This window comes from Cornus florida, unplaced genomic scaffold, assembly GCF_030987335.1.
Source record: "Cornus florida cultivar Cherokee Brave unplaced genomic scaffold, ASM3098733v1 CherokeeBrave_3.0.0_Hap2_Chr02, whole genome shotgun sequence".
Taxonomy (NCBI): domain Eukaryota; kingdom Viridiplantae; phylum Streptophyta; class Magnoliopsida; order Cornales; family Cornaceae; genus Cornus; species Cornus florida.
In genome coordinates, this window is record NW_026775572.1 from 68,782,596 (window position 1) to 68,926,774 (window position 144,179).

At 35.9% G+C, this 144,179-nt stretch overlaps 1 protein-coding gene, 2 long non-coding RNA genes and 1 pseudogene across 12 annotated transcripts; 2 read left to right on the forward strand and 2 right to left on the reverse strand.

The window, feature by feature from the left end:
- The first annotated feature begins 24,732 nt into the window (after positions 1-24,732).
- LOC132296374 (uncharacterized) lies at positions 24,733-43,863 on the forward strand (annotated as a pseudogene).
- On the reverse strand, positions 29,740-36,379 carry LOC132295258 (uncharacterized). Of its 4 annotated transcripts, none has more exons than XR_009478403.1 (4): positions 34,829-36,368; positions 33,734-33,850; positions 31,032-31,143; positions 29,740-30,775 (listed from the first exon to the last, which is right to left on the reverse strand). It is a non-coding gene; the product is annotated as an uncharacterized LOC132295258 (long non-coding RNA). The 4 variants fall into 4 exon arrangements; XR_009478401.1 differs by having other exon boundaries at positions 29,740-30,845; XR_009478400.1 differs by lacking the exon at positions 29,740-30,775 and having other exon boundaries at positions 30,878-31,143; positions 34,829-35,270; positions 35,427-36,379.
- Positions 43,864-44,090: 227 nt separating the features above from the next.
- On the reverse strand, positions 44,091-48,665 carry LOC132295259 (uncharacterized). 4 transcript variants are annotated; one of them, XR_009478406.1, is made up of 4 exons: positions 48,350-48,665; positions 47,330-47,446; positions 45,022-45,079; positions 44,091-44,770 (listed from the first exon to the last, which is right to left on the reverse strand). It is a non-coding gene; the product is annotated as an uncharacterized LOC132295259 (long non-coding RNA). The 4 variants fall into 4 exon arrangements; XR_009478405.1 differs by lacking the exon at positions 45,022-45,079 and adding an exon at positions 44,914-44,966 and having other exon boundaries at positions 48,350-48,659; XR_009478407.1 differs by lacking the exon at positions 45,022-45,079 and having other exon boundaries at positions 44,091-44,496; positions 48,350-48,639.
- A 59,939-nt stretch (positions 48,666-108,604) lies between these two features.
- On the forward strand, positions 108,605-119,140 carry LOC132295261 (uncharacterized). 4 transcript variants are annotated; one of them, XM_059793444.1, is made up of 9 exons: positions 108,605-109,124; positions 109,272-109,324; positions 111,774-111,945; positions 112,071-112,176; positions 112,211-112,227; positions 112,304-112,507; positions 112,638-112,727; positions 112,836-112,940; positions 118,320-119,140. In XM_059793444.1, the coding sequence occupies exons 6-9, from the start codon at positions 112,325-112,327 to the stop codon at positions 118,653-118,655; spliced, it is 714 nt and encodes a 237-aa protein (XP_059649427.1). In that variant the 5' UTR covers positions 108,605-109,124; positions 109,272-109,324; positions 111,774-111,945; positions 112,071-112,176; positions 112,211-112,227; positions 112,304-112,324; the 3' UTR covers positions 118,656-119,140. The 4 variants fall into 4 exon arrangements, with proteins under 4 accessions (XP_059649427.1, XP_059649428.1, XP_059649426.1 ...); XM_059793443.1 differs by having other exon boundaries at positions 108,606-109,124; positions 112,071-112,227; positions 118,320-118,682; positions 118,768-119,140; XM_059793445.1 differs by having other exon boundaries at positions 112,071-112,227; positions 118,512-119,140.
- Positions 119,141-144,179: the final 25,039 nt, after the last annotated feature.

The window sequence follows — 144,179 nt, forward strand, 5'->3', positions numbered from 1 at the left end:
TAGACAACCAAAAAAGCAAGTCATATTTATTGACAAAGAGGGTATTTGGGACTTTAACAATAATTCTTGATGTATATGTAATTATTTTGTTTAAATTTATCAAATAAAAAAATAAACTTTTAAAACAGATCATTTTGTTATTTAGAACTCCTAACTTTACCTATGTATAATTTTCCCTTTTAATTTAAAAGTGCACATTAGATTCAATTTAGATGTTGAATTAGGGTCCGATTTGTCCTTAACTCCCAACTAATCTGAACTTTTTTAGAACAATGCACTAATGGTTTAGTTTTCTAGGATTATGCTTCTCTTAAATTAATTAATGTAGCCTGATAATAAATGCCTAAATGAGACTAGCCATAGTACCCTGTTAGGCATGTTTGTCCAAATTGTAATTAAGGTATGGTTATTACTAAACACTAATACAGACTATACAGTATTATTTTATTTATAATCCGTGTTTTGAACCAAAAAAATAAAGAAAAAAAAAAATTCCCTATAAATAACCAAGACAAGAAGGGGTCCTATCCTTTAGCCCCTTAACAAAAGCATGAAATGCACCCAAAATCCGTCGTTCAAGAAATTCAAAACTAGGAGCTCTGACACAGGCATTAGTTTTTTTGAACCAATTTTTATTTAGAAAAATTAGGAAACTCATAAACCCTATGTTGAGTTTAAACAAATAATCCACAAGTAGAAATCAAGAATATTACAATTAATTAAATAGGGAATTTAGGCTCGTACCTAATTGATGATTAACGCACATATACCTTTGAGAATTTCTTATGACCCTTTGAGAGATTTGAAAAAAAATAGAGCGCTTTACCCCCTTTTGAAAGTTGTCAATACGATAGGACTGAATAACGGTTTTAAAACCCCTATATATAACAACAACAGAGGGGGACGACTTCTCTACAAATAAGCATATCTAAGTCTCCCTTCCTATTATGGAAACTTAGATATCAATGGTTAGAATTAAATCACACTAAATAAGTTGGAAAATCACAATCCAACGGTATAAAACCATACTCCCAATTAGACCACCAAATTGAAAAGTACAACCCAATCCATCAAGTATCAATAATCACATTGCAATCCTAATTTAGAAAACGTAGTACATAGGACCATAAAATAATTTTATAATTTAAATATATATATAAAATTCCAACAATCTCCCACTTGGTCCATGCATTCTAAGTTTTATAAAATGACACTATGGATTGCAACACACTTTAAAAAAATCGAGTGGCCACTCATTTTTTTTTTTTTTTAGAAAACACAATTATCGAAATTGATGGATTGAAACTTTAGAACACTCTCCTCCATAAATTTCCTCAATAGTGGATCATGAATGCATAGACAAGAAATATATTAGTCTAAACAGTTCCATGGTCTCAAAACTGATTCCATCTAGGATTCAAGCAAATATAGTGGTTTTTACTGTATTTCATGAGATGTGCAAACTGCATGGGGTCTAAACGCGCACCTCACTATCCGTCCTACTTCATACCATCGCGGTATATCACCTGAACATATTACAGCAAACCGCCAACCTTCTGTTTAGGGTTTACCAATATGGAGCCAATCCCATATCTAGCCCAAGCTATCCATCCTACTTCATACCATCGCGATATATCACCTGAACATATTACAACAAACCGCCAACCTTCTGTTCAGTGTGAGGGTTTACCGATATGGAGCCAATCTCATATCTAGCCCAAGCTATCCATATAGAGTATGAAAAACTCCCACAGGCAAACTTTAATATTTATGTTTGGATTTACCAATGTGGTGTCAATCTCACATCTAGTCCAAACAACCTCATGAGTGTATTACCACTCCCAGACAAATCTTATGTTTGGATTTATCGATATGGTGTCAATCTCATATCTAGCCCAAACAACCTCAAGAGTGAAACACCACTCCCAGACAAACATAATAGCACGTGTATAAATGATATATATTAAGATAATAATAATGATGCATCATAACTTTATTTTGGATACAAATAACTATCACCATAAGGCGTAAACTGGAGGAAAAATAACTGTCACCATAAGGAGTAAAGAAACTAATTGTAATGTAGCATATATAAAAGAAATACCGGACATCATAACATAATAACCATTGAACACCTATCCGAATCACGTACTTTATAAATACTTTATTAACTTTGGTTGAAGACCTTTAGTGAGAGGATCTGTAACAATCTTTCTATAACCATATGGAAAAATCTTTAAACTTTAACATTCTCACGCTTGAAAATGTACTTTATGTCAATAGGCTTACTACGCTTGATCACCCTTAAATTGTTTCATATAGTTAATTAATGTAAGCCATTAGAGAAAGTCCAAGTATTCCTGTAGCGTAATCTCTATGGATTCTAATGCCAAAGACATACTTTGCATACTCATATCCTTCATGTCTAAAAACTTTACATAAAATTCTTAATATCATGTATCACATGAATGTCATTGCTACCTTGCAAAATATCATCAACATATAGGACTAGGAAAACAAAGTGACTCCCACTGAACTTAAGGTATATGCATTTATCCATAACATTCTCTTTGAACTTACAATTAGTAACCACTGTATTAAAATTTTTTGGATACTATTGCTGTAAAACTTGTTTAAGCCATAAATGAGTGATAATGAAAGAATGACTCTTAAAGAGTCCTTTAATGAAACTGGAAAATAATCTCAAAGAAAATAACACTTCACTTTTGCTTAAGCACTTGGCCATCTATTTTGTCTTATATCCATCAAACACCTCAAATCACCAACTACAGCACACTTCCAAGCTCTAGAAGATCTCCTAAGCTAAACAAGTTTAGGAACTAGATTGGAAACTGAAAGAAAACTTGCAAAGAAGAAATAACTAATTGAGTGGGAATAACTGAAAAATAGGAACATGAGCTTTAACTAAAACCACTAAAGAAAGTGGAATGAAGCCTGGAATAAATAAAATAGATGCTGAAAACTTTTCTGCAAAAGAAACTACAATATTTTAAACTCCCACTGGATTCACCACTCTCATTAAATATGCATGACATATTCCAATAATCTCCATAGGTCAACAGGATAGTAAAATCTTGAATCCTTTAATCCTTCAAGATACCCAATAACATAATCATTGACAGTGCGAGTATCAAGCTCCTTGATATTTGCATTATATAACTCTATCTCTATAAAACATCCCCACACTTTCTCTTTTCTGTAACTTTATTTTGCGCAGGAGAACTAGGAATGGTGTACTGTGATATAATGCACTGATATTTAAGTATGTACTGAAAGTACTATGATTTACACCATCCTTACCATTCTACCATTAAAATTCACCACCTTAGTTCTATCTTCAAACCATAATCGTTATACGAACTACTTTCAACTTTAGTCTAATAAATTTTACACACATCAAGTGCTTTGAACTTCTGGTGGATTAAGTATACAATTATACCTTGAGAACCCATCAATGAAGACAATGAGATACCTTTGTCGCTACAATAAAAATGGACCACAAATGTCGGTATAAATATAGTCCAAAAAACCAAATGACCGACTAGCCTCAAAATTGCGTTTCTTAGCATCTATCCTTCGACACAACTAACGCATAAAATTTGTGGCAGCTCAATAATCGCATCCTTGACCAAGCGTTTAAGTCTCTTTGGAGAGACATTCCCCAATATCCTATACATAGCGTAGATGAATCCCCTCTAAGCAAATCACGATTTTTTTCGGAAGGTATCGAGTCTATAGAAAAACAAGAAACAAGTAGGATCACACCCGAATCCATCCACCATGTTTATACCTATACTTTTACCAGGTTAGGCTCAACTATTAACATGGGAATTTTCTTTTCCTACTTTGGTTTTCTTTTCCATCACAATAACCTTTTCTTTTGATGTCCTTTTATTTCTACAGAACCAACATTTATCATTCCATGATCAATGTTTTTTCATGTATTGTTCTATCTTTCTTTATTTTGTTTAGCCTTATACACTTTCTTGCCACCTAGTTTCTTCTTGAAACTATTCTTACTGTCACGGCAAGATGAGCTCACTCAGTTTTAACACCCTTGAGTCGCTCCCCTTCAATCATACAAAGTGCTAATAGTTAGTCAATGGCACATTGAACTTCTTGTGAATTATAATTCACCTTGAAAACCTGAAACAATCTAAGTAGAGAATAGATCACCATGTGGATTAATTAACTTATTAGAAAATATGATTCTCTACTTCCTCAAATCATTAACCAGCTTGTACATCTTATAGGTGTACTCTCTCACTGAACCATTGTCATTATATCTCACTAACATAATTATGTCAGATAATAGTACTGTACTTGTTTCTTAATGCCCATTAACTCTTTCTTGATAAAATCAAGAAGCTCCTTGGCAGTATCAAAACTAGAATACCACCATGAATAATATCACCAATAGAAGTATAAATCAACCTAATGGCATGGTAGTAACTTTAGTACACCTAAAATTGCATCAATTTTCTACCTAAGAAAACTCCACACTGGGCATATGGGTTTCTTCCTCAAAAAAATATAGACTCATGGTCTAAGAAACCCAATATAATATCAAAACATGTCTTCTAGGCAATACAATTTTAATCATTCAGTTGTTCAATCCCTATGAGCTATCTTTAAATTGCGGAAGCATCTGTAACCAGAATAAATGTTATATTGAATAACACCACATAATCAACATATAAAACAATATGTCATAGCTTTAGGGATTATTACTTTAATTCGTGCTTGGAGTTTTAAGCCGAATTTCTCAAGGTGTTTTACTATGTGCAAAACTGTCCACCCTGCGGGAATAGATAAAATGCCATCTAAAAATCACCTTTTGGCAGAATTTTAGATTTTACTTTACCTCCCAAACCTGTGATAAAATCTACATAGACCTATTTGATTATACTTGCATTATTGCTAAACACTTCCACTACCTTTTGGCAAGAGGGTTATTTAGTTATAATCCAAACACTCTCAAATATTCTACTCACTTATCTCATACTAAGACATTGATCACCTTTTGGCAGAACAAATGTCCTTATGTAAGTAAGTGCACTGTAAGACCTCAATAAGACCAATGCCTTAAAATTTAATAAAATAATAACCTCCATGAGCGTGTCACCTTTTGGCAGATAGCACCCACTTTAGCAATTACCTTTGAAACGGTCACTTTACCAGTCTTCCTAAACTCCAAGGAAAAACCTAAACTGAAGTTCCATTTATTTAAGTTAAACAATTTCTTTATAATGCACATAAACTAAACCCAAATATTATGGACCACTTAATTTCACCATAATCTAAATGGCTTTAATACAAATAAAATAAAGCCCCCTCATACATCTTAAGAAATTATAGTGAACAATATAATAATAACATGCACTTTAATCGAGATTTTTTTAAAAAAATCTCAATTCTTTATATACTTTAATTAAAAAAAATCTTAAAACATGATGCATGCATATTATATTTCCGACAAACAATTTAAAGTACTTTGAATCTTTAAATCAATTAGGTTAATAATACTTAATTATGGCACGCAAGCTCTCATAAGTTTTCAACTTAAAATTGAACAAGTATCATTAATTACTCAATGTGACTAAATAGGCACACAACCTCATGTCCCACTCAAAGGTCATTGATTACATGTAATATAACACGAATTAAAATTCTAAACCTGACATCAATTAGGCAAAAAACAAGTCACACTTTAATACCTCATTGACCATTTATGCATTTGATGCGTGAATGTATAAACACATTCAAATAAACTAGTCCACTTTAAATTCATGAAAGTAGAAACTTCATATATATATATATTTCTTTACTGTTAATCGCACTACTAAACATGCAATCTTGCATATCTATATATATATATATATATATATCAAAACATATATAGTCACAATACAAAGGCTTGCTCACAAAACCAATCAGTCAAGTTTGTGGGCAAGAAAAGATTTACATCACTTGTACATGTATATCTCTAACCCATGAATATATATATACATGAAAACATTTACATAAACTGAACCAAAATATGGAACAAATATCATAAAATTAATTATACAGCATTGGATAACACCATTAAAATTATATATATATCCCTTTCTATATACTATACACAGTATAATTTTCAAAGTCAAATTTATTGATATATATATATATATATATTTTAATTTCTTGTTCAGTGTGCTTATTGATTAAGGAAACAAATTATAAATCACATAACAAATTGATTCCTTAAACTCTAACAAATTAATTCATTAATTTAACTCTTACTGTTTCCTCGTTCGGTGTGCTTTGAATAACAGCAGGAAACCAATTAGTGTTAAAACTTATTGATACTTAAAACAATCAAAGAAAAAACAAAAAAATGTTTTCTCATTCGGCGTGCTTTGAATAATAATAGGAAACCAATTAATTCGTGTATACTGATACCAATTGTTGGTTTCTCAAATAACAATTATGATATACAATAAAATCATACACGGATATCTGGAAAGCAAACAAAATGGATCCAAACAAAACTAATTCAAACAGTACAAAAACTCATGTACACAGTTTACGATCAATATCAATTTATTTATTTATTCCGTCTTTAATTTAAGATAATCTATAATGTGAATTTTAATTCACTAATTTTGATTTCTACAAACCCTAACCTTGCTCTGATACCAATTGTTGGTTTAAATAAATAATCCACATGTAGAAATCAAGAATATTACAATTAATTAAATAGGGAATTTAGGCTCGTACCTGATTGATGATTAACGCATATATACCTTTGAGAATTCTTTATGGCCCTTTGAGAGATCTAAAAAAAAATAGAGTGCTTCACTCCCTTCTGAAAGTTGTCATAGGACTGAATAACGGTTTTAAAACCCCTATATATAATAACAACAGGGGGGAACGACTTCTCTACAAATAAGCATATCTAAGTCTTCTTTCCTATCATGGAAACTTAGATATCAATGGTTAGAATTAAATCACACCAAATAAGTTGGAAAATCACAATTCAACGGCATAAAACCATACTTCCAACCAGACCACCAAATTGGAAAGTACAACCCAATCCATCAAGTATCAATAATCACATTGCAATCCTAATTTAGAAAACGTAATACATAGGACCATAAAATAATTTTATAATTTAAATATATATATTAAATTCCAACACCCTACACAAGAAAACCCTCTTAAAAGGAATTTTAGTAGCATATGCTCTCTTTTTTATCCCTTTCCTTTCGCAACTTGGCATAATTCAACCGTACGTCCTACCGACTTACGGAAACTGCAACTATATACAAATATAAACGTGTATCTGTGTGTATTTAATTCTTTAAATTAAAAGAACGAGAGAGAGAAGGGCGTGAGGCAGAGAAAGGCAATGAAGATAGCAAAAAAAGATGAATCCTTATCCATCATTCTCTACGAGCTCATACTAGACATCCTCTCACGATTACCGGTCAAGTCTCTTACACGGTTTCAGTGTGTATCGAAGACTTGGATCACTTTACTTACCAATCCATGTTTTGCTAAGATGCACCTCAATCGATCTCACAACCGCAATATTATTGTTTTTTCATTCCTTTCTTGGAGCAGACGACCCACTGTATTTACCTTCAACAATGATCAGATAAAAGAAATTCACATTGATTCTCCAATTCCATTCCCAGGTACTCATAAGTCATAATTGGACAATCACTTTCCACGGTTCTTACCATGGATTGATATTATCATGTGTAACAATTAAAAGTCCAGTACTCCAATGTCCTCTTCACGTGTTGAATCCTTTAACCCGAGAACAAATTAAATTACCGGACCCACCATTCCGAAATAGTTCTACAAATTCTGTTTCGTATGGGTATGGCTATGATGTGTCGGCAGATGACTACAAGATTGTGGAGATTTCTTGTGGAAGAAGTAATAGTACTATTGTGAGTGTATGTACACTAAAAACAAATTCGTGGAGAAAGATTGGAGCCTCTCCTTACAGTATTAAGTCCTCTGATCCAGCAGCCACACTTTTCATTAATGGAGTTGTTGTTCTCCATTGGTTAACGTTGTCTGATCACGATAGGATCACTAAAATAGTTTCTTTTGATTTAGTTGAGGAGAAATTTCAAGAATTGATTCTTTTACCTCATTTTGAAAGACCACCTAAAAGTCACTTCCTTGGAGTTCTCGGAGGATGTCTTTGTATCTCGGTGAGTCCTAGCGATATTACTAGTGAACTTTGGGTGATGAAGGAATATGGCAAGAGAGAGTCTTGGATAGTTTCTTCATATTAGAATTTGTTCTGATCGGAATGTGAGTTGTGCAGCGGAATAGGTTGTGGAAAGTTTGAGTTTTTTTTTTTTTTTTTTTAAACTGTTTTGAGAGAGAAATAATCATGTGTTTCTTTATCCAATCTATTCTACTAAAATTACCAGTTATTTAAACAATCACATAAATTGAAAGCAAGTAAAGTTTAGAGTAACACCGGATTTTAGAGAGGAAACCAATTGGAAAACTTCGAGGTTTTATGCGCTATCCCAAGCGTAAAAAGATCCACTATATATGAAGCAAAGTATATTGAACTTTGACTCAGACTCAAATCCCTTCTCTCTATCAAGACTCAATTCGCTGAACGTCCTTGACTTTGCGACTTTCTGTCCAACAGCTCTCAACTTCAGACTTATGCATGTCTCGAACCTTGAACCTTGTAGAAGGATTGCTGGTAGATCAACAACACTCCACAAGCGCCTTGATCGAGATCCCTTCAAAGTGTGATATGAAATTCTTCTTATTCGAATATGAATTTGATGTAGAAGAAATAAGATATACTTTCTCTGATCGTTGTATATGCAATCTTCAATAGACTCGAATACGATCAGGATATGAACAACACCCTAAATTCACTTGTGTGTATATAGTGTGTATGTTCTTAAGAATCTCACCCAAAAGGCTTTTAATGAAAATCATAATTTTAATACAAAAAACCACGCAAACCTAGATGAGAAAATATGTTTATATAGACTCTCAAAACCCTAATGTCACTTGGAAAATAAGTTCATTTCGTGCATGAGTTTTTGGAAGGTGATGTGTGTTTTCTTCAATGATAAACCATTCGCAATAGTATGAATCCTTGCAGGATAGGGCTATATTGAGGGTGTCGAACAACAAGGACTGCGACAGTTATGCTGTCAAGATACTAAGATTATTTTTAATTTAATTTGAAAGAGAAGTTTTAAATTTTAATTTAACTAATTATTTAAATCTAACTTAAACTAAATAATTAGAGAAATCAAGAGATAGAGAGTCAAAGGTGTTGACTTCATCATTAATCCGCCCTCCAATGGTCAATTAGATAAGTTATTAGGATATTTTGTATGATCAGAAGATGTATGGCTACAAACACATGCATAACATAGTTTATAAAGAAAAACTCATATGTCTAAAGCCAAGCATAACCTATCTTCGGTTAGCATAGATCATCTACCTAACTAAATGCATTATACTAAATCTGTAGTACGACCCATCTTTCCTTAGCATGGCCTACCAAACCCCTAAACGTATGATCATTAAGTACCATTGCATGATAAACCTATCCTATAATCACAGAAAATAGAGAGGTTAAGATCAATTATAAATTCTTCTTCCTAAGACAATGTAAGATATCAATAATTGAATTTAAGGATTAAATCCCAAAATCAAGGTACAACCATTGTTTTGCCCTTGATCATGTAATCATCTTACAATAAATAATTAAGGGTACACATGGTCCGGTTTAGATCGGATTGGGAGTTTTTTTTGGGACCAAATTATGAATAATGGTTCCACTATTTTTGAAACCAGACCGAACTATTATGCCCATTAAACCAAACCAAACCAAACCACGAAAAACGGCGCCGGTTTGGTTCGGTTTGTCGGCTTAAGTTGATTTCCTTTTTATTTTATTTTTTAAAAACAAAATCTATTATTTTTATATAATACATGCATCAGGGAACCGACAGTGACCAGATGACAATCACATATGCATTATCAATAATATCAGGCACCTGTGGAAGAAACAAACAGACAGTGACCAGATGACCACAAGGAAAAAAATACAGCATTCCCTGTTTACCATTTACGAGGTATTAGGAAAAAAAAAAAAAAAAAAAAAAAACAAACTCCGAATTTTAAAAAACAAGAGAGATCAAGTACGCAATAGCTAATGTTTGAAGTCCCCAGCTATCATAATCATTTCTTGACACGATTAAAAGTATATAGAGTTAGTTCACTAATCACTATGAAGTTAAATATATATATATATAAAACATAAGTTATATAACGGTTTGGTCCGGGCCGGTCCAGTAGGACTGTAAACTAGGATCGAACCGAAAAATTACGGTTTCAAAATTTTGGGCCCAGGATAGGACCAAACCGTTATACAACTAGCCTAAATCGTCCAGTTCAGTCCAGTCCTGTCCGATTTTTCGGTTTACCAGATTTTTTGAACACCCCTATAAATAATCCCAATAAAATAAATAACTAAACCATTGGAGTTAAGATTAGGGTTACATCAATCCCTTAGAAAGAGTTTAGCCGCTCATAGAGAAGGAAGAAGACTTCATGGATGTGGAAACCTCCATCTTCATCTTCTCTTGCTTGATCTTGTCTTTGAAAACTTTTATCTAACTCCGAATAAAATCTCTAAACTATACTATCAATGCCCCTACTCCCCTCTAGTTGTGAAGAAAACCCTATTTTTATAGCCCTTGAAACCACCGCAAAATAGAATAGGAAATAGGAAATCTGCCAAACTCGGACTCTAAAATTCTTGTTGTCTTACAGCCCAATTTTGACATAGTAAACTTCCTTTTCACGAAATTTTAGTGAAACACATAGTTGTAGAGCTTCGAATTTCTTTTCAACTAGTCAAAATTTGAGCCATTTTGACACTCACAGAAGGAGATACAGCCGGAATACCAAAACAGGTCTAGTTTTCAAATCAAAAAAGAATTTCCTAGTTGGAGAATGATTATTCCTTTTCTTCTTGTTTCTATTCTCATCAGCTTGTGACTTCTCTTAGGCTCTTCTGCAAATCTAATTGAACTTGGATCTTCATCATGGCTAAGCCCAATGAATATGATCTTCCCCTAATCTCTTGGATATCATCTTTAAAGCACAAAATCAAGCCTTATGGGTATGTTTTGGAGGAGAAGAAGAAACAGATTGTGTGAAGAATTTGAAGAAAAACATCGAAGATGGTGAATACTTCATTTACAACTTAGAGCTCAAAATTTTGGATACGTTTTTGGAGGATTTCATCTACAAATTGAAGGTTGAATTTTGGGTTACAAGTTAGTGGGATTTGTTCTTGAAATTAGGGCTCAAATATTTAGATTTTCCTTTTGGAAAACACGTCTACAAATACAAATGGAAAAGCTTCAAGCTTCGGTGATTTAAGGTACAGGGATCTGTATTGCAAATGTAAATCAAAATCTTTAATTAAGGTCACATGTTCTAATGATTATAACAATAAGGGGAAGTTGTATTATATTTATCCAATTAGAAGCTGTGGTGTTTGGGAATGGTGTAATCCAATCACTTGCATTGTAGAGAAAGTGGTGGACTCTGCTACAGTAGGTAATTACCAAGAAGATGAATTTGTTAAGATTATGGTACATACTGCTGAAATAAGTTTTAAGATTGGTGCGCTAAGGTCTGAGATTGGTGAGATAAGGTTTGAAGTTGGTGAGTCAATAGCATATGGGTGCTTTAGTAATTTCAGATCGATGGCAACGTGAGGGCATTTCAATAAATTTGACAGGTCCATTTGTGTATTTGACGGTGGGTCACACATAAGGGACGTCCATGTAAGATATTTTCATTGTTAGACCAGGTCCAAGTAAATTCCCAAACCACAAGAGAGGTCCGTGTAATTATGACAAACCACAGGGGAGGTCTGTGTAAATTACCCATTATATAATAACCAGTTATCAATATATATTTATATAAAATTTTGTTAATATACATGTAACATATTATTTTTGTTACAAAGTAATTAATATACTTTAATAAGCGTGATTAGTATTTAACAAATAAACTTGTTTAAACTATTAATTAAATCAATGCTTCGGCTTCAATTTACATTTTAGTGTTATTTTTAAAAATATGTTGGTTTAAGTATGTTGGTGATGGTACTTGAATATGTTAGTTATTTATTTATTTTTTTTCAATAACTCCATCTGCCCCCAAAAAAATATCATTATTGGTGAGTAGAAATTTTGTAGGGGACGTCATGCAGGACATGTATTGTGCCCCTGGAAAATTACTAACTTGCTCTTTTAAATTTTGAATATTCAAGTTTGAAATTTTTAACTCTAAGGATATATATGGAAAGATGTGAAATATATTGTTTGAAAAAGGAAAGTGGACAATTTTGGTACAACCCAAAAAGGAAAGATGGACAGAGGGAGTAATAAATAATTAATCTTTTTCTAATTGATTTGTTAAATAAATTTTATGTTTCAGTTCTATCATGGAGTGCTTCCCGTTGTTTGTTTATTTGATGTAATTTTGGAGTAAATTTTACAATAAAATAAATATTTCATTTCATTTAAACAAGGAAAAAAATGGTATAATATTATTTTTATTCCAAATCCCATTTTAAATCCAACTTTAAATCCAATTTGTTCCAAACATATAAATAGAATTTCATTTTAATTCCAATTCATATTACTTTTGCAAATACCAAAATAATTGGTTCCAAACAAAGCGTAAGGAATTTTGCTAACTCATAGACCTTAAAATCATTTTCCGCTATGAAAGAGTAGTGATATTTAGGCCAAAGAGGTGGGCAGAAATTGTGGACCGAATACACTTGATCGATCATTAGTGCAAGCGATAAAGAAGTGGATGGTTCCACTTTTTTATATTTGGCATGCATTGACCAATAAAAACTATTTGGTTAAGGAATTCTGCCTAATCATCGGCCTTAAAATCATTTTCCAGTGTGAAAGAGTAGTGATATTTGGGCCAAAGAGTTAGGCAGATATTTTTGACCGAATACACTTGATTGGTTATTAGTGCAAGAGATAAAGAAATGGAGGGTCCCACTTTTTTATATTTGGCATACGTTGTGCAATTAAAACTATTCAGTTAAGGAATTCTACCACATTTATCGCTATGAAAGAGTAGTGATATTTTGGCCGAAGAGTTAGGTGGAATTTTTGGCCCGAATACACTTGATTGGTCAGAAGTAGAGGGTCCCACTTTTTTATATTTGGCATACATTGACCAATTAAAATTTTTTTGTTAAGGAATTATGCCTAAATTCGCGGCCTTAAAATAAATTTTCTTTATGAAAGGGTAGTGATATTTGAGCCGAAGAGTTAGGCATAATTTTTGGATCGAATACACTTCATTGGTCATTAATGCAAGAGATGAAGAAGTGAAGGATCCCACTTTTTTATATTTGGCATGCATTGTCCAATTAAAAATATTTGGTTAAGGAATTCTGCCTAACTCAATGGCTTAAAATCATTTTCTACTGTGAAAGAGTAGTAATATTTGGGCAAAGAGGTAGGCAGAAATTTTGGACCGAATACACTTGATTGATCATTAGTGCAAGAGATAAATAAGTAGAGGGTCCCACTTTTTGTATTTGGCATGCTTTGACCAATTAAAACTATTAAGTTAAGGAATTCTGCTAACTCATTGGCCTTAAAATCATTTTGCACTGTGAAAGAGTAGTGATATTTGGGTCGAAGAGTTACACAGACTTTTTGGACCGAATACACTTCATTTGTCTTTGGTGTAAGAGATAAAGAAATGGAGGGTCCCAATTTTTTTGTTTATTTTTTATAATAGGCATGCGTTGACCAATTAAAACTATTCGGTTAAGAATTTTGCTAACTCATCGGTCTTAAAATCTTTTTCCACTGTGAAAGAGTAGTGACATTTGGGCCGAAGTGTTACATAGAATTTTTGGACCGAATACACTTGATTGGTCATTAGCGCAAAAGATAAAGTAGTGGAGGGTCCCAATTTTTTTATATTAGCCTTGCATTGACAATTAAAACTATTAGGTTAAGGAATTATGTCTAACTCATCGGCCTTAAAATCATTTTCTGGTGTAGAAGAGTAGTGATATTTGGGCCGAAGAGTTAGGCAAAATATTTGGACCGAATACACTTCATTGGTCATTAGCGAAAGAGATAAAGAAGTGAAGGGTCCCATTTTTATATTTAGCATGCATTGGCCAATTAAAACTATTCGGTCAAGGAATTATGCCTTACTCATTGGCCTTAAAATCATTTTCTACTGTGAAAAAGTAGTGATATTTGGGCCGAAGAGTTAAGCATAAATTTTGGACCAAATACACTTGATTTTTCATTATTGCAAGAGATAAAGAAGTGGAGGGTCCCACTTTTTTATATTTGGCATGCATCGACTAATTAAAGCTATTCGATTAAGGAATTCTACCTAACTCATCGGGCTTAAAATCATTTTTCGCTGTGAATGAGTAGTGATATTTGAGCCAGAGAGTTGGACAAACTTTTTGGACCAAATACACTTGATTAGTTACTAGTGCCAGGGATAAAGAAGGGGAGGGTCCCACTCTTTTTATATTTGGTATGCATTGACCAATTAATATTATTTGGTTAAGGAATTCTGCCTAACTCATTGGCCTTAAAATCATTTTTCGCTGTGAAAGAGTTGTGATATTTGGTTCGAAGAGTTAGACAGAATTTTTGGACCGAATACATTTGATTGGTCATTAGTGCAAGAGATAAAGAAGTGGAGGGTTCCGCGTTTTTTATATTTGGCATGCATTGATCAATTAAAACTATTCGGTTAAGGAATTTTGCCTAACTCATCGGCCTTAAATCATTTTTCGCTGTGAAAGAGTAGTGATATTTGGGCCGAAGAGTTAGGCAAAAATTTTGGACCGAATACACTTAATTGGTTATTAGTGCAAGAGATAAAGAAGTGGATGGTCCCAATTTTTTTATTTAGCATACATTGACTAATTAAAACTATTCGGTTAAGGAATTCTGCCTAACTCATTAGCCTTAAAATAATTTTCCGCTGTGAAAGAGTAGTGATATATGGGCCAAAGAGTTAGGCAAAAATTTTGGACTGAATACACTCGATTTGTCATTAGTGCAAAAGACAAACAAGTGGAAGGTCCCAGTTTTTTATATTTGGCATGCATTGACGAATTAAAATGATGCGGTTAAGGAATTCTACCTAACTGATTGGCCTTAAAATCATTTTTTGCTGTGAAAAAGTAGTGATATTTGGGCCGAAGCGTTAGGCAAAATTTTTGGACCAAATACACTTGATTGGTTATTAGTGCTAAAGATAAAGAAGTGGAGGGTTGCACTTTTATTTATTTATTTATTTTTATATTTTGGCATGCATTGACCAATTAAAACTATTCTGTTAAGGAATTCTAACTCATCAGCCTTAAAATCATTTTTGTTCTGAATGAGTTGTTGTACTTGGTTCTAAAAGTTAGACGGAATTTTTGGACAGAATACACTCGATTGGTCATTAGTGCAAGAGATGAAGAAGTGGAGGCTCCCACTTTTTTATATTTGGCCTGCATTGATTAAAACTATTCGGTTAAGGAATTATGCTCATCGGCCTTAAAAGTGAATGAGTTGTGATATTTGGGCCCAAGAATGAGGTAGAATATTTTAGGCGAAATAAATATAGACTCAATACACAAGATAGTTCAAAAGTTTCATATATGCATTCCCAAATGCCTATTTTCTTTGTCTTTCCCAAGTTGAGTACATCAGCCATCATCCATTTCAATTCCCCCTTTCGTGCTCCATTCATGGTCATATTTTTTAACATGTTGCTCGCTTTATTATCCTTTATTGTCCTTCACAATTCATGGAGCCATCTAGCAAATGTTTCATTTGGATGAAGAGAAATAATCGAGCTTTCAGAGGTAAAACAACTCCGTTACCCCCTCTATTACCATGGCAATCAGAGACGAGACATTATCAGATGTAAGCAGGCTTCAATCAAGTTTAAGGATAGCCTAATGTCGATAAGAATTGCTTTATATTGAATGGAGCATTTAGAGTCTTCATTTTGTATATGGTTGAGTGGTATTTAATGGAATGGTATTGATGTACTACTATTGCTTGATCTAACCACTGCTTATTCTGCTTTTGCATGATGCTGATCTCATACTTGATCTAACCATAGATTTTGATTATGTTCATATTTGCTAGCCTTCGTTTTCATGACAAACTTGGGGGAGGGGGGACTCAAACATGAGCACACTCGCTCAGGGAGCTGGGCACTCTACCAATGTTTTATTATTGGGCTCTTGCCTTTTCTGTATAGTTTCTCAATCAATATACTACTTCCGCTTTTTACCAAAGAAAAAAATTCATTCTCTCTAGCTCTCTCCAGTCACATTCAGATTATCTTTCTATGAAGAAGAAATGTTCATATTATGTAACCATTGGCTTTTGAAAGTTTTTTATGTGAAATTTGTTTATGTACAAGTCCATAATTTAGGTAGTTACGTGTAATGGGTGGGCGCTTACCCATTTACCAAAAAGTTTAAGTTATTGGGTAATGTTGCATATCCACTCATTTATACTCCCATTCACTTTTCCATCTGGATTCGATGTGGGACAAGCTTTCCCTTGTTACATTCTTCCCCACCGGAACTTGCAACGGGCTCGTTGCGGCTCGGGCTACCCCGCCTACCCGGGGTGTAGGCTCGGATGCCCTCCGGGCCGAGTGCTTGGCGTGACACCGGATTAAGGACCGGGTTTGGCTCTGATACCAATTATTAACGGGTGGACAGTTGTCCATTTATTCAAAAGCTTAAGCTATTGGGTAGTGCTGCATATCTACCCATTTATACCCCCATTCACTTTTCCATCTGAATCCGATGTGGGACAAGCTCCCCTTGTTACCTTAGGCCACTATGTTCCATGCTTCTGATCTAATTTATGAAACAAAAAAGGCATGGAAAGATGTTTATTGTTATACTCTTTTTTTTTTTTTTTTTTTTTTTTTTTTTTTTTTTTTTGATTTCTTTAATTAAAAACATTATAAACTTGAGCTAAGTCATAAGAATTATATTGTTTAATGGTTTGAATGATTATTTAGAGGAAAGTTTTCACCGATTAGAATGTATTGGTTGAATTTTTGTATACCCTGGGTACCTAGTGATGCGTTTTGATTACTAGCAATGAACTGAGAAATGAGTAATAGTATGTATTCTTTTCTTTTCTTTTCTTTTTTGTTTTCTGAAAATAACATGGCTTTGTCATCTCATTTGCAATTCATGCATTTAATTATTTAATAAGCAAAGATTTATATTTCATTATCACACTACATTCAACTAAATGATATCAATTCGATGCTGAGTTTCAGTGTAGTGGCATTGAAAGAGAACATAGATAGCTTTGGTCATGTACCCTTCATTCATCAATCCATTGAAAAAAAAAAAAAAAAAAAGAGAGAAAAAAAAAAAAAGTTGCATAATTTGGAATTTTGTCGACCAAATTATAATTAACTTATGATTATTGCTAAACACTATTATTTATATTATAGTCCATTTTTTTCAACAAAATTCTTTTTAGTAAATTTTCTTAACCAAATTCCAATATTTTTGCACACATTATCAATTTTTTTATTTTTTTTATTTTTTTTTTAATTTTATTTTTATGGAATTACCAATCATAAAGGTTGGGTTACCTCCATAGATGACTCTCTTATGAGCTTAGCCCCATCCCTGGACATATCTAAGATCATCCCCTAGAAAGACCTTTGATTAGTTGATCAACTATATTCTTCTCAGATCTCACAAACTCTAAAAAGATTACTCGCTTTCTCAATAGTCTTTTCACAAATTTGTATCTCACTCCTGCATGTCTATTCATCTTCTTCTTGTTTGTATGTGATTGATTCACTAAATAAATAACCACCTTACAATCACATTGTATCAATATCGCTATAAGTTCATATTCCATTCTAACCTCGAGATAATAGTTTGTTACTCCTCCGAAGAAAAACATGTGCTTAACCACTAGTTGATTATTGGTTATCTTTTCCACTTCACTTGAAATCTTTATAGCACAAAGAATAATATACTAAGATATTATTATTCTTGAAGTCTTAAGATATTTAAATACTTTATCTAATGTCATCCAATGATGGGATTATGTGTATATCTAGTAATTAATCTACCAACAACTACAAAAAAAGGCTGAACTTTTTATTTTTATTTTTATTTTTATAACAAGGAATTTATGAGGCGGGGACTTTGCGAGTTGTTAAAGTCTCTTTCACCAGCACATTTAGCATTAGGCTGCAAATTTATAAGGTAATTTTCGTTGCACGTCATAAATTTTTATATTTACAAAATGCTCTACTCATTGTTAATAGAAAAATGCTAATACTTCACAAATTTAAATTTGTGATTTTATCTTAAATTAGGTGATTGTTTCTTTGTTAGCTTATTTGGCTACTTTGTATGTTTTAAAAGCAATCTTTTTAATATAGAAACATCTTAATATAGGAAAGAGATAAAACTCCAATATAACTTAATAAATTGAATTCAATTCTAACCATCTTCTTTTGGGAGACCTTTTATATTAAAAGTAGAAGATGTAATTTTACCATGAATGAGTAATGTCTTTCTCGTGAATAAGAACTGATAAGGAGTCTTCACCTAGGAAGTTTGACCGTTATACAAAGTTTATAAAGATGGTAAGTTCCAGCGTCTTGGATAAAGATGAAGGGAGGTTCATCATCCGTGTTGAAGAAGTAAAGGGTATAACTCTCTTATTTTAATGCAACTTGATACCTCTATAAAGAGGTGGTTAGGGTCAACAGAAAAGGTACAACAAATCCCTAAGAAAATCATTTCACCTTATTTCTATCCTCTTGATCTAGCAAGGACTTTATCGTCGGAGGCTCTTAGGCCGGTACCACACTGGTACCTTCCCGATCATCTTTCTCTTTTAGGTACGACGTCATTCCTGGTCGCCGCAAAATCTTACACCAACAGTTGGCGCCGTCTGTAGGAACCTTTACAATGGTTCTCAAGTTGCGATTTGGAACTCAAGTAGGAGGTCAACCTCAACCACACCATAGCAGAGATCACCAGTCACATCATAATGGCGGTAACCAGTCAGATGGTGGTCACCAGTCACATCATAATGGTGGTAACCAGTCAGATGGTTGTCACCAGTCACATCATGATGGCAGTAACCAGTCAGATGGTGGTTACCAATCACACCACGGCAAACACCAATCCAATGGTACTCACCAATCACACCGCGATAGCAGTCACCAATCACACCATGACGGTGGTCACCAGTCACATCATGATTGAGGTCACCAGTCACGCCATAATGGTAGTCGCCATAGCCAATCCCATTGTAGGAGGGATAGCTCACGCGGTACCAAGTCCCATGCCAGGGGAGATTGGTCGGTGCATGCTTCCTGTCATAAGAACGCACCTAGGTGTATTCTAAATGACTGGGAACGTGTCATAACGTTGGAACAACATATCCATAACCTTAGTCAAGGCATGAATCAACTGGTCCAACAAAATGCAGCAATTATGCAATACTTAGCAATCCCCGTTGTATGTGCTGAAGGCAATGACGATGCTAATAAATTAGAGCATAGTAGAACGGGAGATCGACAAAGAGCATATATACTGAGGCTACCTATGTGGACCAATAGATCCAAGATCTTAAATTGAAAGTGGAAAGGATAGCCCAAGCCTTAAAAGGAAAAGGGCCCATTGTAGTCGATGACCTTGTTCAAAAGACCAGTCTACCTTTCACCCCTCAGATTATGGCTCTACCGTTACTCAAGAAGTTTAAGATGCCTTATCTCAAGAGTTTCAACTGAACTCGGGACCCCCTTGACCACTTAGAAACTTTTAAGTCGCTCAAGAACTTACAAGCTATTACAAATGAGATTATGTGCAGGGCCTTCTCTACCACCTTTAAAGGGTCAACTCGGGTTTGGTTTAATAAATTGAAACTGGGATCTATCCACGATTTTGATAAGCTCAGTAAGAAGTTTATTGGGCATTATATTCTAGGAAGGAGACATAGGAAACCACCTACCTATATATTAAATGTTAAACAAGAGAAAAGGGAGCTGTTGCGTGATTTAATTAGCAGGTTTAATACCGAGATGTTGCAGGTTGTTGAAGTGGGTGACAAGGTGGCCCTTACAGCCTTCATGGGAGGGCTACAACTTTCCAAATTCTTGTTTTCTCTGTCAAAGGATCCACCAGGTACTATGGCAGAACTATTGATTAAGGCACAAAAACATATGAACGTTGAAGATGCCATGAATTCTCGAAAAAATAAGGAAGCCAATGATAAGAAAGGAGACAAAAGGAGGCTGACTGCCAACTCCAAAGATGAGAGAGACGCCAAGTTTAGGAAACATGCTAGCGATAGGCACAGGGGGCATAATAGCTATACCAACTTTACTCTCTTGAACACTCAAATCAGTCAAATCCTCCTACAAATCTATGATGATTTCACTTTAAAGTGGCCCGCCAAGTTGAAATTAGATCCAACAAGGAAGGCAAGGGATAAGTACTGCATGTTTCATAGAGATTATAGTCACACTACAAACGAGTGCTTTGACCTGAGGAACCAGATAGAAAGCCTAATTCGCCGAGGACAGTTGCGCAGATACATGATTGATCGTGAGAAGAACGTGAAATAAGAGTGATTTTAGGAGGATTCGTTGGTGGCGGAGAATCAAGCTTAGCACGAAAAACCCCATGAGGAATGCTTTCTCTTAATTGGGAACCAACTGGTTAGAAACCCTGCGAAGGAGACAGCTGGATCACCCTTGGAGCGCAGAACACCTTATAAAGTACTAATAGTGGAGTTGAAGTCCGACATTAGCATTACTTTTAGTTTTATGTTGCATAGTGCTAGTTTCGTATCGTTTTTTAGCTTTATTTTTCATATTTAATTGGCTTTACAACTAGATAATAGTTTGAATCTTAATTAAGTACATTTTAGTTACACAAACTTTTGATATGGTGTTTGTCTTTAATTTCAATTTGTTTTAACATTAAAGTGTCATGTACTATAAGAGCCTGGGCTGAATGAATCCCGTAATTCTCGTCTCCGTATTATAAGGGATTAATATTAAGTATCCCGTGATATAGGGGTCCGGGCTAAATGAATCCCGTAATTCTAGTCCCAGTGTTATCAGGGATTAACATTAAATACCCTGTACTATAAGGGTCCGGGCTAAATAAATCCGATAATTATCGTCCCCGTATTAGAAGGGATTGACATTGAAGTGCTTTGCATTACAAAGGTTTGGGTTGAATGAATCCTGTGATCCTCATCCTTGTATTATAAGGGACGACGCCGCGTATTAAAGTGGTAATAGGCATACTGCCAATCTTATCTTTGAGAGAGAACACCTTGATCATGTGTCACCATCCACCTCTTAAAGAAGTGCACCGCCACATGTCAGCATGCCACATGTTTGAGGTCCTTCCTGCCTTTTAGGCAGCTTTCCTCTAACCACCTCACATCAAGTTCGACCTCGCATCATGGCAGCGTGCCACCTCGCCACATGGCATCCTCTCACTTGGGTTGAGGAGTTGCCACGTGGCAGCCTCCACCAGCTCGGCCACGTAGCAGCGTGCCACTTTGGTTGACGAGCCGTCACGTGGCAGCCTCTCGGGTAACCATGTGGCAGCATACCACTTAGGTTGACGAGCTTCCACGTGGCAGCCTCTAACTCAGCCACATGGCAGCGTGTGCTAGGGGGAGGGTTTAAACCCTAGACTCTTAGCATATTAGTAAGAGGTTCTAACCAGATGGGCCACATGAGCCTATGTGCATTTATTCAGCAAACAAAATATTTATTAACTATTGTACTGGTTGAACTGGTTTAAAAAGTATATCATCACTTAATATTTCTTCATAGTATTTGTTAATTCAGGATGGAGAAGAATTGAAGACATAAATATTTACATTCTCTAAGTTTGACATGCAAACACGAGAATGAGGGGCAATTGATAAGGAATTTTCATCTAGGAAGTTTGACCGTCATACGAAGTTTATAAAGATGGTTAAGTTCCAGCATCTTGGATAAAGATGAGGAGAGGTTCCTCATCTGTGTTGGAAAAGTAAATTGTATAAATCTCCCATTTTAATGCAACTTGATACCTTTATAAACAATATGGTTCAAGTCAACAGAAAAGGTACAACATAAATCCCTAAGAAAATCCTTTCACCTTCTTTCTATCCTCCTGATCTAGCACTGACTTGATCATTGGAGGCTCTTAGGCCGGTATCACATTGGTGCCTTCCCAATCATCCTTCTCTTTCTCTTTCTCTTTCAGGTACGATGTCGTTTTGGGTCGCCGCAAAATCTTGCATCAACAAGAACCTTAATTTATATAATTCACTTAAAGTTTTTTATAATTGTATTTTGATTTGGTATTTTTTTTGCTTTTTATATAATTCACTTAAAAATAAAAAAAAATAATACATTAACTTTTAAAATGAGATTTTTATTTTGGTACACCAAAAAAAGAACAATACTTAGGTCCTTACTAGTGAAGATTTACACCATACTAACGGTAAATGTGGATCAATAATAAATAAACACATTTTATTTTAATTACCAAATGGTAGATGGTAATCAAATCAGTGATAAGTGGGTATCTACTAACCACATTTGATTTGGTAATTAAAGATAAATATGTTGATCTATTATTGCTCTACATCAACGGTGAGTATGGTGTAAATAAGTATTGCTCCCAAAAGAATAGAAAGGGCAACTCGTTTTTTTTAAAAAAAAAATTTCTATTTCTTTCACTACTGCGAAGTCCCCCACTCTCTTCCCTCACGCCATTCTCCACCATAATTTTCAGGAACTCACTTTCCCTCTCTTTCAAAAAGAACGGACCCCAGAGAATCCTAGAGAGCGAAACAGAAATCAACAACTCTAGTTTTTTTTCGCCAGAAACAAAAAGAAAGGAAAAGGAAAACTGCAATCACCACTCAGCAAAAGAAGGCATTCTTGAAGATTTCACATACCAGGTACACACACTCTGAATCCATATACCTAACCTTCATTTGGTTGCCGAGGAAAAAAAAATGAAGATTCTGAAGTGTTTCGTAAAGAAAAATTATAATACTGCCAAATAGGTTGATTCAGGTCAACTAAGCTGAATTGTCAAATTAATTACGCTATAAGTTGAGTGTTCTTGTTTTGTCTCAATGTAATAATTGAGACTGTAAAGCTGTATTTTATTTTCTTTTCCATATTTTCTCAGCAACCAAACAGTGGGAACCTTGTAAATATAACTTGATTTAACTAAGCATATGAGTGTTCTCTTCGAAATCGTACTTGGATATATAGTAGATACTAAACCTAAATGTTCCACCATCCTTCTTTCCTAGTTGGATTAAGTATAGGTTGTGCCTTTTGCAAGAGATTGCAGGGTCAGTTTCATTATATGGCTTTCTCTGTAATGTGATGCTAGTGATCACTATAGTTAGAAGTTGGAAAACTAATTTGTATATCATGTACCCATCGGTGGACTGTGATCCATAAGAAAGAAGCAATGTTGCCATTGTGGTTGAGAGTTCTGCATCTTCTCAGGTTTCGGGTATCGATCCCTTTCATTTTTCAAATCTCTATTCCTAAAATTTTTACCCCTCAAATTGGAAGTATATATCAGCTTATGTTTTGTGTATATATATAGCAGTTACGCTAGTGCTGGGGTTAGGGTTAGTCATATTGTCAAAACTCAGAATTTTGATCTCATGGAGTCTTTTTCCCTACTCTCTTGCTTCTATGACGGCAGTGACTAAACAGGGTTTAGGTTTATAACTTCAACAAAGATTTGATATTAAGAACTGAATCCCCTAATTCAACCCCTCTCCCAATTTCATCTGAATTCTTCTCTCTGATGTCACTGGTTCCTTTGTTTTGTTCTGTATGTATTGCAATAGCGACCATAAAAAATAAATACGTATTGTTGTGTATCTACTCTTTTTAAATGTTTATTAGAAATTAACTATAAAAAAAGACAGCTTATCCTTTCCAGAGGGGAGATTAGTGTAATTTAGTCTTTAAGATAGTATGCTTTTAATAACCCTGCGGAGTAGCTCAGCTAGTCAGGCCTTGGGTTTGTTCCCCAATGGTCACCAGTACGAGTCTCCGCAGGCCACTGGAGGCTTACCCAGTCGTTAACTTCAGAGCCTCATGGGATAAGTTGAGGTGCGTATAAGTTGGCCCAGACACCCACGATTATCAAAAAAATAGTATGCTTCCAGCACCAACTGCTCTCTCGTCAATTCACTTACCTGATCCTAGAGTGTGTTTTACGGCGACGACGCTTCAATTTGATGAACTTCATCTTTAAAACATAAAGTTCTCAAATAAAGACTAAAAATCAAAATTACAACTCAACATGCTGGTTTTGATTGAAATTTGCCAACACTAGCAAATGATTATGAGAACATACAAAATTATTATACGTTTGAACAACTCCTATCACGTCTTTTAGGAGTTGAACAACTTTCAAACGTTTTATTTTTTAATTGAAATTTAACCTGATTCCTCTTATATTTGGATAATTATTTTTACAATGAGGTTGTCTTGTGCTAAAAATACTCCACAAATACCTTATTCAATACTTATTTTTCATTTGTGCTGTCATTTATAATATTCAATATATTTATTTTCTAATTCATATTCTTTATATTGATAGGAATAGCATGAGACAAACAGCAGATCAACTCAATTTTTCAATGTGAAGCCTAACCTAGGTTTAAAAAATTTAATAGTTTGTTAGACTTTGACGACAACCAATATTCAATATAGTTTGTTAGAATAGGAGGATAATTAGAATAATTATCATTCAATTCTTACACGTTTTATATTTGTAATCAAACGTTAGAATGAGAATCATCATTTCACTCCCATTCCATTCTCACATTACTGCATACCAAATGCAACATTAAGAGAATGAAATAAATGATAATTGAAAAAGACAAGAAAAAAAAAAAAAAAAAAAAAAAAAAAAAAAAAAACCCCACTTCATCAACATAGTCAAATTCCATTCAGAAATAAACCAGTATATTCACACTATTATCTAAGAATGAAGAAATCAATCTAAGCATATACGACCATTCACTGAGATGAATGAAGAAATCAGTCTAAGCATATACAACCATTCACTGAGATTTTAAGACAAAAAAACAGATAAAGTACAAGAAGCCCTCATTCTTTTTATTATGTTTGTATAAATTTCTATATTTTCAATATTTGGAGCAAATTGTCTTCTGATAGTCAATTTTGACCAAATTTTTTAATAAAAATTCTAAAATGCCCTTAGATGCAACTATGAAAGGAATTTTTTTAGCACATCCTTCATGTGGACCCTATTAAGATGGTGCTACCGCGTGGACCCTATTAAGATGCTACCTCGTAAGGTTGGCTATGCACAAATTTTTGCCACGCACATCAGCAATTAAGCAGTAGTTGGCTGTAATATTTGACCATTGAATTTGTATATGACTGGCTTTTAGCGCCATTCCGATGGCCTTATCCGATCAATTAGTTTTTGCTCATCCTCTTTGCTTCTGTCCAGATTCCCAAAAAAAAGAAAGAAAAAAAATGAAGCTTCCTCTACTTGCAACCATTATCACCATCTACCTCTTCTTCCAGTACCACCTTAGATTTATAGTCAGCAGTAACTCTGTTTCCCCATATCGCCCCTTGGATGATTTCGCCCTTAACTGCGGCTCTACTGGCAACTCATTTGCTTTTGATGGCCGGGAATGGATTGGAGATATCACCAATTCTAAATTTACTTCATCACAAGTACTCAAAGGCAAATCAACGAGCTCAAAAACCATCCACCAATCACTTTTCGTTGAACTCGTTCCCTACATGACTGCTAGGATCTCTCGTTCTCAATTCACTTACACATTTCAATTAAGACCGGGTCAGAAATTCATTCGCCTGCACTTTCTTCCAGCTTCATACCATGGCTTCGATAGATCAAAAGCCCTTTTCACTGTTAAAGCTGGTCCTTACACCCTTCTTGACAACTTCAGCGCTTCCCTTGCTGCTGATGCTCTGGGTGTAAAATATTTTGCTAAAGAATTTTGCGTCAACATTGAACAAAATCAAGTTTTTAGCATAACATTCTCTCCGTCTACAAGTAGTGCAACTGATGATGATGTTTATGCTTTTATCAATGGAATTGAGGTCGTCTCCATGCCCACTGGTCTTTATTACTCTCCCGATGATGATTTGGGTGCTCGTGTCGTTGGCAACAAGTTTCGATACTATATTGATAACAGCACTGCACTAGAGATGGTTTACCGCTTAAATGTTGGAGGGAGATCCATTTTGTCAGTCGAAGAAGATTTGGATATGTACCGTGTTTGGTCCGAGGACAAGAATTACATGATACAATCAGGTGTATTATCAGTTACCAGTACCACAAAGGCTGTGATCAAGTATGCTAACATACCCACCTACACTGCACCAATGAAAGTATACAGAACATCTTGGTCAATGGGTCAAAACAAAGTAGCAGATCAGATGCATAATTTAACATGGAAATTACCTGTGGATTTGGGATTCAGGTACCTGGTTAGGCTCCATTTCTGTGAGCTTGAATCCACGACCACTGAGAGCGGCAGCCCAAGGGAGTTTTCTATCTTCATAAACAATCAGATTGCTGAGACTAATGCAGATGTAGTGAAGTGGAGTGGTGGGTACGGGGTTGCACTATACAGGGACTATGTGGTGAAAATAGAAGGAAACAAATTCGAGGGCAAGCATAATCTCATTGTAGCTTTGCAGCCCCAGCATGACTCAGATGCTGATCCAATCCTAAACGGTATAGAAACATTTAAGTTGGCCAACCCGGACAACATTCTTGCCGGTCCCAACCCCGCGCCAACAGCACATTCTTGCCGGTCCCAACCCCTGCATGGAAAATTGGTTTTAGCTTTCGGAAGCCACAATGTAATTACAACAGGTGTGATACTAATACTCACTCTCTTGAATATCATAGTTTACCAGTTAAATACTTGGGGATCAAACTCTGGAGAAAAGAACTTATCATCATCAACACTGTCAAAGGAGGGAGTGTGCAGACGTTTCTCGTTTGCAGAGATCCAGTTAGCGACCAATAACTTTGGTGATGAATTCATCATAGGGAAAGGCGGATTTGGTAATGTGTACAAAGGCCTTATCAATAATGGAGCCAAGACTGTTGCCATAAAGCGGTTGAAATCGGAGTCCAAACAAGGGTTTGTTGAGTTCTGGATGGAAATTGAGACCCTTTCGACAATCCGGCACGATCATCTCGTCTCTTTGATAGGCTACTATGAAGACTCCCAGGAGATGCTCCTAGTCTATGAATATATGGACAATGGGAGTCTTGCTGATCATCTCTACCAAGCTAGAAGAAAGGGTGATGTCAATTCTCCTCTCTCTTGGGAACAACGGCTCATCATCTGCATTGGTGCCGCACGTGGATTGGCCTACCTTCATACCAGTAGGGACGCCCATCATGGAGTCATACACCGCGACGTGAAAAGCTCAAACATACTGTTGGATAAAAATTGGGAAGCTAAGATTTCTGACTTTGGGTTGTCTAAAATGGACAATGCAGGCCAGTCACAAACCCACATTAGCACTGCCGTTAAAGGTACATTTGGGTACTTTGATCCAGAGTATTTCTTCACTTGTAGGCTGACAAAGAAATCCGACGTTTACGCCTTTGGTGTGGTATTGTTTGAAGTGCTTTGTGGGAGGCCGGCGGTTGATGTAAGACTTGAAGAGGAGCAACATAGTCTAGCACAATGGGCCAAACATTGCATCAGAGAGGGAACACTTGATCGAATAGTTGATCCCAGCGTGAGGGAGCAAATATCGCCTTCTTGCTTGAAGGTGTTTGCCGAAATTGCCACCAAATGCTTGCACAATAATCCAAATGAACGGCTTACAATGGCTGGAGTGGTGGCTGGCCTGGAGTATTCATTCTCAGTGGCAAGTGGTGGGGATGAGGTATATCCAACTGGGCAGATCTTGCCCACCCACAATTTGAGAATCTTCACATTTGCAGAATTGAAAGCCGCAACTAGAAATTTCGGAGCTGATACAGTGTTGGGAGAAGGATGTTTCGGGAAAGTTTACAAGGGTCGGCTTGATGAGAGGGCGACATCTAAGAACGGAAGTGGAATGGTCATTGCTGTCAAGATGTTGAGTTCAGATAGCATGCAAGGATTTGAAGAGTGGAAGGTAGTTCAACTGTACTCAGTCTGTCATTTTACTTATTTGATCTTGGGTGCTTTTAATTTGCCTTTCATAGCTCAATACGGAATACTTGTCATGTATTCAATCTCAGAATCATAGACTAGAATTTAATTATTTCTTCTTTTCATGTATGCCTAAATTTTCTAGATTTAGCTCTTCTCTATTGTCCACGTTCTTATAATATTATTGTAGTATGAGAAGTGAAACTATTCCTCATATTTCTAGATTTCCTAAGTGGAATTTATAGAAGTTCTTCTAAATGCTGTCATGTATTTGTTTTTTCGTCTATTTCTGCAGTCTGAAGTGAATTTCCTAGGAAGGCTTTCTCATCCTAACCTTATTAAGTTGCTGGGATACTGTCGGGAGGGTGAAGAGCTGCTCCTTGTCTATGAATTCATGCAAAAGGGTAACTTGGACAACCACCTTTTTAGAAGTAAGTCTGTGTGTGTGCGTGTGTGAATTAATGCAAATGTGCTAACATACTAGTCAGTTGAATTCATTTAATTGGTTCACTCTACACCAAATGCTTTGACTAGTGCAGGGGGATCAGATGTTCAGTCACTTCCATGGGGCATACGGCTTAAGATTTTAGTGGGAGCAGCTCGGGGCCTGGAATTCTTACACACGGCAGGAAAACAAGTAATTTATAGGGACTTCAAGACAGCGAATATATTGCTTGATGCGGTAAGTTATGTGCAATCAACAGATTAGTATCACATGATATATAATAAAGGATTATGAACCCCTAAACTGATTCTAACATTTTCTTCATTTGTTGTTTTTTGCAGTCCTATAATGCCAAGTTAGCAGACTTTGGTCTGGCAAAATTAGGCCCCTCTGAGAGTAATTCCCATGTGACAACACGAATTATGGGCACATATGGCTATGCTGCTCCTGAGTATATTGCGACAGGTAACCCCCCTGAACCTTTTTGAGCTTCATCTTTTCTAAGGCTAAAGTTGATCAGAATCGAAGTTCTGCCCTTTGCATGATCTAAAGCCACTTGAGCTTGGCCATAACTAAATAAATGGTGTCATATTACTGACATCATGCTTATTTAACAGGACATCTGTATGTAAAGAGCGACGTGTATGGTTTTGGCGTTGTATTGGTTGAAATGCTAACAGGCTTGCGGGCAATTGACCCAAAACGTCCAACTGGGCAACATAGTCTGGTTGACTGGATTAAACCACGATTATGTAACAGAAGGAAGTTGAAGGGCGTAATGGACTCCCGGTTTGAAGGGAAATATCCTTCCAGAGCTGCTACACAAATGGCTCAACTTGCTCTAAGATGTCTTCATCATGACCCCAAAGAAAGGCCATCAATGAAAGAAGTTGTGGAGAATCTAGAACTGATTGAAGCAATTAATGAAAAACCAAAGATCTAGCCTAGCAACCTTTGTACCATCGTTCCCAAGAGTAAGATAAAAATCAAGCCTAGCAACACTGATCACCACTAGAGTGATGACTTTGATACTACACTTCCTATGAAGAGCTCTTTGCATAGATGTTTTTGTTGGTTGTTTCTTACATTTAACTCCCCTATTTCCTCTATTATTCAATGCCTCCATGTATGTAATGAATTTTGTTCTTGTAGTGGTGATTTGTGGTAAGCATTTGAAACTTTTAGCACTAAAACTTTAGTTATTTCTGTAGTTTGTTGAGGCATTGTTGTTTATGCTTGGGGGAATTTATTTGTAGTGACAATTAGGAGCCCTAATGGTCGTGGTGATGATGAAGGTCCTTATATTGCTTAAATCAAGAGTTGGACTTGACTTCAAGGTAGGATTATTCCTGAGACTCTTCCATCTGAGCAACCTTGACAGATAGTCATTGTTCTTTGTTTTAATTTTCTTTCCATGATTCTTTTTTTGTGTTAACTTATATTGACCAAATTAATCCAAAATATAGCAAGTGGTTGAAAATAGGCACACCAATGAGCTCTCTCAAAAGACCTCTCATATTTTGAGATTGTCAAAAATTGCTAGAATGAAAATAAAGCACTCCAATGGGCTCTCAAAACATGGAATGATAATTGTGTCAAAAAATAGCATTTTGAATGAAATGCATCATTGGAGCATAATTGCAAAAATGTAGAATTTTGACACTGTAGCACCTCTCAAAATATCGATTTGGCATGGAAATATAGCATTTTACATTGGAGATGCTCTAACTGAAAAACTTGAATGGGCTCAAGAAAAATATGGAAGAGCAGAGGAGATGAGGAAAGAACTGAGGAAAACAATTTCTGACCTATGCTCCGAGTTAGCCAAGAGCTAGTTGAAGACCTCTCCTACTGTCACAAAAATCTCTTTGCCGAAGCTGAAGCAAAACTGCAGTACACGGTTGACTCACCCTCTATTTATCCCCCATTGATACAAAACCCATGCTTGATGTAGGTGCATCTTCATCTTTTCCGGCCACGGTCGCCGTCCCTGAAGTTTATCCAGCAGCTCAGGTAAACCCAATTTCCAATTCAAATTTTGGTTCTCAGAAAGATACAGGCTGTAAATTGATGAAGTTGAAATCTAGAGGACTTCACAATGAGAGCTTTAAAGAGCAGCACAAACCAATACACTAAAATGAAAAACATTGCTACAGGATTCATAATTCTTTACTTTACTTGCTGAAAATTCATAATAAATAATGAGAATGTTCAACGATGAAACACTAAACATTTTTTATACAGACCAGAAGAGAATCACATTATATTTGACAAATGCTAGAAAGTAAGTTGAGGTTGAAAACTTCGGTCGATACATCGAGACAATCATACAACTGCAACTTTCCTCTAAGCTCTCAGCTGGAAAATACAAAACAAAACAAGCACGATAAACAGTTACCGACGCAAATAACATAGTCAATTAAGTCCAGATTTACTAAAACCATAACTGCAAACAGTTTGGTAACAGCATGTATGTCCGCGTGAGTTATTTTCAGTTTCATTGCAAAAATAAATATGTTTATGAGTGATCTTACACTGTTAGGTTATCTGATATATTTGCTCTGGTAAGAACAATATGAATCATAATCTGTATTGAGACGGTGAGAAGTATAAGACAATCCTAAAATCTGAACATAACGCACCTATAACATAAATGTGAGTACATGATGATGCTTAAGGGAGAGATCCATACTAACAGCACTGTAGATGAAGGATTAAGTTAAAGATGGAAAATTGAGAAAGTGAAATATTTGATAGTTCAACCCAAAAAACAAAAGAACAAATGTCAAAAGCTTGCCCTGATGTTCAAAGTAGTATACCTGGTTTTTTTTGTATATAAAAATAATTATTATAATAATAATTAAATAAATAAAATTATAAAAAATAATTCTTATAACTGCCTTGAATACTAAACAATTAAACATATTAAAGAGTACTGTTGAAAATAAGAGATTTAGAAGCTTCTATGCAAACAGACTTGTAAAGATGTTTTAATAGAATCAAATATAAAATTCTTTGCAGATATTCGTATAAGACATCTAAAGCCTCAGTGGGAGTTTAATTCTATGGTTTATCTTCTTTCAACTCCATTTTTGCTGGCCTTAATTCAGAGGGAGACAGAAAACAATTAATATCACATATTTACAGGAAAACAAATCACAAAAAGACGAACAAAGTTTTATTGAAGTGGATAAAATGCATTGATGCAATGGCTTAAATTAATGAACACAGCAGAGAGTTGGTATTTTTCAAAGATTAGGTAGTTTAGTCACTGTCTTGAAAATAAATTTTTATAACTTGGGAAATTGTTAGTCTTTAAATGAGGTTGTTTGGAAATTGTATGCTGATGACTTTTCGACTACTTGTAAGCTCTAAGGCAAAAAATATGATTTAACAATAAGAAAAACTAACAAATGTAACATAAATGGATAAAATAACATGAAAAAATTAAGAAAAAGTAATTACATTAAAGCATTAAAAAAAAGAAATATCACCTAAACCAGATGTGTAACCAGATGGAAGATGTTATTTTAGATAGCCCAATTTTATTTAGCTGGTTGTACATTTGCAATAAGATAGTGATGCTTTATGTTAATTTTTAGTTGTCAAATCTTTCTTTAATTACTTTACAGAATTTCTACTCCTATTCCCACTAAATTAAATTTCAAAGAGTTATTGCAAACCAACTGATATAAAAGCACTCAACAAAACAATACTAAAATAAAAGCAAGGGAATTAATTATGGAAAGAAAAAAAAAAAAAGGCAAGGGAATGAGGGGAGACGGAATTTGTGCAGCATGCATACAGCATAACAAAATCAAATGAAAAGACATTAATATTTAAATAAAATTCATGTCTTTTCTCTTTTGCCTTATGATAAGAATATGCAATAAAGAAGACAAACTAATAACCAAATAGAAGATCTTTTAGCATTCTTTTGAAATTGGAGACACAAGGTTTTTCGTCTTCTTTAAGCTAATGTACATGCATAGTGAAGTGTTCAACTAGAGACAAGGGGTATTCCACATCTTGTAACGTTGAGGATATTTTTCACATCACACACTATTTACTATGCATGTACTTTCACGCTCTAAAGGATTGCAATTAGAGTACATTAGAATTTTAGGTTTTGGGTTGAAAGAATGGGAAAATAAGCATTGTAGCCAATCAAGCATAAAAATTCTCATTATATTCTATCCTTTATAAATGCGAGTTCATTGTCAACAATGTTGACCCTATGTTGAGCATAATCATCCATTAAAGTCAGTCCTAGATTGAGCTTAATCATCCATTTAGAAATATTTCTCCTACCATTTAAGAATTTGGGTCAACTATATGTCGCACAATTTGAATGTAGACATTATTTTCCTCCACCTATCTCTTATTTACAAGATGTGCCATATACAATTTATTAGGTATGATCATCTAAAGGATCAAGTAGAGCAAAAAGGCTAAGGTGTGAAAAAAGGGGAAGGAAGAAGTTGAGAGAAAATGGAAGGCAAGCAAAGCGAGGCAGGCAACAAAAACTAAGAGGGCAACAATGTAAAACCAAGCAGCAGAAACTATGATTGCAACTGGGCTATTTAAAGGACAAAGACAAACTGGGCTATAGAAAATAACAACCAGCAGGAAACAATATTCCAACAGAAACAAAAATGCAAGACAACACTATTCTTCCACCAGCAGGCATATTTTCTAAATGCAAACAAACATAAAGCATCAATTTCAAAACATCAGAATTTCAGCCAAGATCATAATCATGGATATTCCATACAACCTTGAGCCAAATATTAGAAGGGGCAAGTTTAAACTCTATCCAGCCTAAGTAGTCTAAATCTAACAGCATTGAAAATTGCAGCTTCCAAATAAGACATGCATAAACACGTAAAAATTATATTTATATCATTCATAAACATATAAATTCACATATATAATATTAAACAATTACCTCTGAAAACAAGTACGACTAAGTTCTTCTAACAAACTTGGCAGGCCATGCAACTATTCCTCCCTTAGCTTCTTAAAGCTAAATGTAGTGTATAACATACTTGCGGTCTTGCCAAAGCTAGCCAAAAAAAAATGAACATATTCGAAGTATAGTTAGTCCACAAAAAGAGAGGAAAACATGCTTGTAATTCTGTTTTTTGTTATAGTCCTATATTTTCACTTCCATAATTATACCATATGTGTTTTGCTAAAATAAAAATAAATAAAAAAATAAAATAAAACATGAAAAACAAAAAGGCAAAAAAAGAATAAGAGATGTATATGAACAAACAAGCAAAAAAAAAGAAAAAAAAAAAGAAAAAGAACTAATAGAAGAACTTAATTCAAAAACGTGAGGAACAAAAACCAAAAGCAAATTTGGAACCCATTTTCATCCAATACTCAGAGAATCTGTTCACCTTTAAAATTTGCCAAAAAAATTTAGTGCTGCAAAAGGGTATAAGGACTCCATTCAAACAAACAATGGCCCATTAACTAAGGAATACCACTATATAGCAATGCTTTATATTATACCAGCAGTGTACGATAATACAGATAAAAAATAATAATAAAAAAAAAATAAAATAAAAAATTGTCTCCAGCAATTTACCACAAGCATGTCCTAAAATCTGCACTCAGAATTCAACTAGAGCTAAACTATATAGAGTATTTATGCAGTCTAAAGTCTATTTGACTATGGCCTTTCCTACAATAGGTAACATAGTTGCAAGTAAAACCTTCTAGTTGTGATATTTTGAGTGATGTTATATATTAAAGTCTTAAAGAGGAAAAATAAAATAAAAAGGGATAGAAGAATTTTATTACTAGGTCAAGCCCAAAAAGGGAGACAACCTAAACTTCCACTCTATATCAAAAATAGGACCTAAATCATGCTTTCAGGGTTTTGCTAATATGCTTTGTGCTAGTTTATGTCACAGTAAAAAAAATTCAAAGATTAGGTTAATGATTGCAAATTTGAATTTCTGTGAACTGTAATACTGCCTTGTCCGTGAGAAAGAGCGAAAACCATGAGAAATAGAAAAGATGAGGCTCTTACCGGTGGTGACGACGATCGTAGGTCGGCGGGGTGAGAGAAATGACCGTGAATTGCAGACATAGTAGACGTTTGGCTGGAATTAGGGCTAGAGTGTTCTCTTTTCTTTTCTTTTTGTGGTACTGGTGCGAAATTTTAAAGGATAAACTGCAATGACTTTTCCGAAATTTAAACTAATTGTAACTAAATCTGAAATTTGTCATTTTATTATAATGTGACTCCTGAGATTTTCTTCATTTTGCGATGACCTCCATCCATACAAAAAATAATATTTTTTATTAAAAAATTTATCATTAACAATGTAGAAAGACGTTGTTACTCTTGTAAGGTAAACAATTGACCATAAAATTCATGTTGAGTGGACCAAACTACCCTTAAACCACACCACAGACCATTCTCTCTCTCTCCAGCGCACCTTCACCGCTTCACTGCCGCCGTCACTTCTCTGCTAAATCGATACGTAAAATCCAAATCAAATAATGAATTTTGCACACTTTTAATAACTGAACGACAATATGAACCACACAATGACGAGAGAATCCAAGCTCTCTAAAACCCTAAAATATGGATACTCAACCAACTGATCTCAACGACTATTCACCTTCATCGACCATCGTTAACTTCGACTCTCCAGTCCCTCTTCTCCGAGGACCTCTCGCCGCCGGTTTACCGGACGACCCATCTACCGGAATTTTCGTCCTGGCATTCAAGAACGCCCAATCTTGGTTCTCCGCATACAAAGCTTGCGAATCCCATATCACCACACAATGCGAGGTCGGTGCCGGAATCGGCTGCGCCATCAGCGCATCGAGCAAGTGTAAGCCCGTGGTGGAAAACTGTATTGGGTAGATCGAAAATGGACTTTACGGATAGAGCCAAATGCGAAGAGCGTTTTTACCTAAAAAAAAAAAAATGCGAAGAGCGTGAAATGGCGATCTGTGTCCAGGCTTCCAAAGAGAAATTTGCGAAGGATAAGTTTTTGCCGGCATTTAGAGATGCTCGAATTGTGTTTTGTGATAGGAAGGTGGATTGGAAGGAGACTTCAAAGTTGATTTATTCGGCATCGTTGTCGTCGTCTATGTTGCATACGAGTTTAGGGTTTGATTCGATTGGGTTGGACCAATTAGGGTCTTGGATTGAATCCAAGTGTGTTTGAAGTGACAAATTGCAGAGGGAGTGACTTGTTAGGCACCAATTATAGAAAATCACAAGCTGGTTTTGCGTCTCAAAATTTGGTGAATTGGAATTTCCAATCACTGCTATTTTTTGGCGATGGAATCGAGTATGAGAACAACATCGTCCAGTGAATTTCAGGAGAGCGTTTATGAGTCAAGTTCCATTTCCCTGAGCGTCATGGACAATGGATCGATGATGGTGGTGGTGTTGGGTTAAGATGGATCGGTGATGGTGGTATTAGTTCAGAATTGATCAACGATGGTGGTGTTCTTGGTTGGTGGTGAGAGGTGGAGGTGTGGTCGGAGGATGGTGATTGTCTCCGATGTGAACTCGCGATGCTCCATCTGCTTCAATGGTTGTGCTTGGTGGCAACCGTGATAGTGCAGAGTAACAGAGAAGATTAAGGGAATATTGAAAAAAAATAAATAAAAAGAAAAGAAAGAAGAATATTCTTTTGGGTAAAAGGGTCATTTGTTATTTTTAAGATAAAAATCATTTCAAGTGTATAATAGGAAGCTAGGGTAAATAAGTAAATTTTACATAAAATCTGATAGAGGGATGTCTTTGCAAAAAAATAACAAACCTCAAATTTAGTTACAATTAAATCAAATCTCAAAGGAGTATATTATAGTTTGCCCAATTTTAAAATAGCCTGAGAAATTAAGCGGTAAAATTTGTCATGACAAATGGTCCTAGTTTTGAAAAAAAAAAAAAATCCTTCATTTAATCTTGGAGAGAGTTATTAAACTCATAAAACCTCGAATCCATTTTGATTAGTAATTAAAATATAAATAATATTCTTTAATTAGCTATTAAATTGTTTTTCTTCCAAAGTAAGGGACAACTCAAATATCAATTTTTTTTTTTTTTTTAATTACCTTTATTTTTACCTTCGCAACAATATAGCTATTTTGACACTTGATAAGAGAGATACAACTAGATTACAAATACGGATTCAAGTTACCAACTTTGGCGAAAGTTTCCTTTTGGAGAAGGAATTTTCCTTTTCTTCTTCTTTCCATTCTCATCAACTTATGGCTTTTTTGGACAATTTTCTAAGTATAATTATATTTTACAATTAAAGCCATGAAATAAGTAAAAATAATAAAACAATGTAAAATCATAAATAAACTACTATTAAGAGAATAAAACATGCAAGAAAAGGAGTTTAAATGTATAACATTCAGCGCCTAACAGAATTCTACCTAACTGATTGGCCTTAAAATCATTTTTCGCTGTGAAAGAGTAATAATATTTGGGCCAAAGCGTTAGGCAAAATTTTTTGACCGAATACATTTGATTGGTTAATAGTGCTAGAGATAAAGAAGTGGAGGGCACTTTTATTTATTTATTTATTTTTACATTTTGGCATGCATTCATCAACATAGTCAAATTCTATTTAGAAATAAATCAATATATTCACACTATTATCTAAGAATGAATAAATCAATCTAAGCATGTATGACCATTCAATGAGATAAAAGAAGAAATCAGTCTAAGCATATACAACCATTCACTGAGATTTTAAGACAAAAAAAGATAAAGTACAAGAAGCCCTCATACTATTTATTATAGCCGGTATAAATTCCTATATTTTCAAGGACAATACTTGCCTACTCACCGGTGAATAAAAAATTCATGCTTACCCCTGATATAGCGCAAAATTAGTGGAACGCATGTCCCTATAATATAAAATAATAAAAATTAAAAGATTTGAGAGATTATCCAGATTAAACCCAATATGATCCAAATCTAACTCTCTGTCCCCCTTTCTCTCAGGCTACTTTGGTTTCTCTTTTTGTCCAGGGAGTGAATCAGAAGGGGATCTAGTAAAAAATAAAAATAAAAAAGCTAAAATTCTTAAATAAAATAATATTATAAGATACAAACAAAGTTTTGGATGATAAATACAAAGAAAAACTATAAATGTAATAATACATAGGTATTTGTTTTCCGCCAAAAGAAAAAGAAGACAAGAAATAAGTAATAACAATCTATCCTGCAATCAACAAGTCATCTATCAAACTATGTCAATCAGATTTTATATAATTTGGTGTACTTTAGATAAAAACAATTGATACGTATACATAAGGATTACACATTAAACCATGAAACATAAATTAAAGTTAAAACTTCTGGTATTAATAGATTAGGGTTTTAGCGAAGTAGTTTGAGAGAGGGAGAGTTAAATTAAGAGTTGATTTGCATCCTTTTGGGTTGACTTGGCAAGCATTCAATTTTTTATATATATATTTTTTTATTTTCTATTTTAGGGACACTTGTCACATTATTTTTGCTCCACATTAGGAATAACCCGCGCGTTTCTACACCGTGTGTATCTCTCTCTCTCTCTCTCTGTGTTCTCTTCCATCACTCTCTTCTCTGCTTAGATTGGGTGGGATTAAAAAAAAAAAAATAGGAGAAGGTAGAAAATTGAGAGAAGAAAAGAGACCAGGTCGATATAATCTATTTATATTCTTTCATACTACCAATTTAATTCAAATAAGCCTTTTTCTTGCTTCGATTATGAACCCAATTATTAAACAGAGATTCTATCCCCTGCGTAAATTAATTAATTCAGGCTATCGCTGTCACAGGGTAAAAGTGGCCGAGCCACAACTCCATTGGTCAATATGTTTGCACTTACTGATTAATGAAGAGGAAAACAACAAAAACGAACAATTCTAATGCTCTCTTCTTCATTCATCTGTATTTAAAAAATTTACTAATAAAAGCATATCTTAGCTTAAAAGGTTTTTAGCACATCCTTCATGTGGACCCTACTTAGATGCTAACGTGTATGGTTGGGTATGCACAAATTTTTGCCACCCGCATGAGCAATTAAGCTGATGTAATTGGCTGCAATATTTGACTATTGTATTTGTATAATATGGTAATAGCAATTTTAACAATATATTTATGGATCAACCACTCCAGAAGAGAAAAAGAAAGAAAAGAAAATGTATGGATCAACCACTCCAGAAGAGAAAAAGAAAGAAAAGAAAATGAAATGGGACGACTAATTTTGGCTGTTGCAATTGCAAGCTTTTTTTATGTGAAGCCACCTAATTGTCAGCCCCACACTAATGCAAATCCTAACAAAACTGTTTGCCGATGGCCTTATCTCTTTCCCATCGATTAGTTTTCGCTCATCCTCTTGTTTCTGTCCGGATTCCCAAAAAAAAAATTAAAAAATTAAAAAAATGAAGCTTCCTCTGCTTGGAATCATTATCAATATCTACAAGCTCTTTTTTGTTTGGCAGATTTTAGTTTTTGCTCATCCTCTTTGCTTCTGTCCAGATTCCCAAAAAAAAAAAGAAAAAAAATGAAGCTTCCTCTACTTGCAACCATTACCACCATCTACCTCTTCTTCCAGTACCATCTTAGATTTATAGTCAGCAGTAACTCTATTTCCCCTTATCGCCCCTTGGATGATTTCGCCCTGAACTGCGGCTCTACTGGAAACTCATTTGCTTTTGATGGCCGGGAATGGATTGGAGAGTTCACCAATTCTAAATTTACTTCATCACAAGTACTCAAAGGCAAATCAACGAGCTCAAAAACCATCCACCAATCACTTTTCGTTGACCTTGTTCCCTACATGACTGCTAGGATCTCTCGTTCTCAATTCACTTACACATTTCAATTAAGACCGGGTCAGAAATTCATTCGCCTGCACTTTCTTCCAGCTTCATACCATGGCTTCGATAGATCAAAAGCCCTTTTCACTGTTAAAGCTGGTCCTTACACCCTTCTTGACAACTTCAGCGCTTCCCTTGCTGCTGATGCTCTGGGTGTAAAATATTTTGCTAAAGAATTTTGCGTCAACATTGAACAAAATCAAGTTTTTAGCATAACATTCTCTCCGTCTACAAGTAGTGCAACTGATGATGATGTTTATGCTTTTATCAATGGAATTGAGGTCGTCTCCATGCCCACTGGTCTTTATTACTCTCCCGGTGATGATTTGGGTGCTCGTGTCGTTGGCAACAAGTTTCGATACTACATTGATAACAGCACTGCACTAGAGATGGTTTACCGCTTAAATGTTGGAGGGAGATCCATTTTGTCAGTCGAAGAAGATTTGGACATGTACCGTGTGTGGTCCGAGGACAAGAATTACTTGTTACAATCAGGTGTATTATCAGTTACCAGTACCACAAAGGCTGTGATCAAGTATGCTAACATACCCACCTACACTGCACCAATGAAAGTATACAGAACATCTTGGTCAATGGGTCAAAACAAAGTAGCAGATCAGATGCATAATTTAACATGGAAATTACCTGTGGATTTGGGATTCAGGTACCTGGTTAGGCTCCATTTCTGTGAGCTTGAATCCAAGACCACTGAGAGCGGCAGCCCAAGGGAGTTTTCTATCTTCATAAACAATCAGATTGCTGAGACTAATGCAGATGTAGTGAAGTGGAGTGGTGGGTACGGGGTTGCACTATACAGGGACTATGTGGTGAAAATAGAAGGAAACAAATTCGAGGGCAAGCATAATCTCATTGTAGCTTTGCAGCCCCAGCATGACTCAGATGCTGATCCAATCCTAAACGGTATAGAAATATTTAAGTTGGCCAACCCGGACAACATTCTTGCCGGTCCCAACCCCGCGCCAACAGCACATTCTTGCCGGTCCCAACCCCTGCATGGAAAATTGGTTTTAGCTTTTGGAAGCCACAATGTAATTACAACAGGTGTGATACTAATACTCACCCTCTTGAATATCATAGTTTACCAGTTAAATACTTGGGGATCAAACTCTGGAGAAAAGAACTTATCATCATCAACACTGTCAAAGGAGGGAGTGTGCAGACGTTTCTCATTTGCAGAGATCCAGTTAGCGACCAATAACTTTGGTGATGAATTCATCATAGGGAAAGGCGGATTTGGTAATGTGTACAAAGGGCTTATCGATAATGGAACCAAGACTGTTGCCATAAAGCGGTTGAAATCGGAGTCCAAACAAGGGTTTGTTGAGTTCTGGATGGAGATTGAGACCCTTTCGACAATCCGGCACGATCATCTCGTCTCTTTGATAGGCTACTATGAAGACTCCCAGGAGATGCTCCTAGTCTATGAATATATGGACAATGGGAGTCTTGCTGATCATCTCTACCAAACTAGAAGAAAGGGTGATGTCAATCCTCCTCTCTCTTGGGAACAACGGCTCATCATCTGCATTGGTGCCGCACGTGGATTGGCCTACCTTCATACCAGTAGGGACACCCATCATGGAGTCATACACCGCGACGTGAAAAGCTCAAACATACTGTTGGATAAAAATTGGGAAGCTAAGATTTCTGACTTTGGGTTGTCTAAAATGGACAATGCAGGCCAGTCACAAACCCACATTAGCACTGCCGTTAAAGGTACATTTGGGTACTTTGATCCAGAGTATTTCTTCACTTGTAGGCTGACAAAGAAATCCGACGTGTACGCCTTTGGTGTGGTATTGTTTGAAGTGCTTTGTGGGAGGCCGGCGGTTGATGTAAGACTTGAAGAGGAGCAACATAGTCTAGCACAATGGGCCAAACATTGCATCAGAGAGGGAACACTTGATCGAATAGTTGATCCCAGCATGAGGGAGCAAATATCACCTCCTTGCTTGAAGGTGTTTGCCGAAATTGCCACCAAATGCTTGCACAATAATCCAAATGAACGGCTTACAATGGCTGAAGTGGTGGCTGGCCTGGAGTATTCATTCTCAGTGGCAAGTGGTGGGGATGAGGTATATCCAACTGGGCAGATCTTGCCCACCCACAATTTGAGAATCTTCACATTTGCAGAATTGAAAGCCGCAACTAGAAATTTCGGAGCTGATAGAGTGTTGGGAGAAGGATCTTTCGGGAAAGTTTACAAGGGTCGGCTTGATGAGAGGGCGACATCTAAGAACGGAAGTGGAATGGTCATTGGTGTCAAGAAGTTGAGTTCAGATAGCATGCAAGGATTTGAAGCGTGGAAGGTAGTTCAACTGTACTCAGTCTGTCATTTTACTTATTTGATCTTGGGTGCTTTTAATTTGCCTTTCATAGCTCAATACGGAATACTTGTCATGTATTCAATCTCAGAATCATAGACTAGAATTTAATTATTTCTTCTTTTCATGTATGCCTAAATTTTCTAGATTTAGCTCTTCTCTATTGTCCACGTTCTTATAATATTATTGTAGTATGAGAAGTGAAACTATTCCTCATATTTCTAGATTTCCTAAGTGGAATTTATAGAAGTTCTTCTAAATGCTGTCATGTATTTGTTTTTTCGTTTATTTCTGCAGTCTGAAGTGAATTTCCTAGGAAGGCTTTCTCATCCTAACCTTATTAAGTTGCTGGGATACTGTCGGGAGGGTGAAGAGCTGCTCCTTGTCTATGAATTCATGCAAAAGGGTAGCTTGGACAACCACCTTTTTAGAAGTAAGTCTGTGTGTGTGTGTGTGTGAATTAATGCAAATGTGCTAACATACTAGTCAGTTGAATTCATTTAATTGGTTCACTCTACACCAAATGCTTTGACTAGTGCAGGGGGATCAGATGTTCAGTCACTTCCATGGGGCATACGGCTTAAGATTTTAGTGGGAGCAGCTCGGGGCCTGGAATTCTTACACACGGCAGGAAAACAAGTAATTTATAGGGACTTCAAGACAGCGAATATATTGCTTGATGCGGTAAGTTATGTGCAATCAACAGATTAATATCACGTGATATATAAAGGATTATGAACCCCTAAACGGATTCTAACATATTTTTTTCATTTGTGGTCCTTTTCTGCAGTCCTATAATGCCAAGATATCAGACTTTGGTCTGGCAAAATTAGGCCCCTCTGAGCGTAATTCCCATGTGACAACACGAATTATGGGCACATATGGCTATGCTGCTCCTGAGTATATTACGACAGGTAACCCCCCTGAACCTTTTTGAGCTTCATCTTTTCTAAGGCTAAATGTTGATCAGAATCGAAGTTCTGGCCTTTGCATGATCTAAAGCCACTTGAGCTTGGCCATAACTAAATAAATGGTGTCGTGTTATTGACATCATGCTTATTTAACAGGACATCTGTATGTAAAGAGCGACGTGTATGGTTTTGGCATTGTATTGGTTGAAATGCTAACAGGCTTGCGGGTATTTGACCCAAAACGTCCAACCGGGCAACATAATCTGGTTGACTGGATCAAACCACGATTATATAACAGAAGGAAGTTGAAAGGCGTAATGGACTCCCGGTTTGAAGGGAAATATCCTTCCAGAGCTGCTACACAAATGGCTCAACTTGCTCTAAGATGTCTTCATCATGACCCCAAAGAAAGGCCATCAATGAAAGAAGTTGTGGAGAATCTAGAACTGATTGAAGCAATTAATGAAAAACCAAAGATCTAGCCTAGCAACCTTTGTACCATCGTTCCCAAGAGTAAGATAAAAATCAAGCCTAGCAACACTGATCACCACTAGAGTGATGACTTTGATACTACACTTCCTATGAAGAGCTCTTTGCATAGATGTTTTTGTTGGTTGTTTCTTACATTTAACTACCCTATTTCCTCTATTATTCAATGCCTCCATGTATGTAATGAATTTTGGTCTTGTAGTGGTGATTTGTGTTAAGCATTTGAAACTTTTAGCACTAAAACTTTAGTTATTTCTGTAGTTTGTTGAGACATCGTTGTTTATGCTTGGGGGAATTTATTTGTAGTGACAATTAGGAGTCCTAATGATTGTGGTGATGATGAAGGTCCTTATATTGCTTAAATCAAGAGTTGGACTTGACTTCAAGGTAGGATTATTCCTGAGACTCTTCCATCTGAGCAACCTTGACAGATAGTCATTTTTCTTTGTTTTAATTTTCTTTCCATGATTCTTTTTTTGTGTTAACTTATATTGACCAAATTGATCCAAAATATAGCAAGTGGATGAAAATAGGCACACCAATGAGCTCTCTAAAAGACCTCTCATATTTTGAGATTGTCAAAAGTTGCTAGAATGAAAATAAGGCACTCCAATGGACTCTCAAAACTTGGAATGATAATTGTGTCAAAAAATAGCATTTTGAATGAAATGCATCATTGGAGCATAATTGCAAAAATGTAGAATTTTGACACTGGAACACCTCTCAAAATATCGATTTGGCATGGAAATTTAGCATTTTACATTGGAGATGCTCTAACTGAAAAACTTGAATGGGCTCAAGAAAAATTGGGAAGAGCAGAGGAGATGAGGAAAGAACTGAGGAAAACAATTTCTGAACTATGCTCCGAGTTAGCCAAGAGCTAGTTGAAGACCTCTCCTACTGTCACAAAAATCTCTTTGCCGAAGCTGAAGCAAAACTGCAGTACACGGTTGACTCACCCTCTATTTATCCCCCATTGATACAAAACCCATGCTTGATGTAGGTGCATCTTCATCTTTTCCGGCCACGGTTGCCGCCCCTGAAGTTTATCCAGCAGCTCAGGTAAACCCAATTTCCAATTCAAATTTTGGTTCTCAGAAAGATACAGGCTGTAAATTGATGAAGTTGAAATCTAGAGGACTTCACAATGAGAGCTTTAAAGAACAGCACAAACCAATACACTAAAATGAAAAACATTGCTACAGGATTCATAATTCTTTACTTTACTTGCTGAAAATTCATAACTTTACTTGCTGAAAATTCATAATAAATAATGAGAATCACATTATATTTGACAAATGCTAGAAAGTAAGTTGAGGTTGAAAACTTTCTGTCGATACATCAAGACAATCATACAACTGCAAGTTTCCTCTAAGCTCTCAGCTGGAAAATACAAAACAAAACAAGCACGATAAACTGTTACCGACGCAAATAACATAGTCAATTAAGTCCAGATTTACTAAAACCATAACTGCAAACAGTTTGGTAACAGCATGTATGTCTGCGTGAGTTATGAGTGATCTTACACTGTTAGGTTATCTGATATATTTGCTCTGGTAAGAACAATATGAATCATAATCTGTATTGAGAAGGTGAGAAGTATAAGACAATCCTAAAATCTGAACATAACGCACCTATAACATAAATGTGAGTACATGATGGTGCTTAAGGGAGAGATCCATACCAACAGCACTGTAGATCAAGGATTAAGTTAAAGATGGAAAATTGAGAAAGTGAAATATTTTATAGTTCAACCCAAAAAACAAAAGAACAAATGTCAAAAGCTTGCCCTGATGTTCAAAGTAGTATACCTGGTTTTTTTTGTATATAAAAATAATTATTATAATAATAATTAAATAAATAAAATTATAAAAAATAATTCTTATAACTGCCTTGAATACTAAACAATTAAATATATTAAAGAGTACTGTTGAAAATAAGAGATTTAGAAGCTTCTATGCAAACAGACTTGTAAAGATGTTTTAATAGAATCAAATATAAAATTATTTGCAGATATTCGTATAAGACATCTAAAGCCTCAGTGGGAGTTTAATTCTAGGGTTTATCTTCTTTCAATTCCATTTTTGCTGGGCTTAATTCAGAGGGAGACAGAAAACAATTAATATCACATATTTACAGGAAAACAAATCACAAAAAGACGAACAGAGTTTTATTGAAGTGGATAAAATGCATTGATGCAATGGCTTAAATTACTGAACAAAGCAGAGAGTTGGTATTTTTCAAAGATTAGGTAGTTTAGTCACTGGCTTGAAAATAAACTTTTATAACTTAGGAAATGGTTAGTCTTTAAATGAGGTTGTTTGGAAATTGTATGCTGATGACTTTTCGACTACTTGTAAGCTCTAAGGCAAAAAATATGATTTAACAATAAGATAACCTAACAAACGTAACATAAATGGATAAAATAACATGAAAAAATTAAGAAAAAGTAATTACATTAAAGCATTAAAAAAAAAAAGAAATATCACCTAAACCAGATGTGTAACCAGATGGAAGATGTTATTTTAGATAGCCCAATTTTATTTAGCTGGTTGTACATTTGCAATAAGATAGTGATGCTTTATGTTAATTTTTAGTTGTCAAATCTTTCTTTAATTACTTTACAGAATTTCTACTCCTATTCCCACTAAATTAAATTTCAAAGAGTTATTGCAAACCAACTGATATAAAAGCACTCAACAAAACAATACTAAAATAAAAGCAAGGGAATGAATTATGGAAAAAAAAAAAAAAGGCAAGGGAATGAGGGGAGACGGAATTTGTGCAGCATGCATACAGCATAACAAAATCAAATGAAAAGACATTAATATTTAAATAAAATTCATGTCTTTTCTCTTTTGCCTTATGATAAGAATATGCAGTAAAGAAGACAAACTAAAAACCAAATAGAAGATCTTTTAGCATTCTTTTGAAATTGGAGACACAAGGTTTTTCGTCTTCTTTAAGCTAATATACATGCATAGTGAAGTGTTCAACTAGAGACAAGGGGTATTCCACATCTTGTAACGTTGAGGATATTTTTCACATCACACACTATTTACTATGCATGTACTTTCACGCTCTAAAGGATTGCAATTAGAATACATTAGAATATTAGGTTTTGGATTGAAAGAATGGGAAATTAAGCATTGTAGCCAATCAAGCATAAAAATTCTCATTATATTCTATCCTTTATAAATGCGAGTTCATTGTCAACAATGTTGACCCTATGTTGAGCATAATCATCCATTAAAGTCAGTCCTAGATTGAGCTTAATCATCCATTTAGAAATATTTCTCCTACCATTTAAGAATTTGGGTCAACTATATGTCGCACAATTTTAATGTAGACATTATTTTCCTCCACCTATCTCTTATTTACAAGATGTGCCATATACAATTTATTAGGTAAGATCATCTAAAGGATCAAGTAGAGCAAAAAGGCTAAGGTGTGAAAAAAGGGGAAGGAAGAAGTTGAGAGAAAATGGAAGGCGAGCAAAGCAAGGCAGGCAACAAAAACTAAGAGGGCAACAATGTAAAACCAAGCAGCAGAAACTATGATTGCAACTGGGCTATTTAAAGGACAAAGACAAACTGGGCTATAGAAAATAACAACCAGCAGGAAACAATATTCCAACAGAAACTAAAATGCAAGACAACACTATTCTTCCACCAGCGGGCATATTTTCTAAATGCAAACAAACATAAAGCATCAATTTCAAAACATCAGAATTTCAGCCAAGATCATAATCATGGATATTCCATACAAGCTTGAGCCAAATATTAGAACGGGCAAGTTTAAACTCCATCCAGTCTAAGTAGTCTAAATCTAACAGCATTGAAAATTGCAGCTTGCAAATAAAACATGCATAAACACATAAAAATTATATTTATATCATTCATAAACGTATAAATTCACATATATATAATATTAAACAATTACCTCTGAAAACAAGTACGACTAAGTTCTTCTAACAAACTTGGCAGGCCATGCAAATATTCCTCCCTTAGCTTCTTAAAGCTAAATGTAGTGTCTAACATACTTGCGGTCTTGCAAAAGCTAGCAAAAACAAAAAAAATTTAACATATTCGAATTATTGTAATTCTGTTTTTTGTTATACAGTCCTATATTTTCACTTCCAGAATTATACCATATGTGTTTAGCTAAAATAAAGAGGAAAAAAAAAAAAGGCAGAAAAATAATAAGAGATGAATATGAACAAACGAGCAAAAAAAAGTACGTAGTAAATGACTAATAGAAGAACTTAATTCAAAAACGTGAGGAACAAAAACCAAATGCAAATTTGGGACCCATTTTCATCCATTACGCAGAGAATCTGTTCACCTTTAAAATTTGCCAAAAAAATTTAATGCTGCAAAAGGGTATAAGGACTCCATTCAAACAAACAATGGCCCATTAACTAAGGAATACCACTATATAGCAATGCTTTATATTATACCAGCACTGTACGATAAAAAAAATAAAAATAAAAATAAAAATAAAAATAAAAATAAAAAAACTACTAGTTGAATCTGCACTCAGAATTCAATTAGAGCTAAACTATATAGAGTGTTTATGCAGTCTAAAGTCTATTTGACTATGGCCTTTCCTACAATAGGTAACAGAGTTGCAAGTAAAAACTACTAGTTGTGATATTTTAAGTGATGTTATATATTAAAGAGGAAAAATAAAATAAAAAGGGAGAGAAGAATTTTATTACTAGATCAAGCCCAAAAGGGGAGACAACCTAAACTTCCACTCTCTATCAAAAATAGGACCTAAATCATGCTTTCAGGGGTTTGCTTATATGCTTTGTGCTAGTTTATCTCACAAAAAAAAATTCAAAGATTAGGTTAATGATTGCAATTTTGAATTTCTGTGAACTGTAATACTGAGATGAAAAACCCCTTGTCCGTGAGAAAGAGGGAAGACCATGAGAAATAGAAAAGATGAGGCTCTTACCGGTGGTGACGACGATCGTAGGTCGGCGGGGTGAGAGAAATGAGCGTGAATTGCAGACATAGTAGACGTTTGGTTGGAATTAGGGCTTGAGTGGTTTTTTTATTTTTTTATTTTTTTATTTTTTTGGGGTACTGGTGCGAAATTTTAAAATAACCTCAAAAAATTCGAAGATTAGGTTAATGATTGCAATTTTGAATTTCTGTGAACTGTAATACTGAGATGAACTAGGATAAAACACAAAAAAAAGAAAAAAAAATCGTCCAGAACTATTGATCAACCAGCAACAAATTCCCCGAAATTACAAAACTTGAAAAAAAAATAATTTACACAGACTTTTCCGCTCTTACTTTTAAAAATATCTTACTTTTAAAAATATCATACACAGACCTCCCTTACGTGTGACGGGCTGTTAAATACATTAACTGATCTGTCAAAATACCCTAATATTATCATCTTAAATTACTAAAATACCCATAAATTTTTTATAAAACTGACGTCATATATATATATATATATATATATAGATTTTTTTTTTCAATTCATGTACTTTCCCAGAACTCGCTGGAGAACGAAGAGGTCGAAACTAAATCCATTAACGGCGGTCACGGATTTGCTCGTGAAATCAAAGAACATGCTGTTAGTATTGCTGAATTGAAGGCAAAAATAGCTGGACGGACTACTGACTATAGTTTCGATCTCGGGGCGGGATCCTGTCAACACAGCTTCAGGCTGGTGGAATTTGCGGGCTACTTCGTTTCATAGTGCCCTGTCCTGAAATGCAGAAAGGAGGTTTTTGTTCCTCTACCCAAAGTCTCAGTCGAGAGCGAAGTAGAGATTGTTATGGCAGTCCGTGTTCCTTCGTTCGTGTCTTGTTACGATCTCTCTAGGTAAAATACAGGATTATATACAGAACAATGTATATAATATATATATACACACACACACATATTTATATTTCTAAAAATTAATGTTTCTCCATATATAAAAATTGTGAATCTCCATATCTAAAATACACACATATTTATATTTCTAAAAATTGATGGGTCTCCATAAATAAAAATTGTGAATCTCCATATCTAAAATACACATATTTATATTTCTAAAAATTGATGGGTCTCCATATATAAAAATTGTGAATCTCCACATCTAAAAATTGATGGGTTTCATCTGGATTTGTAGTGCAATAAAAATAGAAGTAACAAAAGTACCAGCCAGAGGCTACACTTTTTCCCCAATCTACCATCCAACAAATCCCAATCTACCATCCGTGAATGAAGATGACGACTCTAGTGCAACCAAAATAGCTCCTTATAGGATATTATGGCGATGATTTGGTGGTGATGGTTAGCTGTACAAGCCTGTTGGTGAAGTTCAACTCAAGGTTCGTATTGAAATTCCTTCAGTGAGCTCTGTGTAATGGTTATATTGGTAGGGATGAAGGATTTTAGTATTTTTTTTTTTTTTTACTTTTTAGGGTTAAAAATGTCTTTGGCTACAAAGAAGGGTAATATGGGAATTTTAACTTATTCCATACATGACATCAGCAGAATCAGTCGTTGACTGACGTTGACTCTAACAGAATGGAGATTCGTGTAGGATATTTTTAAAAGTAAGGGAGGTCCGCGTAATTTCCGAAACAGAAAAGGTGCTGCCTATAATTATGGCAAACCATAGGGGAGGTCAGTGTAAATTACCAAAAAAAAAAAAAAAACCATGGACTATCATGTTTGTTACAGATCACCCCATCTGACGGGCTTTCGATCAAAACTTACAGGCAAAGGACCATGTGGTTGTCATGTGACAAGCAATGTATAATTTAATAACTAAAATGCCCTTATGTGTGGGAAAAGCCTCTAATACCCCTTATTGTAATGATTATTATTACTTAAACACCTTTTCACTATTTGTTACAGCCAAACACTCCTTTAGGCCATTCTGTATATATACGCGCGTGTGTGTTCATCTTCTTCACAGCACATCTTCATGTTCATCTTCTTCACAAGGCATGTACTTCTCCTAAATATTATACCCAAACACCTCATAATCCAGTTTTTCCCAAAAATCCCAAATTTCTGTTATAGTCTCTTCCTGATCAATGTGCTCGAACAATTATTTCCCAAAATTTCGTAACTTATATATATATATAGAGAGAGAGAGAGAGAGATTTCTTCCCCAAAAATCTGTAACATACTTTATACGTATAATATTTTGTAACCCTAAGTGACTGTTAGAGCCCAATTCCACAATTTCATAATTCTTAAACTGTAGAACCCTAGCCCATTTTGACAAAATCCCAAAATTGAATTCCCAAATCAAGACTATATCAAGCACGAAAGGTATACCAGCGACAACAATGAAGAAGGATAGGCACCGGGGTGATTGGGGTTAAAGAAAAGAATATATATCTGTGTGTATGTGTGTATATATGCATGAAGTAGCGGTAAAGATAATGGTAGAAGTTGGTTGGTGGGTTGGGTTTGTGGGGTTAGATCGATTAGGTTACTGTTCGCTATGAATTATTTGAGTTTCTAAAGAGAAGATTTGGTTGGTGGGGTGGGGTGGGGTTGTAATGACCCGAATCCATAGGTCCGAACCGCTAGCCGGGTTGTTACCCGAACCCGAGGTTACCTAAGTTAATGCCGGCAAGTCTAGTGTCAGTACATCACTCTTACATCATAAATATGCCCCATGAAGGCCCTAAGCCACCTCCCAAGACTCAGGAATAGGTGCACCAAAAGAAGAAACAAGAAGCACCAACAGCAGTATTTCGGTCGACCAAAGTGGAGCTTCGGTCGTTCGAAATGGTTCTTATACCGGTCGACTGAAATGGTCATTTCGGTCGGTCAGTTATGACCCCAACAGTAGATGAAGCTACTGGAATGATCGGTCAACCGAAATGCCCATTTTGGTCGACCGAAATCCCCATTTTGGTCGACCGAAATGGCCCTGTAAGCTGCAAAACTTCAGTTGAACTGCAATGAACCTGAGAATGAACAAATGTCTTTTATGGAGCTTTACATTGAAAGAATTCTACCCAAACATATATGAAATTATTGAATGCAACCTCTCAATACCCAAACACATCATGATACATGATTCATTACATGAATTAACATCCATAATCAAGGTACTTGATGTAAAATAAAGTTACAGGCCATGAAACAAGATCAAAATATATAAAAGAACCATGACTTACAATTGTTGTTACAACATTACACAACTACATTCGATTAATCACTAAAGTACAAGTTTCATGGTTCCATACAAAAGATAGCAAAATGATAATCCCAGTCCCGTCTAGATTTATGGTGGATAGTTGTCCGCCACTTTTTTTTTCGATCCTAAAAAATGTTAAATAATAGGGTAAGCTAAACACTTAGTAGGAAGTATCTAAGACACACCTCTTATGACCCCGTGAATCCACGCAAAAGAATAGGTAAAAAGGACATCGGGATCGTACTGTACCGGGGATTCAATCCATAACCACAACGTCAAATATACATATTGTAATGACCCGGTCTTTTTCCTCCTTTTCCATTTTGGTTGATTTTCTTTTTTCGTCTTTTTCCTATTTTGTTTTTTCCTTATTTCGTCTTTTAGTCGTTTTTCATTTTTCCTTACATAACCTCACTTGTTGTGCTCGGATTTGATCCCGATTTGGCATGCATTCATGATATTTGATTTTCATGACATTGGTATTTTTACTTTTCTTGAAAAGCATGCTAGATTATTACTTTTCTTGTAAAGGGCATGAATACATACTTTAATTATTTATAATTTTTGGGGTTTTAGTGTAATTTTGTAAAATAATTATTTTTCATTTTGGGGACCTTTTTGCAATTTATTTTAGAAGATATTTTGAAAAAGGACCATTTTGTAATTTTTGGAAAGTGTGACAAGTGTCACATTCTCATGGAGCCATTTGTTGGCATTTAGGTGAAAAGACTTGGCACCATGACTTCTTGACATTTGGTAGGTGAAGATTCATCCATGTGTTGGCCTTAGATTGGTGCACATGTAACCATTGATTGTTGACAAGTGTGGGTCTAGGATTAAGTCTTGAAAGGGGCATTGGATTAGTGACAAGTGTAGGTTCACCATTTAGTCTTGCATTGTGTGTGTGTGAGAGGTAGTGCAAGAACACATAGTGAGTGGAGGATTTCTAGCCCTTCCACTCACCATTTTTACACTTTACCTTCTTCATTTCATTATCTCTCATGAACCCTAGCAAAGACTCCATTAGAGAAAAGCTTAGTATAGAGCTTTGACTTCACATTTGGCACTCTTCCACTCACCCTAGACTTTTGACCTTAGAAGAGAAAAGATTCCTATCACTCTCCTCTTCAAGAATCCTAACCTTGTTTTCCATTTTGTGCTTGGTAGCTTGGATTATAGAGATTCAATTCTCTATTGAGGTAGGGGTGGTAGTATGTTTGTAATCTAAGTGTTTTATAGTCCTTGTAGTTTAATATATATTGTGTACATACTTTTGATATGATAGTATTGCATATTATAGGAAACCCTCACTTCTTGATTTAGGGTTTATTGATTTAAGCAATTATGATATGTGTAAACCATGTGTAGAAGGATTATATAATTTAGTAGATGCTAAATTCTAGTAAATTCACATGTGGTAGTAATATAGAATTCTAGTAGAATTATTAGTGTTATATGCAATTCTAATTGACTTGAATTGCTATATTTTTGTGATAATAATTCTATGTTCTTATGAATTATAAATTGTGATTAATTTATGAGCCTATCGCTAAATGTTGATAATTAGTAAATAGAACTTGTTATTAAGGCATGACTTGAATTGATAAATTTGTGATATTGTATTGTGCATAATATCATGAGGTGAATTTGTCATTTGGCATGCCATTATAGATTTGGAACCCTAAGACATGGTTTGTAAAATGGTGTTTGGCTCCTATCAAAATGACAGCCTCATCGAGCTCTCCGACTTTGCCTAAGGTGGTACCAACAAATTCCCAAAGGCTAGGCTCTAATCAAGCCCTGAAAGCTTGAAGAAAGGAAAAGAAAAGGAAAATGTAGAGGGAGAGAGATACAGCCGGGGATAGAAATAGAGAGAGAACAATGAGGCTAAGAATGGCCTCTTGGCCACTAAAGGGTTAGTGGTGGGTCCTACCACTAAAATACAAAAATATCTATCCTTTTCTTTTCCATATATATATATATATATATATATATATATATATATGCAATTAATTTCAACCACACAATTTATTTAACTTACAACTAAACAATTATGCACAAAATAAATATGCAAGAAGTGTAATGAACCTGTAACACAACTCCTGTACACAAAGATTCCGGTAGCGGGTCCCACCCGAGATCTTCCGACCCGAAAAAAGAAAAAAATATCGAAATGGCAACCATTGCATTTCCAAGAGTCCTAAACTCAAGGAAATGCCTCAACCAATTCTCAGAAACTCTCGGCACACCCCACGGTGTCCGTCACATAAAACGAGAAAAGACAAAAATGCCCTCGTAAAAACAGAAATTCCAGAAAAAAGAAAAATGGTGAAAAACCAGAACATTACAGGGGTGGGGGTAGTGGGTTTGTATGGCTCAATTGGATTTTTACGGTGTGTGGTGGTGGTGGTTGTGGGTTTATGTGGGGGTTTTGTTTCACGTAAACATAATGGCCGCAAATAAAGGAGGCAGAAGAATCGTGATACCCAGATGAACTCTAATCGCTTTTGCGGCCAGTGAAGAAGATGACGACGAGCACTCAACAGCCAAAGGATTGTTATGGCTCTTAATTTCTTCTTCATCTTTCTCTCATGTTACCCTGTACTCTCTCAATTCTTCATCATCATCTTCCTTCCCCGTTCCATTCGTTTTCATTTTCCTCCCCTGTCTTTTACCTCTCTCGCTCTTCTCTCTCTCTAAAATGTAATGATTGCAATAAAGAGACAAATAGGCTTATCTCTTGTGTGTTGGCACTATTTAATTAGTTCTTGAAATTTTATATTCCAACTCAGTAAGTCAAGTGTATCAAGCTTGAAACTTTGTCGTTTTTTAAAAGGGTAACATGGTCTTTTGATTTTTTCGGTACCATAATATGTTTTAGTGGGGTAAAATGCAACAAAAACATAGTTTAGGGGTTTTTTTGTAGTTTCGGGGGGTTTATTGCATTTTACCCTATTAATTATAATACTTTAAGATTTAATATTAATTATTATGTCCAACACAGTGGAAAGTGAATAAGTTCACTAAAGATCTCAATACTGATTCAAGGTCATTAATTTATGAAAATGCTATACTTCACGAATTTTAATTTAAGATTTTATCTTGAATTAAGTGGCTGCTTAGTTGTCAACTTATTTGGCTGCTTTGTATATTTTAAAAGTAATTTTTTTGATATAGAAAAAATATTAATATAGAAAAGAGAGAAAAAATAGCAAAACTTATGATTATAGAATCCAAACCCTAATATAACTTAATAACTTGAATTCAATCTTGCCTATGTATATTTTCTTTTTGGAGACTCTTTCTATTAAATTTTTAAATAATTAAAATTAAAATTTACAAATTTTTATCATGAATGAGTGATCTCTTTCTGGTTATTAAGAACCTTAATTTACATAATTCATTTAATTTTTTTTTATAATTATATTTTGATTTGGTATTTTCTAATTATGATTAAATTTTAAAGACATACCCAATAAATATATAGAGTTGTTGAAAAACATAGGAGAGTGCATAAGAGAATATATATATATATACACACTTGTATATATATATATTGAAAAAGATTAGTAGAGGAAAATAAATTAAAGATAGAGAGAGAAAACTTAGTGTAATTATTTGTTATTTTCTTTTCCTTCAATTGACAATTCGTTTCGTTATGTTTGCTAAAATAGGAAACACAAATGTATAAAAGACTTCAGTGTAATACGTATTAAATTAGAGGACATTAATGTCTTTTTAACTATCGCCACATAGATTCAAAATCAAATCTCAAATTTTAATTCAAAATGTGTAGCACTGCTCTTAATTTATATTGTTAATGCAAAAATCCTCATGGCCAGAAATGACGGTGTTTACCTACAAAACAATGGAGATTATGTCACCTCGAATGGCACCGGTGGGATGCCGGCTGAAGACCCTCCGACGATCAAGTTAATGGTTGGAATCGTATGACAAAAAAGCCATTCTGTATTAAATGGTCATGAGTTTTTCTCATACCTTATTTAATGACTCTCTACCATATTTAAGGTTGCCTCCAGATCCAGTGTAACGACCCACTCTACCACATGGTATGATATTGTCTGCTTTGAGCCTGAGCCTGCACGGTTTTGCTCTTGGGCTTCACCCCAAAAGGCCTCATACCAATTGGAGATGACACACTTACATATAAGCACTTCACCTTTCCTCTACCCAGGCGATGTGGGACTGTGTACCCGTAGCTCGCCAGTGTGGTAGCTTGACAGTGTTTCTCGCACCCGCCCACGGCACACCCGCCTACAAGGTCATCACAATCCACCCCTCTTGGAGGCCCGACGTCCTCGTCGGCACACTTCCGGCTGGGTCAGGCTCTGATACCATTTGTAACGACCCACTTCATCACATGGTATGATATTGTCTGCTTTGGGCCTGAGCCCGCACGGTTTTGCTTTTGGGCTTTACCCCAAAAGGCCTCATCGCCTGGGTAGAGGAAAGGTGAAGTGCTTATATGTAAGTGTGTCACCTCCAATTGGTATGAGGCCTCTTGGGGTAAAGCCCAAGAGCAAAACCGTGCGGGCTTAGGCCCAAAACGAACAATATCATACCATGTGATGAAATGGGTCGTTACAAATGGTATCAGTTCGATAAACTCCAGCGAATCAAAAAAGAAGAAGTCTACAAAACTTCTCGATTTGCCATCTTTTCTAAACGAATTTTAGAACAATTTAGTGGCAATACAACAATTGACTATACAGCAAATGGTCAATGTGGTTTTAATATCCTCAGCAAGGATAAAATCGATCGATGGAAAAAACAAAATCCTCTCGCTCGTTACATCCATATCGGCCTTGTACAGATCAAGATTACCTCACTGTTTTGACGCGGAACAGATCAACCTGTAATAGCCCTCCTTATGGATAACCGTTTTCATAAACCCGTTGATGCACTAATTGGCGGAGTTCAATCCAATTTAGTTAACAATCTCATTTGGTTCAAAATCAAACCAAATTATTTCATTTCACTGTCAGACCCAAACATCGAAAAGGTCCTCCAAGTGAAACTCCAGTTGTCTAAACTACAAATGGATTACGATTCCCCTAGCCTTGGAATCCAGTGGAAAGTCCTCTATGAACTCACTAGAGAACCCGAAACTGCCACTGTTCCTACACTTGACTCTAAACTAGTCACTCTGTTTGAACCTAGACCATTCGATACCATAATTGAGCCTAAACTACTCAATTGGACTGATCTAGAGATCCCTAAAACTTGGCTATTTGATAACATCAATTCAGTACCCAAGTTACGAATCACTGAACCCACAGTGGCTACAATTCATGCCTCCGGCTCTAATCTTTATGTTACCAATAAAGCAAAGCCACCACAACTACAGCGTTCCGCATCTGAACGAAACCCTGGGTGGGAGCGAATCCTTCCCCCTCGCAAATCTTTTGAGGTACCTCCTCGACGTCGTTTTACATGGACCGAAAAAGGAAAAGCTCCTATCGATCCTCAAGATGCCCCCTTTTTGCCTGGATCTACACATAAAATGCATTCTGCAAAATTCTTTCATTTCCGAACTGGAAAAGATGAAATTTTGATTGCTCCTTCGCAAGGCAAAAAACGAAAATACACCTATGTTAATGGCATCCTCAATTTCAAAGGATATAAACCATATGGCCTTTGTGTGCTAATCGACACCGGAGCAACTACCAGTTGTTGCAGATATAATGCTCTGCCATCCGAAAAATGGCAACAAATGAAGCATCCTATCGGAGTTCAAGGTATTGACGCCGAAGCACCCTTAAACGTAATCCAGTTTAAGGCCAAAGATGTAGCTATCTGGCTTAATGATAAAAAATTCATTATTCCAAAAATCCTGTGTTTTCCATATATGCACGGCGATTTCATTCTAGGATGTAACTTCATCTATAGTTATCTTCCTCTACAGTTAAACGAAAAAACAATTTCGTTAACACTAAAAGATCAAACAGTTGTTGAAATTCCTATACAGGAAAATTTAGCCTCCGTTTGTAACGAAAAATTCTCTCCACCCAAAAGAGAATCTGAGGCCTTAGTGCTCCAAGACACTCATTGGCTCTACAACTCTCTTCGACAAAACTTCTCTGAAAATCCACTCACCCTGTGGAAACGAAGTCCTCGTTTTTGTCGTCTTCAACTAAAAAACCAAAATGTAGTCATTCGTGTTAAACCCATGATCTACCTCCGCCGTGACATTGATGAATTCGATGCCCAACTTCAAGATCTCCTTGAGAAAAAACTCATTGAGCGTACTCGCAGTCCACATAGCAGCCCAGCTTTTATGGTTAGAAACCATAGTGAAGTTAAGCGTGGAAAAGCCCGTATGGTCATCAACTATAAAAGGCTTAATGAACATCTCGTCTTTGATGGATATTTTATTCCTCGTAAAGATGTTCTTATTAATCAAACTAGAGGTTCAAAAATCTTTAGTAAGTTTGACTGTAAAGCTGGTTTCTGGCAGATTAAACTACGCAAGAAATCTAAACCCTTAACAGCTTTCAGCACACCTCACGGCCATTACCAATGGACCGTTATGCCTTTTGGTCTTAACACAGCACCCCAGATTTACCAACGCTGGATGGATTCAATCTTTAATGACCTTAAAGATTTTGTTGTTGTTTATATTGATGATATTTTAGTTTTCTCTAAAACTAGAGAAGAGCATAAACAGCATCTAATCTGCCTTTCAGAAAAACTGAAAAAGTATGGAATCATTCTATCTCCAACCAAGATCGATGTTGAACAAGAATCCATTGATTTTCTCGGATTAGTTTTAACCCACAAAGGGATAAAACTACAGGATCATATAATCATAAAGATCCGTGACTTCCCAGACATCCTTCAAGATAAAAAGCAGCTCCAAAGCTTTTTAGGAATCTTGAATTATGGCCGTTCTTTTATTAAAGGTTTAGCTCAAAAAGAACTTCCTTTATTAAAGAAACTACAAAAGAATACTCCTTTTGACTGGACTGATAATGACACTACCATTATCAAACAGATCAAAGCAGATCTGGTACAGATCCCTGAAGTTTATTTTCCCCAACCTGGCGATAAACTTATTCTTGAAACAGATGCTTCTGAACTCTGTTGGGGCTGTGTCTTAAAAGCCATTCCTCAAGAAAAGTGGACTGATGATACCCCATCATCTCCCATGATTCGAGCTCGCAAAGCTCCTATCTCCAAGCGTCTTCAAAAAGAAGAGCTCATTTGTGGATATAATTCTGGAAAATTTAAACCCAATGAACAGAATTATATTATTTATGAAAAAGAACTTCTGGCTATAAAGTTAGCAATTAAAAGATTCCATATATATCTTGCTCCAGAAGATTTTATTATTAGAACAGACAACCAAGCTGTTAAAGATTTTCTAATCAATAAAAGAAATTGCTTAGATGGTCGCCGCTTAAAATGGTATAATGTAATTGCTCAATATTCTTTTGCTATTGAACATATCAAAGGAACTAACAATTTTCTTGCAGATTTCTTAAGCAGACCTACGGAAGTATCTAACAAAGATATTTCTTCTCTCCTTCTAACAGATGGATGAGTATCCTAAGCCTACACCTGATAAAGAAGGTTGGATCACTGTTGCTAAAAAGGCAACCTCCAAGCCATCTCCATCACAGCCACAAAAATGGTTCGTGGTTTTTGCAGGTCATCAGCCTGGGATCTATGAGAACTGGAACGACTGTCACAAACAGCTCCGCTCCTTCAATGGTTCTTGCTTTAAAGCTTACGACACACTTATAGAAGCCCAAACAGTTTTCTATAATGTGGGCCAAGCCTCAAACAAAATGTTTTCAAAAAACCCAGACATTTTAGAAATTAACAATTTCTATGATCCTGGTCTTCCAAACAATTTGTACAACGAACTCAATACTGTTTGGAAAGCACATAAACTTGGTGCTAATAAAAAATTCAGACAACATCTGAGTTCTCTTGCTGCTCTCATGGCTGAACAAACAGCTATGACGACTGAGCTTAAACAGCTCTGCATACAAAGCTGTCTTTCTATCGACTGGGAAAAAGATTTTTCTCTCAATCAAATAAATTGTTTTCTTAAACTTGCCCAGTTAATAGGAGAACAGGAGTTTCCTGCTAATACGTTTGCCAAAATCAACCGTATTTGTCTCTTGGAAAAAGCCAGAGAAATCTTGCCTACAGATGTTTTTCGATTTATTTACCGACAAATTGAAAATCATTATGCTATAATAAAAACTTATTATACCACATATCACGAAGATATCAATACCTTTGATACTCTTTTAAATGGTAAAAAAGTTCTTAAACTGGACTTCTTTATCATCCCCGGTCTTGAATGGTCTATGGATCCGGTTGATTGGGGAATAGTTAATAAACTTACTTTTTCCTCTCATGATTCTTATCAGAATTTTCCAGCCATGATAAGATCTATGATTTATAAAATCAGTCAACACTGGCTTTACAGTCGTCACCTGACTTTCTGGATTTCCAGTTCAATCGGAAGTTTCGAAAAAACTCGTTTCTTCCAACCCTATCAGATCTGGTTTCTCAAATTCACCGGCACCGATGACGATGATTATGAGCATCCTAAACTGATCAATTCTGAGGAACTTGCTGCCAGTCTCGATCCTTATTATTTTGAAATTCACAGTTTCTTACATCTACAAGATACTGCCAGACGAGTTCTTGATGGATCATATTACCACCAGGAACCCATTTTCTATTGTTGTGATGGACGCAGACTCTTCATCACAACCATCCGTTGTTATTATACGGACGTTGCAGAAGGCGAACGTTATATTCAGACAGCTATGGAGTTTCTAAAAGATATTGTACGTCTTACTCCATTAGACATCCCCTCTCGACATACTATTCATCAACAGTGAAAGTTGCCGACACACTTTAGCAAACAGTAAAAAGAAATCCATCCAGCGTTGGTAAATCTGGGGTGCTGTGTTAAGACCAAAAGGCATAACGGTCCATTGGTAATGGCCGTGAGGTGAAATTTAAACCCAATGAACAGAATTATATTATTTATGAAAAAGAACTTCTGGCTATAAAGTTAGCAATTAAAAGATTCCATATATATCTTGCTCCAGAAGATTTTATTATTAGAACAGACAACCAAGCTGTGATGAGAAAATATATGTCTTTTCCGAAAAATCTGATTCTTCCGAAGAATTAGATGAAACTATTGAAGCTGACCCTCTTCCAGTCTCTTCCTCTTCTTCAGATACAAATATCGAAGAAGCCCCAAAACCTCTTAAAGGAAAAGCCAAGAAACGTCCTTCCGATACGATTCTAGACGAATCCTTCTATGGAGATTTTCCTACAGAAGATTTTCTGCCTGCCGAAGAAGTTTCTGGTTCCGGTCAAAAAACCGACGAAGAAAAATCTAAACCAGCTACTGAACCCAAAATTTATACTTCTTCGTATAAATACGACTTTTCTACAGTCCCCTCTACGGTCCCCACCTGGACACGTAAAGATGACCTCAATAAGTTTCCCATTTCACAAAATGGAACTTATCTTGATCTTACTCACGTTCCCTATAAGGATCATTTGAAGACAATAGACGAATGGGCTCAGTCGTTAGCCATTCTAGTCAATAACTACAAAGGCACTTGGGAACGACCCCGTTTCCTTGACTATATTTCTGCCACCCTTCAAGGTGATGCTCTTGACTGGTTACGCCAATGGGATCAAACTCCTCAAGGTAAACAGCAAAAAGATGCCCTGTTAAATAACTTCGATAAAATCGATGGTGTTTTACGCGGTTTCGTTAAAATTCTTAAAGAAGAATTGGTTGGCCATACCGGTGAGCAACTCCTCACTGATGATGCAACCTGTGCTCTTTCGAAAATCGAATTATGCAACATTTGCCAATTCCCTGAGTACGTAAAGTTATTTACCAAATACTTTCGTCGACTTCCACCAAATGCGATAGAACATTGGTTACCCCAGTTCTTTCACAAACTTCCAAATCCTTGGGATGAACTGGCCGCAAAAGGCTATCCCGATTTCCTCGTTCGTATCCAAAAGAACGATAATATCGGTTTCCGAACCAATTTTGTCTATCGTCTCATTAACGAAAAGTGTCTTGAGACTAAAGCCAAAAAACAGGTTAAAAACCAGATCAATGGCACAGCTGAAGGACAACGCTGTTGCGATAAGATTCTCCAGGAAACCTGGAAAATTGGTTGTGCTCCCTACCGAGCAACTTCCTCAAAACGACCTAAACGAAAAAATTTCCGTTGGAAGAAATGGAAAGGTCGCAAGCCTAAAGCATCTAAAAAATACGTCACCCAGACTTCTCCTCCTTCAAAGCCTGCTAAAGGTCGCAAAAAAGGTTCCAAAAAATCCTCCAAAGCACTTGAAACGAAAAAAGATTGCAAATGTTATATTTGCAATGAAGCTGGTCACTATGCCACAAATTGCCCTCAAAAGGGTAAGAAGGCCTCCAAAATGGTTAAACGTTTACAAACCGATAACCTTTGTGTTGCCTATGGTAGCGATATCACCGATCCCTCTACCATTCTTTACGAACTCTCCAGTAGTATGTACTCTAGCGACGCCTCAAGTACATCCCAAATATCTACTGATGAGGAATCAGATATTGAAAGTATTCAGACAACATCTGAGTTCTCTTGCTGCTCTCATGGCTGAACAAACAGCTATGACGACTGAGCTTAAACAGCTCTGCATACAAAGCTGTCTTTCTATCGACTGGGAAAAAGATTTTTCTCTCAATCAAATAAATTGTTTTCTTAAACTTGCCCAGTTAATAGGAGAACAGGAGTTTCCTGCTAATACGTTTGCCAAAATCAACCGTATTTGTCTCTTGGAAAAAGCCAGAGAAATCTTGCCTACAGATGTTTTTCGATTTATTTACCGACAAATTGAAAATCATTATGCTATAATAAAAACTTATTATACCACATATCACGAAGATATCAATACCTTTGATACTCTTTATAATGGTAAAAAAGTTCTTAAACTGGACTTCTTTATCATCCCCGGTCTTGAATGGTCTATGGATCCGGTTGATTGGGGAATACAGTCCTCCCTCACTTGATGAATATGAACTCCATAATCTCATCAATGCCATGGAAGGATAACAGGCACTCTTCTCTGCTCGACTGCAACCTTACCCAGCACACGACAGAAGAATGTCTTGTCTACTTTACTAAAAGAAAAAGTAGCCGAAAGATGCCGACATACTATTCATCAACAGTGAAAGTTGCCGACACACTTTAGCAAACAGTAAAAAGAAAGATTCTCTCTTATCTTCTTTTGAACTGTTTATCTTTTGTAATGCCTATTTAACCCGAAACCTTAGAATGGTTTTGGCATCTGTTTTTCAATATCTCTTTTCCTCTCTTGTTTTGAGGATTCTTCATGTAAAGTTTCTGTTTGTAAAAAATTTTCCGCATCTTTGTAATTGGTATCAGAGCCTACCTCGAATCTGGACCACTGTAAGTTTCTGTAATAAAGTTTTCAGTTTACGTTTGTGTTTATGATATCTCTTTGATGTTTGTTTACTGTTAAAAGCCCAGATTATCCTGTCTTTGCTTATATGTCAATGTCTGTATGACTTTTGTGACCTTGTTAAGCTACTTACAGGACTTTTGGTTTTAGGCACCAGGACAGTTTATCCAACATCATAGATTCTATCACTATGGCACACACTACATCTGTTAACTGTATCAGAAACCTTGCTGGTCAAGATACGACTACCGAAAACTATCGTCATATAGCCCACTTTAACACTACTGAACCTGTATCGTTCCCCCACGTCGGAGCAGGACTTAACTTTCTTGTCGACATGGTTACTGACTGGAAAATCGACTTCCAGCATAATTTAGAGGCAACCAATACACATATGGCTTCCTCTTTTGATGATGTCCAACAAGGCTTACTCTCCTTGAATGACAAACTTGAAACTCTTACCCAGATTTTCACTCTTTCTACTCCTCCTGATATAGCCCTTCAGGACCAACTAAATCAAATGAAGATCGATTTAGCTAAACTGCAAAAGATTAAAATATCTGATTTATATCCACCAGATCCACCCGATCCTCCATCTAAGAATTCGGATCCTTCTGCAGATACTATTCCAACATCTACAGACCAACCCTCTGTTAAAAAACCAATCCGTTATAAAGTCAAACCTTTGTTTTACGGCCATGAAGATACTGTTGAAGATATTAAAGTATTCTCAACTCCCTCCTCATCGTCTTATCGCCGAGATGATTATGACAGCATCATAGATCAGCTCAACTGCTTGCAAGCTTTATACGTCAATCCCCAACTCACGTTTGACGAAAGCGCTCATATAATCACTCGTATAAGACAGATCTCTTTACAAAATGAGAATCTACTTACGCATTTTGGTTACACCCCAAATGAGACCTCCAGTTCTTCAGATGAAGAAAACACTTCTGATGATGAGAAAATATATGTCTTTTCCGAAAAATCTGATTCTTCCGAAGAATTAGATGAAACTATTGAAGCTGACCCTCTTCCAGTCTCTTCCTCTTCTTCAGATACAAATATCGAAGAAGCCCCAAAACCTCTTAAAGGAAAAGCCAAGAAACGTCCTTCCGATACGATTCTAGACGAATCCTTCTATGGAGATTTTCCTACAGAAGATTTTCTGCCTGCCGAAGAAGTTTCTGGTTCCGGTCAAAAAACCGACGAAGAAAAATCTAAACCAGCTACTGAACCCAAAATTTATACTTCTTCGTATAAATACGACTTTTCTACAGTCCCCTCTACGGTCCCCACCTGGACACGTAAAGATGACCTCAATAAGTTTCCCATTTCACAAAATGGAACTTATCTTGATCTTACTCACGTTCCCTATAAGGATCATTTGAAGACAATAGACGAATGGGCTCAGTCGTTAGCCATTCTAGTCAATAACTACAAAGGCACTTGGGAACGACCCCGTTTCCTTGACTATATTTCTGCCACCCTTCAAGGTGATGCTCTTGACTGGTTACGCCAATGGGATCAAACTCCTCAAGGTAAACAGCAAACAGATGCCCTGTTAAATAACTTCGATAAAATCGATGGTGTTTTACGTGGTTTCGTTAAAATTCTTAAAGAAGAATTGGTTGGCCATACCGGTGAGCAACTCCTCACTGATGATGCAACCTGTGCTCTTTCGAAAATCGAATTATGCAACATTTGCCAATTCCCTGAGTACGTAAAGTTATTTACCAAATACTTTCGTCGACTTCCACCAAATGCGATAGAACATTGGTTACCCCAGTTCTTTCACAAACTTCCAAATCCTTGGGATGAACTGGCCGCAAAAGGCTATCCCGATTTCCTCGTTCGTATCCAAAAGAACGATAATATCGGTTTCCGAACCAATTTTGTCTATCGTCTCATTAACGAAAAGTGTCTTGAGACTAAAGCCAAAAAACAGGTTAAAAACCAGATCAATGGCACAGCTGAAGGACAACGCTGTTGCGATAAGATTCTCCAGGAAACCTGGAAAATTGGTTGTGCTCCCTACCGAGCAACTTCCTCAAAACGACCTAAACGAAAAAATTTCCGTTGGAAGAAATGGAAAGGTCGCAAGCCTAAAGCATCTAAAAAATACGTCACCCAGACTTCTCCTCCTTCAAAGCCTGCTAAAGGTCGCAAAAAAGGTTCCAAAAAATCCTCCAAAGCACTTGAAACGAAAAAAGATTGCAAATGTTATATTTGCAATGAAGCTGGTCACTATGCCACAAATTGCCCTCAAAAGGGTAAGAAGGCCTCCAAAATGGTTAAACGTTTACAAACCGATAACCTTTGTGTTGCCTATGGTAGCGATATCACCGATCCCTCTACCATTCTTTACGAACTCTCCAGTAGTATGTACTCTAGCGACGCCTCAAGTACATCCCAAATATCTACTGATGAGGAATCAGATATTGAAAGTATTCAGACAACATCTGAGTTCTCTTGCTGCTCTCATGGCTGAACAAACAGCTATGACGACTGAGCTTAAACAGCTCTGCATACAAAGCTGTCTTTCTATCGACTGGGAAAAAGATTTTTCTCTCAATCAAATAAATTGTTTTCTTAAACTTGCCCAGTTAATAGGAGAACAGGAGTTTCCTGCTAATACGTTTGCCAAAATCAACCGTATTTGTCTCTTGGAAAAAGCCAGAGAAATCTTGCCTACAGATGTTTTTCGATTTATTTACCGACAAATTGAAAATCATTATGCTATAATAAAAACTTATTATACCACATATCACGAAGATATCAATACCTTTGATACTCTTTATAATGGTAAAAAAGTTCTTAAACTGGACTTCTTTATCATCCCCGGTCTTGAATGGTCTATGGATCCGGTTGATTGGGGAATACAGTCCTCCCTCACTTGATGAATATGAACTCCATAATCTCATCAATGCCATGGAAGGATAACAGGCACTCTTCTCTGCTCGACTGCAACCTTACCCAGCACACGACAGAAGAATGTCTTGTCTACTTTACTAAAAGAAAAAGTAGCCGAAAGATGCCGACATACTATTCATCAACAGTGAAAGTTGCCGACACACTTTAGCAAACAGTAAAAAGAAAGATTCTCTCTTATCTTCTTTTGAACTGTTTATCTTTTGTAATGCCTATTTAACCCGAAACCTTAGAATGGTTTTGGCATCTGTTTTTCAATATCTCTTTTCCTCTCTTGTTTTGAGGATTCTTCATGTAAAGTTTCTGTTTGTAAAAAATTTTCCGCATCTTTGTAATTGGTATCAGAGCCTACCTCGAATCTGGACCACTGTAAGTTTCTGTAATAAAGTTTTCAGTTTACGTTTGTGTTTATGATATCTCTTTGATGTTTGTTTACTGTTAAAAGCCCAGATTATCCTGTCTTTGCTTATATGTCAATGTCTGTATGACTTTTGTGACCTTGTTAAGCTACTTACAGGACTTTTGGTTTTAGGCACCAGGACAGTTTATCCAACATCATAGATTCTATCACTATGGCACACACTACATCTGTTAACTGTATCAGAAACCTTGCTGGTCAAGATACGACTACCGAAAACTATCGTCATATAGCCCACTTTAACACTACTGAACCTGTATCGTTCCCCCACGTCGGAGCAGGACTTAACTTTCTTGTCGACATGGTTACTGACTGGAAAATCGACTTCCAGCATAATTTAGAGGCAACCAATACACATATGGCTTCCTCTTTTGATGATGTCCAACAAGGCTTACTCTCCTTGAATGACAAACTTGAAACTCTTACCCAGATTTTCACTCTTTCTGCTCCTCCTGATATAGCCCTTCAGGACCAACTAAATCAAATGAAGATCGATTTAGCTAAACTGCAAAAGATTAAAATATCTGATTTATATCCACCAGATCCACCCGATCCTCCATCTAAGAATTCGGATCCTTCTGCAGATACTATTCCAACATCTACAGACCAACCCTCTGTTAAAAAACCAATCCGTTATAAAGTCAAACCTTTGTTTTACGGCCATGAAGATACTGTTGAAGATATTAAAGTATTCTCAACTCCCTCCTCATCGTCTTATCGCCGAGATGATTATGACAGCATCATAGATCAGCTCAACTGCTTGCAAGCTTTATACGTCAATCCCCAACTCACGTTTGACGAAAGCGCTCATATAATCACTCGTATAAGACAGATCTCTTTACAAAATGAGAATCTACTTACGCATTTTGGTTACACCCCAAATGAGACCTCCAGTTCTTCAGATGAAGAAAACACTTCTGATGATGAGAAAATATATGTCTTTTCCGAAAAATCTGATTCTTCCGAAGAATTAGATGAAACTATTGAAGCTGACCCTCTTCCAGTCTCTTCCTCTTCTTCAGATACAAATATCGAAGAAGCCCCAAAACCTCTTAAAGGAAAAGCCAAGAAACGTCCTTCCGATACGATTCTAGACGAATCCTTCTATGGAGATTTTCCTACAGAGGATTTTCTGCCTGCCGAAGAAGTTTCTGGTTCCGGTCAAAAAACCGACGAAGAAAAATCTAAACCAGCTACTGAACCCAAAATTTATACTTCTTCGTATAAATACGACTTTTCTACAGTCCCCTCTACGGTCCCCACCTGGACACGTAAAGATGACCTCAATAAGTTTCCCATTTCACAAAATGGAACTTATCTTGATCTTACTCACGTTCCCTATAAGGATCATTTGAAGACAATAGACGAATGGGCTCAGTCGTTAGCCATTCTAGTCAATAACTACAAAGGCACTTGGGAACGACCCCGTTTCCTTGACTATATTTCTGCCACCCTTCAAGGTGATGCTCTTGACTGGTTACGCCAATGGGATCAAACTCCTCAAGGTAAACAGCAAAAAGATGCCCTGTTAAATAACTTCGATAAAATCGATGGTGTTTTACGCGGTTTCGTTAAAATTCTTAAAGAAGAATTGGTTGGCCATACCGGTGAGCAACTCCTCACTGATGATGCAACCTGTGCTCTTTCGAAAATCGAATTATGCAACATTTGCCAATTCCCTGAGTACGTAAAGTTATTTACCAAATACTTTCGTCGACTTCCACCAAATGCGATAGAACATTGGTTACCCCAGTTCTTTCACAAACTTCCAAATCCTTGGGATGAACTGGCCGCAAAAGGCTATCCCGATTTCCTCGTTCGTATCCAAAAGAACGATAATATCGGTTTCCGAACCAATTTTGTCTATCGTCTCATTAACGAAAAGTGTCTTGAGACTAAAGCCAAAAAACAGGTTAAAAACCAGATCAATGGCACAGCTGAAGGACAACGCTGTTGCGATAAGATTCTCCAGGAAACCTGGAAAATTGGTTGTGCTCCCTACCGAGCAACTTCAGTGATTCGTAACTTGGGTACTGAATTGATGTTATCAAATAGCCAAGTTTTAGGGATCTCTAGATCAGTCCAATTGAGTAGTTTAGGCTCAATTATGGTATCGAATGGTCTAGGTTCAAACAGAGTGACTAGTTTAGAGTCAAGTGTAGGAACAGTGGCATTTTCGGGTTCTCTAGTGAGTTCATAGAGGACTTTCCACTGGATTCCAAGGCTAGGGGAATCGTAATCCATTTGTAGTTTAGACAACTGGAGTTTCACTTGGAGGACCTTTTCGATGTTTGGGTCTGACAGTGAAATGAAATAATTTGGTTTGATTTTGAACCAAATGAGATTGTTAACTAAATTGGATTGAACTCCGCCAAGCGGAGCTGTTTGTGACAGTCGTTCCAGTTCTCATAGATCCCAGGCTGATGACCTGCTGGGCTGCTATGTGGACTGCGAGTACGCTCAATGAGTTTTTTCTCAAGGAGATCTTGAAGTTGGGCATCGAATTCATCAATGTCACGGCGGAGGTAGATCATGGGTTTAACACGAATGACTACATTTTGGTTTTTTAGTTGAAGACGACAAAAACGAGGACTTCGTTTCCACAGGGTGAGTGGATTTTCAGAGAAGTTTTGTCGAAGAGAGTTGTAGAGCCAATGAGTGTCTTGGAGCACTAAGGCCTCAGATTCTCTTTTGGGTGGAGAGAATTTTTCGTTACAAACGGAGGCTAAATTTTCCTGTATAGGAATTTCAACAACTGTTTGATCTTTTAGTGTTAACGAAATTGTTTTTTCGTTTAACTGTAGAGGAAGATAACTATAGATGAAGTTACATCCTAGAATGAAATCGCCGTGCATATATGGAAAACACAGGATTTTTGGAATAATGAATTTTTTATCATTAAGCCAGATAGCTACATCTTTGGCCTTAAACTGGATTACGTTTAAGGGTGCTTCGGCGTCAATACCTTGAACTCCGATAGGATGCTTCATTTGTTGCCATTTTTCGGATGGCAGAGCATTATATCTGCAACAACTGGTAGTTGCTCCGGTGTCGATTAGCACACAAAGGCCATATGGTTTATATCCTTTGAAATTGAGGATGCCATTAACATAGGTGTATTTTCGTTTTTTGCCTTGCGAAGGAGCAATCAAAATTTCATCTTTTCCAGTTCGGAAATGAAAGAATTTTGCAGAATGCATTTTATGTGTAGATCCAGGCAAAAAGGGGGCATCTTGAGGATCGATAGGAGCTTTTCCTTTTTCGGTCCATGTAAAACGACGTCGAGGAGGTACCTCAAAAGATTTGCGAGGGGGAAGGATTCGCTCCCACCCAGGGTTTCGTTCAGATGCGGAACGCTGTAGTTGTGGTGGCTTTGCTTTATTGGTAACATAAAGATTAGAGCCGGAGGCATGAATTGTAGCCACTGTGGGTTCAGTGATTCGTAACTTGGGTACTGAATTGATGTTATCAAATAGCCAAGTTTTAGGGATCTCTAGATCAGTCCAATTGAGTAGTTTAGGCTCAATTATGGTATCGAATGGTCTAGGTTCAAACAGAGTGACTAGTTTAGAGTCAAGTGTAGGAACAGTGGCAGTTTCGGGTTCTCTAGTGAGTTCATAGAGGACTTTCCACTGGATTCCAAGGCTAGGGGAATCGTAATCCATTTGTAGTTTAGACAACTGGAGTTTCACTTGGAGGACCTTTTCGATGTTTGGGTCTGACAGTGAAATGAAATAATTTGGTTTGATTTTGAACCAAATGAGATTGTTAACTAAATTGGATTGAACTCCGCCAATTAGTGCATCAACGGGTTTATGAAAACGGTTATCCATAAGGAGGGCTATTACAGGTTGATCTGTTCCGCGTCGAAACAGTGAGGTAATCTTGATCTGTACAAGGCCGATATGGATGTAACGAGCGAGAGGATTTTGTTTTTTCCATCGATCGATTTTATCCTTACTGAGGATATTAAAACCACATTGACCATTTGCTGTATAGTCAATTGTTGTATTGCCACTAAATTGTTCTAAAATTCGTTTAGAAAAGATGGCAAATCGAGAAGTTTTGTAGACTTCTTCTTTTTTGATTCGCTGGAGTTTATCGAACTGAATCAACTGTTCATTAGTGAACTGGACTTCTTCTCCAATGATGTCACTAAGCTTGATGTTCGTATTTTCTTCTGGATTAGAAGGAGTAACGTTCATCATACAGATACTTTCAATATCTGATTCCTCATCAGTGGATATTTGGGATGTACTTGAGGCGTCGCTAGAGTACATACTACTGGAGAGTTCGTAAAGAATGGTAGAGGGATCGGTGATATCGCTACCATAGGCAACACAAAGGTTATCGGTTTGTAAACGTTTAACCATTTTGGAGGCCTTCTTACCCTTTTGAGGGCAATTTGTGGCATAGTGACCAGCTTCATTGCAAATATAACATTTGCAATCTTTTTTCGTTTCAAGTGCTTTGGAGGATTTTTTGGAACCTTTTTTGCGACCTTTAGCAGGCTTTGAAGGAGGAGAAGTCTGGGTGACGTATTTTTTAGATGCTTTAGGCTTGCGACCTTTCCATTTCTTCCAACGGAAATTTTTTCGTTTAGGTCGTTTTGAGGAAGTTGCTCGGTAGGGAGCACAACCAATTTTCCAGGTTTCCTGGAGAATCTTATCGCAACAGCGTTGTCCTTCAGCTGTGCCATTGATCTGGTTTTTAACCTGTTTTTTGGCTTTAGTCTCAAGACACTTTTCGTTAATGAGACGATAGACAAAATTGGTTCGGAAACCGATATTATCGTTCTTTTGGATACGAACGAGGAAATCGGGATAGCCTTTTGCGGCCAGTTCATCCCAAGGATTTGGAAGTTTGTGAAAGAACTGGGGTAACCAATGTTCTATCGCATTTGGTGGAAGTCGACGAAAGTATTTGGTAAATAACTTTACGTACTCAGGGAATTGGCAAATGTTGCATAATTCGATTTTCGAAAGAGCACAGGTTGCATCATCAGTGAGGAGTTGCTCACCGGTATGGCCAACCAATTCTTCTTTAAGAATTTTAACGAAACCGCGTAAAACACCATCGATTTTATCGAAGTTATTTAACAGGGCATCTTTTTGCTGTTTACCTTGAGGAGTTTGATCCCATTGGCGTAACCAGTCAAGAGCATCACCTTGAAGGGTGGCAGAAATATAGTCAAGGAAACGGGGTCGTTCCCAAGTGCCTTTGTAGTTATTGACTAGAATGGCTAACGACTGAGCCCATTCGTCTATTGTCTTCAAATGATCCTTATAGGGAACGTGAGTAAGATCAAGATAAGTTCCATTTTGTGAAATGGGAAACTTATTGAGGTCATCTTTACGTGTCCAGGTGGGGACCGTAGAGGGGACTGTAGAAAAGTCGTATTTATACGAAGAAGTATAAATTTTGGGTTCAGTAGCTGGTTTAGATTTTTCTTCGTCGGTTTTTTGACCGGAACCAGAAACTTCTTCGGCAGGCAGAAAATCTTCTGTAGGAAAATCTCCATAGAAGGATTCGTCTAGAATCGTATCGGAAGGACGTTTCTTGGCTTTTCCTTTAAGAGGTTTTGGGGGTTCTTCGATATTTGTATCTGAAGAAGAGGAAGAGACTGGAAGAGGGTCAGCTTCAATAGTTTCATCTAATTCTTCGGAAGAATCAGATTTTTCGGAAAAGACATATATTTTCTCATCATCAGAAGTGTTTTCTTCATCTGAAGAACTGGAGGTCTCATTTGGGGTGTAACCAAAATGCGTAAGTAGATTCTCATTTTGTAAAGAGATCTGTCTTATACGAGTGATTATATGAGCGCTTTCGTCAAACGTGAGTTGGGGATTGACGTATAAAGCTTGCAAGCAGTTGAGCTGATCTATGATGCTGTCATAATCATCTCGGCGATAAGACGATGAGGAGGGAGTTGAGAATACTTTAATATCTTCAACAGTATCTTCATGGCCGTAAAACAAAGGTTTGACTTTATAACGGATTGGTTTTTTAACAGAGGGTTGGTCTGTAGATGTTGGAATAGTATCTGCAGAAGGATCCGAATTCTTAGATGGAGGATCGGGTGGATCTGGTGGATATAAATCAGATATTTTAATCTTTTGCAGTTTAGCTAAATCGATCTTCATTTGATTTAGTTGGTCCTGAAGGGCTATATCAGGAGGAGTAGAAAGAGTGAAAATCTGGGTAAGAGTTTCAAGTTTGTCATTCAAGGAGAGTAAGCCTTGTTGGACATCATCAAAAGAGGAAGCCATATGTGTATTGGTTGCCTCTAAATTATGCTGGAAGTCGATTTTCCAGTCAGTAACCATGTCGACAAGAAAGTTAAGTCCTGCTCCGACGTGGGGGAACGATACAGGTTCAGTAGTGTTAAAGTGGGCTATATGACGATAGTTTTCGGTAGTCGTATCTTGACCAGCAAGGTTTCTGATACAGTTAACAGATGTAGTGTGTGCCATAGTGATAGAATCTATGATGTTGGATAAACTGTCCTGGTGCCTAAAACCAAAAGTCCTGTAAGTAGCTTAACAAGGTCACAAAAGTCATACAGACATTGACATATAAGCAAAGACAGGATAATCTGGGCTTTTAACAGTAAACAAACATCAAGAACTCGTCTGGCAGTATCTTGTAGATGTAAGAAACTGTGAATTTCAAAATAATAAGGATCGAGACTGGCAGCAAGTTCCTCAGAATTGATCAGTTTAGGATGCTCATAATCATCGTCATCGGTGCCGGTGAATTTGAGAAACCAGATCTGATAGGGTTGGAAGAAACGAGTTTTTTCGAAACTTCCGATTGAACTGGAAATCCAGAAAGTCAGGTGACGACTGTAAAGCCAGTGTTGACTGATTTTATAAATCATAGATCTTATCATGGCTGGAAAATTCTGATAAGAATCATGAGAGGAAAAAGTAAGTTTATTAACTATTCCCCAATCAACCGGATCCATAGACCATTCAAGACCGGGGATGATAAAGAAGTCCAGTTTAAGAACTTTTTTACCATTATAAAGAGTATCAAAGGTATTGATATCTTCGTGATATGTGGTATAATAAGTTTTTATTATAGCATAATGATTTTCAATTTGTCGGTAAATAAATCGAAAAACATCTGTAGGCAAGATTTCTCTGGCTTTTTCCAAGAGACAAATACGGTTGATTTTGGCAAACGTATTAGCAGGAAACTCCTGTTCTCCTATTAACTGGGCAAGTTTAAGAAAACAATTTATTTGATTGAGAGAAAAATCTTTTTCCCAGTCGATAGAAAGACAGCTTTGTATGCAGAGCTGTTTAAGCTCAGTCGTCATAGCTGTTTGTTCAGCCATGAGAGCAGCAAGAGAACTCAGATGTTGTCTGAATTTTTTATTAGCACCAAGTTTATGTGCTTTCCAAACAGTATTGAGTTCGTTGTACAAATTGTTTGGAAGACCAGGATCATAGAAATTGTTAATTTCTAAAATGTCTGGGTTTTTTGAAAACATTTTGTTTGAGGCTTGGCCCACATTATAGAAAACTGTTTGGGCTTCTATAAGTGTGTCGTAAGCTTTAAAGCAAGAACCATTGAAGGAGCGGAGCTGTTTGTGACAGTCGTTCCAGTTCTCATAGATCCCAGGCTGATGACCTGCAAAAACCACGAACCATTTTTGTGGCTGTGATGGAGATGGCTTGGAGGTTGCCTTTTTAGCAACAGTGATCCAACCTTCTTTATCAGGTGTAGGCTTAGGATACTCATCCATCTGTTAGAAGGAGAGAAGAAATATCTTTGTTAGATACTTCCGTAGGTCTGCTTAAGAAATCTGCAAGAAAATTGTTAGTTCCTTTGATATGTTCAATAGCAAAAGAATATTGAGCAATTACATTATACCATTTTAAGCGGCGACCATCTAAGCAATTTCTTTTATTGATTAGAAAATCTTTAACAGCTTGGTTGTCTGTTCTAATAATAAAATCTTCTGGAGCAAGATATATATGGAATCTTTTAATTGCTAACTTTATAGCCAGAAGTTCTTTTTCATAAATAATATAATTCTGTTCATTGGGTTTAAATTTTCCAGAATTATATCCACAAATGAGCTCTTCTTTTTGAAGACGCTTGGAGATAGGAGCTTTGCGAGCTCGAATCATGGGAGATGATGGGGTATCATCAGTCCACTTTTCTTGAGGAATGGCTTTTAAGACACAGCCCCAACAGAGTTCAGAAGCATCTGTTTCAAGAATAAGTTTATCGCCAGTTTGGGGAAAATAAACTTCAGGGATCTGTACCAGATCTGCTTTGATCTGTTTGATAATGGTAGTGTCATTATCAGTCCAGTCAAAAGGAGTATTCTTTTGTAGTTTCTTTAATAAAGGAAGTTCTTTTTGAGCTAAACCTTTAATAAAAGAACGGCCATAATTCAAGATTCCTAAAAAGCTTTGGAGCTGCTTTTTATCTTGAAGGATGTCTGGGAAGTCACGGATCTTTATGATTATATGATCCTGTAGTTTTATCCCTTTGTGGGTTAAAACTAATCCGAGAAAATCAATGGATTCTTGTTCAACATCGATCTTGGTTGGAGATAGAATGATTCCATACTTTTTCAGTTTTTCTGAAAGGCAGATTAGATGCTGTTTATGCTCTTCTCTAGTTTTAGAGAAAACTAAAATATCATCAATATAAACAACAACAAAATCTTTAAGGTCATTAAAGATTGAATCCATCCAGCGTTGGTAAATCTGGGGTGCTGTGTTAAGACCAAAAGGCATAACGGTCCATTGGTAATGGCCGTGAGGTGTGCTGAAAGCTGTTAAGGGTTTAGATTTCTTGCGTAGTTTAATCTGCCAGAAACCAGCTTTACAGTCAAACTTACTAAAGATTTTTGAACCTCTAGTTTGATTAATAAGAACATCTTTACGAGGAATAAAATATCCATCAAAGACGAGATGTTCATTAAGCCTTTTATAGTTGATGACCATACGGGCTTTTCCACGCTTAACTTCACTATGGTTTCTAACCAAAACAATTTGTACAACGAACTCAATACTGTTTGGAAAGCACATAAACTTGGTGTTTGGTGGAAGTCGACGAAAGTATTTGGTAAATAACTTTACGTACTCAGGGAATTGGCAAATGTTGCATAATTCGATTTTCGAAAGAGCACAGGTTGCATCATCAGTGAGGAGTTGCTCACCGGTATGGCCAACCAATTCTTCTTTAAGAATTTTAACGAAACCGCGTAAAACACCATCGATTTTATCGAAGTTATTTAACAGGGCACACAAAGGCCATATGGTTTATATCCTTTGAAATTGAGGATGCCATTAACATAGGTGTATTTTCGTTTTTTGCCTTGCGAAGGAGCAATCAAAATTTCATCTTTTCCAGTTCGGAAATGAAAGAATTTTGCAGAATGCATTTTATGTGTAGATCCAGGCAAAAAGGGGGCATCTTGAGGATCGATAGGAGCTTTTCCTTTTTCGGTCCATGTAAAACGACGTCGAGGAGGTACCTCAAAAGATTTGCGAGGGGGAAGGATTCGCTCCCACCCAGGGTTTCGTTCAGATGCGGAACGCTGTAGTTGTGGTGGCTTTGCTTTATTGGTAACATAAAGATTAGAGCCGGAGGCATGAATTGTAGCCACTGTGGGTTCAGTGATTCGTAACTTGGGTACTGAATTGATGTTATCAAATAGCCAAGTTTTAGGGATCTCTAGATCAGTCCAATTGAGTAGTTTAGGCTCAATTATGGTATCGAATGGTCTAGGTTCAAACAGAGTGACTAGTTTAGAGTCAAGTGTAGGAACAGTGGCAGTTTCGGGTTCTCTAGTGAGTTCATAGAGGACTTTCCACTGGATTCCAAGGCTAGGGGAATCGTAATCCATTTGTAGTTTAGACAACTGGAGTTTCACTTGGAGGACCTTTTCGATGTTTGGGTCTGACAGTGAAATGAAATAATTTGGTTTGATTTTGAACCAAATGAGATTGTTAACTAAATTGGATTGAACTCCGCCAATTAGTGCATCAACGGGTTTATGAAAACGGTTATCCATAAGGAGGGCTATTACAGGTTGATCTGTTCCGCGTCGAAACAGTGAGGTAATCTTGATCTGTACAAGGCCGATATGGATGTAACGAGCGAGAGGATTTTGTTTTTTTCATCAGAAGTGTTTTCTTCATCTGAAGAACTGGAGGTCTCATTTGGGGTGTAACCAAAATGCGTAAGTAGATTCTCATTCCTCTACAGTTAAACGAAAAAACAATTTCGTTAACACTAAAAGATCAAACAGTTGTTGAAATTCCTATACAGGAAAATTTAGCCTCCGTTTGTAACGAAAAATTCTCTCCACCCAAAAGAGAATCTGAGGCCTTAGTGCTCCAAGACACTCATTGGCTCTACAACTCTCTTCGACAAAACTTCTCTGAAAATCCACTCACCCTGTGGAAACGAAGTCCTCGTTTTTGTCGTCTTCAACTAAAAAACCAAAATGTAGTCATTCGTGTTAAACCCATGATCTACCTCCGCCGTGACATTGATGAATTCGATGCCCAACTTCAAGATCTCCTTGAGAAAAAACTCATTGAGCGTACTCGCAGTCCACATAGCAGCCCAGCTTTTATGGTTAGAAACCATAGTGAAGTTAAGCGTGGAAAAGCCCGTATGGTCATCAACTATAAAAGGCTTAATGAACATCTCGTCTTTGATGGATATTTTATTCCTCGTAAAGATGTTCTTATTAATCAAACTAGAGGTTCAAAAATCTTTAGTAAGTTTGACTGTAAAGCTGGTTTCTGGCAGATTAAACTACGCAAGAAATCTAAACCCTTAACAGCTTTCAGCACACCTCACGGCCATTACCAATGGACCGTTATGCCTTTTGGTCTTAACACAGCACCCCAGATTTACCAACGCTGGATGGATTCAATCTTTAATGACCTTAAAGATTTTGTTGTTGTTTATATTAATGATATTTTAGTTTTCTCTAAAACTAGAGAAGAGCATAAACAGCATCTAATCTGCCTTTCAGAAAAACTGAAAAAGTATGGAATCATTCTATCTCCAACCAAGATCGATGTTGAACAAGAATCCATTGATTTTCTCGGATTAGTTTTAACATCTACAAGATACTGCCAGACGAGTTCTTGATGGATCATATTACCACCAGGAACCCATTTTCTATTGTTGTGATGGACGCAGACTCTTCATCACAACCATCCGTTGAGACAAATACGGTTGATTTTGGCAAACGTATTAGCAGGAAACTCCTGTTCTCCTATTAACTGGGCAAGTTTAAGAAAACAATTTATTTGATTGAGAGAAAAATCTTTTTCCCAGTCGATAGAAAGACAGCTTTGTATGCAGAGCTGTTTAAGCTCAGTCGTCATAGCTGTTTGTTCAGCCATGAGAGCAGCAAGAGAACTCAGATGTTGTCTGAATTTTTTATTAGCACCAAGTTTATGTGCTTTCCAAACAGTATTGAGTTCGTTGTACAAATTGTTTGGAAGACCAGGATCATAGAAATTGTTAATTTCTAAAATGTCTGGGTTTTTTGAAAACATTTTGTTTGAGGCTTGGCCCACATTATAGAAAACTGTTTGGGCTTCTATAAGTGTGTCGTAAGCTTTAAAGCAAGAACCATTGAAGGAGCGGAGCTGTTTGTGACAGTCGTTCCAGTTCTCATAGATCCCAGGCTGATGACCTGCAAAAACCACGAACCATTTTTGTGGCTGTGATGGAGATGGCTTGGAGGTTGCCTTTTTAGCAACAGTGATCCAACCTTCTTTATCAGGTGTAGGCTTAGGATACTCATCCATCTGTTAGAAGGAGAGAAGAAATATCTTTGTTAGATACTTCCGTAGGTCTGCTTAAGAAATCTGCAAGAAAATTGTTAGTTCCTTTGATATGTTCAATAGCAAAAGAATATTGAGCAATTACATTATACCATTTTAAGCGGCGACCATCTAAGCAATTTCTTTTATTGATTAGAAAATCTTTAACAGCTTGGTTGTCTGTTCTAATAATAAAATCTTCTGGAGCAAGATATATATGGAATCTTTTAATTGCTAACTTTATAGCCAGAAGTTCTTTTTCATAAATAATATAATTCTGTTCATTGGGTTTAAATTTTCCAGAATTATATCCACAAATGAGCTCTTCTTTTTGAAGACGCTTGGAGATAGGAGCTTTGCGAGCTCGAATCATGGGAGATGATGGGGTATCATCAGTCCACTTTTCTTGAGGAATGGCTTTTAAGACACAGCCCCAACAGAGTTCAGAAGCATCTGTTTCAAGAATAAGTTTATCGCCAGGTTGGGGAAAATAAACTTCAGGGATCTGTACCAGATCTGCTTTGATCTGTTTGATAATGGTAGTGTCATTATCAGTCCAGTCAAAAGGAGTATTCTTTTGTAGTTTCTTTAATAAAGGAAGTTCTTTTTGAGCTAAACCTTTAATAAAAGAACGGCCATAATTCAAGATTCCTAAAAAGCTTTGGAGCTGCTTTTTATCTTGAAGGATGTCTGGGAAGTCACGGATCTTTATGATTATATGATCCTGTAGTTTTATCCCTTTGTGGGTTAAAACTAATCCGAGAAAATCAATGGATTCTTGTTCAACATCGATCTTGGTTGGAGATAGAATGATTCCATACTTTTTCAGTTTTTCTGAAAGGCAGATTAGATGCTGTTTATGCTCTTCTCTAGTTTTAGAGAAAACTAAAATATCATCAATATAAACAACAACAAAATCTTTAAGGTCATTAAAGATTGAATCCATCCAGCGTTGGTAAATCTGGGGTGCTGTGTTAAGACCAAAAGGCATAACGGTCCATTGGTAATGGCCGTGAGGTGTGCTGAAAGCTGTTAAGGGTTTAGATTTCTTGCGTAGTTTAATCTGCCAGAAACCAGCTTTACAGTCAAACTTACTAAAGATTTTTGAACCTCTAGTTTGATTAATAAGAACATCTTTACGAGGAATAAAATATCCATTAAAGACGAGATGTTCATTAAGCCTTTTATAGTTGATGACCATACGGGCTTTTCCACGCTTAACTTCACTATGGTTTCTAACCATAAAAGCTGGGCTGCTATGTGGACTGCGAGTACGCTCAATGAGTTTTTTCTCAAGGAGATCTTGAAGTTGGGCATCGAATTTATCAATGTCACGGCGGAGGTAGATCATGGGTTTAACACGAATGACTACATTTTGGTTTTTTAGTTGAAGACGACAAAAACGAGGACTTCGTTTCCACAGGGTGAGTGGATTTTCAGAGAAGTTTTGTCGAAGAGAGTTGTAGAGCCAATGAGTGTCTTGGAGCACTAAGGCCTCAGATTCTCTTTTGGGTGGAGAGAATTTTTCGTTACAAACGGAGGCTAAATTTTCCTGTATAGGAATTTCAACAACTGTTTGATCTTTTAGTGTTAACGAAATTGTTTTTTCATTTAACTGTAGAGGAAGATAACTATAGATGAAGTTACATCCTAGAATGAAATCGCCGTGCATATATGGAAAACACAGGATTTTTGGAATAATGAATTTTTTATCATTAAGCCAGATAGCTACATCTTTGGCCTTAAACTGGATTACGTTTAAGGGTGCTTCGGCGTCAATACCTTGAACTCCGATAGGATGCTTCATTTGTTGCCATTTTTCGGATGGCAGAGCATTATATCTGCAACAACTGGTAGTTGCTCCGGTGTCGATTAGCACACAAAGGCCATATGGTTTATATCCTTTGAAATTGAGGATGCCATTAACATAGGTGTATTTTCGTTTTTTGCCTTGCGAAGGAGCAATCAAAATTTCATCTTTTCCAGTTCGGAAATGAAAGAATTTTGCAGAATGCATTTTATGTGTAGATCCAGGCAAAAAGGGGGCATCTTGAGGATCGATAGGAGCTTTTCCCTGAGTACGTAAAGTTATTTACCAAATACTTTCGTCGACTTCCACCAAATGCGATAGAACATTGGTTACCCCAGTTCTTTCACAAACTTCCAAATCCTTGGGATGAACTGGCCGCAAAAGGCTATCCCGATTTCCTCGTTCGTATCCAAAAGAACGATAATATCGGTTTCCGAACCAATTTTGTCTATCGTCTCATTAACGAAAAGTGTCTTGAGACTAAAGCCAAAAAACAGGTTAAAAACCAGATCAATGGCACAGCTGAAGGACAATGCTGTTGCGATAAGATTCTCCAGGAAACCTGGAAAATTGGTTGTGCTCCCTACCGAGCAACTTCCTCAAAACGACCTAAACGAAAAAATTTCCGTTGGAAGAAATGGAAAGGTCGCAAGCCTAAAGCATCTAAAAAATACGTCACCCAGACTTCTCCTCCTTCAAAGCCTGCTAAAGGTCGCAAAAAAGGTTCCAAAAAATCCTCCAAAGCACTTGAAACGAAAAAAGATTGCAAATGTTATATTTGCAATGAAGCTGGTCACTATGCCACAAATTGCCCTCAAAAGGGTAAGAAGGCCTCCAAAATGGTTAAACGTTTACAAACCGATAACCTTTGTGTTGCCTATGGTAGCGATATCACCGATCCCTCTACCATTCTTTACGAACTCTCCAGTAGTATGTACTCTAGCGACGCCTCAAGTACATCCCAAATATCTACTGATGAGGAATCAGATATTGAAAGTATCTGTATGATGAACGTTACTCCTTCTAATCCAGAAGAAAATACGAACATCAAGCTTAGTGACATCATTGGAGAAGAAGTCCAGTTCACTAATGAACAGTTGATTCAGTTCGATAAACTCCAGCGAATCAAAAAAGAAGAAGTCTACAAAACTTCTCGATTTGCCATCTTTTCTAAACGAATTTTAGAACAATTTAGTGGCAATACAACAATTGACTATACAGCAAATGGTCAATGTGGTTTTAATATCCTCAGCAAGGATAAAATCGATCGATGGAAAAAACAAAATCCTCTCGCTCGTTACATCCATATCGGCCTTGTACAGATCAAGATTACCTCACTGTTTCGACGCGGAACAGATCAACCTGTAATAGCCCTCCTTATGGATAACCGTTTTCATAAACCCGTTGATGCACTAATTGGCGGAGTTCAATCCAATTTAGTTAACAATCTCATTTGGTTCAAAATCAAACCAAATTATTTCATTTCACTGTCAGACCCAAACATCGAAAAGGTCCTCCAAGTGAAACTCCAGTTGTCTAAACTACAAATGGATTACGATTCCCCTAGCCTTGGAATCCAGTGGAAAGTCCTCTATGAACTCACTAGAGAACCCGAAACTGCCACTGTTCCTACACTTGACTCTAAACTAGTCACTCTGTTTGAACCTAGACCATTCGATACCATAATTGAGCCTAAACTACTCAATTGGACTGATCTAGAGATCCCTAAAACTTGGCTATTTGATAACATCAATTCAGTACCCAAGTTACGAATCACTGAACCCACAGTGGCTACAATTCATGCCTCCGGCTCTAATCTTTATGTTACCAATAAAGCAAAGCCACCACAACTACAGCGTTCCGCATCTGAACGAAACCCTGGGTGGGAGCGAATCCTTCCCCCTCGCAAATCTTTTGAGGTACCTCCTCGACGTCGTTTTACATGGACCGAAAAAGGAAAAGCTCCTATCGATCCTCAAGATGCCCCCTTTTTGCCTGGATCTACACATAAAATGCATTCTGCAAAATTCTTTCATTTCCGAACTGGAAAAGATGAAATTTTGATTGCTCCTTCGCAAGGCAAAAAACGAAAATACACCTATGTTAATGGCATCCTCAATTTCAAAGGATATAAACCATATGGCCTTTGTGTGCTAATCGACACCGGAGCAACTACCAGTTGTTGCAGATATAATGCTCTGCCATCCGAAAAATGGCAACAAATGAAGCATCCTATCGGAGTTCAAGGTATTGACGCCGAAGCACCCTTAAACGTAATCCAGTTTAAGGCCAAAGATGTAGCTATCTGGCTTAATGATAAAAAATTCATTATTCCAAAAATCCTGTGTTTTCCATATATGCACGGCGATTTCATTCTAGGATGTAACTTCATCTATAGTTATCTTCCTCTACAGTTAAACGAAAAAACAATTTCGTTAACACTAAAAGATCAAACAGTTGTTGAAATTCCTATACAGGAAAATTTAGCCTCCGTTTGTAACGAAAAATTCTCTCCACCCAAAAGAGAATCTGAGGCCTTAGTGCTCCAAGACACTCATTGGCTCTACAACTCTCTTCGACAAAACTTCTCTGAAAATCCACTCACCCTGTGGAAACGAAGTCCTCGTTTTTGTCGTCTTCAACTAAAAAACCAAAATGTAGTCATTCGTGTTAAACCCATGATCTACCTCCGCCGTGACATTGATGAATTCGATGCCCAACTTCAAGATCTCCTTGAGAAAAAACTCATTGAGCGTACTCGCAGTCCACATAGCAGCCCAGCTTTTATGGTTAGAAACCATAGTGAAGTTAAGCGTGGAAAAGCCCGTATGGTCATCAACTATAAAAGGCTTAATGAACATCTCGTCTTTGATGGATATTTTATTCCTCGTAAAGATGTTCTTATTAATCAAACTAGAGGTTCAAAAATCTTTAGTAAGTTTGACTGTAAAGCTGGTTTCTGGCAGATTAAACTACGCAAGAAATCTAAACCCTTAACAGCTTTCAGCACACCTCACGGCCATTACCAATGGACCGTTATGCCTTTTGGTCTTAACACAGCACCCCAGATTTACCAACGCTGGATGGATTCAATCTTTAATGACCTTAAAGATTTTGTTGTTGTTTATATTGATGATATTTTAGTTTTCTCTAAAACTAGAGAAGAGCATAAACAGCATCTAATCTGCCTTTCAGAAAAACTGAAAAAGTATGGAATCATTCTATCTCCAACCAAGATCGATGTTGAACAAGAATCCATTGATTTTCTCGGATTAGTTTTAACATCTACAAGATACTGCCAGACGAGTTCTTGATGGATCATATTACCACCAGGAACCCATTTTCTATTGTTGTGATGGACGCAGACTCTTCATCACAACCATCCGTTGAGACAAATACGGTTGATTTTGGCAAACGTATTAGCAGGAAACTCCTGTTCTCCTATTAACTGGGCAAGTTTAAGAAAACAATTTATTTGATTGAGAGAAAAATCTTTTTCCCAGTCGATAGAAAGACAGCTTTGTATGCAGAGCTGTTTAAGCTCAGTCGTCATAGCTGTTTGTTCAGCCATGAGAGCAGCAAGAGAACTCAGATGTTGTCTGAATTTTTTATTAGCACCAAGTTTATGTGCTTTCCAAACAGTATTGAGTTCGTTGTACAAATTGTTTGGAAGACCAGGATCATAGAAATTGTTAATTTCTAAAATGTCTGGGTTTTTTGAAAACATTTTGTTTGAGGCTTGGCCCACATTATAGAAAACTGTTTGGGCTTCTATAAGTGTGTCGTAAGCTTTAAAGCAAGAACCATTGAAGGAGCGGAGCTGTTTGTGACAGTCGTTCCAGTTCTCATAGATCCCAGGCTGATGACCTGCAAAAACCACGAACCATTTTTGTGGCTGTGATGGAGATGGCTTGGAGGTTGCCTTTTTAGCAACAGTGATCCAACCTTCTTTATCAGGTGTAGGCTTAGGATACTCATCCATCTGTTAGAAGGAGAGAAGAAATATCTTTGTTAGATACTTCCGTAGGTCTGCTTAAGAAATCTGCAAGAAAATTGTTAGTTCCTTTGATATGTTCAATAGCAAAAGAATATTGAGCAATTACATTATACCATTTTAAGCGGCGACCATCTAAGCAATTTCTTTTATTGATTAGAAAATCTTTAACAGCTTGGTTGTCTGTTCTAATAATAAAATCTTCTGGAGCAAGATATATATGGAATCTTTTAATTGCTAACTTTATAGCCAGAAGTTCTTTTTCATAAATAATATAATTCTGTTCATTGGGTTTAAATTTTCCAGAATTATATCCACAAATGAGCTCTTCTTTTTGAAGACGCTTGGAGATAGGAGCTTTGCGAGCTCGAATCATGGGAGATGATTCTCTTTTGGGTGGAGAGAATTTTTCGTTACAAACGGAGGCTAAATTTTCCTGTATAGGAATTTCAACAACTGTTCGATCTTTTAGTGTTAACGTAGCTGGTTTAGATTTTTCTTCGTCGGTTTTTTGACCGGAACCAGAAACTTCTTCGGCAGGCAGAAAATCTTCTGTAGGAAAATCTCCATAGAAGGATTCGTCTAGAATCGTATCGGAAGGACGTTTCTTGGCTTTTCCTTTAAGAGGTTTTGGGGGTTCTTCGATATTTGTATCTGAAGAAGAGGAAGAGACTGGAAGAGGGTCAGCTTCAATAGTTTCATCTAATTCTTCGGAAGAATCAGATTTTTCGGAAAAGACATATATTTTCTCATCATCAGAAGTGTTTTCTTCATCTGAAGAACTGGAGGTCTCATTTGGGGTGTAACCAAAATGCGTAAGTAGATTCTCATTTTGTAAAGAGATCTGTCTTATACGAGTGATTATATGAGCGCTTTCGTCAAACGTGAGTTGGGGATTGACGTATAAAGCTTGCAAGCAGTTGAGCTGATCTATGATGCTGTCATAATCATCTCGGCGATAAGACGATGAGGAGGGAGTTGAGAATACTTTAATATCTTCAACAGTATCTTCATGGCCGTAAAACAAAGGTTTGACTTTATAACGGATTGGTTTTTTAACAGAGGGTTGGTCTGTAGATGTTGGAATAGTATCTGCAGAAGGATCCGAATTCTTAGATGGAGGATCGGGTGGATCTGGTGGATATAAATCAGATATTTTAATCTTTTGCAGTTTAGCTAAATCGATCTTCATTTGATTTAGTTGGTCCTGAAGGGCTATATCAGGAGGAGCAGAAAGAGTGAAAATCTGGGTAAGAGTTTCAAGTTTGTCATTCAAGGAGAGTAAGCCTTGTTGGACATCATCAAAAGAGGAAGCCATATGTGTATTGGTTGCCTCTAAATTATGCTGGAAGTCGATTTTCCAGTCAGTAACCATGTCGACAAGAAAGTTAAGTCCTGCTCCGACGTGGGGGAACGATACAGGTTCAGTAGTGTTAAAGTGGGCTATATGACGATAGTTTTCGGTAGTCGTATCTTGACCAGCAAGGTTTCTGATACAGTTAACAGATGTAGTGTGTGCCATAGTGATAGAATCTATGATGTTGGATAAACTGTCCTGGTGCCTAAAACCAAAAGTCCTGTAAGTAGCTTAACAAGGTCACAAAAGTCATACAGACATTGACATATAAGTAAAGACAGGATAATCTGGGCTTTTAACAGTAAACAAACATCAAAGAGATATCATAAACACAAACGTAAACTGAAAACTTTATTACAGAAACTTACAGTGGTCCAGATTCGAGGTAGGCTCTGATACCAATTACAAAGATGCGGAAAATTTTTTACAAACAGAAACTTTACATGAAGAATCCTCAAAACAAGAGAGGAAAAGAGATATTGAAAAACAGATGCCAAAACCATTCTAAGGTTTCGGGTTAAATAGGCATTACAAAAGATAAACAGTTCAAAAGAAGATAAGAGAGAATCTTTCTTTTTACTGTTTGCTAAAGTGTGTCGGCAACTTTCACTGTTGATGAATAGTATGTCGGCATCTTTCGGCTACTTTTTCTTTTAGTAAAGTAGACAAGACATTCTTCTGTCGTGTGCTGGGTAAGGTTGCAGTCGAGCAGAGAAGAGTGCCTGTTATCCTTCCATGGCATTGATGAGATTATGGAGTTCATATTCATCAAGTGAGGGAGGACTGTCTGGTGACTGAGCATCAGCAATGTCCCATTCAAGGTTAAGGCGTTCAGCTCCATCTTTAACTCGAGAGGGGATGTCTAATGGAGTAAGACGTACAATATCTTTTAGAAACTCCATAGCTGTCTGAATATAACGTTCGCCTTCTGCAACGTCCGTATAATAACAACGGATGGTTGTGATGAAGAGTCTGCGTCCATCACAACAATAGAAAATGGGTTCCTGGTGGTAATATGATCCATCAAGAACTCGTCTGGCAGTATCTTGTAGATGTAAGAAACTGTGAATTTCAAAATAATAAGGATCGAGACTGGCAGCAAGTTCCTCAGAATTGATCAGTTTAGGATGCTCATAATCATCGTCATCGGTGCCGGTGAATTTGAGAAACCAGATCTGATAGGGTTGGAAGAAACGAGTTTTTTCGAAACTTCCGATTGAACTGGAAATCCAGAAAGTCAGGTGACGACTGTAAAGCCAGTGTTGACTGATTTTATAAATCATAGATCTTATCATGGCTGGAAAATTCTGATAAGAATCATGAGAGGAAAAAGTAAGTTTATTAACTATTCCCCAATCAACCGGATCCATAGACCATTCAAGACCGGGGATGATAAAGAAGTCCAGTTTAAGAACTTTTTTACCATTATAAAGAGTATCAAAGGTATTGATATCTTCGTGATATGTGGTATAATAAGTTTTTATTATAGCATAATGATTTTCAATTTGTCGGTAAATAAATCGAAAAACATCTGTAGGCAAGATTTCTCTGGCTTTTTCCAAGAGACAAATACGGTTGATTTTGGCAAACGTATTAGCAGGAAACTCCTGTTCTCCTATTAACTGGGCAAGTTTAAGAAAACAATTTATTTGATTGAGAGAAAAATCTTTTTCCCAGTCGATAGAAAGACAGCTTTGTATGCAGAGCTGTTTAAGCTCAGTCGTCATAGCTGTTTGTTCAGTCATGAGAGCAGCAAGAGAACTCAGATGTTGTCTGAATTTTTTATTAGCACCAAGTTTATGTGCTTTCCAAACAGTATTGAGTTCGTTGTACAAATTGTTTGGAAGACCAGGATCATAGAAATTGTTAATTTCTAAAATGTCTGGGTTTTTTGAAAACATTTTGTTTGAGGCTTGGCCCACATTATAGAAAACTGTTTGGGCTTCTATAAGTGTGTCGTAAGCTTTAAAGCAAGAACCATTGAAGGAGCGGAGCTGTTTGTGACAGTCGTTCCAGTTCTCATAGATCCCAGGCTGATGACCTGCAAAAACCACGAACCATTTTTGTGGCTGTGATGGAGATGGCTTGGAGGTTGCCTTTTTAGCAACAGTGATCCAACCTTCTTTATCAGGTGTAGGCTTAGGATACTCATCCATCTGTTAGAAGGAGAGAAGAAATATCTTTGTTAGATACTTCCGTAGGTCTGCTTAAGAAATCTGCAAGAAAATTGTTAGTTCCTTTGATATGTTCAATAGCAAAAGAATATTGAGCAATTACATTATACCATTTTAAGCGGCGACCATCTAAGCAATTTCTTTTATTGATTAGAAAATCTTTAACAGCTTGGTTGTCTGTTCTAATAATAAAATCTTCTGGAGCAAGATATATATGGAATCTTTTAATTGCTAACTTTATAGCCAGAAGTTCTTTTTCATAAATAATATAATTCTGTTCATTGGGTTTAAATTTTCCAGAATTATATCCACAAATGAGCTCTTCTTTTTGAAGACGCTTGGAGATAGGAGCTTTGCGAGCTCGAATCATGGGAGATGATGGGGTATCATCAGTCCACTTTTCTTGAGGAATGGCTTTTAAGACACAGCCCCAACAGAGTTCAGAAGCATCTGTTTCAAGAATAAGTTTATCGCCAGTTTGGGGAAAATAAACTTCAGGGATCTGTACCAGATCTGCTTTGATCTGTTTGATAATGGTAGTGTCATTATCAGTCCAGTCAAAAGGAGTATTCTTTTGTAGTTTCTTTAATAAAGGAAGTTCTTTTTGAGCTAAACCTTTAATAAAAGAACGGCCATAATTCAAGATTCCTAAAAAGCTTTGGAGCTGCTTTTTATCTTGAAGGATGTCTGGGAAGTCACGGATCTTTATGATTATATGATCCTGTAGTTTTATCCCTTTGTGGGTTAAAACTAATCCGAGAAAATCAATGGATTCTTGTTCAACATCGATCTTGGTTGGAGATAGAATGATTCCATACTTTTTCAGTTTTTCTGAAAGGCAGATTAGATGCTGTTTATGCTCTTCTCTAGTTTTAGAGAAAACTAAAATATCATCAATATAAACAACAACAAAATCTTTAAGGTCATTAAAGATTGAATCCATCCAGCGTTGGTAAATCTGGGGTGCTGTGTTAAGACCAAAAGGCATAACGGTCCATTGGTAATGGCCGTGAGGTGTGCTGAAAGCTGTTAAGGGTTTAGATTTCTTGCGTAGTTTAATCTGCCAGAAACCAGCTTTACAGTCAAACTTACTAAAGATTTTTGAACCTCTAGTTTGATTAATAAGAACATCTTTACGAGGAATAAAATATCCATCAAAGACGAGATGTTCATTAAGCCTTTTATAGTTGATGACCATACGGGCTTTTCCACGCTTAACTTCACTATGGTTTCTAACCATAAAAGCTGGGCTGCTATGTGGACTGCGAGTACGCTCAATGAGTTTTTTCTCAAGGAGATCTTGAAGTTGGGCATCGAATTCATCAATGTCACGGCGGAGGTAGATCATGGGTTTAACACGAATGACTACATTTTGGTTTTTTAGTTGAAGACGACAAAAACGAGGACTTCGTTTCCACAGGGTGAGTGGATTTTCAGAGAAGTTTTGTCGAAGAGAGTTGTAGAGCCAATGAGTGTCTTGGAGCACTAAGGCCTCAGATTCTCTTTTGGGTGGAGAGAATTTTTCGTTACAAACGGAGGCTAAATTTTCCTGTATAGGAATTTCAACAACTGTTTGATCTTTTAGTGTTAACGAAATTGTTTTTTCGTTTAACTGTAGAGGAAGATAACTATAGATGAAGTTACATCCTAGAATGAAATCGCCGTGCATATATGGAAAACACAGGATTTTTGGAATAATGAATTTTTTATCATTAAGCCAGATAGCTACATCTTTGGCCTTAAACTGGATTACGTTTAAGGGTGCTTCGGCGTCAATACCTTGAACTCCGATAGGATGCTTCATTTGTTGCCATTTTTCGGATGGCAGAGCATTATATCTGCAACAACTGGTAGTTGCTCCGGTGTCGATTAGCACACAAAGGCCATATGGTTTATATCCTTTGAAATTGAGGATGCCATTAACATAGGTGTATTTTCGTTTTTTGCCTTGCGAAGGAGCAATCAAAATTTCATCTTTTCCAGTTCGGAAATGAAAGAATTTTGCAGAATGCATTTTATGTGTAGATCCAGGCAAAAAGGGGGCATCTTGAGGATCGATAGGAGCTTTTCCTTTTTCGGTCCATGTAAAACGACGTCGAGGAGGTACCTCAAAAGATTTGCGAGGGGGAAGGATTCGCTCCCACCCAGGGTTTCGTTCAGATGCGGAACGCTGTAGTTGTGGTGGCTTTGCTTTATTGGTAACATAAAGATTAGAGCCGGAGGCATGAATTGTAGCCACTGTGGGTTCAGTGATTCGTAACTTGGGTACTGAATTGATGTTATCAAATAGCCAAGTTTTAGGGATCTCTAGATCAGTCCAATTGAGTAGTTTAGGCTCAATTATGGTATCGAATGGTCTAGGTTCAAACAGAGTGACTAGTTTAGAGTCAAGTGTAGGAACAGTGGCAGTTTCGGGTTCTCTAGTGAGTTCATAGAGGACTTTCCACTGGATTCCAAGGCTAGGGGAATCGTAATCCATTTGTAGTTTAGACAACTGGAGTTTCACTTGGAGGACCTTTTCGATGTTTGGGTCTGACAGTGAAATGAAATAATTTGGTTTGATTTTGAACCAAATGAGATTGTTAACTAAATTGGATTGAACTCCGCCAATTAGTGCATCAACGGGTTTATGAAAACGGTTATCCATAAGGAGGGCTATTACAGGTTGATCTGTTCCGCGTCGAAACAGTGAGGTAATCTTGATCTGTACAAGGCCGATATGGATGTAACGAGCGAGAGGATTTTGTTTTTTCCATCGATCGATTTTATCCTTGCTGAGGATATTAAAACCACATTGACCATTTGCTGTATAGTCAATTGTTGTATTGCCACTAAATTGTTCTAAAATTCGTTTAGAAAAGATGGCAAATCGAGAAGTTTTGTAGACTTCTTCTTTTTTGATTCGCTGGAGTTTATCGAACTGAATCAACTGTTCATTAGTGAACTGGACTTCTTCTCCAATGATGTCACTAAGCTTGATGTTCGTATTTTCTTCTGGATTAGAAGGAGTAACGTTCATCATACAGATACTTTCAATATCTGATTCCTCATCAGTAGATATTTGGGATGTACTTGAGGCGTCGCTAGAGTACATACTACTGGAGAGTTCGTAAAGAATGGTAGAGGGATCGGTGATATCGCTACCATAGGCAACACAAAGGTTATCGGTTTGTAAACGTTTAACCATTTTGGAGGCCTTCTTACCCTTTTGAGGGCAATTTGTGGCATAGTGACCAGCTTCATTGCAAATATAACATTTGCAATCTTTTTTCGTTTCAAGTGCTTTGGAGGATTTTTTGGAACCTTTTTTGCGACCTTTAGCAGGCTTTGAAGGAGGAGAAGTCTGGGTGACGTATTTTTTAGATGCTTTAGGCTTGCGACCTTTCCATTTCTTCCAACGGAAATTTTTTCGTTTAGGTCGTTTTGAGGAAGTTGCTCGGTAGGGAGCACAACCAATTTTCCAGGTTTCCTGGAGAATCTTATCGCAACAGCATTGTCCTTCAGCTGTGCCATTGATCTGGTTTTTAACCTGTTTTTTGGCTTTAGTCTCAAGACACTTTTCGTTAATGAGACGATAGACAAAATTGGTTCGGAAACCGATATTATCGTTCTTTTGGATACGAACGAGGAAATCGGGATAGCCTTTTGCGGCCAGTTCATCCCAAGGATTTGGAAGTTTGTGAAAGAACTGGGGTAACCAATGTTCTATCGCATTTGGTGGAAGTCGACGAAAGTATTTGGTAAATAACTTTACGTACTCAGGGAAAAGCTCCTATCGATCCTCAAGATGCCCCCTTTTTGCCTGGATCTACACATAAAATGCATTCTGCAAAATTCTTTCATTTCCGAACTGGAAAAGATGAAATTTTGATTGCTCCTTCGCAAGGCAAAAAACGAAAATACACCTATGTTAATGGCATCCTCAATTTCAAAGGATATAAACCATATGGCCTTTGTGTGCTAATCGACACCGGAGCAACTACCAGTTGTTGCAGATATAATGCTCTGCCATCCGAAAAATGGCAACAAATGAAGCATCCTATCGGAGTTCAAGGTATTGACGCCGAAGCACCCTTAAACGTAATCCAGTTTAAGGCCAAAGATGTAGCTATCTGGCTTAATGATAAAAAATTCATTATTCCAAAAATCCTGTGTTTTCCATATATGCACGGCGATTTCATTCTAGGATGTAACTTCATCTATAGTTATCTTCCTCTACAGTTAAACGAAAAAACAATTTCGTTAACACTAAAAGATCAAACAGTTGTTGAAATTCCTATACAGGAAAATTTAGCCTCCGTTTGTAACGAAAAATTCTCTCCACCCAAAAGAGAATCTGAGGCCTTAGTGCTCCAAGACACTCATTGGCTCTACAACTCTCTTCGACAAAACTTCTCTGAAAATCCACTCACCCTGTGGAAACGAAGTCCTCGTTTTTGTCGTCTTCAACTAAAAAACCAAAATGTAGTCATTCGTGTTAAACCCATGATCTACCTCCGCCGTGACATTGATGAATTCGATGCCCAACTTCAAGATCTCCTTGAGAAAAAACTCATTGAGCGTACTCGCAGTCCACATAGCAGCCCAGCTTTTATGGTTAGAAACCATAGTGAAGTTAAGCGTGGAAAAGCCCGTATGGTCATCAACTATAAAAGGCTTAATGAACATCTCGTCTTTGATGGATATTTTATTCCTCGTAAAGATGTTCTTATTAATCAAACTAGAGGTTCAAAAATCTTTAGTAAGTTTGACTGTAAAGCTGGTTTCTGGCAGATTAAACTACGCAAGAAATCTAAACCCTTAACAGCTTTCAGCACACCTCACGGCCATTACCAATGGACCGTTATGCCTTTTGGTCTTAACACAGCACCCCAGATTTACCAACGCTGGATGGATTCAATCTTTAATGACCTTAAAGATTTTGTTGTTGTTTATATTGATGATATTTTAGTTTTCTCTAAAACTAGAGAAGAGCATAAACAGCATCTAATCTGCCTTTCAGAAAAACTGAAAAAGTATGGAATCATTCTATCTCCAACCAAGATCGATGTTGAACAAGAATCCATTGATTTTCTCGGATTAGTTTTAACCCACAAAGGGATAAAACTACAGGATCATATAATCATAAAGATCCGTGACTTCCCAGACATCCTTCAAGATAAAAAGCAGCTCCAAAGCTTTTTAGGAATCTTGAATTATGGCCGTTCTTTTATTAAAGGTTTAGCTCAAAAAGAACTTCCTTTATTAAAGAAACTACAAAAGAATACTCCTTTTGACTGGACTGATAATGACACTACCATTATCAAACAGATCAAAGCAGATCTGGTACAGATCCCTGAAGTTTATTTTCCCCAACCTGGCGATAAACTTATTCTTGAAACAGATGCTTCTGAACTCTGTTGGGGCTGTGTCTTAAAAGCCATTCCTCAAGAAAAGTGGACTGATGATACCCCATCATCTCCCATGATTCGAGCTCGCAAAGCTCCTATCTCCAAGCGTCTTCAAAAAGAAGAGCTCATTTGTGGATATAATTCTGGAAAATTTAAACCCAATGAACAGAATTATATTATTTATGAAAAAGAACTTCTGGCTATAAAGTTAGCAATTAAAAGATTCCATATATATCTTGCTCCAGAAGATTTTATTATTAGAACAGACAACCAAGCTGTTAAAGATTTTCTAATCAATAAAAGAAATTGCTTAGATGGTCGCCGCTTAAAATGGTATAATGTAATTGCTCAATATTCTTTTGCTATTGAACATATCAAAGGAACTAACAATTTTCTTGCAGATTTCTTAAGCAGACCTACGGAAGTATCTAACAAAGATATTTCTTCTCTCCTTCTAACAGATGGATGAGTATCCTAAGCCTACACCTGATAAAGAAGGTTGGATCACTGTTGCTAAAAAGGCAACCTCCAAGCCATCTCCATCACAGCCACAAAAATGGTTCGTGGTTTTTGCAGGTCATCAGCCTGGGATCTATGAGAACTGGAACGACTGTCACAAACAGCTCCGCTCCTTCAATGGTTCTTGCTTTAAAGCTTACGACACACTTATAGAAGCCCAAACAGTTTTCTATAATGTGGGCCAAGCCTCAAACAAAATGTTTTCAAAAAACCCAGACATTTTAGAAATTAACAATTTCTATGATCCTGGTCTTCCAAACAATTTGTACAACGAACTCAATACTGTTTGGAAAGCACATAAACTTGGTGCTAATAAAAAATTCAGACAACATCTGAGTTCTCTTGCTGCTCTCATGGCTGAACAAACAGCTATGACGACTGAGCTTAAACAGCTCTGCATACAAAGCTGTCTTTCTATCGACTGGGAAAAAGATTTTTCTCTCAATCAAATAAATTGTTTTCTTAAACTTGCCCAGTTAATAGGAGAACAGGAGTTTCCTGCTAATACGTTTGCCAAAATCAACCGTATTTGTCTCTTGGAAAAAGCCAGAGAAATCTTGCCTACAGATGTTTTTCGATTTATTTACCGACAAATTGAAAATCATTATGCTATAATAAAAACTTATTATACCACATATCACGAAGATATCAATACCTTTGATACTCTTTATAATGGTAAAAAAGTTCTTAAACTGGACTTCTTTATCATCCCCGGTCTTGAATGGTCTATGGATCCGGTTGATTGGGGAATAGTTAATAAACTTACTTTTTCCTCTCATGATTCTTATCAGAATTTTCCAGCCATGATAAGATCTATGATTTATAAAATCAGTCAACACTGGCTTTACAGTCGTCACCTGACTTTCTGGATTTCCAGTTCAATCGGAAGTTTCGAAAAAACTCGTTTCTTCCAACCCTATCAGATCTGGTTTCTCAAATTCACCGGCACCGATGACGATGATTATGAGCATCCTAAACTGATCAATTCTGAGGAACTTGCTGCCAGTCTCGATCCTTATTATTTTGAAATTCACAGTTTCTTACATCTACAAGATACTGCCAGACGAGTTCTTGATGGATCATATTACCACCAGGAACCCATTTTCTATTGTTGTGATGGACGCAGACTCTTCATCACAACCATCCGTTGTTATTATACGGACGTTGCAGAAGGCGAACGTTATATTCAGACAGCTATGGAGTTTCTAAAAGATATTGTACGTCTTACTCCATTAGACATCCCCTCTCGAGTTAAAGATGGAGCTGAACGCCTTAACCTTGAATGGGACATTGCTGATGCTCAGTCACCAGACAGTCCTCCCTCACTTGATGAATATGAACTCCATAATCTCATCAATGCCATGGAAGGATAACAGGCACTCTTCTCTGCTCGACTGCAACCTTACCCAGCACACGACAGAAGAATGTCTTGTCTACTTTACTAAAAGAAAAAGTAGCCGAAAGATGCCGACATACTATTCATCAACAGTGAAAGTTGCCGACACACTTTAGCAAACAGTAAAAAGAAAGATTCTCTCTTATCTTCTTTTGAACTGTTTATCTTTTGTAATGCCTATTTAACCCGAAACCTTAGAATGGTTTTGGCATCTGTTTTTCAATATCTCTTTTCCTCCCAGTTCTTTCACAAACTTCCAAATCCTTGGGATGAACTGGCCGCAAAAGGCTATCCCGATTTCCTCGTTCGTATCCAAAAGAACGATAATATCGGTTTCCGAACCAATTTTGTCTATCGTCTCATTAACGAAAAGTGTCTTGAGACTAAAGCCAAAAAACAGGTTAAAAACCAGATCAATGGCACAGCTGAAGGACAACGCTGTTGCGATAAGATTCTCCAGGAAACCTGGAAAATTGGTTGTGCTCCCTACCGAGCAACTTCCTCAAAACGACCTAAACGAAAAAATTTCCGTTGGAAGAAATGGAAAGGTCGCAAGCCTAAAGCATCTAAAAAATACGTCACCCAGACTTCTCCTCCTTCAAAGCCTGCTAAAGGTCGCAAAAAAGGTTCCAAAAAATCCTCCAAAGCACTTGAAACGAAAAAAGATTGCAAATGTTATATTTGCAATGAAGCTGGTCACTATGCCACAAATTGCCCTCAAAAGGGTAAGAAGGCCTCCAAAATGGTTAAACGTTTACAAACCGATAACCTTTGTGTTGCCTATGGTAGCGATATCACCGATCCCTCTACCATTCTTTACGAACTCTCCAGTAGTATGTACTCTAGCGACGCCTCAAGTACATCCCAAATATCTACTGATGAGGAATCAGATATTGAAAGTATCTGTATGATGAACGTTACTCCTTCTAATCCAGAAGAAAATACGAACATCAAGCTTAGTGACATCATTGGAGAAGAAGTCCAGTTCACTAATGAACAGTTGATTCAGTTCGATAAACTCCAGCGAATCAAAAAAGAAGAAGTCTACAAAACTTCTCGATTTGCCATCTTTTCTAAACGAATTTTAGAACAATTTAGTGGCAATACAACAATTGACTATACAGCAAATGGTCAATGTGGTTTTAATATCCTCAGCAAGGATAAAATCGATCGATGGAAAAAACAAAATCCTCTCGCTCGTTACATCCATATCGGCCAGCATAATTTAGAGGCAACCAATACACATATGGCTTCCTCTTTTGATGATGTCCAACAAGGCTTACTCTCCTTGAATGACAAACTTGAAACTCTTACCCAGATTTTCACTCTTTCTGCTCCTCCTGATATAGCCCTTCAGGACCAACTAAATCAAATGAAGATCGATTTAGCTAAACTGCAAAAGATTAAAATATCTGAATTATATCCACAAGATCCACCCGATCCTCCATCTAAGAATTCGGATCCTTCTGCAGATACTATTCCAACATCTACAGACCAACCCTCTGTTAAAAAACCAATCCGTTATAAAGTCAAACCTTTGTTTTACGGCCATGAAGATACTGTTGAAGATATTAAAGTATTCTCAACTCCCTCCTCATCGTCTTATCGCCGAGATGATTATGACAGCATCATAGATCAGCTCAACTGCTTGCAAGCTTTATACGTCAATCCCCAACTCACGTTTGACGAAAGCGCTCATATAATCACTCGTATAAGACAGATCTCTTTACAAAATGAGAATCTACTTACGCATTTTGGTTACACCCCAAATGAGACCTCCAGTTCTTCAGATGAAGAAAACACTTCTGATGATGAGAAAATATATGTCTTTTCCGAAAAATCTGATTCTTCCGAAGAATTAGATGAAACTATTGAAGCTGACCCTCTTCCAGTCTCTTCCTCTTCTTCAGATACAAATATCGAAGAAGCCCCAAAACCTCTTAAAGGAAAAGCCAAGAAACGTCCTTCCGATACGATTCTAGACGAATCCTTCTATGGAGATTTTCCTACAGAAGATTTTCTGCCTGCCGAAGAAGTTTCTGGTTCCGGTCAAAAAACCGACGAAGAAAAATCTAAACCAGCTACTGAACCCAAAATTTATACTTCTTCGTATAAATACGACTTTTCTACAGTCCCCTCTACGGTCCCCACCTGGACACGTAAAGATGACCTCAATAAGTTTCCCATTTCACAAAATGGAACTTATCTTGATCTTACTCACGTTCCCTATAAGGATCATTTGAAGACAATAGACGAATGGGCTCAGTCGTTAGCCATTCTAGTCAATAACTACAAAGGCACTTGGGAACGACCCCGTTTCCTTGACTATATTTCTGCCACCCTTCAAGGTGATGCTCTTGACTGGTTACGCCAATGGGATCAAACTCCTCAAGGTAAACAGCAAAAAGATGCCCTGTTAAATAACTTCGATAAAATCGATGGTGTTTTACGCGGTTTCGTTAAAATTCTTAAAGAAGAATTGGTTGGCCATACCGGTGAGCAACTCCTCACTGATGATGCAACCTGTGCTCTTTCGAAAATCGAATTATGCAACATTTGCCAATTCCCTGAGTACGTAAAGTTATTTACCAAATACTTTCGTCGACTTCCACCAAATGCGATAGAACATTGGTTACCCCAGTTCTTTCACAAACTTCCAAATCCTTGGGATGAACTGGCCGCAAAAGGCTATCCCGATTTCCTCGTTCGTATCCAAAAGAACGATAATATCGGTTTCCGAACCAATTTTGTCTATCGTCTCATTAACGAAAAGTGTCTTGAGACTAAAGCCAAAAAACAGGTTAAAAACCAGATCAATGGCACAGCTGAAGGACAACGCTGTTGCGATAAGATTCTCCAGGAAACCTGGAAAATTGGTTGTGCTCCCTACCGAGCAACTTCCTCAAAACGACCTAAACGAAAAAATTTCCGTTGGAAGAAATGGAAAGGTCGCAAGCCTAAAGCATCTAAAAAATACGTCACCCAGACTTCTCCTCCTTCAAAGCCTGCTAAAGGTCGCAAAAAAGGTTCCAAAAAATCCTCCAAAGCACTTGAAACGAAAAAAGATTGCAAATGTTATATTTGCAATGAAGCTGGTCACTATGCCACAAATTGCCCTCAAAAGGGTAAGAAGGCCTCCAAAATGGTTAAACGTTTACAAACCGATAACCTTTGTGTTGCCTATGGTAGCGATATCACCGATCCCTCTACCATTCTTTACGAACTCTCCAGTAGTATGTACTCTAGCGACGCCTCAAGTACATCCCAAATATCTACTGATGAGGAATCAGATATTGAAAGTATCTGTATGATGAACGTTACTCCTTCTAATCCAGAAGAAAATACGAACATCAAGCTTAGTGACATCATTGGAGAAGAAGTCCAGTTCACTAATGAACAGTTGATTCAGTTCGATAAACTCCAGCGAATCAAAAAAGAAGAAGTCTACAAAACTTCTCGATTTGCCATCTTTTCTAAACGAATTTTAGAACAATTTAGTGGCAATACAACAATTGACTATACAGCAAATGGTCAATGTGGTTTTAATATCCTCAGCAAGGATAAAATCGATCGATGGAAAAAACAAAATCCTCTCGCTCGTTACATCCATATCGGCCTTGTACAGATCAAGATTACCTCACTGTTTCGACGCGGAACAGATCAACCTGTAATAGCCCTCCTTATGGATAACCGTTTTCATAAACCCGTTGATGCACTAATTGGCGGAGTTCAATCCAATTTAGTTAACAATCTCATTTGGTTCAAAATCAAACCAAATTATTTCATTTCACTGTCAGACCCAAACATCGAAAAGGTCCTCCAAGTGAAACTCCAGTTGTCTAAACTACAAATGGATTACGATTCCCCTAGCCTTGGAATCCAGTGGAAAGTCCTCTATGAACTCACTAGAGAACCCGAAACTGCCACTGTTCCTACACTTGACTCTAAACTAGTCACTCTGTTTGAACCTAGACCATTCGATACCATAATTGAGCCTAAACTACTCAATTGGACTGATCTAGAGATCCCTAAAACTTGGCTATTTGATAACATCAATTCAGTACCCAAGTTACGAATCACTGAACCCACAGTGGCTACAATTCATGCCTCCGGCTCTAATCTTTATGTTACCAATAAAGCAAAGCCACCACAACTACAGCGTTCCGCATCTGAACGAAACCCTGGGTGGGAGCGAATCCTTCCCCCTCGCAAATCTTTTGAGGTACCTCCTCGACGTCGTTTTACATGGACCGAAAAAGGAAAAGCTCCTATCGATCCTCAAGATGCCCCCTTTTTGCCTGGATCTACACATAAAATGCATTCTGCAAAATTCTTTCATTTCCGAACTGGAAAAGATGAAATTTTGATTGCTCCTTCGCAAGGCAAAAAACGAAAATACACCTATGTTAATGGCATCCTCAATTTCAAAGGATATAAACCATATGGCCTTTGTGTGCTAATCGACACCGGAGCAACTACCAGTTGTTGCAGATATAATGCTCTGCCATCCGAAAAATGGCAACAAATGAAGCATCCTATCGGAGTTCAAGGTATTGACGCCGAAGCACCCTTAAACGTAATCCAGTTTAAGGCCAAAGATGTAGCTATCTGGCTTAATGATAAAAAATTCATTATTCCAAAAATCCTGTGTTTTCCATATATGCACGGCGATTTCATTCTAGGATGTAACTTCATCTATAGTTATCTTCCTCTACAGTTAAACGAAAAAACAATTTCGTTAACACTAAAAGATCAAACAGTTGTTGAAATTCCTATACAGGAAAATTTAGCCTCCGTTTGTAACGAAAAATTCTCTCCACCCAAAAGAGAATCTGAGGCCTTAGTGCTCCAAGACACTCATTGGCTCTACAACTCTCTTCGACAAAACTTCTCTGAAAATCCACTCACCCTGTGGAAACGAAGTCCTCGTTTTTGTCGTCTTCAACTAAAAAACCAAAATGTAGTCATTCGTGTTAAACCCATGATCTACCTCCGCCGTGACATTGATGAATTCGATGCCCAACTTCAAGATCTCCTTGAGAAAAAACTCATTGAGCGTACTCGCAGTCCACATAGCAGCCCAGCTTTTATGGTTAGAAACCATAGTGAAGTTAAGCGTGGAAAAGCCCGTATGGTCATCAACTATAAAAGGCTTAATGAACATCTCGTCTTTGATGGATATTTTATTCCTCGTAAAGATGTTCTTATTAATCAAACTAGAGGTTCAAAAATCTTTAGTAAGTTTGACTGTAAAGCTGGTTTCTGGCAGATTAAACTACGCAAGAAATCTAAACCCTTAACAGCTTTCAGCACACCTCACGGCCATTACCAATGGACCGTTATGCCTTTTGGTCTTAACACAGCACCCCAGATTTACCAACGCTGGATGGATTCAATCTTTAATGACCTTAAAGATTTTGTTGTTGTTTATATTGATGATATTTTAGTTTTCTCTAAAACTAGAGAAGAGCATAAACAGCATCTAATCTGCCTTTCAGAAAAACTGAAAAAGTATGGAATCATTCTATCTCCAACCAAGATCGATGTTGAACAAGAATCCATTGATTTTCTCGGATTAGTTTTAACCCACAAAGGGATAAAACTACAGGATCATATAATCATAAAGATCCGTGACTTCCCAGACATCCTTCAAGATAAAAAGCAGCTCCAAAGCTTTTTAGGAATCTTGAATTATGGCCGTTCTTTTATTAAAGGTTTAGCTCAAAAAGAACTTCCTTTATTAAAGAAACTACAAAAGAATACTCCTTTTGACTGGACTGATAATGACACTACCATTATCAAACAGATCAAAGCAGATCTGGTACAGATCCCTGAAGTTTATTTTCCCCAACCTGGCGATAAACTTATTCTTGAAACAGATGCTTCTGAACTCTGTTGGGGCTGTGTCTTAAAAGCCATTCCTCAAGAAAAGTGGACTGATGATACCCCATCATCTCCCATGATTCGAGCTCGCAAAGCTCCTATCTCCAAGCGTCTTCAAAAAGAAGAGCTCATTTGTGGATATAATTCTGGAAAATTTAAACCCAATGAACAGAATTATATTATTTATGAAAAAGAACTTCTGGCTATAAAGTTAGCAATTAAAAGATTCCATATATATCTTGCTCCAGAAGATTTTATTATTAGAACAGACAACCAAGCTGTTAAAGATTTTCTAATCAATAAAAGAAATTGCTTAGATGGTCGCCGCTTAAAATGGTATAATGTAATTGCTCAATATTCTTTTGCTATTGAACATATCAAAGGAACTAACAATTTTCTTGCAGATTTCTTAAGCAGACCTACGGAAGTATCTAACAAAGATATTTCTTCTCTCCTTCTAACAGATGGATGAGTATCCTAAGCCTACACCTGATAAAGAAGGTTGGATCACTGTTGCTAAAAAGGCAACCTCCAAGCCATCTCCATCACAGCCACAAAAATGGTTCGTGGTTTTTGCAGGTCATCAGCCTGGGATCTATGAGAACTGGAACGACTGTCACAAACAGCTCCGCTCCTTCAATGGTTCTTGCTTTAAAGCTTACGACACACTTATAGAAGCCCAAACAGTTTTCTATAATGTGGGCCAAGCCTCAAACAAAATGTTTTCAAAAAACCCAGACATTTTAGAAATTAACAATTTCTATGATCCTGGTCTTCCAAACAATTTGTACAACGAACTCAATACTGTTTGGAAAGCACATAAACTTGGTGCTAATAAAAAATTCAGACAACATCTGAGTTCTCTTGCTGCTCTCATGGCTGAACAAACAGCTATGACGACTGAGCTTAAACAGCTCTGCATACAAAGCTGTCTTTCTATCGACTGGGAAAAAGATTTTTCTCTCAATCAAATAAATTGTTTTCTTAAACTTGCCCAGTTAATAGGAGAACAGGAGTTTCCTGCTAATACGTTTGCCAAAATCAACCGTATTTGTCTCTTGGAAAAAGCCAGAGAAATCTTGCCTACAGATGTTTTTCGATTTATTTACCGACAAATTGAAAATCATTATGCTATAATAAAAACTTATTATACCACATATCACGAAGATATCAATACCTTTGATACTCTTTATAATGGTAAAAAAGTTCTTAAACTGGACTTCTTTATCATCCCCGGTCTTGAATGGTCTATGGATCCGGTTGATTGGGGAATAGTTAATAAACTTACTTTTTCCTCTCATGATTCTTATCAGAATTTTCCAGCCATGATAAGATCTATGATTTATAAAATCAGTCAACACTGGCTTTACAGTCGTCACCTGACTTTCTGGATTTCCAGTTCAATCGGAAGTTTCGAAAAAACTCGTTTCTTCCAACCCTATCAGATCTGGTTTCTCAAATTCACCGGCACCGATGACGATGATTATGAGCATCCTAAACTGATCAATTCTGAGGAACTTGCTGCCAGTCTCGATCCTTATTATTTTGAAATTCACAGTTTCTTACATCTACAAGATACTGCCAGACGAGTTCTTGATGGATCATATTACCACCAGGAACCCATTTTCTATTGTTGTGATGGACGCAGACTCTTCATCACAACCATCCGTTGTTATTATACGGACGTTGCAGAAGGCGAACGTTATATTCAGACAGCTATGGAGTTTCTAAAAGATATTGTACGTCTTACTCCATTAGACATCCCCTCTCGAGTTAAAGATGGAGCTGAACGCCTTAACCTTGAATGGGACATTGCTGATGCTCAGTCACCAGACAGTCCTCCCTCACTTGATGAATATGAACTCCATAATCTCATCAATGCCATGGAAGGATAACATGCACTCTTCTCTGCTCGACTGCAACCTTACCCAGCACACGACAGAAGAATGTCTTGTCTACTTTACTAAAAGAAAAAGTAGCCGAAAGATGCCGACATACTATTCATCAACAGTGAAAGTTGCCGACACACTTTAGCAAACAGTAAAAAGAAAGATTCTCTCTTATCTTCTTTTGAACTGTTTATCTTTTGTAATGCCTATTTAACCCGAAACCTTAGAATGGTTTTGGCATCTGTTTTTCAATATCTCTTTTCCTCTCTTGTTTTGAGGATTCTTCATGTAAAGTTTCTGTTTGTAAAAAATTTTCCGCATCTTTAAGCCAGATAGCTACATCTTTGGCCTTAAACTGGATTACGTTTAAGGGTGCTTCGGCGTCAATACCTTGAACTCCGATAGGATGCTTCATTTGTTGCCATTTTTCGGATGGCAGAGCATTATATCTGCAACAACTGGTAGTTGCTCCGGTGTCGATTAGCACACAAAGGCCATATGGTTTATATCCTTTGAAATTGAGGATGCCATTAACATAGGTGTATTTTCGTTTTTTGCCTTGCGAAGGAGCAATCAAAATTTCATCTTTTCCAGTTCGGAAATGAAAGAATTTTGCAGAATGCATTTTATGTGTAGATCCAGGCAAAAAGGGGGCATCTTGAGGATCGATAGGAGCTTTTCCTTTTTCGGTCCATGTAAAACGACGTCGAGGAGGTACCTCAAAAGATTTGCGAGGGGGAAGGATTCGCTCCCACCCAGGGTTTCGTTCAGATGCGGAACGCTGTAGTTGTGGTGGCTTTGCTTTATTGGTAACATAAAGATTAGAGCCGGAGGCATGAATTGTAGCCACTGTGGGTTCAGTGATTCGTAACTTGGGTACTGAATTGATGTTATCAAATAGCCAAGTTTTAGGGATCTCTAGATCAGTCCAATTGAGTAGTTTAGGCTCAATTATGGTATCGAATGGTCTAGGTTCAAACAGAGTGACTAGTTTAGAGTCAAGTGTAGGAACAGTGGCAGTTTCGGGTTCTCTAGTGAGTTCATAGAGGACTTTCCACTGGATTCCAAGGCTAGGGGAATCGTAATCCATTTGTAGTTTAGACAACTGGAGTTTCACTTGGAGGACCTTTTCGATGTTTGGGTCTGACAGTGAAATGAAATAATTTGGTTTGATTTTGAACCAAATGAGATTGTTAACTAAATTGGATTGAACTCCGCCAATTAGTGCATCAACGGGTTTATGAAAACGGTTATCCATAAGGAGGGCTGCCTGACCCAGCCGGAAGTGTGCCGACGAGGACGTCAGGCCTCTAAGGGGGGTGGATTATGATGACCTTGTGGGCGGTGTGCCGTGGGCGGGTGCGAGAGACACTGTCAGGCTACTACACTGGCGAGCTACGGGTGTACAGTCCCACATCGCCTGGGTAGAGGAAAGATGAAGTGCTTATATGTAAGTGTGTCATCTCCAATTGGTATAAGGCCTTTTGGGGTAAAGCCCAAGAGCAAAACCGTGCGGGCTCAGGCCCAAAGCGGACAATATCATACCATGTGGTGGAGTGGGTCGTTACATCCAATCAGTTGCGTAGATTTCGATTGGGGAGATTTGGTTTATCTTCTTTAACTGACTCTCCTACTTTTCGTAAACTGAATCATAACATCCTCCTCCTTAGTGTATTTTGTTGTTATCCTCTTTTCTATGAAAAAGAGTAAAAAAGAACTCATTGGTCAAGATGTTGGTCAAAATTTGGGTTACTTTTTTCCCATCAGTTGCCCTTATTTCCTTGTTCGAAACAGATTAAGAAATATTAAAGTGTCAGACTAGGAAACATCAAAGTGTTTTTTTTTTTTTTTTTTTCGGGATACTATTCCTGACGTGAATAGTACTCCTCGAGTACTATTCCCATGATTTTTTTTTTACCTCGGTTACTATTCCCAATGTTGACAAACGTTATGAAAGGCCGTGAGTTCAAATCCCACCTTGCACAACTTTTCGTTGAGAAATGACAAATTTCTTTGGAGTATATATATATATATATATATATATATATATATATATATATATATTAACCTCGAATACTATTCCCGATGTGCCAAAAGTTGTGGCATGAAAGGGCGTGAGTTCGAATTCCACCCTGATTTTTGTCGGAGGTAACGTGATTGCTTGATTCTCTTTGGAATTTGAGGTGAACAGTTTCACCTCAGTTACATTTCCTGAGGTGAATACTAGGTCAATTTTTTTTTTTTTTTTTTTTTTTTTTTTTACCTCAGTGTACTATTCCCGATGTGAAAATACGTGACTTTTTTTATTACCTCAGGTTAATATTCCCGAGGTATCCAAAAGTTTTCACGTGAAAGGGGTGTGAATTTAAATCCCACCACCACGTGATTGCCTGATTCTCTTTGGAATCCATTTTTTTTTTTTTTTTGTATGGGTTACAAATTCCTGAAGGCGACATACAAATACAACCACATGATCACTTTATTCTCTTTGGAAATAATACGTATATGGTTATCAGTTCTACCTCAGGTACTATTCTTGAGGTGAACAATAATTTTTTTTTTTATTTTTTTTACCTCGAGGTAATGTTCCCTAGGTGAATAGTTCTACCTCGACTTTACCTTGGGGTAATGTTCCTGAGGTGAATAGTTCTGCCTCAGCTATTATTCCCAAGGTGAACAACCATTTAAAGGTATGTGTTCAAATCCCACACTCAACAACACCAATGGACGGTGATAGTTGGATTCCTTTGGGAATCAACACACTATATATATTTATATGTGTTTTACGAGCTTTACTCAAGACAGCCCTTTAATAAGGGAATAAGTTTTACGAGCTTCACTCAATTCGCCCCTTTGATAAGGGAAGTAATAATTTCGAGCTTCACCCAGCCTGCCGTTTTAATAACGGGTTTAATTTTTTAGAGCTTTACTCAGCTCACCCTTTTAATAAAGGGATAGTTTTTACGAGTTTCACTCCGCTCATCCCTTTAATAAAGGGACGTTTGACCCGAGCTTTCTAAGCTTTCCTTTTAATAAGGGAATATGCTATATATATATATATATATATATATATATTTTATAGCTCAATGAGCTTGCCCTTTAATAAGGGAGTAAAATTTTTGAGTTTCGTGAGCTTATCCTTTATGCTCGCCCTGCATTGTAGGTATAGTGGCAGAGACCCGCTAAACTTGATGTACACGAGACTAGGCTTGGTTTCTGGTAGAAGAGACCATCCTTGGTGCTCAATAGTTAAAAAGCTCATTGGGCATGGGACCACCTTGGACGTGGTGAACTCATTGATTGTAGAAACTTTATTGGACTTAAAGTCCTCCTAGTGTGTAGAGACCTACCAGGCTATGGTCTTGGATGATCGGGCATTGGTCTTGGACGACCAATGCCTGAGGGGTCAGGTACTGGCTAGGGGAGAGAGACCAGGAACTAGGCTGGCTTGATGTAGTGAAGTGCGTCAGTCTTCTAAACCTTGTCATCATATGTAGATCGACGATTGATATCATGTGATTCACTGCTCTGTCCTCAGTATGATGAATGTGGGGTGTTGGGTGAGGACTATAGACGTTTAATGACAGTGGATCGGGTGTCCTGGTGCTACAACAATTTACAATTATCTAAGATATTGGATTGTGTTCAGAATGATTACTGAAAATTTGCAATGGATTATAAATCCAAAATTTTGTAAGTGGAACCAGTTAAAGACTTACTATCCTTTTGGTTTGAAACCAAGGACCTCTTGAGCTGGTTCAGCCACTTTGGAACCTGTTCAAGGCACAAGAAAAATTTCTTTTCTTTTCCAGAATTTTCGAAAACTCTCAGTGATTAAAATAAACACAAAAAATCTAAAAACTAAAAAAATCAAAAATCTTTTTGAATTTTTCAAAATTTTCAAATTTTTTTATTTATTTTAAAAGCAACAAATTACTGATCATTTAATTCTTCGAGTCAACACATGATTCAAAACTTTTCAGGGAATTTTAAAGAGTATCTAAGTGCACAAATTTTTGACTCCACAGATTTTTCAAATATTTTTAACTCTCAGAAAGTAATCACAATATGAAATCCACTTTGCAAATTTTGTTGAAAAATTTAGAAATTAATCTAGTAAGTTCATGTGTGTGTGTGAAATCCAATCTCATCAATTTTCAATTGAATTTCAACAAATTATTGTCTAAACCATATGGATCAAAAAACATCAAGATAAAATTATTTTTGAGCAGTTTTTCTAAGTAAGGTGGCTTTCACTCTAAAGAACAGACAATAATACCCCAATTTAACTTATCTCCACCTTTCTTTTTACTCAATTGCTCATCTTCAAAGTCTAATGGGAGCTTTCGATCAATTCTCAATAGATAGCTTTTTCCTTAACAATGAATTCAACAATTTTTTAATTTTCTTTTCTTTTTATGTTGAATATTTTCATTTTTTTTAAGCTCTTATTTTTTTTTCTTCAAATAATAACCTTTATAGTATTTGTGATCAATAAATCCTAGTCAACAATTCAAAGATTTTCAATCAAAATTTTCAAAGATGGACTAGTGCACAAAAACTATGAACTCAAGAGATTCAAATCTAAAAATCTCCCAATCAATGCAAATTTTCTTTCATTGTATAGATTAGAAGCCAATAATCTATTTTTATCAAATCATCATGTGTCTCAATTTGCGTTCAAAGATAGATTATAAATTCATTGAAATAATTTTCACACATGTATCATGATGAATATGATCAAAACTCAACACATAAACCAAACCCTAACAAGTGATCCAATGGTAACAAAATTTGAATGTAAGCATAAACCATGATCACTAAATATCCTAGGACTTAGTTTGAAGGTGAAGTCCTTTTGGAAACTAATTCCACGAACTTAACAGGCATATAATTGATCAAATCAACTTTTTTGATACACATAGTTTTCACTCTCACTTCCTGAAATTCTTTTTCACATTTTACCTCTTTCTTAGGCAAATTTTCAGTTTTAGAATTCTTAAGTGACACAAAATTCTTTTTATTCTTAGAACACACATTTTTCTTTGCATGAACATCATGAGAATGGATTTTAGAAAAATCTTTCTTTTTCCTATGAAAACATGAGTGATATTTATGTCCATTCTTACCACAAAAAGTGCAATGCAACAGTATAAGCACATAAGACATATCATAATGCAATGCATCAGGCAAACATAGATCAGGCATAGAATTATCAGCAGGTTTAACAAAAATTGTTTTACCTTGACTACTAGATGAGCCTTTAACAAAACATAACCCAGTTTTATCATTTACATTCTTACCCATGTTGATCATCTTGTTTAAATTTACTTGACCCATAGTGAAACCTTTCAGTTTATCTTGTGCAGTTTGCAATTCAAGTTCAAGATAATCAATTTTTAGACCAAGATATTCTTTCAAGGAGTTAGCACTACTTACCTTATCTTCAAGAATGATGATCTTCTTGGTAAGCTCATTACAACATATTAGTCTTTTACCAGTGCTCTTGGGAAGAGCGCTGGTATAGGTGATACAGTACCAACGCTTCTACTGAAGCACCGGTGTAGGTGTTACAATACCAGCGCTTTAAGGAAAAGCGCTGGTATTGGTGTTACATTACCAGTACTTCAATAGAAGCGTTGGTGTAGGTGTTATAGTACCAGCGCTTTAACGAAAAGCGCTGATATTGGTGTTACAGTACCAGCGCTTCTTCTATTGAAGTGCTGGTGTTGGTGAGTACTAGCGCTTTAAGGGAAAGCGCTGGTATTGGTGTTACAGTACCCGCGCTTTAAGAAAAAGCGCTGGTATTAGTATTACAGTATCGGCCCTTTAAGGGAAAGCGCTGGTATAGCACCCTTCCATTCCCTCCAATTTTTTCTCCTTCCCTCCACTCTTTTCCCTCCGCTTATTTATGCATGTAGAATATTACATGTCTAAACTGCGTCGTTTTCTTTTGTTCCATTAAAACACTATATTCCACATTTCCATTTCAATTTGATTTAGCCCTAATTTATCCATCTCCCCTTTTGGTTCGTCCCTCAGCCTTCTCTTCCTCTCTGCTATCTCGATCTGCTCCGTCTTGATCTCTCACGCTCGATCTCCATTACTTTAGCTCATCGTAGGCTCTCTCTCTCTCTCTCTCATCCCTCTCTCTCCACCACCATTTCTCAGCTGAAGCACTTCTTCCACCTGCGTTTCAGAGGCCGTTTTTCCATCTGAAAAACCTCCATCTAAACGATCTCAATCTCCGATTCCCTATGAGGTAACTCTCTTCGTCCTGCCCGTCCCGTCCCTTCTGTTTCATAGAGTTATCCGGCGATAAACAAGATGGATCCCCTAGTTCAGTCACTAAGTCAATAGTGTATCCGGTGAACATCACATTCCCCCTTCCCTAACTGGTGTAGCAAGTGAACCCCCAATTAACGGAAGTACCTCAATTTCAAATTCTCTCTCTTCCCCTCACGGATCCTACTCATCCTCTCTCTCTTGTTGGTAAGTACCCCCTTTCTCTTGAAGCTTTCTCTTTGTCGATATTATATATATATATAGGGAAATCTCCATAACTAAAATAATCTTTAGGTTTTTCTAATTTTTGGTTTATGATTCTTATTATGGTTCTGATTGAAATATTTTTTTCAGTCTATTATATCCATTGACTTCAAAGCCTCGATTGCGATCGTTTCACATTTCAGGTAGGTCTATCTATTTTCGTAGCTTTTACAAATTGGGCTTCCAGATTTTAGTTGTTTTGTGTTGCCGGGAAAATTATTGTTTTTAGTTTCGTCAATAAATTTATCAATCAAAATCCAGGTCGAGGTTGGAGGATTTGGATCTTTGATTTCAACCGCTGAATTCAGAAAAGTTTCAAAATTTATTCATATCTATTTGTAATTCGCCTCCATATATATATACATGCAAATTTGTTTTAGGGTTTATTAATTTTATATTCTGTGTATAAAATTTTTTCCCCTCTTCAGACATGCGTTGATGAATATATGCTGAAGTTTCGTGCTTTTCTGGGTTATACTTATTCATTATATTTGGAATGTATTTCTTTCATGATTAGAATTAGTGCAATCGTGCAATCATCAATGTCGACTTAGACGGATGAATATAAAATTACTCTCCGTAGTGGGATAAAATTTCTAACTACATGATTTTTTATTGTTACTATAGGGCCGACCACTGATTTTATTCTATATTACTGTTATTGTGTCTTAAGTACTGTATTCCTTGATTATTTTATAATTTGTTGTAACTCTTAGTTGAGATTAATTTGCTATAAAAAGGAAATTCTGAATTTAAAATGTTTTTCAGAATTTGTTACCACCACACACTTTTCCTTGGAAAAACCCTCCAATCATGTTATCCTAAACCAACCAAATGCAAACAACACTGAGAATTTAAAATGTTTTTTCATCCACATATATGTCGACCAAAGGGAACTTAGCTAAGTTTGTGGGGTTTGCAGGTTGTGGCGAAAGCTAAATCGTCCATTGTTATATTATACACCAAGATATATGGCCGAATATTTGGAGGAAACTGACCACCTAATTTCCTTTCTCCTGTAGCTATATGTGCAAATTCCCACTTTATTTTTTAAATCAAAATTGAAGGAACAAAAGTTATTGAGGTATGAGAAATTGTTTATGAGGCATGTGTGTGTGAGAGAGTACCAACTAAGAAAAAATAATGATTAGCAAAGTCATTGTAAGGTTAGCATAGCACGGTAATAGAAGTGTTATCATAGTATCTTGAAGAAGTGGAGGTGGAGCTAGACGTTCAAATAGAAGTATAAAAGATACTATTTATGGTAAACAAAATGATCTCAAACAAATTGGCAAACTTAAATTTGAGTAAGAATATTTTGAAAATAGAGGGAATAGGAAAAAAATAACACCTTTGGTCGGCACATTAATACAATCCAGAAGATCTATATCTTTTATCTAATCTGAGGCATGCAGATAAACCTATAATGGCACATTAATACAATCTAGAATATCTACGTCTTTTATCTAATCTGAGGTAAGCAGATAAACCAATAATGGCACATTAATAGAGTCTAAAATATCTACATCTTTTATCTAATCTGAGGCACGCAGATAAACCTATATAATGGCCAATTGACCAACTTAAACTAAATAACCGTAAAGCACTGAAAATTTAATCTAAACTACGACAGGTGTAGCTAATATAAGCCCAAGATATCTTCAAGGGGCTGTATCATCTCAAGATATTATAGACAGGTCGGTAATTAAATAATCAATGTGCAAGTCCTAGAGCTGATACTTCACAATCTCATGAGATTAAAGAAACCTTTACTGTCCTAAAAGTCATATGTGGGGTACAAGAACTACTTTGTGCAAATTAAAAACTCTATGATTACTAATTTACTCTTCATAGAATATACCACAACAGAGACATATATCTGATAGTGACCACAGAAATTTAAAACCCATAAAAAATCATCCCTTTTCAGTCCCTGCATTTAACTTGCACATGAAGAAGTATGACTTGAAATGGTAATTGCACATTAAGAAATATGACTTTGAAAAGGTGAGCAGATAATGATTTTTGCACTTTTTCCCTTTTAAACTAGAGCCCACCAACATCGTCTCCTTCAAACCTAAATATACTTTTTCTTCTATAAATATACCCTCAATGCCTTCATCAATTCTTACAAATCCCTCTCTTATCTCTTCAAAACACCAAGAAAAAAGAGAATGGCTTTGACATTTCCTTCTTCATCTTCTTTCATCAATTTAAAAGATACCAAAACTTTCAAAACTCCCGATGACTTCTCCGGCATGGTTTGTTTTGAACAAACCAAGCCATCATGCCGTCTTCGAGCAAAGATTTCGACTGAATTGTTGATCTTGCTCAACTATATATCTATCGTCCATTAGCTATTTTATTCATCGATTCTCGATGGCATTACAGATTGGCTTGTAATCAGTTGCATTGGATCCAACTTAATACTTTGACCTGGAACAAGAGTCAATAATTACCACTATGTCATAGTTATTAAATTGCCAGTGCTGATGTTTAGATGTTGTGTTGAATTACAATTTTATTGTCTTTTTTTAACAATTTGATTGCATTCTCTTAACTGAATTCTCACTTTTTTGTTTGCTTTTCTAGGAAGGATAAATAATAAGTTAACAATGAAACGAACGGTTAGTGAAGTGGAAAAAGTGAGTGAACAAAATACCAAAGCTTCAACTTCAAAATCATCCCAACCACCGCCGAAGAAGAGACGGGGTCCGACACGATGCAAGAATATCATAGACGCGAAAACCTTATTACCTTTAAGGTACATATATATATAGATCATCTTATATAGTTTACATAATTAGACTATATTCAATATGAAGGAGAAAAAAGGATTTCTATCTTTATTTTTGTACTAAACATCTACAATTGTTAATTTTTGTTTAGGGTTAATAAGTTTGGACAGCCGATCGGTCCTGGGAGTGGTACATAAACTAATTATCTGGGAACACTTGCCCGAAAGGGTGAATTAGCTCCTTTGTGCTACAAAACTTGGTGGGAGATGCCTAAACAGCTGAAGGAGGATATGTGGAACATTGTAAAGGTAAAACCCTTCCATAACATTAAAATAATTTTTATGGAAAAATTGGACTAACATACAACAATTATCACATTTTCAGGGAAAATATGATGTGGGAATCATGACAAAACAGTGGACAATATCCTCCATCGAAAAAAAATGGAAGGGGTACAAGTGTGAGTTAAAAAATGAATACTACTCAGTTAGGGATACAGATGAAGAAAGATTGGCAAACCTACCACCTAATGTTGAAAAGGAGCATTGGGAATTTTTGGTTAGGCATTGGGGTACGCCTATGGCGAAGGTAATCCTCCATCTATCACAATGTTTTTTGAAGTCAATGAGTTGAATTTATAGTTTATATGTTTTCAGTCATTATTTTAGGTGGAATGTTCTTTGCTCAAAGAACTTTTACTTTTTCTCACTTTTTGTAGAAGGTTAACAAAAAAAATAAAGAACGTCGTGGGAAGCAGACAATGATGCATACTACAGGGACAAAAAGCTTTGCACGTATTTCTGCCGAGGTTAGTTGAAGTTTTTATGGAAAATATAAATTATTTCAATTCTTATGTCGTTGAATGATTATAAATGTTAGTGGTAAATAATATATATTACAATGTATTCTTTTATAGATTGAGGAAGACGAAGGTATTCAGCTTTCTCGTGCAGATTTATTCATCCGCACACATGTAAATAAGGATGGCAAAGCTACTGATGCTGCTGCTTCGGAGATGATTGTAAGTTTTCACGCTTCCATTTTGCAAAAAGGGGGTCATGTGCCTTGAAGTGACCAATTTTTAAACTCTTTACGCTGTATTAGGGGGTCATGTGCCTTGAAGTGACCAATTTTTAAATCATCGGCCCATGTGGAGGCAATTTACTTTCTTGTATTTGTTGAAAAGTATGGGAGTATGGGATCATTGTATGTGGAGGCTTCTTGTTGATTGATTTGTGTTGTGGAGAAGAAGTATTTGCTATTTGTTGTTTGTTGTTTGTTGTTTGTGTTAATTTGTTACTCATATATTGTGGCAATAGTCTTTTGAATGTAGACAACTTCAAATATTATATACAAGCTACGTAAAGGGCCACTAAACACTTGTTCATGATGATCATTGTAATTATTGTGATAAACAATCAACTCTACAAGCTTTCAACACTTGGATCTCTTGATTTGCAATTCCCAGTTGATGAGAGGCAACAATTTATAGTAGTTTTCAACCACAAATTTATCTCTATATATCTATATTATAGAGTATATAGATAAATATGTGTATAAAAGGTTTCAATAATTCAATGTAACGATGCTATTACACCCATTTGAGAACTTTATAAATCTCGAACGTAATCATGCTAGATGAATTGGTATTTAGTAATATTGTTATCTCTTCGAAGAACATACCTCTATTGATTTGCATAGATTTCATTTCAATTCAGCTTTTCTAAGGTAAAAACATTAATATTTGCTTGAGCATCCTAATTTTTCTCGTATCAAGTTACAGAAAAAAACAAAGGTGCACAAATTTAGAAATATAAGTCATAACTTTGGGAGGCAAAGTTTTTTATTTTCTTTTTTAATATTACTCTATGTAATTAGAAATCAATTTGACCACTTTGCCCTATAACAAGGTCGTGGAAGAAAATCAGATTAATTGGAAACAACTTCCACTCGACAAATTAGACTGTCATAGAAAAAATTTATAGCTTGAAACTTATATTACTAATTACGTGTTTAAATATCTTATATTTTAAAAATAAATTAACAATGCTTTATAGATTTGTAGATTCACCCCGAAACAAATACAGATCCTTATATGATGTATCATTGTGAAAACTTACAGATATCTTGTTAGTTTTGTTAAAGAGTAATGATACATCCTCCGAATTCGCAGGACACACCAAATAAGAAAAATGTAAAAACAACGTGCATCCTCCATTACATAACATCACCATAATAATATTAGTGATATAGCCCACACCCTAATCACATCCTCCAATTCAAGAATCTTTTGAATTTGGAGAATACATCTTTATTCTCAAATGAAATAGATATCAAAAATTTATTCTTAACTTATTTGACCTTGTGCATAGTAGTAGTCTGCCAATACTCAATAATCCAACACTCAAGAAAAAATGCACATAATTAACCAAAGCAGTTCAAGCTCAATTCTGAAATAATTAATGATTTTCACTGCTACCTTGATCCCGCCCTTTACAAAGCTCCAAAGCTACTACATACCCCTTTTATCATATCCTGATACCATTTTATCTTCTTGTTCCACTACACTAAGTGGAAGTTAGAGAATTTTTTGAGCATCAGAAGAGCAAAGTACCTGAGAAATGAGAGTAGGCTTCCAGGATTAGTCCGAACATCAATGAGATCTAAAACTCGAAAAGCCTAAAAATAAATCAGCAACGGTGGATGGCCTAAATTTTTTTGATTGAGGAATCCAATTATCCTCCCAACAAAAAATACTTTTCCCATTTCCTACCTTAGTGGCAACCCCTTTTCCATCACTGCTCTAGCTGCCAAGATACTTCTCCAAACCCAAGATGGATTATGCCCCTTCCCAGCTTTCAAAAAATCTAAGGAAGGAAAATACTTTCCTTTCAAAACTTCAAACAACAAATCAGTCTTCTGCACTTGAAATCTCCACCCCATATAAGCTAGAAGAGTAAGGTTGAAAGCCTCCACATCCCGGAAACCCAACCCACCGCATGACTTAGGTTTCACCATACAATCCCAACTAATTCAACGAGTTTTAAACTTTTCCTCCCAAACAGCCCACCAAAACTGAAACCATTTTTCTTCAACCTGTCATAAAAAAATTTCGGGAGCTTGAAGTAAGATATTGCATAAGAGGGTAAGCATAGCTTTTAACACCTTTCTACTGCTAGGCGACAAAAAAATTTCCTTTCCATCCCCTTATTTTCTTTGCAATATTATCTTCAATAAAACTGAATACCTCCCTGCCCAAATACTTCTCTTGGCCCCACTCTTTAAGGATAATAAGTAAATCCCTCAACAAACAAGTTTTTTGAAGATAGAAATTTGAGTTGATAGTTTATCACAATATTTCCATCTTCAAAAAGCTTGGCATGTTTATAAAAATTGTTTCAGATTCAATCTCTGCAGATTTCTAATCCAATTCAGATTCTTCTTTTTTTATTTTTTTTTTATTTTTTATTTTTTTTCTTTCAGTTCTGAAAAGATTTCCATCTTCAAAAAACTTGGCATGTTGGTAAAAATTGTTTCAGATTCAATCTCTGCAGATTTCTAATCCAATTCAGATTCCTTTTTTTTTTTTTTTTTTTCAGTTCTGAAAAGATTTCCATCTTCAAAAAGCTTGGCATGTTGATAAAAATTGTTTCAGATTCAATCTCTGCAGATTTCTAATCCAATTCAGATTCCTTTTTTTTTTTTTCAGTTCTGAAAAGATTTCCATCTTCAAAAAACTAATTAAGAAATCGTTATCACTCACCCAATCAAGTAATTATTGATATATGCTGCGTTGCTACAGTGAGGAATTGGTAATCTTTATTTTATTTTATTATTTTTTTTTCGGGTAAGTAAGGATTAAATAGAAAAAAAAAAAAACTGTATAGTATTACAAGGGGCATTCCACAGGCCCACAACACTCGACAACAGATCAGCCCATTGGACAGGGCATAACCCAAAACAAAGCTTACAGAGGAGTTAACCAAAACAAAAGAGAGACATCTCCTAAAACACCACGCCCAAACAGAAATTGGTAATCTTTACACGAGACAGTCCAAATTCATAGATGAAACTTGAAAATGCTATCTCAGGTTCATTAAATGTCCAAGCATGAGAAGATGCACATTATCATATCAGCTGAGACAGTAATTTTCCTCCTCTATTTTTCTTTTTTCTTTTCTTTTATTGAAAACAATTATGATTAGAGAAGTAAAATCTCTCTCTTCTTTTTGAATCTATTTTAGCTTTTAAAAGCATTTTGCTAATAGGAGCCTTCATTTTAATTATATGCAAAATTTTATATTTGATTTATACAGAACATATAATGTCAATCAATTAGCTGATAAAATTATGGAGATCAGATTAACTTTATAACTTATGCCAAATAAACAATAGATTGGAATTTAAGATAATCAACAAAGCTTAACAAAACAATGATTAGTAACTAAAGCCATTACCTTGCCATGGGATATGCGCTGAAGGTTATAGATTGGATGCAAACTGAACTTTATGCATATTATTCCAAAAGTGCGTGTCCCCCATACATGAACCCTTGTTTTCATGCTTGATTGAATAAGCATTCACTAGGACACAATTTTTGCCTAGTGAATCTTAGCAGTACTTACTTTTAGCAGTACTTAATTCCAAAGTATTTAGTAGTAATTATTACCAACCCACTAATAAAGCAAAAGAACATATATTTAAAGAAGTATAAATTGGAACAGTAACAAGTGTGCATGCAATAATATCATGATGGGTATCATGAGTTTTATGCTTGTAGTTTGTATTCATTTCCATTGTGTCAAGTTTTTGGCCAGGTAAATCCTACTTAAAGTATGCAATTATTTTAAATACCAGAAAAAAAGAAAAAAAAAAAGATAGAAAGTATAGATGGACTCCTATGATAAGGAGAACTCCTACTAAGAGGACAACCACTGGGCACTGTTCGTGTTCATGCAACAATCAAAACGTTTACAACGTAAATTATTGTTTGTTTACAGCGTTTACAACCATTGGGCACTGTTCGTGTTCACGCAACAATCAAAATGTTGTAAACTTGTAATTATTGTTGATTTTGCTTGTTTTGGGACAGTTCTCCCATTGTATTCAATATGATCTCATCAAGCATGGCAATTTGTACGTAAATTATAGATAACAAGAAGTTGTATTAAATAATTGAATCCTAGATATAAGCCTTTTATAATATATGAAATAATTTCTTGGTGGTTTGTAGTTGGTTTGCATCAGGATTCACTGCCGGCTCAAATACTTAAGGAGCAATTATCAAATGATGTACAATTTTCACACACATTTTTGAACACATAGTTTTTTATTGGCGTATTATATGTGCTGTTGCATTGAGATTGGTGATTAAATATGATTTACCATTTAAAAAGTGTTGGATTAAGTAATCGGACAATATGGTACTTGTCCAAGGGGATTAATCAACAATTTAGGAACCTTTATTGACTAATTTTTTATTCGGATTACTTTTATTGGGACTACGTGTATCGAAATGGAATTTTTTTAAAAAAAATCCAAATTAGTATGTAGCTAAAACGAAATTGAACGTGTTTAAACGTTTAGGCATCAATATATATATATATATATATATATATATATATATTTATTTTTATTACTCTTTTATCATTGGACATAGTGCATATTAGGTTGTCGTTCCTTATCAAAACCAACACTTAAATACGATTCTGAACTAGAGAAAATTTTTAGGCGAATTAAAAAACCTAAAAAAAGAATTCTAATTTGTTAAGAGAATCTTTTCAGAACTGAAAACAAGACTAATAGATTGCTTTCGTATCCATCCTTTAATTAGATTCACGCCCCTCACAACTTTTGCCTAGTGAATCTAATTAAATAAAAGACATAGAATTATGTGTCCTATAATAATAATTGCACACCAAGTCTTTTGTCCAATTACCTATATAAGATTCTTCAATTAGATGGGACATTCAAATTTAGACATAAACAACAGTATTCATAAGTTGGCAATTTCTTTAATCATATTGTATACTTTAGCACAATGTCTGGTACCTCAAAAGACTACTAATTTGATTTTTCCTCTTCTATAACGACTCGATTACATTTTTTATTTAGTGTATACTTTAGCATAATGTATTAAAAGAACTACTAATTTGATAAAAATTTGATTTTTTTTTTTTCTCTATTTACTTCATTTAAATTCTTTTGTTTTTGTCATGAAAGCTTAGGTGTGTGTGTGTATATATATATTATACATGCACATGTATATTTAAGCATTACATGTACATAGCTTGTTGGGATTTCTGTTCTTTTGTGCTTTATTTAGAATCTAGGGTTTTCAGTTCTGGATGTTTCATAGTAGTATGTCATGGTAGTTCAAACTTTTTTTTTTTTTTGGTAGGAAAATATAAGAGAACTTCAAAAAAGTTACTCTGACTCGCCTATTGGCAGCTCCAATGATTTGTTCTCCATTGTGAGGGGAGAAGAGAGAACTGGTCGTGTGCGGATGCTTGGCTTCGGGCCTACACTAAGCGATGTTTGGGGGCCCTCTCCTAGTAAAGCTGAACTGATTAATAATGCTAAAAAATCTCAGGAGGAGGCACGCGCTACACATGTAGAGTTGCAGGAGACGATTTCAAAAATGCAAGCCGACTATGACAACAAGTTGGAAAATTTACGAGCCAACTACGACGACAAGTTGGAAAATTTACAACAACAGGTGGCTATGTTAATGTAGATGCAACAACAAAATTATAGTGGACAGGTATATTTATTATTAGTTTTACTATTTACTAAATATATGTTTACTTATGCCAAGATTTCATGTATTTTGTTTTGTTATTTTGAAGGATTCTGATTCTTTAAATGCTCCTCCTAGAGTATCCCCAAATCCATTTTCTAGTCGTGATGCCAATTCAGTTAAGGTTATGAATTTTTAATTTCTCTTATATATATGTTAAATTTTTATTTATTATAATGTGCGCTTAATGAATTTATAAAAAATGTGGGGTAATTCAAATCAAATGGGCAAGAAGACTTGTTGAAGTTGAAGATGGGGTCGTGGCTGTGCTTTTTGAATTTCCTTCGCCTTGGATGGGTTCTTTTTGAAAAACTTGTACTACATTTGTTAAAAATTCTTAATTCTTTTTGTGTGACATTTAGTACCTTTATCTAGACAATTTGGATGGTATTTTCATATTGACAGGTTAACTTGTGGTTGTATTAGTATACATTTTTTACTAGCTTAACTTGTGGTGGTTTTAGTAGTCAATTTCGATGGTATTTTTCATATTGGCAAGGTTAACTTGTGGTTGTTTGTAAAAAAAATTTGAATGGTATTTTTATATTGACTTGTGTTAGGATGCATTTAGTAGCCGTGAAGAAATTTTTTTCCAAAAACAATAATGGGAAAAAAAATATTAATTTTTTTTTTTTTTTTTTTCAAATAACCCTTTACTAGCACTTTTCCAAAAAGCACTGGTAAAGGCTCTTTACCAGCACTTCTCCAAAAGCGCTGGTAAAGACCTATCGACACTGGATTTACCAGCGTTTTTGAAGAAGCGCTGGTAATTCAATCAGCGCTTGTTAAGGCTTTTAAGCGCTGGTAAAAACCAAAACTGTTGTAGTGGCTCAGTGATGATTGAATCGATTTCAAAATCTTTTCTTTTTCCTTCATTAATCTGTTTTCTTAGATCTTCATTTTCCCCTTTTGCTTGGATAAGCTCCTTTGCTAACTAACTTATTGATTGCCAGTTTGACTTTAATAGTTTCTTCAACCATCTTCTTCAATCTTTCTTCATCATTTTCTTCCTCTTGAACATGTTCATCTATAACTTCATTGTCTTCATTATCTGAAATATCAGAGCTAGATAACGTAACAATATGAGGACCTTTTTTAAGAAGAGTGATATAAGAAAAATCATTGCAATTATCATGAGGAGAGTCATTATCACTAGAAGCAGAATTATGAGAAATAGAAACTTTCATTACTTTTCCTTTATCCCTATCATTTTGATTTTTCTTAGGACTAGGACAAATATTGGCTAGGTGACCTTTGCCACCACAATTCCAGCAAGTGAATTCAGTTTTTTTTCATTAAATCTAAATTTCGACGCCTTGTCAAAATTTTGAGGATTGACTATATTTCCATTCTTTCTAATCTATTGTTTTTGCAATATCTGATTGAATTGCCTTGACAGAAAAGCAAAATTATCATCAGAGTTGTCATCAACAGAATTCTCAACCTGTATTGATTTTAGAGTAAGATTCTTCTCCTTCTGATTTGTATCAAAATTCTGCTTCTCAAAAATTTTCAAATCTCAATGTTCAGTGATAGTTTCTATTCTTATTTGAAATCTTTTAGGCAAAGACCTTTAGATTTTTCCTCAGATTTTCTTATCATTAACTCTTTTGCCTAAGTATACGTCTCAGTTCTGAAATAATTTCAAGAAGACTAGAATAAAAATCAGAAAATGATTCATCTTGTTTCATCACGATGTTCCCAAAGTTATGAGAAAGCATCTGAATTTTGGATAACTTCACTTTTGAAGTCCCTTCATGAGTAACTTGCAAAATATTCCAAGCGTCTTTAGCAGTTTTACAATAAGAAATTAGCATATTCGGATGAAAAAACATAATTAATAATTGCATATTAAGCTTTTCCATTAGCATTATTATGCTCAGTTTCAACAACAATAAAAGCAAAGACATCTTTTAAAACTTTTTCTACTTTACCATCCACAATTTATCTTTTGTAGGTGGTGTATAACCAGATTTAACAAAAGCCCAAGTTTTACCTCTTGAATTTTGCAAATAAGCTCTCATCTTTGATTTCCAAAAATTGTAATTGTTTTCTTCAAATAAAGGACCACGTTGATTAGAACCACATTTTTTCAACGCATAATAAATGATAAAAACAAAATTTTGAAATCAAATAAAAGTTTTCACAAAGATCAACTTAATGTGTAGAATTATCTCTGATATCAATTTGTGAGTTGTACGTAGCGGAATATTTAGAAGGTTTTGTATGTTTAGAAAAAGGTCTGTGTCTTTCTAATCTATACTTGTTTTAGTAATTAATTAATTAATCACATGCAAGATAAAATAAAGGAAAGTAAGAGTTAGAGATGACACCATGATTTTTAGCGAGGAAACCCCAATTCGTAAAATAGATCAATTATTTGTGTGGGAAAAACCTCATGGACTGTGCAGTCCAAAGTAAACCGATCCACTATATATGAAACAAAGTACATACATTGAACTTCGACTCTGACTCACACCCTAACGTTCTACCAAACACCAATCACTGAAAATCCTCTGGCTTTGTGACATCCCGTCGAACAACGCTTGACCTCAGGCTTACTCTTGATCTTAAAAGGGTTGTAGGTAGATCAAACAACACTTCTCGAATGCTTTGACCCTTTCAAAGTGTGATCGCTATTACTTCTGTTCTTCAATATCTGAATTCGATATAGAAGTAGATTTGTTTTTCTCTGATCGTTGTAGATGCAAGACTTTGATCATGATCAGGATTTGAACAACACTCTAAACTCACTCTGTGTTTATGTGTATGTTCTAAAAAGACTGACAAAAAAATCAACTTGGATTTTCTGCAAAAATAATTTACTTAAGGCTTTTATGAATAATGAAGTTGTAATGCAAAAGCCGTACAAAACCTATATGAATATTAGGGTTTATAGAATTTTCAGAGACTTAATGCTTCAGAAAATAGAGGAAATTTTGTGTATAGGACTTTTGCTTTAATTCTAAACCAACTAGGAAAGAAAGCAGAATAGGATTACAAAGTTTCCTTAACCTGCTAGAAGACCTTGAACAGGTTCAAGAAAGGCTGAACCGGTTCAAGAATGACAGTGAAAAATTCTAAGCCAATGATGAAGGCTTGAACCGGTTCCAAGAAGCTTGAACCGGTTCAATTTTGACAGACTTGAATCCTAAGGCTTTAAAGGTCTGAAAACACTGTTTTTGGTAAGTTATAAAAATATACCAAGTATGGAACGTGTCCTAACCTTTTTAGAATTCTTCCTAAAGTGTTGTTCTTTCCTTTCTCGACGATCTCAATATAGTATATTTGAACAACCTTCCAATTCCGTAGCCAATCTCGATCTTGATATGGTAACTTGAAATTACAACTCGATCGAACTTGTTTTGACACCACCAAAATTTACCAATTATAGAATTTATATCTCACACTATAGTCCAACCCCATCAACACAACTAGAAAAATTACCCATCATGCACCCATGCATCAACAGAACCAAAGCTTCTTAATTTCATCACCAACTAAATTGTCCTTGATCGATCTCAAAAGCTAAGCGTTTCTTTAAACAAATGACCACCTCAGCTAGGATGACAGTGGCATGCCGCATGCTTGGAACCTATCGCTATCTTGGGAAAACTACATATAGGTAGAGTTAGGAGTCTTAAATAACAAAATGATCTATTTTAAAAGTCTATTTTTCAATTTGATTGATTTAAACAAACTAACTACAAATGCATCAAGAATTATTAAAAAAGTACCAAATACCCTTTTTGTAATCTGGCTTGTTTTTTTTGTTGTTGAGATGTATGTCTCTAATTGCTATTTGTTTCTTTCTTTAATAAAATTGCTTAATTATCAATATACATATATATCTAAGAAAGTTTCCCGAATTATCCTTTCAAAGTGATTTCATATATAATTTGTAGTGAGACCAAATTTACAAAATTATGGAATAAAATAAAAAAGCAAAATAAAAGAAACGTACCAATATTATGGTGTAAATGTCTAATTAATTAAAGACACAAAACATTCTTTAAAATATAAAAATTGTAATAAGATTTTATGGTGTACCAATATTGTATATGGTGCAAGGCATATGACTTATTGGTGCATGGAATACTTCTTTCAATTATTTTTTTTACTTTATAGTAAAGATGACCATTGTCTTGAGAATAAAATATTAGTACTTGCTACATTATTTTGTTGGGATCGGGTAATATCCTTTGTGTTCTTAGCTAATATAGGTTTTTATTGGTACGTTTTATTTTATTTTGCTGTTTTATTTTATTCTATAATCTTGTAAATTTGACCTCACTACAAACGGGAATTTTTTTTTGATATATATATATTGATAATTATTCAATTTTATTAAAAAAGGAAACAAGCAGCATCTAAAGAGGCATATTTCTAGACAACCAAAAAAGCAAGTCATATTTATTGACAAAGAGGGTATTTGGGACTTTAACAATAATTCTTGATGTATATGTAATTATTTTGTTTAAATTTATCAAATAAAAATTTTTTTTTTAAAACATATCATTTTGTTATTTAGAACTCCTAACTTTACCTATGTATAATTTTCCCTTTTAATTTAAAAGTGCACATTAGATTCAATTTAGATGTTGAATTAGGGTCCGATTTGTCCTTAACTCCCAACTAATCTGAACTTTTTAAGAACAATACACTAATGGTTTAGTTTTCTAGGATTATGCTTCTCTTAAATTAATTAATGTAGCCTGATAATAAATGCCTAAATGAGACTAGCCATAGTACCCTGTTAGGCATGTTTGTCGAAATTGTAATTAAGGTATGGTTATTACTAAACACTAATACAGACTATACAGTATTATTTTATTTATAATCCGTGTTTTGAACCAAAAAAATAAAGAAAAAAAAAAAATTCCCTGTAAATAACCAAGACAAGAAGGGGTCCTATCCTTTAGCCCCTTAACAAAAGCATGAAATGCACCCAAAATCCGTCGTTCAAGAAATTCAAAACTAGGAGCTCTGACACAGGCATTAGTTTTTTTGAACCAATTTTTATTTAGAAAAATTAGGAAACTCATAAACCCTTTGTTGAGTTTAAATAAATAATCCACACGTAGAAATCAAGAATATTACAATTAATTAAATAGGGAATTTAGGCTCGTACCTGATTGATGATTAATGCACATATACCTTTGAGAATTCCTTATGACCCTTTGAGAGATTTGAAAAAAAATAGAGCACTTTACCCCCTTCTGAAAGTTGTCGATACGATAGGACTGAATAACGGTTTTAAAACCCCTATATATAACAACAACAGAGGGGGACGGCTTCTCTACAAATAAGCATATCTAAGTCTCCCTTCCTATCATGGAAACTTAGATATCAATGGTTAGAATTAAATTACACCAAATAAGTTGGAAAATCATAATCCAACGGTATAAAACCATACTCCCAATTAGACCACCAAATTGGAACGTATAACCCAATCCATCAAGTATCAATAATCACTTTGCAATCTTAATTTAGAAAACGTAGTACATAAGACCATAAAATAATTTTATAATTTAAATATATATATATATAATTCCAACAATCTCCCACTTGGTCCATGCATTCTAAGTTTTATAAAATGACACTATGGATTGCAACACACTTTAAAAAAATTGAGTGGCCACTCATTTTTTTTTATTTAGAAAACATAATTATCGAAATTGATGGATTGAAACTTTAGAACACTCTCCTCCATAAATTTCCTCAATAGTGGATCATGAATGCATAGACAAGTAATATATTAGTCTAAACAGTTCCATGGTCTCAAAACTAATTCCATCTAGGATTCAAGCAAATATAGTGGTTTTTACTGTATTTCATGAGATGTGCAAACTGCATGGGGTCTAAACGCACACCTCACTATCCATCCTACTTCATACCATCGCGGTATATCACCTGAACATATTACAGCAAACCGCCAACCTTCTGTTTAGGGTTTACCAATATGGAGCCAATCCCATATCTAGCCCAAGCTATCCATCCTACTTCATACCATCGCGATATATCACCTGAACATATTACAGCAAACCGCCAACCTTCTATTCAGTGTGAGGGTTTACCGATATGGAGCCAATCTCATATCTAGCTCAAGCTATCCACATAGAGTGTGAAAAACTCCCACAGGCAAACTTTAATATTTATGTTTGGGTTTACCAATGTGGTGTCAATCTCACATCTAGTCCAAACAACTTCATGAATGTATTACCACTCCTAGACAAATCTTATGTTTGGATTTACGGATATGGTGTCAATCTCATATCTAGCCCAAACAACCTCAAGAGTGAAACACCACTCCCAGACAAACATAATAGCACGTGTATAAACCATATATATTAAGATAATAATAATGATGCATCATAACTTTATTTTGGATACAAATAACTATCACTATAAGGCGTAAACTGGAGGAAATATAACTGTCACCATAAGGCGTAAAGAAACTAATTGTAATGTAGCATATATAAAAGAAATACCGGACATCATAACATAATAACTCTCGAACACCTATCCGAATCACGTACTTTATAAATACTTTATTAACTTTGGCTGAAGACCTTTAGTGAGAGGATCTGTAACAATCTTTCTGTAACCATATGGAAAAATCTTTAAACTTTAACATTCTCATGCTTGAAAATGTACTTTATGTCAATAGGCTTACTATGCTTGATCACCCTTAAATTGTTTCATATACTTAATTAATGTAAGCCATTAGAGAAAGTCCAAGTATTCCTGTAGCGTAATCTCTATGGATTCTAATGCCAAAGACATACTTTGCATACTCATATCCTTCATGTCAAAAAACTTTACATAAAATTCTTAATATCATGTATCACATGAATGTTATTGCTACCTTGCAAAATATCATCAACATATAGGACTAGGAAAACAAAGTGACTCCCACTGAACTTAAGGTATATGCATTTATCCATAACATTCTCTTTGAACTTACAATTAGTAACCACTGTATTAAAAAATTTTGGATACTACTGCTGTAAAACTTATTTAAGCCATAAATGAGTAATAATGAAAGAATGACTCTTAAAGAGTCCTTTAATGAAACTGGAAAATAATCTCAAAGAAAATAACATTTCACTTTTGCTTAAGCACTTGGCCATCTATTTTGTCTTATATCCATCAAACACCTCAAATCACCAACTACAGCACACTTCCAAGCTATAGAAGATCTCCTAAGCTAAACAGGCTTAGGAACTAGATTGGAAACTGAAAGAAAACTTGCAAAGAAGAAATAACTAATTGAGTGGGAATAACTGAAAAATAGGAACATGAGCTTTAACTAAAACCACTAAAGAAAGTGGAATGAAGCCTGGAATAAATAAAATAGATGCTGAAAACTTTTCTGCAAAAGAAACTACAATATTTTAAACTCCCATTGGATTCACCACTCTCATTAAATATGCATGACATATTCCAATAATCTCCATAGGTCAACAGGATAGTAAAATCTTGAATCTTTTAATCCTTCAAGATACCCAATAACATAATCATTGACAGTGCGAGTATCAAGCTCCTTGATATCTGCATTATATAACTCTATCTCTATAAAACATCCCCACACTTTCTCTTTTCTGTAACTTTATTTTGCGCAGGAGAACTAGGAGTGGTGTACTGTGATATAATGCACTGATATTTAAGTATGTACTGAAAGTACTATGATTTACACCATCCTTACCATTCTACCATTAAAATTCACCACCTTAGTCCGATCTTCAAACCATAATCGTTATACGAACTACTTTCAACTTTAGTCTAATAAATTTTACACACATCAAGTGCTTCGAACTTCTGGTGGATTAAGTATACAATCATACTTTGAGAACCCATCAATGAAGACAATGAGATACCTTTGTCGCTACAATAAAAATGGACCACAAATGTCGGTATAAATATAGTCCAAAAAACCAAATGACCGACTAGCCTCAAAATTGCGTTTCTTAGCATCTATCCTTTGACACAACCAACGCATAAAATTTGTGGCAGCTCAATAATCGTATCCTTGACCAAGCGTTCAAGTCTCTTTGGAGAGACATTCCCCAATATCCTATGCATAGCGTAGATGAATCCCTTCTAAGCAAATCACGATTTTTTTCGGAAGGTATCGAGTCTATAAAAAAACAAGAAACAAGTAGGATCACACCCGAATCCATCTACCATGTCTATACCTATACTTTTACCAGGTTAGGCTCAACTATTAACATGGGAATTTTCTTTTCCTACTTTGGTTTTCTTTTCCATCACAATAACCTTTTCTTTTGATGTCCTTTTATTTCTACAGAACCAACATTTATCATTCCATGATCAATGTCTTTTCATGTATTGTTCTATCTTTCTTTATTTTGTTTAGCCTTATACACTTTCTTGCCACCTAGTTTCTTCTTGAAACTATTCTTACTGTCACGGCAAGATGGGCTCACTCAGTTTTAACACCCTTGAGTCGCTCCCCTTCAATCATACAAAGTGCTAATAGTTATTCAATGCCACATTGAACTTCTTGTGAATTATAGTTCACCTTGAAAACCTGAAACAATCTAAGTAGAGAATAGATCACCATGTGAATTAATTAACTTATTAGAAAATATGATTCTCTACTTCCTCAAATCATTAACCAGCTTGCACATCTTATAGATGTACTCCCTCACTGAACCATTGTCATTAAATCTCACTAACATAATTATGTCAGATAATAGTACTGTACTTGTTTCTTAATGCCCATTAACTCTTTCTTGATAAAATCAAGAAGCTCCTTGGCAGTATCAAAACTAGAATACCACCATGAATAATATCACCAATAGAAGTATAAATCAACCTAGTGGCATGGTAGTAACTTTAGTACACATAAAATTGCATCAATTTTCTACCTAAGAAAACTTCGCACTGGGCATATGGGTTTCTTCCTCAAAAAAATATAGACTCATGGTCTAAGAAACCCAATATAATATCAAAACATGTCTTCTAGGCAATATAATTTTAACCATTCAATTGTTCAATCCCTATGAGCTATCTTTAAATTGCGGAAGTATCTGTAACCAGAATAAATGTTATATTGAATAACACCACATAATCAACATATAAAACAATATGTCATAGCTTTAGGGATTATTACTTTAATTCGTGCTTGGAGTTTTAAGCCGAATTTCTCAAGGTGTTTTACTATGTGCAAAACTGTCCATCCTGCGGGAATAGATAAAATGCCATCTAAAAATCACCTTTTGGCAGAATTTTAGATTTTACTTTACCTCCCAAACCTGTGATAAAATCTACATAGACCTATTTGATTATACTTGCATTATTGCTAAACACTTCCACTACCTTTTGGCGAGAGGGTTATTTAGTTATAATCCAAACACTCTCAAATGTTGTACTCACTTATCTCATACTAAGACATTGATCACCTTTTGGCAGAACAAACGCCCTTATGTAAGTAAGTGCACTGTAAGACCTCAATAAGACCAATGCCTTAAAATTTAATAAAATAATAACCTCCATGAGCGTGTCACCTTTTGGCAGACAGCACCCACTTTAGCTATTACCTTTGAAACGGTCACTTTACCAGTCTTCCTAAACTCCAAGGAAAAACCTAAACTGAAGTTCCATTTATTTAAGTTAAACAATTTCTTTATAATGCACATAAACTAAACCCAAATATTATGGAACACTTAATTTCACCGTAATCTAAATGGCTTTAATACAAATAAAATAAAGCCCCCTCATACATCTTAAGAAATTATAGTGAACAATATAATAATAACATGCACTTTAATCGAGATTTTTTAAAAAAAATCTCAATTCTTTATATAATTTAATTAAAAAAAATCTTAAAACATGATGCATGCATATTATATTTCCGACAAACAATTTAAAGTACTTTGAATCTTTAAATCAATTAGGTTAATAATACTTAATTATGGCACGCAAGCTCTCATAAGTTTTCAACTTAAAATTGAACAAATATTATTAATTACTCAATGTGACTAAATAGGCACACAACCTCATGTCCCACTAAAAGGTCACTGATTACATGTAATATAATATGAATTAAAATTCTAAACCTGATATCAATTAGGCAAAAAACAAGTCACACTTTAATACCTCATTGACCATTTATGCATTTGATGCGTGAATGTATAAACACATTCAAATAAACTAGTCCACTTTAAATTCATGAAAGTAGAAACTTCATATATATATTTCTTTACTGTTAATCGCACTACTAAACATGCAATCTTGCATATCTGTCTATATATATATATATATATCAAAACATATATAGTCACAATACAAAGGCTTGCTCACAAAACCAATCAGTCAAGTTTGTGGGCAAGAAAAGATTTACATCACTTGTACATGTATATCTCTAACCCATGAATATATATATACATGAAAACATTTACATAAACTGAACCAAAATATGGAACAAATATCATAAAATTAATTATACAGCATTGGATAACACCATTAAAATTATATATATATCCCTTTCTATATACTATACATAGTATAATTTTCAAAGTCAAATTTATTGATATATATATATATATATTTTAATTTCTTGTTCAGCGTGCTTATTGATTAAGGAAACAAATTATAAATCACATAACAAATTGATTCCTTAAACTCTAACAAATTAATTCATTAATTTAACTCTTACTGTTTCCTCGTTCGGCGTGCTTTGAATAACAGCAGGAAACCAATTAGTGTTAAAACTTATTGATACTTAAAACAATCAAAGAAAAAACAAAAAAATATTTTCTCATTCGGCGTGCTTTGAATAATAACAGGAAACCAATTAATTCGTGTATACTGATACCAATTGTTGGTTTCTCAAACAACAATTATAATATACAATAAAATCATACACGGATATCTGGAAAGCAAACAAAATGGATCCAAACAAAACTAATTCAAATAGTACAAAAACTCATGTACACAGTTTACGATCAATATAAATTTATTTATTTATTCCGTCTTTAATTTAAGATAATCTATAATGTGAATTTTAATTCACTAATTTTGATTTCTACAAACTCTAACCTTGCTCTGATACCAATTGTTGGTTTAAATAAATAATCCACATGTAGAAATCAAGAATATTACAATTAATTAAATAGGGAATTTAGGCTTGTACCTGATTAATGATTAACACATATATACTTTTGAGAATTCATTATGGCCCTTTGAGAGATCTGAAAAAAAATAGAGTGCTTTACCCCCTTCTGAAAGTTGTCATAGGATTGAATAACGGTTTTAAAACCCTATATATAATAACAACAGGAGGACGGCTTCTCTACAAATAAGCATATCTAAGTCTTCTTTCCTATCATGGAAACTTAGATATCAATGGTTAGAATTAAATCATACCAAATAAGTTGGAAAATCACAATTCAATAGTATAAAACCATACTCCCAACCAGACCACAAAATTGGAAAGTACAACCCAATCCATCAAGTATCAATAATCACATTGCAATCCTAATTTAGAAAACGTAATACATAAGATCATAAAATAATTTTATAATTTAAATATATATATTAAATTCCAACACCCTACACAAGAAAACCCTCTTAAAAGGAATTTTAGTAGCATATGCTCTCTTTTTTATCCCTTTCCTTTCGCAACTTGGCATAATTCAACCGTACGTCCTACCGACTTACGGAAACTGCAACTATATACAAATATAAACGTGTATCTGTGTGTATTTAATTCTTTAAATTAAAAGAACGAGAGAGAGAAGGGCGTGAGGCAGAGAAAGGCAATGAAGATAGCAAAAAAAGATGAATCCTTATCCATCATTCCCTACGAGCTCATACTAGACATACTCTCACGATTACCGGTCAAGTCTCTTGCACGGTTTAAGTGTGTATCGAAGACTTGGATCACTTTACTTACCAATCCATGTTTTGCTAAGATGCACCTCAATCGATCTCACAACCGCAATATTATTGTTTTTTCATTCCTTTCTTGGAGCAGACGACCCACTGTATTTACCTTCAACAATGATCAGACAAAAGAAATTCACATTGATTCTCCAATTCCATTCCCAGGTACTCATAAGTCATAATTGGACAATCACTTTCCACGGTTCTTACCATGGATTGATATTATCATGTGTAACAATTAAAAGTCCAGTACTCCAATGTCCTCTTCACGTTTGAATCCTTTAACCCGAGAGCAAATTAAATTACCGGACCCACCATTCCGAAAACTGTTCTACAAATTCTGTTTCGTATGGGTATGGCTATGATGTGTCGGCAGATGAATACAAGATTGTGGAAATTTCTTGTGGAAGAAGTAATAGTACTATTGTGAGTGTATGTACACTAAAAACAAATTCGTGGAGAAAGATTGGAGCCTCTCCTTACAGTATTAAGTCCTCTGATCCAGCAGCCACACTTTTCATTAATGAGTTGGGTTCATGTTCTAATTGGAGTTGTTTTGATGCAATAGGGAAATTGTCTGATCACGATAGGATCACTAAAATAGTTTCTTTTGATTTAGTTGAGGAGAAATTTCAAGAATTGATTCTTTTACCTCATTTTGAAAGACCACCTAAAAGTCACTTCCTTGGAGTTCTCGGAGGATGTCTTTGTATCTTGGTGAGTCCTAGCGATATTACTAGTGAACTTTGGGTGATGAAGGAATATGGCAAGAGAGAGTCTTGGATAGTTTCTTCATATTAGAATTTGTTCTGATCGGAATGTGAGTTGTGCAGCGGAATAGGTTGTGGAAAGTTTGAGTTTTTTTTTTTTTTTTAAACTGTTTTGAGAGAGAAATAATCATGTGTTTCTTTATCCAATCTATTCTACTAAAATTACCAGTTATTTAAACAATCACATAAATTGAAAGCAAGTAAAGTTTAGAGTAATACCGGATTTTAGAGAGGAAACCAATTGGAAAATTTCGAGGTTTTATGCGTTATCCCAAGCGTAAAAAGATCCACTATATATGAAGCAAAATATATCAAACTTTGACTGAGACTCAAATCCCTTCTCTCTATCAAGACTCAATTCGCTGAACGTCCTTGACTTTGCGACTTTCTGTCCAACAGCTCTCAACTTCAGACTTATGCATGTCTCGAACCTTGAATCTTGTAGAAGGATTGCTGGTAGATCAACAACACTCCACAAGCACCTTGATCGAGATCCCTTCAAAGTGTGATATGAAATTCTTCTTATTCGAATATGAATTTGATGTAGAAGAAATAAGATATACTTTCTCTAATCGTTGTATATGCAATCTTCAATAGACTCGAATACGATCAGGATATGAACAACACCCTAAATTCACTCGTGTGTATATAGTGTGTATGTTCTTAAGAATCTCACCCAAAAGGCTTTTAATGAAAATCATAATTTTAATACAAAAAACCACGCAAACCTAGATGAGAAAATATGTTTATATAGACTTTCAAAACCCTAATGTCACTTGGAAAATAAGTTCATTTCGTGCATGAGTTTTTGGAAGGTGATGTGTGTTTTCTTCAATGATAAACCATTCGCAACAGTATGAATCCTTGCAGGATAGGGCTATATTGAGGGTGTCGAACCACAAGGACTGCGACAGTTATGCTGTCAAGATACTAAGATTATTTTTAATTTAATTTGAAAGAGAAGTTTTAAATTTTAATTTAACTAATTATTTAAATCTAACTTAAACTAAATAATTAGAGAAATCAAGAGATAGAGAGTCAAAGGTGTTGACTTCATCATTAATCCGCCCTCCAATGGTCAATTAGATAAGTTATTAGGATATTTTGTATGATCAGAAGATGTATGGCTACAAACACATGCATAACATAATTTATAAAGAAAAACTCATATGTCTAAAGCCAAGCATAACCTATCTTCGGTTAGCATGGATCATCTACCTAACTAAATGCATTATACTAAATCTGTAGTATGACCCATCTTTCCTTAGCATGGCCTACCAAACCCCTAAACATATGATCATTAAGTACCATTGCATGATAAACCTATCCTATAATCACAGAAAATAGAGAGGTTAAGATCAATTATAAATTCTTCTTCCTAAGACAATGTAAGATATCAATAATTGAATTTAAGGATTAAATCCCAAAATCAAGGTACAACCATTGTTTTGCCCTTGATCATGTAATCATCTTATAATAAATAATTAGGGGTACACACGGTCTGGTTTAGATCGGATTGGGAGTTTTTTTTGGGACCAAACTATGAATAACGATTCCACTATTTTTGAAACCAGACCGAACTATAATGCCCATTAAACCAAACCAAACCAAACCACGAAAAACGGCACCGGTTTGGTTCGGTTTGTCGGATTAAGTTGATTTCCTTTTTATTTTATTTTTTAAAAACAAAATCTATTATTTTTATATAATACATGCATCAGGAAACCGACAGTGACCAGATGACAATCACATATGCATTATCAATAATATCAGGCACCTGTGGAAGAAACAAACAGACAGTGACCAGATGACCACAAGGAAAAAAATACAGCATTCCCTGTTTACCATTTACGAGGTATTAGGAAAAAAAAAAAAAAAAACAAACTCCGAATTTTAAAAAACAAGAGAGATCAAGTATGGAATAGCTAATGTTTGAAGTCCCCAACTATCATAATCATTTCTTGACACGATTAAAAGTATATAGACTTAGTTCACTAATCACTATGAAGTTATATATATATATATATATATATATATATATATATATATATATATATATATATATATATAATATAAGTTATATAACGGTTTGGTCCGGGCCGGTCCAGTAGGACTGTAAACTAGGATCGAACCGAAAAATTACGGTTTCAAAATTTTGGGCCCAGGATAGGACCAAACCGTTATACAACTAGCCTAAACCGTCCAGTTCAGTCCAGTCCGGTCCGATTTTTCGATTTACCAGATTTTTTGAACACCCCTATAAATAATCCCAATAAAATAAATAACTAAACCATTGGAGTTAAGATTAGGGTTACATCAATCCCTTAGAAAGAGTTAGCAGCTCATAGAGAAGGAAGAAGACTTCATGGATGTGGAAACCTCCATCTTCATCTTCTCTTGCTTGATCTTGTCTTTGAAAACTTTTATCTAACTCTGAATAAAATCTCTAAACTATACTATCAATGCCCCTACTCCCCTCTAGTTGTGAAGAAAACCCTATTTTTATAGCCCTTGAAACCACCCCAAAATAGAATAGGAAATAGGAAATCTGCCAAACTCGGACTCTAAAATTCTTGTTGTCTTACAGCCTAATTTTGACATAGTAAACTTCCTTTTCACGAAATTTTAGTGAAACACATAGTTGTAGAGCTTCGAATTTCTTTTCAACTAGTCAAAATTTGAGCCATTTTGACACTCACAGAAGGAGATACAGCCGGAATACCAAAACAGGTCTAGTTTTCAAATCAAAAAAGAATTTCCTAGTTGGAGAATGATTCTTCCTTTTCTTCTTGTTTCCATTCTCATCAGCTTGTGACTTCTCTTAGGCTCTTCTCCAAATCTAATTGAACTTGGATCTTCATCATGGCTAAGCCCAATGAATATGATCTTCCCCTAATCTCTTGGATATCATCTTTAAAGCACAAAATCAAGCCTTATGGGTATGTTTTGGAGGAGAAGAAGAAATAGATTGTGTGAAGAATTTGAAGAAAAACATCGAAGATGGTGAATACTTCATTTACAACTTATAGCTCAAAATTCTGGATACGTTTTTAGAGGATTTCATCTACAAATTGAAGGTTGAATTTTGGGTTACAAGTTAGTGGGATTTGTTCTTGAAATTAGGGCTCAAATATTTAGATTTTCCTTTTGGAAACACGTCTACAAATACAAAGGGAAAAGCTTCAAGCTTCGGTGATTTAAGGTACAGGGATCTGTATTGCAAATGTAAATCAAAATCTTTAATTAAGGTCACATGTTCTAATGATTATAACAATAAGGGGAAGTTGTATTATATTTGTCCAATTAGAAGCTGTGGTGTTTGGGAATGGTGTAATCCAATCACTTGCATTGTAGAGAAAGTGGTGGACTCTGCTACAGTAGGTAATTACCAAGAAGATGAATTTGTTAAGATTATGGTACATGCTGCTGAAATAAGTTTTAAGATTGGTGCGCTAAGGTCTGAGATTGGTGAGATAAGGTTTGAAGTTGGTGAGTCAATAGCATATGGGTGCTTTAGTAATTTCAGATCGATGGCAACGTGAGGGCATTTCAATAAATTTGACAGGTCCATTTGTGTATTTGACGGTGGGTCACACATAAGGGACGTCCATGTAAGATATTTTCATTGTTAGACCAGGTCCAAGTAAATTCCCAAACCACAAGAGAGGTCCGTGTAATTATGACAAACCACAGGGGAGGTCTGTGTAAATTACCCATTATATAATAACCAGTTATCAATATATATTTATATAAAATTTTGATAATATACATGTAACATATTATTTTTGTTACAAAGTAATTAATATACTTTAATAAGCGTGATTAGTATTTAACAAATAAACTTGTTTAAACTATTAATTAAATCAATGCTTCGGCTTCAATTTACATTTTAGTGTTATTTTTTAAAATATGTTGGTTTAAGTATGTTGGTGATGGTACTTGAATATGTTAATTATTATTATTATTTTTTTCAATAACTCCATCTGTTCCCAAAAAAATATCATTATTGGTGAGTAGAAATTTTGTAGGGGACGTCATGTAGGACATGTATTGTGCCCCTGGAAAATTACTAACTTGCTCTTTTAAATTTTGAATATTCAAGTTTGAAATTTTTAACTCTAAGGATATATATGGAAAGATGTGAAATATATTGTTTGAGAAAGGAAAGTGGACAATTTTGGTACAACCCAAAAAGGAAAGATGGACCGAGGGAGTAATAAATAATTGATCTTTTTCTAATTGATTTGTTAAATAAATTTTATGTTTCAGTTCTATCATGGAGTGCTTCCCGTTGTTTGTTTATTTGATGAAATTTTGGAGTAAATTTTACAATAAAATAAATATTTCATTTCATTTAAACAAGGAAAAAAATGGTATAATATTATTTTTATTCCAAATCCCATTTTAAATCCAACTTTAAATCCAATTTGTTCCAAACATATAAATAGAATTTCATTTTAATTCCAATTCATATTCCTTTTGCAAATACCAAAATAATTGGTTCCAAACAAAGCGTAAGGAATTTTGCTAACTCATAGACCTTAAAATCATTTTCCGCTATGAAAGAGTAGTGATATTTAGGCCAAAGAGGTGGGCAGAAATTGTGGACCGAATACACTTGATCGATCATTAGTGCAAGCGATAAAGAAGTGGATGGTCCCACTTTTTTATATTTGGCATGCATTGACCAATAAAAACTATTTGGTTAAGGAATTCTGCCTAATCATCGGCCTTAAAATCATTTTCTAGTGTGAAAGAGTAGTGATATTTGGGCCAAAGAGTTAGGCAGATATTTTTGACCGAATACACTTGATTGGTTATTAGTGCAAGAGATAAAGAAATGGAGGGTCCCACTTTTTTATATTTGGCATACGTTGTCCAATTAAAACTATTCAGTTAAGGAATTCTACCACATTTATCGCTATGAAAGAGTAGTGATATTTTGGCCGAAGAGTTAGGTGGAATTTTTGGCTCGAATACACTTGATTGGTCAGAAGTAGAGGGTCCCACTTTGTTATATTTGGCATACATTGACCAATTAAAATTTTTTTGTTAAGGAATTATGCCTAAATTCACGGCCTTAAAATAAATTTTCTTTATGAAAGGGTAGTGATATTTGAGCCGAAGAGTTAGGCATAATTTTTGGACCGAATACACTTCATTGGTCATTAATGCAAGAGATAAAGAAGTGAAGGATCCCACTTTTTTATATTTGGCATGCATTGTCCAATTAAAAATATTTGGTTAAGGAATTCTGCCTAACTCAATGGCTTAAAATCATTTTCTACTGTGAAAGAGTAGTAATATTTGGGCAAAGAGGTAGGCAGAAATTTTGGACCGAATACACTTGATTGATTATTAGTGCAAGAGATAAATAAGTAGAGGGTCCCACTTTTTGTATTTGGCATGCATTGACCAATTAAAACTATTAAGTTAAGGAAATCTGCTAACTCATTGGCCTTAAAATCATTTTGCACTGTGAAAGAGTAGTGATATTTGGGCCGAAGAGTTACACAGACTTTTTGGACCGAATACACTTCATTTGTCTTTGGTGTAAGAGATAAAGAAATGGAGGGTCCCAATTTTTTTGTTTATTTTTTATAATAGGCATGCGTTGACCAATTAAAACTATTCGGTTAAGAATTTTGCTAACTCATCGGTCTTAAAATCTTTTTCCACTGTGAAAGAGTAGTGATATTTGGGCCGAAGTGTTACATAGAATTTTTGGACCGAATACACTTGATTGGTCATTAGCGCAAAAGATAAAGTAGTGGAGGGTCCCAATTTTTTTATATTAGCCTTGCATTGACAATTAAAACTATTAGGTTAAGGAATTATGTCTAACTCATCGGCCTTAAAATCATTTTCTGGTGTAGAAGAGTAGTGATATTTGGGCCGAAGAGTTAGGCAAAATATTTGGACCGAATACACTTGATTGGTCATTAGCGAAAGAGATAAAGAAGTGAAGGGTCCCATTTTTATATTTGGCATGCATTGGCCAATTAAAACTATTCGGTCAAGGAATTATGCCTTACTCATTGGCCTTAAAATCATTTTCTACTGTGAAAAAGTAGTGATATTTGGGCCGAAGAGTTAAGCATAATTTTTGGACCAAATACACTTGATTTTTCATTATTGCAAGAGATAAAGAAGTGGAGGGTCCCACTTTTTTATATTTGGCATGCATCGACTAATTAAAGCTATTCGGTTAAGGAATTCTACCTAACTCATCGGCCTTAAAATCATTTTTCGCTGTGAATGAGTAGTGATATTTGAGCCGGAGAGTTGGACAAACTTTTTGGACCAAATACACATGATTGGTTACTAGTGCCAGGGATAAAGAAGGGGAGGGTCCCACTATTTTTATATTTGGTATGCATTGATCAATTAAAATTATTTGGTTAAGGAATTCTGCCTAACTCATTGGCCTTAAAATCATTTTTCGCTGTGAAAGAGTTGTGATATTTGGTTCGAAGAGTTAGACAGAATTTTTGGACCGAATACATTTGATTGGTCATTAGTGCAAGAGATAAAAAAGTGGAGGGTTCCGCGTTTTTTATATTCGGCATGCATTGATCAATTAAAACTATTCGGTTAAGGAATTTTGCCTAACTCATCGGCCTTAAATCATTTTTCGCTATGAAAGAGTAGTGATATTTGGGCCGAAGAGTTAGGCAAAAATTTTGGACCGAATACACTTAATTGGTTATTAGTGCAAGAGATAAAGAAGTGGATGGTCCCAATTTTTTTATTTAGCATACATTGACTAATTAAAACTATTCGGTTAAGGAATTCTGCCTAACTCATTAGCCTTAAAATAATTTTCCGCTGTGAAAGAGTAGTGAAATATGGGCCAAAGAGTTAGGCAGAAATTTTGGACTTAATACACTCGATTTGTCATTAGTGCAAAAGACCAAAAAGTGGAAGGTCCCAGTTTTTCATATTTGGCATGCATTGACGAATTAAAATGATGCGGTTAAGGAATTCTACCTAACTGATTGGCCTTAAAATCATTTTTTGCTGTGAAAAAGTAATGATATTTGGGCCGAAGCGTTAGGCAAAATTTTTGGACCGAATACACTTGATTGGTTATTAATGCTAAAGATAAAGAAGTGGAGGGTTGCACTTTTATTTATTTATTTATTTTTATATTTTGGCATGCATTGACCAATTAAAACTATTCTGTTAAGGAATTCTAACTCATCAGCCTTAAAATCATTTTTGTTCTGAAAGAGTTGTTGTACTTGTTTCAAAGAGTTAGACGAAAATTTTGGACCGAATACACTCGATTGGTCATTAGTGCAAGAGATAAAGAAGTGGAGGCTCCCACTTTTTTATATTTGGCATGCATTGATTAAAACTATTCGGTTAAGGAATTATGCTCATCGGCCTTAAAAGTGAATGAGTTGTGATATTTGGGCCCAAGAATGAGGTAGAATATTTTGGGCGAAATAAATATAGACTCAATACACAAGATAGTTCAAAAGTTTCATATATGCATTCCCAAATGCCTATTTTCTTTGTCTTTCCCAAGTTGAGTACATCAGCCATCATCCATTTCAATTCCCCCTTTCGTGCTCCATTCATGGTCATATTTTTTAACATGTTGCTCGCTTTATTGTCCTTTATTGTCCTTCACAGTTCATGGAGCCATCTAGTAAATGTTTCATTTGGATGAAGAGAAATAATCGAGCTTTCAGAGGTAAAACAACTCCCTTACCCCCTCTATTATCATGGCAATCAGAGACGAGACATTATCAGATGTAAGCAGGCTTCAATCAAGTTTAAGGATAGCCTAATGTCGATAAGAATTGCTTTATATTGAATGGAGCATTTAGAGCCTTCATTTTGTATATGGTTAAGTGGTATTCAATGGAATGGTATTGATGTACTACTATTGCTTGATCTAACCACTACTTATTCTGCTTTTGCATGATGCTGATCTCATACTTGATCTAACCATAGATTTTGATTATGTTCATATTTGCTAGCCTTCGTTTTCATGACAAACTTGGGGGAGGGGGGACTCAAACATGAGCACACTCGCTCAGGGAGCTGGGCACTCTACCAATGTTTTATTATTGGGCTCTTGCCTTTTCTGTATAGTTTCTCAATCAATATACTACTTCCGCTTTTTACCAAAGAAAAAAATTCATTCTCTCTAGCTCTCTCCAGTCACATTCAGATTATCTTTCTATGAAGAAGAAATGTTCATATTATGTAACCATTGGCTTTTGAAAGTTTTTTATGTGAAATTTGTTTATGTACAAGTCCATAATTTAGGTAGTTACGTGTAATGGGTGGGCGCTTACCCATTTACCCAAAAGTTTAAGTTATTGGGTAATGTTGCATATCCACTCATTTATACTCCCATTCACTTTTCCATCTGGATTCGATGTGGGACAAGCTTTCTCTTGTTACATTCTTCCCCACCCGAACTTGCAACGGGCTCGTTGCTGCTCGGGCTACCCCGCCTACCCGGGGTGTAGGCTCGGATGCCCTCCGGGCCGAGCGCTTGGCGTGACACCGGATTAAGGACCGGGTTTGGCTCTGATACCAACTATTAACGGGTGGACAGTTGTCCATTTATTCAAAAGCTTAAGCTATTGGGTAGTGCTGCATATCTACCCATTTATACCCCCATTCACTTTTCCATCTGAATCCGATGTGGGACAAGCTTCCCTTGTTACCTTAGGCCACTATGTTCCATGCTTCTGATCTAATTTATGAAACAAAAAAGGCATGGAAAGATGTTTATTGTTATACTCTTTTTTTTTTTTTTTTTGATTTCTTTAATTAAAAACATTATAAACTTGAGCCAAGTCATAAGAATTATATTGTGTAATGGTTTGAATGATTATTTAGAGGAAAGTTTTCACCGATAAAAATGTATTGGTTGAATTTTTGTATACCCTGGGTACCTAGTGATACGTTTTGATTACTAGCAATGAACTGAGAAATGAGTAATAGTATGTATTCTTTTCTTTTCTTTTTTGTTTTCTGAAAATAACATGGCTTTGTCATCTCATTTGCAATTCATGCTTTTAATTATTTAATAAGCAAAGATTTATATTTCATTATCACACTACATTCAACTAAATGATATCAATTCGATGCTGAGTTTCAGTGTAGTGGCATTGAAAGAGAACATAGATAGCTTTGGTCATGTACCCTTCATTCATCAATCCATTGAAAAAAAAAAAAAAAAAAGAGAGAAAAAAAAAGAAAAAAAAGTTGCATAATTTGGAATTTTGTTGACCAAATTATAATTAACTTATGATTATTGCTAAACACTATTATTTATATTATAGTCCATTTTTTTCAACAAAATTCTTTTTAATAAATTTTCTTAACCAAATTCCAATATTTTTGCACACATTATCAATTTTTTATTTTTTTTATTATTTTTTTTAATTTTATTTTTATGGAATTACCAATCATAAAGGTTGGGTTACCTCCATAGATGACTCTCTTATGAGCTTAGCCCCATCCCTGGACATATCTAAGATCATCCCCTAGAAAGACCTTTGGTTAGTTGATCAACTATATTCTTCTCAGATCTCACAAACTCTAAAAAGATTACTCGCTTTCTCAATAGTCTTTTCACAAATTTGTATCTCACTCCTGAATGTCTATTCATCTTCTTCTTGTTTGTATGAGATTGATTCACTAAATAAATAACCACCTTACAATCACATTGTATCGATATCGCTATAAGTTCATATTCCATTCTAACCTCGAGATAATAGTTTGTTACTCCTCCGAAGAAAAACATGTGCTTAAGCACTAGTTGATTATTGGTTATCTTTTCCACTTCACTTGAAATCTTTATAGCACAAAGAATAATATACTAAGATATTATTATTCTTGAAGTCTTAAGATATTTAAATACTTTATCTAATGTCATCCAATTATGGGATTATGTGTATATCTAGTAATTAATCTACCAACAACTACAAAAAAAGGCTGAACTTTTTTTTTTATTTTTTTTTATTTTTATTTTTATAACAAGGAATTTATGAGGCGGGGACTTTGCGAGTTGTTAAAGTCTCTTTCACCAGCACATTTAGCATTAGGCTGCAAATTTATAAGGTAATTTTCGTTGCACGTCATAAATTTTTATATTTACAAAATGCTCTACTCATTGTTAATAGAAAAATGCTAATACTTCACAAATTTAAATTTGTGATTTTATCTTAAATTAGGTGATTGTTTCTTTGTTAGCTTATTTGGCTACTTTGTGTGTTTTCAAAGCAATCTTTTTAATATAGAAACATCTTAATATAGGAAAGAGATAAAACTCTAATATAACTTAATAAATTGAATTCAATTCTAACCATCTTCTTTTGGGAGACCTTTTATATTAAAAGTAGAAGATGTAATTTTACCATGAATGAGTAATGTCTTTCTCGTGAATAAGAACTGATAAGGAGTCTTCACCTAGGAAGTTTGACCGTTATACAAAGTTTATAAAGATGGTAAGTTCCAGCGTCTTGGATAAAGATGAAGGGAGGTTCATCATCCGTGTTGAAGAAGTAAAGGGTATAACTCTCTTATTTTAATGCAACTTGATACCTCTATAAAGAGGTGGTTAGGGTCAACAGAAAAGGTACAACAAATCCCTAAGAAAATCATTTCACCTTATTTCTATCCTCCTGATCTAGCAAGGACTTTATCGTCGGAGGCTCTTAGGCCGGTACCACACCGGTACCTTCCCGATCATCTTTCTCTTTCTCTTTTAGGTACGACGTCATTCCTGGTCGCCGCAACATCTTACATCAACAGTTGGCGCCGTCTGTAGGAACCTTTACAATGGTTCTCAAGTTGCGATCTGGAACTCAAGTAGGAGGTCAACCTCAACCACACCATAGCAGAGATCACCAGTCACATCATAATGGCGGTAACCAATCAGATGGTGGTCACCAGTCACATCATAATGGTGGTAACCAGTCAGATGGTGGTCACCAGTCACATCATGATGGCAGTAACCAGTTAGATGGTGGTTACCAATCACACCACGGCAAACACCAATCCAATGATACTCACCAATCACACCGCGATAGCAGTCACCAATCACACCATGACGGTGGTCACCAGTCACATCATGACCGAGGTCACCAGTCACGCCATAATGGTAGTCGCCATAGCCAATCCCATTGTAGGAGGGATAACTCACGTGGTACCAAGTCCCATGCCAGGGGAGATTGGTCGGTGCATGCTTCCTGTCATAAGAATGCACCTAGGTGTATTCTAAATGACTGGGAACGTGTCGTAACGTTGGAACAACATATCCATAACCTTAGTCAAGGCATGAATCAACTGGTCCAACAAAATGCAGCAATTATGCAATACCTAGCAATCCCCATTATATGTGCTGAAGGCAATGATGATGCTAATAAATTAGAGCATAGTAGAACGGGAGATCGACAAAGAGCATATATACTGAGGCTACCTATGTGGACCAATAGATCCAAGATCTTAAATTGAAAGTGGAAAGGATAGCCCAAGCCTTAAAAGGAAAAGGGCCCATTATAGTCGATGACCTTGTTCAAAAGACCAGTCTACTTTTCACCCCTCAGATTATGGCTCTACCGTTACTCAAGAAGTTTAAGATGCCTTATCTCAAGAGTTTCAACTGAACTCGGGACCCCCTTGACCACTTAGAAACTTTTAAGTCGCTCATGAACTTACAAGCTATTACAAATGAGATTATGTGCAGGGCCTTCTCTACCACCTTTAAAGAGTCAACTCGGGTTTGGTTTAATAAATTGAAACTGGGATCTATCCACGATTTTGATAAGCTCAGTAAGAAGTTTATTGGGCATTTTATTCTAGGAAGGAGACATAGGAAACCACCTACCTATATATTAAATGTTAAACAAGAGAAAAGGGAGATGTTGCGTGATTTAATTAGCAGGTTTAATACCGAGATGTTGCAGGTTGTTGAAGTGGGTGACAAGGTGGCTCTTACAGCCTTCATGGGAGGGCTACAACTTTCCAAATTCTTGTTTTCTCTGTCAAAGGATCCACCAGGTACTATGGCAGAACTATTGATTAAGGCACAAAAACATATGAACGCTGAAGATGCCATGAATTCTCAAAAAAATAAGGAAGCCAATGATAAGAAAGGAGACAAAAGGAGGCTGACTGCCAACTCCAAAGATGAGAGAGACGCCAAGTTTAAGAAACATGCTAGCGATAGGCACAGGGGGCATAATAGCTACACCAACTTTACTCTCTTGAACACTCAAATCAGTCAAATCCTCCTACAAATCTAAGATGATTTCACTTTAAAGTGGCCCGCCAAGTTGAAATCAGATCCAACAAGGAAGGCGAGGGATAAGTACTGCATGTTTCATAGAGATTATAGTCATACTACAAACGAGTGCTTCGACCTGAGGAACCAGATAGAAAGCCTAATTTGCCGAGGACAGTTGCGCAGATACATGATTGATCGTGAGAAGAACGTGAAATAAGAGTGATTTTAGGAGGATTTGTTGGTGGCGGAGAATCAAGCTTAGCATGAAAAACCCCATGAGGAATGCTTTCTCTTAATTAGGAACCAACTGGTTAGAAACCCTGCGAAGGAGACAGCTGGATCACCTTTGGAGCGCAGAACACCTTATAAAGTACTAATAGTGAAGTTGAAGTCCAACATTAGCATTACTTTTAGTTTTATGTTGCATAGTGCTAGTTTCGTATCGTTTTTTAGCTTTATTTTTCATATTTAATTGGCTTCACAACTAGATAATAGTTCGAATCTTAATTAAGTACATTT

What these genes read in the sequence shown, in the direction of transcription:
- LOC132295261 (XM_059793443.1), top strand. Translation starts at nt 112,186, where the DNA reads ATGCCTAAACAGCTGAAGGAGGATATGTGGAACATTGTAAAG. An exon ending in ATATGTGGAACATTGTAAAG is followed by an intron (nt 112,228 to 112,303) that starts GTAAAACCCTTC and finishes TCACATTTTCAG; the next exon opens with GGAAAATATGATGTGGGAAT. An exon ending in TTGCACGTATTTCTGCCGAG is followed by an intron (nt 112,728 to 112,835) that starts GTTAGTTGAAGT and finishes ATTCTTTTATAG; the next exon opens with ATTGAGGAAGACGAAGGTAT.